The 122551-nt window shown below is 63.0% G+C and overlaps 9 protein-coding genes and 1 pseudogene across 41 annotated transcripts in view; 6 read left to right on the top strand and 4 right to left on the bottom strand.

The window, feature by feature from the left end:
• LOC138806178 (collagen alpha-1(I) chain-like) overlaps positions 1 to 390 on the bottom strand; it is a 4424-nt gene extending 4034 nt beyond the window's left edge. Inside the window, exon 1 of the mRNA XM_069991721.1 lies at positions 299 to 390. Coding sequence (XP_069847822.1) covers positions 299 to 390 — 92 coding nt within the window. The remainder of the gene's footprint in view (positions 1 to 298) is intronic.
• Positions 391 to 5522: 5132 nt separating this feature from the next.
• Positions 5523 to 18417, top strand: LOC138806069 (epiplakin-like). Of its 4 annotated transcripts, XM_069991586.1 has the most exons (3): positions 5523 to 5580; positions 6451 to 6755; positions 9523 to 18417. In XM_069991586.1, the coding sequence occupies exon 3, from the start codon at positions 9569 to 9571 to the stop codon at positions 18350 to 18352; it is 8784 nt and encodes a 2927-aa protein (XP_069847687.1). In that variant the 5' UTR covers positions 5523 to 5580; positions 6451 to 6755; positions 9523 to 9568; the 3' UTR covers positions 18353 to 18417. The 4 variants fall into 4 exon arrangements, with proteins under 4 accessions (XP_069847687.1, XP_069847689.1, XP_069847688.1 ...); XM_069991588.1 differs by lacking the exon at positions 6451 to 6755 and having other exon boundaries at positions 5537 to 5580; XM_069991587.1 differs by lacking the exons at positions 5523 to 5580; positions 6451 to 6755 and adding an exon at positions 6953 to 6990.
• A 6867-nt stretch (positions 18418 to 25284) lies between these two features.
• LOC138806068 (nuclear receptor-binding protein 2-like) lies at positions 25285 to 32440 on the top strand. Of its 2 annotated transcripts, none has more exons than XM_069991584.1 (18): positions 25285 to 25574; positions 25767 to 25889; positions 25958 to 26059; positions 26156 to 26245; positions 26416 to 26456; positions 26549 to 26643; positions 26806 to 26829; positions 26902 to 26985; positions 27130 to 27185; positions 27262 to 27357; positions 28256 to 28388; positions 28483 to 28585; positions 28668 to 28718; positions 28792 to 28927; positions 29607 to 29660; positions 29739 to 29802; positions 29892 to 29947; positions 32074 to 32440. In XM_069991584.1, the coding sequence occupies exons 1-18, from the start codon at positions 25452 to 25454 to the stop codon at positions 32164 to 32166; spliced, it is 1524 nt and encodes a 507-aa protein (XP_069847685.1). In that variant the 5' UTR covers positions 25285 to 25451; the 3' UTR covers positions 32167 to 32440. The 2 variants fall into 2 exon arrangements, with proteins under 2 accessions (XP_069847685.1, XP_069847686.1); XM_069991585.1 differs by lacking the exon at positions 32074 to 32440 and adding an exon at positions 30316 to 31898 and having other exon boundaries at positions 25286 to 25574.
• Positions 32441 to 35526: 3086 nt separating this feature from the next.
• LOC138806067 (poly(U)-binding-splicing factor PUF60) lies at positions 35527 to 46795 on the top strand. Of its 14 annotated transcripts, none has more exons than XM_069991574.1 (12): positions 35527 to 35609; positions 39323 to 39409; positions 41340 to 41435; positions 41543 to 41632; positions 42544 to 42594; positions 44538 to 44699; positions 44791 to 44883; positions 45034 to 45247; positions 45329 to 45519; positions 45641 to 45776; positions 46007 to 46242; positions 46351 to 46795. In XM_069991574.1, the coding sequence occupies exons 1-12, from the start codon at positions 35586 to 35588 to the stop codon at positions 46648 to 46650; spliced, it is 1680 nt and encodes a 559-aa protein (XP_069847675.1). In that variant the 5' UTR covers positions 35527 to 35585; the 3' UTR covers positions 46651 to 46795. The 14 variants fall into 14 exon arrangements, with proteins under 14 accessions (XP_069847675.1, XP_069847673.1, XP_069847677.1 ...); XM_069991572.1 differs by having other exon boundaries at positions 39323 to 39484; XM_069991575.1 differs by having other exon boundaries at positions 35552 to 35609; positions 39326 to 39409.
• A 481-nt stretch (positions 46796 to 47276) lies between these two features.
• LOC138806063 (protein scribble homolog) lies at positions 47277 to 65218 on the top strand. 7 transcript variants are annotated; one of them, XM_069991554.1, is made up of 38 exons: positions 47277 to 47766; positions 48928 to 49045; positions 49137 to 49215; positions 49310 to 49399; positions 49484 to 49540; positions 49628 to 49691; positions 49787 to 49861; positions 49932 to 50076; positions 50341 to 50459; positions 51103 to 51302; positions 51395 to 51561; positions 51659 to 51783; positions 51876 to 52001; positions 52440 to 52607; positions 52934 to 53314; positions 54060 to 54122; positions 54429 to 54518; positions 55042 to 55119; positions 55569 to 55892; positions 55992 to 56072; positions 56145 to 56393; positions 56559 to 56669; positions 56762 to 57055; positions 57137 to 57325; positions 61573 to 61683; positions 61757 to 61810; positions 61898 to 61972; positions 62621 to 62683; positions 62999 to 63082; positions 63181 to 63279; positions 63366 to 63525; positions 63598 to 63745; positions 63819 to 64004; positions 64073 to 64215; positions 64295 to 64332; positions 64439 to 64513; positions 64722 to 64773; positions 64851 to 65218. In XM_069991554.1, exons 1-38 carry the CDS (start codon positions 47608 to 47610, stop codon positions 64994 to 64996), a joined length of 4986 nt encoding a protein of 1661 aa, XP_069847655.1. In that variant the 5' UTR covers positions 47277 to 47607; the 3' UTR covers positions 64997 to 65218. The 7 variants fall into 7 exon arrangements, with proteins under 7 accessions (XP_069847655.1, XP_069847656.1, XP_069847658.1 ...); XM_069991555.1 differs by lacking the exon at positions 54060 to 54122; XM_069991557.1 differs by lacking the exon at positions 62999 to 63082.
• Positions 65219 to 65308: 90 nt separating this feature from the next.
• LOC138806066 (IQ motif and ankyrin repeat domain-containing protein 1-like) lies at positions 65309 to 90915 on the bottom strand. 3 transcript variants are annotated; one of them, XM_069991565.1, is made up of 15 exons: positions 90708 to 90915; positions 89848 to 89966; positions 89511 to 89599; positions 86069 to 86149; positions 75155 to 75288; positions 74822 to 74986; positions 74136 to 74327; positions 73948 to 74073; positions 66876 to 67015; positions 66705 to 66759; positions 66540 to 66632; positions 66227 to 66335; positions 65954 to 66047; positions 65755 to 65889; positions 65309 to 65695 (listed from the first exon to the last, which is right to left on the bottom strand). In XM_069991565.1, the coding sequence occupies exons 3-15, from the start codon at positions 89593 to 89595 to the stop codon at positions 65377 to 65379; spliced, it is 1728 nt and encodes a 575-aa protein (XP_069847666.1). In that variant the 5' UTR covers positions 89596 to 89599; positions 89848 to 89966; positions 90708 to 90915; the 3' UTR covers positions 65309 to 65376. The 3 variants fall into 3 exon arrangements, with proteins under 3 accessions (XP_069847666.1, XP_069847667.1, XP_069847668.1); XM_069991567.1 differs by having other exon boundaries at positions 65529 to 65634; XM_069991566.1 differs by lacking the exon at positions 66540 to 66632.
• On the top strand, positions 90847 to 98665 carry LOC138806064 (protein FAM83H-like). 3 transcript variants are annotated; one of them, XM_069991564.1, is made up of 5 exons: positions 90847 to 90900; positions 93302 to 93763; positions 94663 to 94827; positions 94915 to 95039; positions 95198 to 98665. In XM_069991564.1, the coding sequence occupies exons 2-5, from the start codon at positions 93317 to 93319 to the stop codon at positions 97842 to 97844; spliced, it is 3384 nt and encodes a 1127-aa protein (XP_069847665.1). In that variant the 5' UTR covers positions 90847 to 90900; positions 93302 to 93316; the 3' UTR covers positions 97845 to 98665. The 3 variants fall into 3 exon arrangements, with proteins under 3 accessions (XP_069847665.1, XP_069847662.1, XP_069847664.1); XM_069991561.1 differs by lacking the exon at positions 90847 to 90900 and adding an exon at positions 91205 to 91272; XM_069991563.1 differs by lacking the exon at positions 90847 to 90900 and adding an exon at positions 91666 to 91795.
• Positions 98666 to 99779: 1114 nt separating this feature from the next.
• On the bottom strand, positions 99780 to 103864 carry LOC138806177 (mitogen-activated protein kinase 15-like; annotated as a pseudogene).
• A 2110-nt stretch (positions 103865 to 105974) lies between these two features.
• LOC138806366 (coiled-coil domain-containing protein 166-like) lies at positions 105975 to 107728 on the top strand. Its single transcript, XM_069991856.1, has 2 exons — positions 105975 to 106647; positions 106737 to 107728. Exons 1-2 carry the CDS (start codon positions 106219 to 106221, stop codon positions 107673 to 107675), a joined length of 1368 nt encoding a protein of 455 aa, XP_069847957.1. The 5' UTR covers positions 105975 to 106218; the 3' UTR covers positions 107676 to 107728.
• Positions 107729 to 113026: 5298 nt separating this feature from the next.
• LOC138806116 (zinc finger protein 623-like) lies at positions 113027 to 122193 on the bottom strand. 6 transcript variants are annotated; one of them, XM_069991685.1, is made up of 4 exons: positions 122084 to 122193; positions 119535 to 119745; positions 118028 to 118195; positions 113027 to 115405 (listed from the first exon to the last, which is right to left on the bottom strand). In XM_069991685.1, the coding sequence occupies exon 4, from the start codon at positions 115353 to 115355 to the stop codon at positions 113856 to 113858; it is 1500 nt and encodes a 499-aa protein (XP_069847786.1). In that variant the 5' UTR covers positions 115356 to 115405; positions 118028 to 118195; positions 119535 to 119745; positions 122084 to 122193; the 3' UTR covers positions 113027 to 113855. The 6 variants fall into 6 exon arrangements, with proteins under 6 accessions (XP_069847786.1, XP_069847785.1, XP_069847788.1 ...); XM_069991684.1 differs by lacking the exon at positions 119535 to 119745; XM_069991687.1 differs by lacking the exons at positions 119535 to 119745; positions 122084 to 122193 and adding an exon at positions 121502 to 121683.
• Between the last annotated feature and the right edge of the window lie 358 nt (positions 122194 to 122551).

The following is a 122551-nucleotide window of genomic DNA, read 5'->3' as shown; positions in this document are numbered from 1 at the left end:
GCCCTCCTTTAGTCCTTGCCTATGGGGAATGGGGTGAGGTGGTCTGGCCCGAGCCGCTTCCCTGGCCCAGGGCGGAGGGCAGGCACAGAGTGCCCAGGAAACTCGTAAGAAGGAAGGAGCGGGCCGGGGCCGGGGCGTCCTGGGCTCTTCCAGGGCCCAGCTGGCCTGTGCAGGCCCCCAGGCGGGGAGCACAACCCCCTCCCCAGCGCGTGACCAGGTGTGGGGACCCCACGGGCCCGTGGCACTCTGGTCCTGATTTGGGCCACACCGCCCTGTAGGGCTGCCAGGGCCTACCCACGTGGAAACCCGGCCTTGAGGCCACGTCTCCAGAGAACCCCCAGGCCTGGAGGGGCCCCACGCCGTCCAGGTGTCAGAGGTGATGGAGACCATGTTGACGGAGGCTGTGGGGGCGGAGGCCAGGGCACGGAGGCCGCAGAGATGGAGCTGTGATGAGGAGGGCGGAGTTGCCCGGGGTGGGGGGGCAGCAGGCTGAGTGTCCCTCCTGTAGGGCCCCCCCCAGCCCCTGGGCAGCTGAGCGGCTGGCCGGGCAGCATGGAGGAGCTGCAGGCCTCCCGAGGCCCCTGGCTGCTGCGGCCGCGGCCCAGCTCAGGAGCAGGAGGTACAGGTGAGGGAGACAGGGCCCTGCGGGGGTGTTGTCCCCCAAGCTTCAGATCAAGCCCCAGCATACCCGCGGGGTGCCGCGGGAGCCTGCCCCTGGGGCACACGCACCTCTCGCGCCGGTCATCTGCTGGCCCCGCGCCCCTGCAGAGCCTCAGCGCCTGCCAAGGGAGCGCGGTGGCGGGAAGTGTGCGGATGCCGCTCCCCTCCCGGCTTGCTCCCTAGATGGGGCTCCTGGAGCAGCTTGGCCCCACGGCCTGGAGTTCCAAGCGGCCTGTGAGAGTCTCCTGGGCCCGCTGAGGCGGGCGGGCAGCATGGGCTGAGCTGCGGCTGGGGCCCAGGGACGGGCAAGGCCTGGGCTGGGCACCCGCGGGCTGGGCACCGGCGGGCTGGCACCGGCAGGCTGGGCACTGGCAGGCTGGGCACCCGCGGGCTGGGCACTGGCAGGCTGGGTACTGGCAGGCTGGGCACCCGCGGGCTGGCACCCGCGGGCTGGGCACTGGCAGGCTAGCACAGGCAGGCTGGGCACTGGCAGGCTGGGCACTGGCAGGCTGGCACCTGTGGGCTGGGCACTGGCAGGCTGGCACTGGCAGGCTGGCACCTGTGGGCTGGGCACTGGCAGGCTGGCACTGGCAGGCTGGGCACTGGCAGGCTGGGCACTGGCAGGCTGGCACCCGCGGGCTGGGCACTGGCAGGCTGGCACTGGCAGGCTGGCACCCGTGGGCTGGCACCTGTGGGCTGGGCACTGGCAGGCTGGCACCAGCAGGCTGGCACCGGCTCAGTAGCGTGTGTCCGCAGCACGTGGGCAACGGCGCCTGGACATGTGCCAAGGCCTCGGAGGGCTCTGGAGACTGGCCTGAGGTGGGCCGGGCTGCTCGCGGCCAGCCACCCGCTGCCTCTCCCCCTGCCGCGACACTGGCAGTGCTCGTCTTGGTGCCCACTGGGAAGCCCGCCCTGGGCCTCACGGGCTGGGCCTCCTGGTGCAGACTGGGTGTTCCTGGGGGATGGTGCGGGCCTCAAGCCCCAGATCCCACCTCCCTGCCCTCGTCCCCAAGTCCCCTGAGTGCCACGTCCCAACCCCGGCCTCTTCCCTCTGGCGCGGGTGGGAGAACCAGGCTCAGTTGTTGGGGTGGCGGCTGGAGCAGCTCAGGAGCAGGTGAGGTTGGTGCTGCCTGTGCCCGGCAGCCGCTGCACGCCCTGAGGACAGCCACCCGTCCCCTGCCCCTTGGCCTGGGGCTGGAGGAGCTGGAGGAGGCAGCTCCCAGCACGCAGGACCTGAGGGCCGGAGCAGACGTGCGCGCCCTCGACCTGAGCCGGTGCCCCCCGCCCTGGCAGCCAGGCCGGGACGAAGCTGGCTTCCTCCCCGGGATGAGTGTCCAGCTGGCTCAGGTGGCCAAGCAGCACAAGCAGCTAGCACGGTGGGCAGAGGCCCCTGGCCAGGCTGACGGACTCACCGTGCCCGTCGGGGGACAGGGTCCTTCGTCAGGGACCCTGGGACCCGCAGCAGAGCTGTTACCGGTTGGTGAGCCAGGCCCAGGCTGGGGCCACCCTGAGGCAGTGCGCCGGGCCGGAGATACCTCTCTCCAGCTATTCTATGGGCAGAGGTGGAGTCCTTGGGGGACACCAGCCCCAGATTTGGGAGCTGGACACCAGGCTCAAGACCACGTGGAGACCAAATGGGCCCGGTGTGGCCTGGCAGGGCGGTCAGCCCTCCCAAGGGACACGGCCTGAGTGTGGCGGGGCCCCGGGCCTGCTGATGGAGCTGCTGGCCGGCCACGCTGCTGACACAGCCCTGCGGGGAAGGGTCGGCTGGCCTCTCAACCCAACCCTGCCCATCTCACCCCTGCCACCTCCACATCTCTGCGGGCGGCACCCCTCTGTCCATCTCTGCGGGCGTTGCTCCATGGAGGGGCTGCTGAGGCCCCTGATCCAGCTTAGGGCAGACGCTCTCTGGACAGCACAGCCAGGGCCAGCGGGGCTCTGGCCCAGTGCTCCAGGCTGCACAGTGACTTTCAGGACGGCCTGGGGTTAGCATGGTGACCCTGGTCCCCATCTCCTGACCTGTACCTTCAGAGTGCCCTGCCCCGTGTGGGGAGCTCAGTGGCCTGCAGAGCAGTTGAAGCTGCTGCAGGCTCTAGGGTAGTGTGGGGAGGGGTTCTCTCTCTCTACGCAACAGCAAGTGGGTGAGGGCAGTATTGGGTATGGGGGCTCACCCCTCCTGACACCCCTCCCTGCTGCCTGGCTGGCATGGGCCTAGGGCTGGGTGCTGGGCTGAAGCACTGGTCAGGGGCAGCGTGGCGGCCCAGGGAGTAGAGCCCAGATCCCCCTACCTCCCGCAGGTCCCAAGACGATCTGAGCTGGAGGCTGCAGCAGGCAGAGGCCGCCGCGGGCAGAGGCCGCCGCGGGCAGAGGCCGCCGCGGGCAGAGGCCGCCGTGGGCAGAGATCGCCGTGGGCAGAGATCGCCGTGGGCAGAGATCGCCACGGGCAGAGGCCGCCGTGGGCAGAGATCGCCGTGGGCAGAGATCGCCGCGGGCAGAGGCCGCCATGGGCAGAGGCCGCCGCGGGCAGAGGCCGCCATGGGCAGAGATCGCCACGGGCAGAGGCCGCCGCGGGCAGAGGCCGCCGTGGGCAGAGATCGCCGTGGGCAGAGATCGCCACGGGCAGAGGCCGCCGTGGGCAGAGATCGCCACGGGCAGAGGCCGCCGTGGGCAGAGATCGCCGTGGGCAGAGGCCGCCGCGGGCAGAGATTGCCGTGGGCAGAGATCGCCATGGGCAGAGGCCGCCGCGGGCAGAGGCTGCCGTGGGCAGAGGCCGCCGTGGGCAGAGATCGCCGTGGGCAGAGATCGCCACGGGCAGAGGCCGCCGTGGGCAGAGATCGCCGTGGGCAGAGATCGCCGCGGGCAGAGGCCGCCATGGGCAGAGATCGCCATGGGCAGAGGCCGCCGTGGGCAGAGGCCGCCGTGGGCAGAGGCCGCCACGGGCAGAGGCCGCCATGGGCAGAGATCGCCACGGGCAGAGGCCGCCGCGGGCAGAGGCCGCCGTGGGCAGAGATCGCCGTGGGCAGAGATCGCCACGGGCAGAGGCCGCCGTGGGCAGAGATCGCCACGGGCAGAGGCCGCCGTGGGCAGAGATCGCCGTGGGCAGAGGCCGCCGTGGGCAGAGGCCGCCGCGGGCAGAGATCGCCGTGGGCAGAGGCCGCCGTGGGCAGAGGCCGCCGTGGGCAGAGATCGCCGTGGGCAGAGATCGCCGTGGGCAGAGGCCGCCGCGGGCAGAGGCTGCCGTGGGCGGAGGCCGCTGTGGGCAGAGTACACTGGAGGCCAGGGAAAGGGACCTGGAAGACAGGGCCAATGTGTGCCGCTGGAGCAGGGCTGCCAAGACGGGCCAGGATGGGCCAGGATGGGCCAGGACAGGACGGGACAGGACAGGACGGAACGGGATGGAACAGGACGCTGCCCACTGGACACAGGGGAGAGGAATGGCAAGCCTCACACCAAGCACCTGGATTCCGTGGCCTGGTCTGTCTGGGTGCTGTGGCCTCAGCCTGGCCACAGGAGGAAGTGACTGGACATGGAGCGTACCCCAGCACCTGCACCCCACGGGGCCCTACAGACCCCGTCCTAGCAGCTGGAGAACAGGGCAGGCCGGGTGAGGCTGCATGGCTGCACCTGGAAGAAGTGTGGCCGACGTCCAGGCTCCCCACGGCGTCGAGGGCAGGGCTCTCCAACGGCCGCAGCCACGCGAGCTGGAGTGGGAAGGTGACGGGGCGGTTCACACAGGTGGCCGGAGCAACAGGTGTGGGCGTGGCCTGGGCCGGGACCACCCAACCTCAGCAGCTGGGCCCAGCTCCCAGCAGGGGCCGGACACCCCTCTGCAGTGCTGGCCAGCTCGGGGGCCCTGATGGTGTGGGCTGGAGACGGCTGGGTGGCTCTGGATGAATTACTGATCAAGAATGATTCAGGCAGAGGTGAGGATGGGGTGGAAGGGTCCTGGGGTAGGGGGCCTTGCCTGCCGGGGTGAACGGCAGCCCACCTCCATCCTGCCCCTGGGTGTCGGGGCAGCAGGGGGGAGGACCAGCCAGAAGACCCGCCGTTAGTTCCTCTGCTACGCTGGGGCTCTGGTGGCGGAGGGGCCCTCCAAGCTCCTCACCCTGAGGCTCTGGCCTCCAGCACCTCGACACCAGCCTCCACTGGTGAGGCTGGGCCAGCCTCAGGAAGGGGCTTTCCTGAGCCCAGATGAGAGACCGGGCAAGGCCTGGCATCCCTCCCAGAGAGCTTCTAACCAGCCGCCCACAGAGGCCCAGGCCCGGGGACGGCCCACCGAGGAGAGCCCCCAGTCACCCAGCCCAGCACTGGACAGGAGGCTGTGGGCACTGTCCCCAAGAACCAGGCAGGTCCCGGCAGCTCCCCCCCCAAAGGGACACACACACACCAGGAAAGTCTCCTTTAGGGAACTAAACACACACACACACACACACCAGGAAAGTCACACACACACACACACACACACACACACACACACACACACACACAGAAATTCTCCTTTAGGGAACTAAACACACACACACACACACCAGGAAAGACACACACACACACACACACCCCAGGAAAGACACACACACACACACACACACACACACACACACACACACACACACACACACACACACACACACACTCCTTTAGGGAACTAAACCCAGCTCCCAGCAGGTCTGCATTTCCCTTGCAAACTCCATTCAAAGCCGGGGCACACAAAGGTCGCTCCGCTCCCACCCTGCATTCTTCTGCTGTGACTGTGGCTCCTGGGGGGGGCTGGGGCGGGCCAGCCGTTCCAGCACCTGCCCACCCCACCTGGCTGCCACCTCCAACGCAGGGCGGGGCCAGGAGGATTTAAACTTGGGAGCTGCTGACAGACCAGGAAGGCGGACCTGAGCTTGCCCGGGTGGAGACCCTAGCTGAGCCCAGGTGAGGACTGGAGGGCAGGTGGGGACCTGTGGGTTCCACAGTGCGGGCAGGACGGGAGCACAGGGCGGGAGGCCCCGCAGGAAGCTCTGAGGGCTGCCAGAGGCCGCACCCTGGAGCCCGGGCCGCTGGCTGTTACACTGGGGGCGGCTGCAGCCCCCATCCTGAGGTAGGGAAGGGTGGAGCGGCTGCAGCCCCCATCCCGGCTGCCACAGGCCTGGGACCCCAGCAGGACGGCAGGCCCTGGCCTCTGCCCGGCGACTCCTCCATCCTCACCGCAAGACTAGGCCTTCCGCGGAGCTGGCTGGCACCTGTGGCACAGACAGGCCCAGGGACCCAAGGGCCAGAGGCTCGGCTTGGGCAGGGGCGGGGCTGAGCCGGCAGGAGCTGCCCACTTCTGCCAGCCCATCTGTTATCTCGACCTTGGGACCGAGGCGGAGGGTGGTGGAGCCAGAGGGGGCCTGACCCTTGACCCCACTCAGCCTCCTCAGGCCAGCCCTGCCTGGTGAGCTGTGTTCTTAAGCCAGCTGCTCACCGTGGGGCAGAGGCCAAGCTGAGCTGAGTGTGCCCGGCCTCCCGATCTGCTCAAGGTGACAGCCCACGGGTCCTTGCCCGGCCCTTACTGGGCTCACCCGGCCACAGGCCCACCCGGGCCTGCCCACTGGCCTCGGGAATGGCTCTTCACTGTGCTGGGTGCCGGGGCTACAGGAATCTGCTCCACCTCCCTCCCCAGCCCGAAACCCACAGCTGCTTCACAGTTCACTCACTCCAGCAGCCTCTCCCTGGGACACAGATTCTTGGCCTTGGTCTCCTGTCCCTCCTCAAGCAGTCTCCTGGTGGAGCCTGCTCTGGATACCTGTCTGTGTCTTGCAGACCCAGACGCAGGCGGCTCCTCCTATACCTTCCTGTAGCAGCCCAGGCCAGAGCAGGACCTGAGCGTGACATCCGGGCCAAGGTCACATGCCAGCTGACGGAGCAAAGCGCCAGCCAGCCCAGCCCGGCTGCACGCCAGAGCTCAGCCGCCGCCCGCCCCAGACTCCCTCTCGCCCGCTCAGCCAGCTCAGTGGCTGCCCTCCCTGAATCTCCTCTTTGTCCAGGGAACTCACGTGGCTTCCCTGCCCAAGCTCAGGTTGGCGCTCTGGCTTCCCACCCAGGCATTGCCTGCTCCACAGCACACGGTGCGTCTGGCCTGATTGTCCAGGTCCGGGTCAAGGGCTACCCCACGCTGTGCCCAGCTGGCCATCCTGGCCCCTCCTATGGTCCCAGTGTGGAGCTCCGTTGTGGCTGGGCAGTGGCCGCTTGTCCTCCACCCCTCACCCTAGCAGAGGTCAGGGCCCGCAGCGCCCCACCAGGCCAGCGTCTTTCGAGTGTGCCTGGGAGGCAGCAGTGTGGGAAGGGTGGCCACGGTGCTGGGTGAGCAGAAAGTGGTCTCCATGGGTCACTAGAGAGTGGCCCAGGAAGCCTCATGGAACAGAGGGAGGGAGGGAGGGAGGGAAGGAGGGAAGGAGGGAGGGAGGGGGGGGACACTGCCCTGCTGAGCTGGTGCCAGCCCCGAGGCTCATGGCCACACGCCCTGAGCCGGCCTCCAGAGAACACAGGCCCCTTGCTCAGAAGTGCAGAGGAGGAAGGTCTGGATGGCTAGGCCGTCTGTGGCTCAGGTCTTGGTGCTAACCACCCATGGCCCTTCCTCGGCGATCCAGAGTGGACATTCTTGACCTTCGGCATATCTGCTGGCGTGGGCTTGCTGGACGTGACCAGACCCTCTTCCAAGCGTCCTCTCCGGCCAGTGTGGCTGCGCGTTCCTTTACTGTAAGATAGCTGCCAGGATCCGTGCGGCTCCCCGCAGGTGGCCGCTCCCACCCCTTGCTGTGGGCACTGCCTTCCTGGTGGCTTCTCCTCCAGAGCCTGGAGCTGGGCTCCCAGCGGGCATGACGGCGGCGGCCGCCTGCGCAGGTCCTGGCTCGTGAGATGGCGCCAGGGGTCACCTGGGAGGCAGTGTCCCGCCGTGCCTGCCACCCCAGCAGGCCGGGGGGCTCCGCGGGCAGCGCCCTGTGCTGGGGTCTCCGCGGGCAGCACCCTGTGCCCCACGGGCAGCGCCCTGTGCTGGGGTCTCCGCGGGCAGCGCCCTGTGCCCGGGGTTTCTGCGGGCAGCGCCCTGTGTGCGGGGCCTCTGCGGCCTGGCTCCGGGGGAGACAAGAGCCCCACAGCCATCCAGCTGGTCATTCTCGGGCCTTGGTCATCTTTTCCCGAAATTTGGTTGCTTAGCAACAACCCCCCATCCTCCCGTCCTCCCCTACGTTCTTCCACCAGGCTGCTCTGCATCCTGAGTGCTCCACCCTTGCCAGAGCAGGGCTCGCTGCTCTGGGCCGGGCTGGGCCGGCCGGGGTGGGTGCTGCTGCCCTCCTGGATCCTCGTGAACACCGGAGAGTGCGCAGCAGGCCCGTGGCGGGAGGGACGGCGGATTTTGTCGGGGAAGAGATCCCAAGAGCATTTGGATTGGGATGTGGCGGCTGAGTCGCTCCACGTTGCGTTGCACCCCAGGAAGCTGGCAGGGCAGCAATTCCTGAGGGCGCTGCCGGGGGCTGCCTGCCCCGTCCCCGGCCAGGCAGCGACGTGCACCAGGTTGAATGTGCCCGTGAGGCCACTGTCGGGCCCCCCCCCCGCTCTGGGATGACTGTGCCTGAGCACGAGGTTTGGAAGGGGCTGGAGCGTGGCCTCAAGCGGTCAGAGAAGGCTGTGCCACGCGACGTGGCGGCCGGGCGGTACAAGCAGGAGGGCCGTGGGGCGGGACAAGCTCTGAGGAGTCAGGGAAGGGTTCTCACAGGGCCCTCGGGGGCATGAGGTAGACAGGGCGGCCAGCGCACAGCTGTGCCCTTCGGAGTGAGCCGCGAGGGGGCACTGGAGCCCCCAGGCCACCGTGTGCGCAGGTGTGGGGCACCCGGATTGCCAGTGCCCGGCGGAGGACACGGGCAGGCCGGGACCACCGGGCAGGCGTGGACGGGCCAGGGGCTCGGATCCACCGGCTACACAGCCAGAGCCAAATCGGTGGCGGAGGAGTCCCCAGGTCCCGGGTAGTGGGGTCCAAAGTGCATTTCGAGTCTCCTGGTGGAGCCTGTGCGGGGGAGGGAAGGCCAGGGCCTCGCTGGACCCTGCATGTGAGGCAAGGCTGGGGGGCGTGGCCCGACGCTGAGCCAAGAGAAGGTTCCAGCGGTGCTGAGGCTCTGGGCCCAGAGGGAGAACGTGGAGAGCCTCAGAGCCCTGTGGGGAGGCGGGCACCCGTGGGGCCCGGAGCGGGCGGGGCAGGCCACCCCCGACAGCTCTGGGGAGGACCCCCGCTCCTCCAGCTCCAGGGCCCAGGGCTGGCACTGGCTGCCCGCCCCCCATCTTACCAGGACACCAAGTTCACCAGCCTGGGGCCAGGCTGCGCCCTGTGAGCTCATCTGTTACATTCACAGATCCTCTTTCCAAATAAGGCCAGGGCTGCCAGTCCTGCCACTTAGGACTTTGAGTTATCTCTTTGGGCAATCCATGCAACCCGACTTGGAAGGTGACGGGCTTGGCTGGAGGAGGCCAGCATGGGACCAGACAGCCAGGGTTAGATGGGTGGGTCAGAGGCTAGGGGGCTATGAGCCCGGGCTGGCTGAGCCGCTCCACAGAGAGTGGGGCTGGGGGCATCAGGAGACCCCGGCTCCTCCGCCCTGGGAGGCTGGGGTAGAGGCTGTCAGTGCCTCCCAGGGAAGACGGCTCTTGTCCTGAAGGGCGTCTACCTGTGTTTTGTGAGCTCACTGGGCAGCCTCTCGCACCTTAGGGCCCCGTGGGGTGGAGAGGGCACCCAGAGCCGGGGCACTGCTCAGGGACATTCTGGGGCTCCGCTGGCCTGGCTGGGCCCCACCCCAATCTCTGCGCATTGCCTCGGCCCTGACAGATCCTTTCTGTCCCTCTCAGGTCACCAGTGGACCCCAGGAAAGTTCTGCACAAGCCGCCGTGTGCCATGAACGGCCAGATCTCTCCTCCTCTCGGCGTCCTGGCCTCGGGTGGCACGGAGCGGGCTGCTGCCCCGCAGGATGGGAAGGCCGTGTCGGGAGCCAGCGCCCCCTCCGGGGGGGCCTCCCCGCCCACCGTGGCAAGGAGCATTGCCGGGGTGTACCTGGAGGCCTCGGGGCAGACCCAGAGCGTCTACGAGGCCATGAAGCAGGGCCTCCTGTCCGAGGGGCTTGGGCTGGCTCTGCTGGAGGCTCAGGCGGCTACCGGGGGCCTCGTGGACCCTGCCCAGGGCCGGCTGCTCCCTGTGTCTCAGGCCCTGCGGCAGGGCCTGGTGGGGCTGGAGCTGAAGGAGAGGCTCCTGGCTGCGGAGCAAGCTGTCACCGGCTATCCCGACCCCTACGGGGGCAGGAAGCTGGCCCTTTTCCAGGCCATCAGAAAGGAAGTTGTAGACGAGGCCCGTGGGAGGAGCTGGCTGGAGGCCCAGCTGGCCACCGGGGGCCTGGTAGACCCCGCCCGGGAGGGACGGGTGGATCCCGAGCAGGCCTGCCAACAGGGGCTCCTGGACCGGGAGACATGGCACGAGCTGACCGAGCCGGAGCCTACCCTGGATGCCGCCACTTTCACAGACCCCAATACCCTCGAACCCCTGCCCTACCGCACGCTGCTGGGCAGGTGTGTGCAGGCCCCGCACGCAGGGCTGCGCTTGCTGCCCCTCAGGACTGCCTTCCGTACGCTGGCAGGGGCGGCCAGCGTGGCTGAGCTGCGGGAGGCCGGGGTCCTGGATGAGGAGCTGGCTCAGGGCCTGCGAGAGGGCACGCTGGCCGCGTCGGAGGTGAGCACGCGCCCCGAGGTGCAGCGCTACCTGCAGGGGACCGGCAGCCTGGTGGGAGTGGTCCTGCTGCCCCGAGGCCTCAAGAAGAGCTTCTACCAGGCCATCGCCGAGCGCTTGGTTCCCGAGGGTGCCGCGCTGCAGCTCCTGGAGGCCCAGGCGGCCACCGGCACGCTGGTGGACCCAGCCACGGGCCGGCGGCTGCCGGTGCCCGATGCAGTCAGGGCCGGCCTGGTGGGCCCCGAGCTCCACGAGCAGCTCCTGGTGGCGGAGCAGGCGGTCTCGGGCTACCAGGACCCCTTCAGCGGCTCCCAGATCCCTCTCTTCCAGGCCATGAAGAAAGAGCTGATCGACCGGCCCCTGGCCCTGCGCCTCCTCGACGCACAGCTGGCCACGGGCGGGCTGGTGTGCCCAGCCCGCAGGCTCCGGGTGCCCCTGGCAGCCGCCCTGCGCTTCGGCTGCCTGGACGAGGACACCCAGCAGGCTCTCTCACAGACCCCCGGCTTCTCCGACCCCAGCGACCCCAGCGCGCACGGCCGCCTGCACTACGGGCAGCTGCTGGCTCGCTCCGTCACCGACCCCGAGACGGGGCTCGCCCTCCTGCCCCTCCCGGGGGCGCCCTGCGGGGGGGGGGCCCGCGGACCCACATTCATCGAGCACCGCACCCGGCAGGCCCTGAGCGCAGCCACCACCACCGTGGCCGCCGGCCGGTTCCAGGGCCGGCCCGTGTCCCTCTGGGAACTGCTCTTCTCGGAAGCGGTGCCCGTGGAGCGGAGGGCAGCCCTGGCTCGGCAGCACCAGGAGGGGACCCTGGTGGAGGAGGAGCTGACCGCCGAGCTAAAGACCATTGTGACGCAGGCGGCGGCCACCGCCAAAGTCGCCTTCACCGGGCTGAGGGGCACCGTGGCGCCTGAAGAGCTTCTAAAAGCCAAGATCATTGACCAGGAGCTGTTCCAGCAGCTGGAGCAGGGGCAGGCCTCCGCCCAGGACGTGGGCAGCCTGGCCACCGTGCAGAGGTACCTGCAGGGCACGGGCTGCATCGCAGGCCTGCTGCTGCCGGACTCCCAGGAGCGCCTCAGCATCTACGAGGCGCGCGGCCGGGGGCTCCTCCGGCCCGGCACGGCCCTCGTCCTCCTGGAGGCCCAGGCGGCCACGGGCTTCGTCATCGACCCCAGGGGAAACAAGAAGCACTCCGTGGAGGAAGCGCTGCGGGCCGGCATCATTGGGCCCGACGTGTTTGCGAAGTTGCTGTCGGCCGAGCGCGCGGTCACCGGCTACACCGACCCCTACTCCGGGGAGCGGATCTCCCTCTTCCAGGCCATGCAGAAGGACCTCATCGTCCGGGACCACGGCATCCGCCTGCTGGAGGCCCAGATCGCCACGGGCGGCGTCATCGACCCGGTGCACAGCCACCGCGTGCCCGTGGACGTGGCCTACCAGCGCGGCTACTTCGACCAGGTGCTGAATTTGATCCTCTTGGACCCGTCTGACGACACCAAGGGCTTCTTTGACCCCAACACGCATGAGAACCTGACCTACCTGCAGCTGCTGGAGCGCTGCGTGGAGGACCCGGAGACCGGGCTGCGGCTGCTGCCGCTCAGCCGGGCGCGCCCCCCGCTGGTGGACGGCCCCACGCGCCAGGCCTTCCAGAGCCTGCTGCTGCCCGTGCGCCATGGCCGCTTCCAGGGGCAGCGGGTGTCCGCGTGGGAGCTGATCAACTCCGAGTACTTCGGCGAGGCCTGGCGGCGGCGGCTGCTGCAACAGTTCCGGCAGCGCAGGGTGACGCTGGAGCGGGTGGCGCAGCTGCTGCAGGACGAGTCGAGGAGGTGGGCCGACGTCACGCTGCCTGCGCTGAGGGGCCGGGTCACGGCCTACCAGCTCCTGGAGGCCCGCATCATTGACCAGGAGCTCCTGGACCAGGTGCTGGATGGCAGACTCAGCCCCGACGCCCTCTTCCGCATGGACGGCGTCCGCCGGTACCTGCAGGGCTCGGGCGTGGTGGGCGGGGTGCTGCTCCAGGCCTCCAACCAGCGGCTCAGCATCTACCAGGCCATGAAGCAGAAGCTGCTGCCGCCCGGCGTGGCCCTGGCCCTGCTGGAGGCCCAGGCGGCCACCGGCGGCCTCCGGGACCCCCACAGTCGGGAGGTCCTGTCAGTGGAGGAGGCTGTGCGCCGGGGAGTGGTGGGGCCGGAGGTGCACGGCAGGCTGCGGCGGGCCGAGGACTCCCTCACGGGCTTCAGGGATCCCTTCTCTGGGAAGAGAGTGTCCCTGTTCGGGGCCATGAAGAAGGGCCTGGTCCCCGTGGATCAGGCCACCCGCTTGCTGGAGGCCCAACTGTCCACCGGAGGGGTCATCGATCCCGCCGGCCGCCACCACCTTCCCACCCCCGTGGCTGTCCAGCGTGGCTGCCTTGACCAGGAGATGGAGGCGGCTCTGTGCAGCTCCCCTGAGACGTTCCCCACGCCGGACGGGCGGGGGCTCACCAGCTACGCCCGGCTCCTGGAGCAGAGCCCCTGGGACGAGGGCTCTGGTGTCCGCCTCCTGCCCCTGCCTGAAGAGGCTCCTCCGGTCCCCACCGACGCGCAGGTCCAGCAGACCCTTCAGGCCACCCCTGCAGACGGGGCCGGCGCGACCCTCTGGGACCTGCTCACCTCCTGCCACTTCACGGAGGAGCAGCGCCGGGGCTTCCTGGAGGCGGTGCGGGTGGGGAAGCTGTCCCTGCCGCAGCTGCGGGACGCCCTGAGCAGCCGGGTGAGGGAGTCGGAGCTGCTGGCCCGTGCCCGCATCGCGTTGCCGGGCCCCCGGGGTGAGGTCCCCGCCGTCTGGCTGCGGGACACGGGCATCATCACCCAGGACGCGTTGGAAGCGCTCGCCGAGGGCACGCAGTCACCCGCCCAGGTGGCGGAGCAGCCCGCCGTGAAGGCCTGCCTCTGGGGTACGGGCTGCGTGGCCGGTGTCCTGCTCCAGCCCTCTGACGTGAAGGTGAGCATTGCCCAGGCCGCTAGAGATGGCCTCCTCCCCACAGGCCTGGGCCGGAGGCTGCTGGAAGCGCAGGTGGCATCCGGCTCCCTGATCGACCCGCTGACCAACCAGAGACTGCCGGTGGAGGAGGCCGTGAGGGCGGGCCTGGTGGGCCGTGAGCTGAGCGAGCTGCTCAAGCAGGCCGAGAGGGCCGTGGCGGGGTGCACGGACCCCTACTCGGGGAGCTTGCTCTCCTTGTGGCAGGCCATGGACAAGGGGCTCGTGCCCCGGAGCGAGGGCCTGCCCCTCCTGCAGGTGCAGCTGGCCACGGGCGGGGCGGTGGACCCGGCGCACGGGGTGCACCTGCCCCAGGCGGCGGCCTGCAGGCTGGGGCTCCTGGATGAGCACACTGCCCAGGTGCTGACGGCCCCTGAGGAGGACAACAAGTTCTTCTTCGACCCCAACACTCGGGCCAAGGTCACGTACCAGCAGCTCCGGGAGCGGTGTGTGCAGGACGCCGCCACCGGCCTGTGGCTTCTGCCGCTCCCTGAGGACGCGGTGCTGGAGGTGGACGAGCACACTGCCGTGGCTCTGAGGGCCATGAAGGTGCCGGTCAGCAGCGGGCGGTTCCAGGGCCGCAGCGTGGCACTCTGGGACCTGCTGTGCTCCGAGTACGTGAGCACCGACAAGCGGCGAGAGCTGGCGGCGCTCTGCTGCTCCGGGCGCGCCACGGCCCTGCGGCAGGTGGTCAGCGCTGTAACGGCCCTGGTGGAAGCAGCAGAGACCCAGCCCTCACAGGCCACCTTCCCGGGCCTGCGGAAACAGGTGTCGGCCAGGGATCTGTTCCGATCGCAGCTGATCAACAAACAGACTCTGGATGAGCTGAGCCAGGGGAAGAAGACGGTGCAGGAGGTCACTGCGATGGAGAGCGTGCGGCGGTCCTTGGAGGGAGGCAACTTCATCGCCGGAGTCCTCGTCCAGGGCTCGGGGGACAAGATGAGCATTGCCGAGGCCCTGCGGAGGGGCCTCCTGCGGCCCGGCACCGCCCTGGTGCTCCTGGAGGCCCAGGCCGCCACGGGCTTCATCATCAACCCCGTGCAGAACCGGAAGCTGACCGTGGAGGAGGCTTTCCAAGCAGGGATGTTTGGCAGGGAAACATATGTGAAGCTGCTGTCGGCGGAGCGCGCGGTCACCGGCTACACCGACCCCTACTCCGGGGAGCGGATCTCCCTCTTCCAGGCCATGCAGAAGGACCTCATCGTCCGGGACCACGGCATCCGCCTGCTGGAGGCCCAGATCGCCACGGGCGGCGTCATCGACCCGGTGCACAGCCACCGCGTGCCCGTGGACGTGGCCTACCAGCGCGGCTACTTCGACGAGGAGATGAACCGCGTCCTGGAGGACCCGAGCGACGACACCAAGGGCTTCTTCGACCCCAACACGCACGAGAACCTGACCTACAGGCAGCTGCTGGAGCGCTGCGTGGAGGACCCGGAGACCGGGCTGTACATGCTGGAAGTAGGGAAGAGAGGAGAGGCCTGCGCGCACATCGACGAGGCCACGAGGCAGGCGCTGCGCTCCAGAACGATGGACATGCACGTGGGCAGGTTCGCCGGGCAGACCGTGTCTGTGTGGGACCTGCTCTCTTCTCAGTACTTTACGGAGGGACGGAAGAAAGAGCTGCTGCAGGAGTACAAGACCCAGAAGGTGAGCCTGGAGGAGCTGGTGGAGGTTCTCACCAGGACAGTAGAGGGAACCGAGAGACAAAACCAAGCCATCACGGTGGCAGCCATCCAGCAGGACGTGACCGCGGCGGAGCTGTTCAACTCTGGGGTCCTGGATAAGAAGAGTGTGGACGCCCTCCACAACCAGGACCTCAGCCCCCTGGAGCACGTGAGAGCATACCTGGAGGGCTGCGGCTGCATTGCCGGGGTGATCGTACCCCTCACCCAGGAAGTCCTGACCTTTGAGGAGGCCGGCCGGGCCGGGCTTGTCCCCGCAGGGTTTGCTGCTCAGATGCTCGAGGCCCAGGCGGCCTCTGGTTTCCTGATGGAGCCCCGCACCCACCAGAGACTGACTGTGGACCAGGCCGTGGCCCGTGGCATTGTGGGTAAAGAGTTTCAGGAAAGGCTGGTGAAGGCTGAGAAGGCCGCCACAGGCTATGAAGACCCAGCCTCCGGGGAGATAATCCCGCTGTTCCAAGCCATGCAGAAGAAGTTGGTCGAGCAGGAGGAGGCCCTGAGGCTGCTGGAGGTGCAGATGGCCACCGGGGGCGTGATTGACCCACGGCACCACCACCGGGTCCCATTGGAGACGGCCTACAGGCGTGGCTGTCTGCACAAGGACACGCTGGCCCTCCTTACTGACCAGAGACACATGAGGAGAAGGTTTGTGGATCCGAACACACAGGAGAAAGTCACGTACAAAGAACTCCAGGACAGGTGCCAGCGGGAGGAGTCCGGCTGGGCGCTGTTCCCACTGGTCAAGGACGTGAAGGACGCAGACTATGTGGATGAGGACACCAGGAAGGCACTGGAGGCCGAGCAGGTGGAAATCACCGTGGGGAGATACAAAGGCCAGCAGCTGTCAGTGTGGCAGCTGCTGAACTCTGAGTATGTGAGGGAGGACAGGAAGCTCGAATTGGTTCGGCTGTACAAAGGAGATACAGCACGGGCGCTAGAGAAGGTCGTGCAAATTATCCTCCAAATGATTAGTGAGAAGGAAGCCAGAGGAAGAGAACTGTGGTTCAGGGGCATCAGAATGCAGGTGACCGCGGGGGAGCTGCTGAACTCCACCATCATCTCCAGGCAGACTCTGTCAGACCTGCAACAGGGCAAGTGCACAGTGCAAGAGATTGAAAAGAAGGCAGACATCAGGCGCTACCTGGAGGGCACCGGCTGCATCGCGGGCGTCCTGGTGCCCGTGCCCGGGGAGCCCGGCCGCCAGGAGAAGATGAGCGTCTACCAGGCCATGTGGAAGGGCGTGCTGCGGCCCGGCACCGCCCTGGTGCTCCTGGAGGCCCAGGCGGCCACGGGCTTCATCATCGACCCGGTGCAGAACCGCAGGCTGTCGGTGGAGGAGGCCGTGGCCGCGGGCGTGGTGGGCGGCGAGATCCGGGAGAAGCTGCTGTCGGCCGAGCGCGCGGTCACCGGCTACACCGACCCCTACTCCGGGGAGCGGATCTCCCTCTTCCAGGCCATGCAGAAGGACCTTATCATCCGGGACCACGGCATCCGCCTGCTGGAGGCCCAGATCGCCACGGGCGGCGTCATCGACCCGGTGCACAGCCACCGCGTGCCCGTGGACGTGGCCTACCAGCGCGGCTACTTCGACGAGGAGATGAACCGCGTCCTGGAGGACCCGAGCGACGACACCAAGGGCTTCTTCGACCCCAACACGCACGAGAACCTGACCTACAGGCAGCTGCTGGAGCGCTGTGTGTGGGACCCGGAGACCGGGCTGTACATGCTGCAGCTGGCGGGCCAGGGCTCCGCCGTGCACCAGCTGGGCGAGGAGCTGCGGGGCGCCCTGCGTGACGCCCGCCTGACTCTCGCCTCGGGCCGCAGCGTGTCGGTGTGGGAGCTCCTGTTCTACCGCCAGGTGCCGGAGGCCGTGCGCCAGGACCTGCTTCTCCGGATGCAGGCTGGCACGCTGACCGTGCAGGATGCGAGCGCCAGCCTGACGTCGCTGCTGGCCCAGGCCGAGGACCCACGGGCAGCCCTGAGCGAGGTCACCATGGAGGTCAAGGTGGGCCGCCTCCAGGGACCTGCGGTGCCCGTGTGGGACGTGCTGGCATCTGGCGATGTGAGCCAGGCCGCCCGAGAAGAGCTGCTGTCCCAGTTCAGGTCAGGGGCACTGGGCCTGCCCGCCCTGACCCGCAGGCTGGCCACCATCCTTCAGGAGGCCCAGGAGGACGTACCCAAGACAGGATGCACAAGACCCAGCCGGCAGGAGCCCGGCTCTCAGCCTGGGCAGGGGGCCGGTTCCTCGGGGCCTTCCCCAGCAGGGACCGAGGCTGAGGCCACCCGCGGGCAGCAGGAGCAGGCTCTGCGGGCAGTCACCGTGGAGGTCCGCTCAGGTCCACTGCGGGGCCAGTCTGTGTCCGCATGGGACATCCTCTTCTCTGCATACCTGAGCCAGACCCACCGTGACGAGCTCCTGGCCCAGCTGGCCACAGGCTCCCTGCAGCCAGCCCAGCTCACCTCCATCCTGGCCCAGCTGGTGGAGGAGACTGAGGCGCGGCTCAGCAAGGTGAGCTTCCGCGGCTTGAGGCGCCAGGTGTCTGCGTCCGAGCTGCACACCTCGGGGATCCTGGGTCCCGACACCCTGCGGGACCTGGCCCAGGGCACCGCGACCCTACAGGAGGTGACGGAGATGGACACAGTCAGGCGCTACCTGGAGGGCACCGGCTGCATCGCGGGCGTCCTGGTGCCCGTGCCCGGGGAGCCCGGCCGCCAGGAGAAGATGAGCGTCTACCAGGCCATGTGGAAGGGCGTGCTGCGGCCCGGCACCGCCCTGGTGCTCCTGGAGGCCCAGGCGGCCACGGGCTTCATCATCGACCCGGTGCAGAACCGCAGGCTGTCGGTGGAGGAGGCCGTGGCCGCGGGCGTGGTGGGCGGCGAGATCCGGGAGAAGCTGCTGTCGGCCGAGCGCGCGGTCACCGGCTACACCGACCCCTACTCCGGGGAGCGGATCTCCCTCTTCCAGGCCATGCAGAAGGACCTCATCGTCCGGGACCACGGCATCCGCCTGCTGGAGGCCCAGATCGCCACGGGCGGCGTCATCGACCCGGTGCACAGCCACCGCGTGCCCGTGGACGTGGCCTACCAGCGCGGCTACTTCGACGAGGAGATGAACCGCGTCCTGGAGGACCCGAGCGACGACACCAAGGGCTTCTTCGACCCCAACACGCACGAGAACCTGACCTACAGGCAGCTCATACAGAGAGCCACCTTGGACCAGGAGACCGGGCTTCTGTTCCTCTGTCTATCCCAGCGCTGAGCAGTGTTTTCTTTTTTCCCTCTCACTTGATGAAATGTGCCAATAAAGCTACATTTTTAAAAATGTTTTCATTCTTCCTATCTTGATTCTTGGATCTTTGTATTCCATTTAATGTTGGCCATCAATATTTATGAGCTGTAAGTCATCCTGGTTTACAGTACTTTGTCTCTTTCTCTTCTCAGTCCAATTTTGTTCTTTGTGTTCTTTCTCCTGGCTGTGGCCTGTGCCTGTGAACACTTCTGTTTCTCTGTTGGTGTGCCCTGATTTTCTCCCTGATCTCAGTGTGGGGGTGCCTCTCTGCCCCGCCTGTCACCCCGGGATTCCAGCCAGTTGGAGCGTGATCTTCAGTAAATGCATTTCTTTCTTTGATAGAATGACGTCCCCGTTTTGAACGACATCATGTCTCCTGCTGCCCCTGTCGGCAGTTTGGCTGCGCTTGGGCTGTGGTTGTGTTTGGCTATGGTTGGCCTGCACTTGTGCCACGCCGACACTTGCTCTGAGTCTCACTTGGCACTGGAGAGTGGCCCCCCAGCTGCCCGGGTCCCTGTGTCCGGCCCAGCGCTGGACGACACCCCCGCCCCGCTCCCAGCCCTGGGGTTGATGTGCTTCATTTTGGAACAGGCCTTAGGAATCTATTTGCTGGGAAATGTGTATGGATACATAGAAATCTTATGTTTTTGTTTTCTTTTTAATTTTTTTTTTTTTTGTCGGTTGTGGGGCTTGAACTCTGGGCCTGGGCGCTGTCCCTCAGCTCTTCAGCTCAAGGCTAGCGCTCTGCCACTTGAGCCAGAGCACCACTTCTGGGTTTCTGATTTGTGGTGCTTTGGAATCGAACCCAGGGCCTCAAGCATGCAAGGCAAGCACTCTACCACTGAGCCACCTTCCCAGCCCCTGTTTTTAATTTAAAATAAAGTAGCAGTGTTTGGGCGCAGGGTTGACAAGGGAGAAGAGGGAAGGGCCTTAGTCTGACAAACATCCTCATGCTGTGAGAGAAAGAGCGCAAGAACTATTTCCTTTTAGCTCCCTTTTTTACTAACTCATATTATTAACGGGGGTGGGGGGGCGCTCCATATTACATCTCCACACACCTTTACACTGGGACACAATCAATAATCGCTTGCTTTTAGTATTAGATTTTTTTTTTACAATTTTTTTTGGGGGGTTGTCGGTTGTGGGGCTTGAACTCTGGGCTTGGTCGCTGTCCCTGCGCACTTCAGCTCAAGGTGAGGGCTCTTCCACTTGAGCCACAGCACCACTTCCGGTTTTCTAGTGATTTATTGGAGATAGGAGTCTCACGGACTTTCCTGCCCAGGCTGGCTTTGAATCGTGATCCTCAGATCTCAGCCTCCTGAGTAGCTAGGATGACAGGCGTGGCCACTGGTGCCCGGCTCTTGTTTACAGTTTTTTTTGGCAGTGCTTGGCCTAAACATAGCCAGGTCAGCCCTGGTTTCCACGGGTTGCGTTTACCTCTGGGTTTCCCTTCCCGCCTGGGTGTGCCCCCCCCGCCCCCCGCCCCCCCTAGCCCAGGGCGGTTCCCTTGCCCCTCCCCCCAGCCCCCCACCCCCCTACGTCCCCCTCCCCCCGTGCCCCCTCCCCCCTCCCCCCCCCCAGGGAGGTTCCCTTGCTCCTCCGGTGACACATGCTGCCACTTCTGGTTTCCTTCCATCGAAAAGCAGCTGCAGAGACTTTGCTGCCTACTTTGTTCTGGAACTGTAAATCCACCCCCTCTCAGCCTCACAAGTAGCTGGGGTCACAGGCATGAGCCATCAGCATCTGACTTTGATTTCAGCTTTTTGAAAGCTCATCTCCAAAACTGTGAATTTTTTTTGGGGGGGTGTCCAGTTGTGGGGCCTGAACTCTGGGCCTGGGCGCTGTCCCTCAGCTCTTCAGCTCAAGGCTAGTGCTCTTCCACTTGAGCCACAGTGCCACTTCTGGCCTTTTTTTCTTTTTGCTTATGTGGTGCTGGGGAATGGAACCCAGGGCCTCATGCATGCAAGGCAAGCGCTCTACCACTGAGCCACCTTCCCAGCCCCAAAACTATGAATTCTTAACATGAAGAAAACATGAGGAAAACAGCAGTGTCAAGCCTTGGGAACTCAGAGCTCTGTCAGTGTGGTCTTCACAAGGCTGTGGTTCCATTGTGGGAGTCTAGGTCCTCACTCCTGGTCCCCACAGCACCCAGAGATCCTGTGGACCTGAAGTGGGCCATGGACACACTGCCATTGGTCAATTTCCTTTCCCCAGACTTGTTTGTTCTAGTACTAGGGACATTGAGTCGTTGTTGGCCAATCATTTGTGTGTTTCTGTAGCCTCCCGGGGCGCGCTGGACTCCGGTGCAGCCCTGCGTGGCCGACGGCGTCCTGGGCCAGGGCGCCTCCTGGTCAGGTTTGGACTGTGTGGCCACCTTCCAAGGCAGTCTTCCCCATGTCCATTCTCTTTCAAACTCCACCCCAGGCGCCACGAATCCCAAGAGCTGGGCCCAGGGTTGGGTGGCCACGTGCAGAGCAGAGGGGCCTCCTCCGGCAGGCCTGGGACAGTGCAAGGGACAGAGAGGCCGTTTCCTCATACTGTCCAGCTCAGAAGGGGACCGAGCGAGTTCTCTGGACTTGGGCTTCCCGTCCCACCGCAGGGCTGGGGCGACGCCGTCCTCAGGCCCAAGCTGTTGATGTGACAGGGAGCACGCAGCCCCGCAGATGCACCTGGCCTGGGTCTCTGAGCTCCGCCCCTCACCCGTCCAGCTGCCTCTGGGAGCCTCCAGCTGTATCCCGAGGAGGAGGAAGGCCAGGCCAGGGAGCCACACTCGGTGGGGCCTGGATTACAATTCCAACTTGACACATGGTGAGTGGAGGCCCGGGAGGCCCAGCCACTCAGGTTCCTGGGGCAGGCTGGGACATCAGGCACCGACTCCACAACAGGTCCTCAGTCAAGAGGCCCACACCAGCCGCGGGGGGGTCAGGAAGCTCGTGCCAGCCACAGCGGGCTGACGCCCAGGCAGGTGTGAGGTATCGAGTGCACGGGGGGATGTGGAGTCTGGGAGTGTGGGGGGGGGGGCACCGGGATTGTGGAATCTTTGTGGCCATCTGAAGACAGAGCTCAGAGTAGTCCCGGGTCTTCAGCAGGCTGAGACCGAAGGGTTGCTTAAGCCCAGGTTAAAGCTAACCTAGACAAACAGATGGGCCAAATTAAGTCCAGAATCACCCAGCACAGAATCAGGGGAACTAGAACCTACCAGGGTTTTGGTTTCCACTTGTGGGTTTGGTTTGGTTTTGTTTTGTTTCTGAGACAGCCTCCTCCTGTGTAGCTCAGGCTGCTGGGAGCGCAGGATTCCCGGCTGCAGTTCCGGCTGTTGGGCCTGTAGACACGGGCGGCCACGCTGGTCTTTCTTTTCCTCCTCAAAGTCTAGCCTCAGCCTGGCAAGCATCCTGCACTCCTAGTGCTAGGTGGTCCCGGTTACTCCACCAGGATTCTGACATCCACAGCCTTCATATGGTGTCCTACTGGGCGCTGGCGGCTCACACCGTAAGCTGCTGTTCAGTGGGCCTAGATCTGAGGATCACGGTCCTAAGTCCAACTGAACAGGAAAGCCTGTGAGAACCCTGTGGTTCTAATGAACCACCAGAAAAAAAGCCATAAATGCATCTGTGGCTCAAGTGGTAGAGCGCTCACCTTGAGAAGAAAAAAATGCTCCTCAGATGATATGACGCCATGTCAACTTTATTTTACCACTCTCTTGACAAAGTGCAATTTGATCTTTTTGACAAATTTTTGGCATGACTAAAACCATGAAGTCTAATATTCCTCAGGCGATTTGGTAACTATGGTGATGTTCCATCACAGAGGGCCTTCAACACAGGAGCAGCTGTCAAGAGCACCCCTGGCCTTCTGTTTAGACAATGCCATCTTCTGCCTCCACTTCACAACATTAAGAATGGTGACATCCCCCTGAAATCTCTCTTGAAACAATTGGTCATTTACATCCCATTGGTCCTTCTGAACACATGCTCACCGCCACCCAAACCTACCTCCCGCTCACCACGCTATGGAGGGACGGGTCCAAGAGGCCCTCACGGACTCTTGTCTGGCAGCAGCAGTTTCTTGCCACCTGGTCCCCCAGGGCAGACCACAACCTCCATGTTGGCTTCCTTAGAATGAGAACAAAGGGCAGGGTCGTGCCCTCCTCTCACAGGGGCTAGCCCCTTCCACTGCCGCCATCGCAGAAGCGAGTCTTCAAGTCCAGTCTCCCCATCCCCAGCAGGTGCTGCCTACCAGGCAGTAGGGCCACGGGGCAGACAGAGAATGGTGAGGGACCTCTAGGCGCCTCTCACTCCAGCTCCCCCCCCCCCCCGGCTTTTTCCTACCTGCGTCTGGGACACCTGCCCAAGCCCAGGAGCCAGCTGACCTTCCAGGTGTGACGGGGTCAGAAAGGCAGGAATGGAGAGAGCAAGTCACCCTCCTCCCCACACCAGTGGGAGGCTCCCAATGACCCTCAGGGAATATGAAGCCATGTGTCGTTGTTCTTCTTGTGAGTCTAGGCTTTAAACAACACAAATCTCTCCTAGCCTTCCTCAGCCATGGCGTGGGCAGGGCTGTAGGCTCTCCTCACCCCACAGTCACCGGTTCGTGCAGTGCACCCTCCGTCTCTGCCGCCCTCCGTCTCTGCCGTCTGGCGTGGGCTCCTCCTCTGTTCACCCTCCCTCCTTTCAAACAAGGCCATGTTCCCAGGTCCCAGGGCTGAGGATGCTGTCTCCTTAGATAACCCGCCTAGGCCTGCGCCCTGCCCACCCACGGAACTGGACAGTATGTTTGCGAGGGTCTGCTGTGTGCCAGGCCTTGTCTTGAAGGAGCAGACACCTGCCTGGAGCTCCAGGAGGAATCGGGACACAGAAGGAAGCCTTTGAGTACCACAAGCCACCATGGAGAAAGTGGAAGGCTAGGCTTGGGAGCGGGGTGCTGCCTGCCTGAGGGGTGACAGGTGACCAGGACCCAAGGGTGCGCTGGGAGCGCTGGCAGAGGAAGGCCTTGCTGTCATCCCTGGCCTGGTGGGCAGACAGCTGAGGCCCAGGCTGCGGGGCAGGCCACGGGGAAGGGCAGGGGAAGCAAGGCTGGGTGTCAGGCCAACTCTGAGGGCCTGGATTTGGTCCTCCAAGGAAGGGGAGGCCGGGCCGGCGTCCCAGCACAAGCCTGGGCTCTGGCGAGTCATTATTAGGGCTCCTAGGCCTCAGAAAGGCACGAGGGCGCAGGCTCCATTTGCCACGGCCAAGCAAAGGGCTGGCGATGCGAGCCCCCGCCGTGCCCTGGTTGTGGCACCGAGCAGGCGCGGACCCCACTCATGCTCGGACACTCGTGTGTGTGGCCCCGCAAAGACGACACCAATCACGCGGGGCGCGGAACCCGGCTCTGTGGACGCGCTGGGTTTCAGCCTCCCACCCTGCGGAGCCCATCCTCTTCCGGTGAGGAGAGGCCGGGCCAGCCGGGTGGCTCTGTGGGGGCGCGGGGCGCGGCGCGCGGGAGCGGGGGCGTAGGTGCTGGGGCTTGGGGCGACGGGGGGTCGTGGGGCGAGGGCGCAGGGGCGCGGACTCTGGGGCTGACGCTTGGGCAGGCCGGACACGTCGGGGGGAGCCAGGCATTCGGGCCGGTGAGTGCCCGCAGTGACGAACCCAAGCCCACCGCCCCATGCTGGCGCGGAGGGGGGCCGGGGCCGGGAGCTCGGGAGGGGGGCCCCGGGAGCTCGGGAGGGGGACCCCGGGAGCACGGGAGGGGGGCCAGGAGCTCGGGAGGGGAACCCCGGGAGCTCGGGAGGAGGGGCCGGGAGCTCGGGAGGGGGCCCCGGGAGCTCGGGAGGGGGCCCCGGGAGCTCGGGAGGGGGACCCCGGGAGCACGGGAGGGGGGCCCCCGGGAGCTCGGGAGGGGGACCCCGGGAGCTCGGGAGGAGGGACCGGGAGCTCGGGAGGGGAACCCCGGGAGCTCGGGAGGGGAGCCCCGGGAGCTCGGGAGGGGAGCCCCGGGAGCTCGGGAGGGGGACCCCGGGAGCTCGGGAGGGGAACCCCGGGAGCTCGGGAGGGGGACCCCGGGAGCTCGGGAGGGGGGCCGGGAGCTCGGGAGGGGGACCCCGGGAGCTCAGGAGGAGGGACCGGGAGCTCGGGAGGAGGGCCGGGAGCTCGGGAGGGGAGCCCCGGGAGCTCGGGAGGGGGGCCGGGAGCTCGGGAGGGGGACCCCGGGAGCTCGGGAGGGGGACCCCGGGAGCTCGGGAGGGGGGCCGGGAGCTCGGGAGGGGGACCCCGGGAGCTCGGGAGGGGGACCCCGGGAGCTCGGGAGGAGGGACCGGGAGCTCGGGAGTGGGGCCGGGAGCGCGGAGGGGGACCCCGGGAGCTCGGGAGGGGGGCCGGGAGCTCGGGAGGGGGACCCCGGGAGCTGGCGCGCACGGCGAGTCCCCCTTCGGGGCCCACGGGGCTCCCGCAGGAACGCGGCCGTCCCCCCTCCCGTTTGGACTCTGGGGGTTCACTGCCAGCGAGGCGGGGGCTCCGCCGGGCCCACCCGGGCGGAGACGGTGCGCCGCGGGCGCAGGGCTGGGTCGGTCCCGAAGGAGCCCCAAGAACCCCACCCCGCTGCCTGGGCGGGGCCTCTGCGAGAGGCGTGGCTTCACGAGGGGCGGTGCTCTAGTGGGCGTGGCTTCCCGAGCGGGTACCTTGTGATAGGTGTGGCCTGGGCGGTATGGGCGGGACTTGTGCGGATGGGCGGGGCCCTGGCGTCGAGCAGAGTCTGGGACTGGGGCGGGGCCTGGACGTCAGGGCGGGGCTTGGACAACCTGGGCAGACTGTGCGGCCGGGCCGGGGCGGGCCGGGCCGGGCCGGGCCGGGGCGGCCCTTCCCGGAGCGGAGCGGCGCTCCAGCCCCGCCCCCGAGGCGGCTCCGAAGGGGCGGGCCGGCTCCACCCCCAGTCCGCACCAGCCCGCACCGCCGACTCCCTGGCCGAGCCCGGGCTGGAGGCGGCGGCTCCGCGGGTTCCGGGCCGCGCGGCCGGGCGCGGGTCCAGCGCCGAAGGAGCCGAGCGGCGCCGGGCGGCGGATCGCGCGGAGGGCGGTGGCTGGGCCCGCCGAGCCATGGCGGCTCCGGAGCGGGCGCCGAGGCGGGGCCGCGAGCGGGAGCGGGAGGACGAGAGCGAGGACGAGAGCGACATCCTGGAGGAGAGCCCGTGCGGCCGCTGGCAGAAGCGGAGGGAGCAGGTGGGCGCCGAGGGGCCGCCGGGCCGCGGGGCCTGCGCCCGCTCCCGGCCCGCCGCCCGGGGCCAGCCCCTCTCCGGTGCCCCGGCCCCTCGAGGAGCGGGTCTGGGCCTGCGGCGCACACCGGGCCCGTGGGCGGGGGGCAGGGACCGCGTGCCCCACCCCGCCGCACACATACCCCGCTCCCACCGGCAGGTGAACCAGGGGAACATGCCCGGGATCCAGAGCACCTTCCTGGCCATGGACACGGAGGAGGGGGTGGAAGTGGTGTGGAATGAGCTCCACTTCGGCAACAGGAAGGCCTTCGCGGCCCACGAGGTGAGAATGGCTGCCCCTCCACCCCCGTGCCAGGCCGAAGGCGGCCAGGTGACCGTCCCCCTCCCCAGGAGAAGATCCAGACCATGTTCGAGCAGCTGGCGCTGGTGGACCACCCCAACATCGTGAAACTGCACAAGTACTGGCTGGACTCCTCCACGGCTCGTGCCAGGGTGAGCCGGGGCGCGTGTGAGGGGGCTGGGGGCTCCTGGGGCGCGGGGCCGTGGGCTGCCCCCTGAAACAGCAGAGCCCGCGCACCTGCCCCGCAGCTCATCTTCATCACCGAGTACGTGTCCTCGGGCAGCCTCAAGCAGTTCCTCAAAAAGACCAAGAAGAATCACAAGGCCATGAACACACGGGTATGGGGAGTGGGCCAGGAGGGGACCTGGGAGGTCTGGGACCAGGGCAGGGGCGGGGCAGTGGAGGGCTCAGGGCAGCTCGGGACAGGGCCAGGGCCAGGGCGGCAGGCAGGCTCCACAGGCCCAGCCGCGTCTGCACCCACCCAACGGAGCCATGCGTCCACCACCAGGCCTGGAAACGCTGGTGCACGCAGATCCTGTCGGCGCTCAGGTGAGTCCTGGGTTTGCTCGGCTTGTCCCAGTGGGCCTCATCTCTTCCCCGCCCTCTGACCTGGCACCTTCTCCTCCCCACCGCGTCCCCAGTTTTCTGCATGCCTGCAGCCCCCCCATTATCCACGGAAACCTGACCAGTGACACCATCTTCATTCAGCACAACGGCCTCATCAAGATCGGCTCCGGTGCTGGCAGGGCCGGGACAGGGGCAGGGGCAGGGGCAGGGGGGGGAGCGGGGGCAGGGGGCAGGGGTGGGGGTAGGTCTAGGGAATCTCAGGGAGCCTAGGGCAGAAGTGGTTGGTGACGCCGCCTGCTGACGTTCATCCTCTCTGCTGTGGCCTGAGCAGTGTGGTACAGGATCTTTTCCAATGGTGCGTGGGGCCTCTGGGGGGATCCCAGGGTGCGTGGGGAAGCGCTGTGCTCAGCCCCACGCTCTTCCCTAGTGCTCCCGGACGACCTCCGCAGCCCCATCAGGGCCGAGCGTGAGGAGCAACGGAACCTGCACTTCTTCCCTCCGGAGTACGGTGGTGAGTCTGGGGCGGACAGTCCAGGGTGGGCAGCCAGGGGCAGTGAGGCCAGGGGCAGTGAGGCCAGGGTGGGCAGTCCAGGGTGGCCCACGCCCCCTGCTCACACAGCCACCATTCCCACCTGCCCCCACCTCCCCCGTGCAGAGGTCAACGATGGGACGGCGGTGGACATCTTCTCCTTTGGGATGTGTGCCCTGGAGGTAGTAGCACCCCTCCCAGCCCTTTCCAGTGGGCTCTCCCCCACCTTACCTGTGCTCCATCCCGGCTGCACCCCAGATGGCTGTTCTGGAGATCCAGGCCAACGGGGACACCCGAGTCACAGAGGAGGCCATTGCTCGAGCCAGGCACTCGCTGAGTGACCCCAACATGCGGGTGAGTGCTCGTCCTGCCCTTGAGCCTGGCTCTAGGTGGCCAAGGAGGCCGGCGAGGTGCTTGGAGCAGGCTAAAGGGATTAGCCAATCAGGACAGCTAAGGGTGAGCCAGCTGCTGCCTGGAGGACCCTCTCCCCCCGCCCTCCCTCCCAGAGGAGGGCTCACTGGAGCTCATTGCTCCTGCCAGTCAAGGATTGTAGAGTGTGGCTGCTGAGCCCAGGCCCTAACTGTCCTCAAGGCCCTCGAGTCAGGGCCTGGCTGGGCTGCTAGTGTACTGCCTTCCCCTGTGTGCTCACCTGTGTGCTCAGCGGCATCCCTGAGGAAGGGAGGGCTGTGGGATTGGGGCTCTGGGGAAGGGAGGGGCTGTGGGATTGGGGCTCTGGGGAAGGGAGGGGCTGTGGGATTGGGGCTCTGGGGGAGGGAGGGCTGTGGGATTGGGGCTCTGGGGAAGGGAAGGGCTGTGGGATTGGGGCTCTGGGGGAGGGAGGGCTGTGGGATTGGGACTCTGGGGGAGGGAGGGCTGTGGGATTGGGGCTCTGGGGGAGGGAGGGCTGTGGGATTGGGGCTCTGGGGGAGGGAGGGCTGTGGGATTGGGGCTCTGGGGGAGGGAGGGCTGTGGGATTGGGGCTCTGGGGGAGGGAGGGCTGTGGGATTGGGGCTCTGGGGGAGGGAGGGCTGTGGGATTGGGGCTCTGGGGGAGGGAGGGCTGTGGGACTGGGGCTCTGGGGGAGAGAGGGGCTGTGGGATTGGGACTCTGGGGAAGGGAGTTTGGTGAGGACCAGGTTCTCAGGCCCAGCAAAGGGCAAATTACAGAGACCTGGGGTCCTCACAGCACCCCTTTCCCTCTCTATGGGTCTAGAGCCTCCACCCACCAACTGCTTCTCCTCTCCACACCCCAGGAGTTCATCCTGTCCTGCCTGGCCCGAGACCCCGCCCGCCGACCCTCTGCTCACAACCTCCTCTTCCACCGTGTGCTCTTTGAGGTGCACTCGCTGAAGCTGCTGGCCGCCCACTGCTTCATCCAGCACCAGTGTGAGGGGAGGCGGGCTGGGTGGGGGCGGGGCCCTGCAGGACCTGTGGGCTCGCCGCCTGAGGCCACCGCCCTATGCATTCCTACCGACCGCAGATCTCATGCCTGAAAATGTGGTGGAAGAAAAGACCAAAGCAATGGATCTGCACGCAGTGCTGGCAGAGATGCCTCAGCCCCACGGGCCCCCGACACAGTGGCGGTGAGGAGCCGGGCGGAGGCTCCCTGGCAGCTCCCCAGTGCCCCCCCACGCCCGCCCCTCATGTGTCTCCCACCTACGCCAGGTACTCGGAGGTCTCGTTCCTGGAGCTGGACAAGTTCTTAGAGGATGTCAGGTGAGCGCTGAAGGAGGCTGAGGCATGAACGCTGCCAGGCCCAGGCCCCAGACACCCTCTGCTGTGTCCCCAGGAATGGGATCTACCCGCTGATGAATTTCGCGGCTGCGAGGCCCCTAGGGCTGCCGCGTGTGTTAGTCCCGCCGCCGGAGGAAGCCCAGAAGGCCAAGACCCCCACACCAGAGCCCTTCGACTCAGAGACCAGGAAGGTGAGTCCTCACACCCTGCTGGCCCTCCTCCGGGCCACAGGTCAGGCCCACACTGACGCCACCAGGAGGGCTTAGGCCTTGAAAATCAAACTGGGACCCTTCTTTTCAGAGACCGCTTGCTCCCTAGCCAGATACCGGCCTATCCCTAGCAGTATCAACCTCATCTGTCAGATTTCACCCCTGAAGCCAGCTAATTCCTAATACCTGCATCTGGGACTTCCCCAAAACTCACCAGAACCCACATGTCCCCACACCCTCTCCTGCAAGGCATGGCCGGGCCCCCTCCCCTCCCGGTCCTGCCCACACCCCGTGGCTCCAGGGGCTTTGGCCTCCGTTGTGTTCCACTGCTACGGCCCTGAGCTAAGTCTTTTGTAGCCCTCACCTGGACCATGTGCCAGGCACCCTGTCTCCTTCCTCTCCACTCCCTCCCGTCCACAAGGCCCTGGCTTCACATCCCATCGTCCCCTGCGTGTCCAGTGTTCTGTGCCCGAGTGAAGCTCCCGTTCATCCCTCAGCGCCCAGGCCCGATGCCTCCTCGTGCAGGTTTGCCTCGTGCCCGGGCACAGGCAATAGGCTGGGCTCTCTGGGTGTTCTTGAAGACGTTGCCCGCTCACGCGCGGCCTCAGCTGTCCCCTCTGGCCTGGTTGCTGAGCTGCCCTCATGGTGGCCTTGCTCCCAGGTGGTCCAGATGCAGTGTAACCTGGAGAGGAGCAAGGACAAGGCGCGCTGGCATGTGAGCAGGGCCCTGGGCCGGGCCGGGCAGGCGGGCTGGGCCGCGCTGCCCGGCCCAACCACACTCTCCCGCCTCCAGCTCACGCTGCTTTTGGTGCTGGAGGACAGGCTGCACAGGCAGTTGACCTATGACCTGCTCCCAAGTAGGCTGGCCGGGGACACGGGTGGTGGCTGGGGCCCAGGCTGCCCAGTGCCGCCACCTCACGCACCCTCTGCCCCGTCCTTGCTGCAGCTGACAGCGCCCAGGACCTTGCGGCCGAGCTGGTGCACTACGGCTTCGTGCATGAGGTGGGCAGCAGGGGCAGGAGGGTGGGGGGTGGGGGGGGTGGGAGGGGCGCCCAGGACCCCGCGGCAGAGCTGGTGCACTACGGCTTCGTGCATGAGGTGGGCAGCAGGGGCAGGAGGGTGGGGGGTGGGGGGGGTGGGAGGGGCGCCCAGGACCCCGCGGCAGAGCTGGTGCACTACGGCTTCGTGCATGGGTGGGCAGCAGGGGCAGGAGGGTGGGGGGTGGGGGGGGGGGTGGGAGGGGCGCCCAGGACCCCGCGGCAGAGCTGGTGCACTACGGCTTCGTGCATGGGTGGGCGAGGTGGGCAGTGGGGGGGGCGGCCGCTTTCCGCCTTGCAGCCCCGTCTGCCACGCCTCGCTCCCCACTGTAGGACGACAGGGCGAAGCTGGCCGCTTTCCTGGAGAGCACGTTCCTCAAGTACCGGGGGACCCAGGCTTGACCCACACAGCCCTGGAAGCCCAGCGTGGTGCTGCGGCTCAGGGTGGCCCCACTTGGGAGAGGCTGGCGCCCCCCAGAGCTGCCCTCGGCTGGCTCTCCCCTGAGTGAATGAATCCTGGGCCTGCTGGTGGGCCCCGGGGTGGGGGTGGAGCGCAGCAGAGCCAGGGAGCATGGGTGAGGGGTGGAGGGAGGGTAGGGGTCAGCCCTGGACAGACCTCTGCCAGGGAGCCTGCCACATCTGGCAGGGAGAGCAGGCACCCACCATTGGCACAACAGACCCAGGCCGGGAACCCGGAGAGCAAGCTGTGACCCGGCCCGGTGCGAGTGCAGCGTTGAGCTGGGAGCCAGCTGGCCAGAGAAGCAGGATGGAGCCTGCAGTCAGCAAAACCCCGGGGCTCTGGGCAGACGGGCCCGAGCCCCGTCCCTGATCTTCCATTCACATCAGACTGCTTCCTGCACCCCACGGCTCCCCCGGAGGACAAGCGCCCCTCCCGCTCCCCGGCAGCTGTGGCCCAGGCCCCCCGGCTGCCTGTCTCTCGCACTCGGCTCCCGCTCCCCGGCAGCTGTGGCCCAGGCCCCCTGGCCGCCCGCGGGATGCTCACACCACCTTGGCTTCTGGCACTGCCTGTCTTCCAGTTTCCATCTTAGTTAAATAGTCAAGGTGTTTTAACTTGTATGCGTAAACTTCATGCATTCGACTCCCTTTTTAAGCATTTCAAATGTCAAACCAGGAAGGCTCACCACTGTACTACTTGTATATAGCTGCCGAACATCACAAACCTAGTGACTCAAGATAAACACACGCTTATGATGATTCTGTGGGTGGGAAGAACACCCAGGGTCCTACCAGACTAAATCAAGTGTTACGTTGACTTTCATCGTATGTCTTCTCAGAGGTTCTGGTGGAATCTACTTCCTGCTCATTCAAGTGCTGACAAAATTCACTTCCTGGCCATGGTAGGGCCCAGGTTTCTTAAGTCAACTGAAGGCCACTCTTAGCTTCTAGGCCCACCCACCATCTTGCTCCCTCCTTCCTCTACATCAAGGCCAGCAGCACCCAGTTGAATCCGCTGTAAACCTATCATCTCCATCTCCCGGAGGGAGGGTTCTCCCTGAGGATTCCTGTGATGAGATCAGGCCTACCCAATAACCCCTCTCAAGCTCTGTAAATCCACCACATCCACAAAGCACGCTCTACCCTGTAGATTAACGGCAACTGGTAATTCTGGTTAAGGAACTGACAATTTTTTTTTTTGGGGGGGGGTGTTCTGCTTACCACACCACCGTAACCAAAAGCCAGAATTAAAACTTGCAAAGCAGGCATATCAAATAAATGAACTAGAATGGATTTCAGGTTATCTTTAACATTCCAATAACTTTATAAACTTCTTCAGATCCTCCTACTTTCCAGTATGAAATTGTACATCTCATATAATGGGAATTCTGGGAGCTGGCTAGTCTTACACAGTTTCCATAAGCAATTGAAGCAGCGATTAAACGAGCTTGAAAGCACCAGCATTTCCAGTGCCGAACTTCGTTCAGTCTTTGTTGAGTTTCCTTTTAAGTGTTATCTTTCCGGAATTACATGTAAACTGTCTTAAAAGTGGAATCATCTTTTGGGGTCAATCGCTAAGAAATTTAGTCTGTTCTCTGATCATCCCCAAATTCAATTCTCCTATGTTTTCTTCAGGCACTTAGAATGTGTTTCTCAAAAACCACACTGCTAGCCGAGTGCTGGTGGCTCACGCCTGTCATCCTCGCTACTCAGGAGGCTGAGATCTGAGGATCATGGTTCAAAGTCAGCCCAAGCAAGAAAGTCCATGAGACTCTTATCTCCAATAAATCACTCAGAAAACTAAAAGTGCTGCTGTGGCTCAGGTGGTAGAGTGCTTGTCTTGAGCCGAAGAGCTTACGGACAACGCCCAGACCCAGAGTTCAAGCCCCATGACCACCACCACCAACAACAACAAAAAAAACACTGCTGCTTTAACCAAAAGCCCAAACCCAAACAAAAGAAAATTGCCAAGGCATACCAAATAAATTAACAATGAAAAGAATGTTTTAGTCTTGGGCTTTGTGGGGGATGGACAGCGGTGTCCGCAGTGCCATCTGCAGGGCTGGTCTGCCTCCCCAGCGAGCCTCTGCCTGCAGGGCCAGGTCACTGCCACCTGCGCATTATCCAGCTGCATTGTCATGGGTGTCCCCGGAGAACAAGGTGTCCTGTGTTGTATTTTCTCTCTTGCACAACTGTTGTATCCCTGGAGTGGATAATTTTTTTGACTTGGTTTTGTGTGTCTGCCATTCATCTTTAGATACTCTGAGAAATGGACCACCTCTCCATGCAATGGGCATAATCAAACAGTTTCTTGTTTTCCTGAGTCTCATCAAGTGAGCCCTGCGCCCCGCTGCCATCCTAGGATACTTTCCCTGGGTGCCCGGAGCCCATCCTGTTGTCTCTACACCCCATGCGTTCCTCTCATCCCTTTGAAGAGGGGCTGTCTTCTGAGAGGATACATGCAAAGTCATGGAGTCTGCCTGTTTGTCTTTGATGTGTGTGTGTGTAAAGATGCTGTACAGAGGGGTTACAGTTACATAAGGCAATGAATATATTACGTGTTGATCAGTTACTCCTTCCCTTCCCTTGTGGTCCCATTATCCCTCCCCATCCCCCACACCCCGCTTTTTTTTTTTTCCTCAAGGTGAGCGCTCTACCACTTGAGCCACAGTGCCACTTCTGGCTTTTTTCTGAGTGGTTTATTGGAGATAAGTCTTAAAGACTTTCTTACCTGGTCTGGCTTCAAGCCACATCCTCAGATCTCAATCTCCCGAGTAGCTAAGATTATAGGCACCGGCCACTGGTACCCTGCTGGATTTGCTTTCCTAGAGGTGTTATGGGGGTGAGAGGCTAGACTCCAGAACTGAACTGCTGCTTTCTGTGCTGTGGCTGGAGCCATGGCAGTAGGACCCACTGCAGAGGGCAGCTGCAACAGCGGTTATGAGCTCCAGGTGTGAGATGAAGCAAGACCGACAATCGAGGACCTGTGCCCAGTGCTCTTCATCTCTATCAAGTTGCCACCATGCGCAGGGCTCCCTCTAGCGGTGGTGGTGAGCCCCACCCCTCAGCCGTCCTGGCCCCGAGGCTGTGGCGTTCTGGCTGGTCCTAAGCCACAGAGACTAGCTTCTGTTTTCTTGCTACTTGGTTTTGCTGTTTTGCATTCTGGAAGGTCTCAAGTTCATCTTTCAAGCATATCTAATTGCTGACTCTTTTGGTGAAACTTTTCATTTGGAAAAACTCACTTGATGAGTATTCTTTATATGTCAGTTCTTGTTTTTTGGATGCAACACCTTGGATAGCTCTGAGGATGTCCTTTAGCTTTTTTTTTTCTTTCCTCAGCTTTCTTTATTGCTTTGGTTCTTTCTGTCTTTTGGCAGCCCTGGGGTTTTGAACTCAGGGCCTCACCCTTGCTAAACAAGAGCTCAATCACCTGAGCCATGCCCCCTTCTCTTTCTGCTTTCACTTTTTGCTCAGGCTAGTCTAGAGCCATGCTTTTCCTACCTACATGTCTCTTGGTGGGGTTGTGGGAACGCAGGCCCTTAGTTCTGAGTCTCATTCCCTCCTCCTTTTGTGCCTGGTGATCCAGTGCTGTCCAGTGCTGCTTGAGAGTTCATGGCTGGAACTTCCCACCTGCTAAGATTTAAGGCCAGGGTCTGGCTGGGCCATTCTAGGCTACCCCAGCGGCTGGTCTTACCTTCCAACTTGGGAAGTACAGAGAGACCTCCTCTTGGAGGAACCTGGGTGGCAGGTGTGAGGTCAGCCTCCGGGAGCGGGGGAGGGGAAGCAGTCTCACTCATGCTCCAACTTGTTTTGTTGCTTGTTTTGCCAGTCCTGGGGCCTGAATTCAGGGCCTGGGCACTGTCCCTCAGCTTCTTTTGCTCAAGGGTAGCACTCTACCACATGAGTTACGTGCCACTTCTGGCTTTTTCTGTGTATGTGGTACTGAGGAATCAACCCCAGGGCCTCATGCGCGCTAGGCAAGCACTCTTCCACTAAGCTACTTTCCCAGCCCTCATGTTCCAACATTTGAAACAGAGCCAGATCTCAGGGCTCCTCTTCCAGAACCCACTCCTGGGCGGTGCCTGCCTGCACCAGCAGTGGGGGAAGAGGCCTGCTTTTTCCAGCAGCACTATCACGTGAGCCGCTGCGACGGGACCTCCTCCATCCAGCGATGGGAGCAGCTCTGCTGTCTAACCCCTTCAGTTCTACAACATTCCACCTCTGCACTCACAGGCTTTGCCTTTGTGAATCTTTTCTGTCACTATAGAGGGGCTTACGGACAGAAATACTGTCATATATTGCTAGAGATGTCTGTATTCCACTCTAGTTACTCAAAGTTGAAGAGAGACTGCTGTCCAGGGTTGACACTAGCCTCAGGAAGCTGAGTTGTGGGAGTTTACGTAGTCCTTCTCTTCCAAACGGACACCTGGTTTGGGGTCTTGGCACTGGGCTGTGCGGTCTGGTAGCTCTTCCCACATCACAGATGAACACCTGGAGCTTGTGTGTGTGTGTGTGTGTGTGTGTGTGTGTGCATGACTATGAATGTGCACACGTGCCAGTGCTGGGGCTTGAACTCAGAGCCAGGGTGCCGTCCAAGGCTAGCGCTTTAGCACTTAAGTCACACGGACACTTCCAGCTTTTTGGGTAGTTAACTGGAGAAAAGACTTTCCTGCCTGGACGCCAGCCGCCGGGGTAGCGGGGATGCCAGGCATGAGCCTCGGGGCCTGGCAACACCCGGGGCCTTCGGAAAGAGCGCTTGGCCTAGGGGACCGGAGCTCTGGCCCTCCCGCAGGCGGCTCCGGGCTGTCCCGGGAGCGGCGCACCCGGTGAGCCGGCCCAGGGGCTCGGTGGCGCTGTAAGCCACTGGGCAGCGGACGCGAGGGACGCCGCGATGCGCCAGGACGGAGGGGACCTCCCGGGTCCGCCCCGGCGCGGCCTCCGGCGCGCGACACGCCCGGTCCCCCGCGCGGCCCCGCCCCGGGGGCGTTGACCACCTTTCCCCGCCCCGGAAGTGACTTCCTCTCTCCTTCCACGTCGCTCGAAAAAGACCTTTTATCGCGAGAATTCCGTCGCTGGCCCCCAGATCGCGCGAGACTGCGGAGGGAGCTGGAGTGTGTGGCGCGCGCGGCGGCCGCGACGGGCGCAAGATGGCGACGGCGACCATAGCTCTGGTAAGCGAGCCCCTCCGGCCGCGGGGCGGGCCCGGGCGGCCGGGGCGCGTCGTCCGCCGGTCCGGGCGCAGAGCCTCCCCCGGGGCCGCGGCGGCCTCCGCGCAGCGCGGGGCGCGCGGGGGGCGGGACGGCCGCTGCGGGCCCGCGGCCGAGCTTCCGGCCTGTGGACAGCAGCTTCCGGCGGCCGGGGGTGGGCCGGGCCGGGCTCGGCGGGCGGGGTGGGGCCGGGCTCCGCGGGGCTCGCCCGCCGCCGGGCCTCCCGGGGGGGCAGGGCCGGCGCCTCGCCCCCTCCGCCCGGCCGGGCCGGACCCGCGCTGTGGCTCCGCGCTCTCTGGACGCCGCCCTCCCGCTCTGCTCCGAGCTCCGGCGCGGCCTTGGCGTCCAGGGGAAGCAGCGTGGGCCTTGCGCTGGGAGTCGACGGGGCGGTGGGGCCCAGGGTCGCAGGGCTCCACGCCCACCTCGCGGGCCGGACGGGGACGGGGTGCCCGAACCCCCCCCCCCCACCGCAGGCCACCTCCCGGCGAGAAGGTCTAAGAACCGGGCGGGTACTTGGAGGCGGGACTGCCGGGTCAGAGTGCACAGAGGCTGTCACCGTTGGGCCCTGGGCTGGGAACCGTACCTTTCTCTAGTGGGACAGGATGAGGGAACACGAGGTGCAGGCTTGTGAGGGACAAGCTCGGGGTGTGGCCACGTGGCCCTCACAGCAGAGCCGAGTGGTCTACTGGAGGAGAAAGCCGCAGGGAAGGACCTGGCAGTCGGGGTTGAGGAGAGGAAGCTCAGGGTCAAGGTCGGGATGTGGTCAGGGAAGGCGTAGCAAAGCGATGGCTTCCGCAGAGCAGCCCTGCGCTCCCGGGACTGAGGCCGAGCCGGGCACCGCCGCACTATGCATGCTGACAGGTCACCACCAAGTCAGGGTCAGGATGGACACAGGTGTAAATCTGCCCCGAAGCAGTAGTTCCCAGGGAGGTGTTTGTTGTCTCCAAACCTTCTCCAGGTTAGTACCTGTTCTTTGCCTGTCCAGGCCCATGCTTATACAGCTTGAGAGGCTGGCCCCTCTTCCTCTCCCCTCCCCCCTTCCCTGTCCCTTTCTCTCCTACTCCCCCCCCCCTTTCCTCCTTTGTTTTAGGAGAACAGATCTGAGGATGAACCCAGGGCCTTTCCCATGCTGAGTCTACCCTACCACTGAGCTACACCCTAGCCCAGCTTTTGGGTAGAAAGATGTCTGGAAAAGTTCTCTAGTCCCCATTATCCTGATTGAGCATAATGAGAGCTTGTTCTCTGTGTGCTGGTGCTTCACCTCTTGGAGTGCCTGGACCCTGCCTGACAGAGATCTGTTGTGGATACAGGAAGACAGAGAAGGACTTCCTCTCCCTCAGACCTGTCCTGCCTGGTAGCTGCAGAAATAACAGCTCTTTTGCATCAAAAGTTCAGTCTTCACGGAAGTGGCGCTGTAGCTCAAGTGGTAGAGCACTCGCCTTGAGCTGAAGAGCTGAGGGACAGCGCCCAGGCCCAGAGTTCAAGCCCCACGACCGACAAAAAAAAAAAAAAGAATATTTTCAGGGTTGGAGGCATGGTAGAACACCAGCCAGATATCAAGTTTAAGATCTGGTCTCGGACACACACACACAAAAAAGAAAATCAAAAAGTTCAGTCTTCACTATTTGATTTATTCTTTTTTCTGACCACCCACTCTGTTCCCACCCAGAGTATTTTCCCTTGAGTTCCTTCTTTCCTTGCATGGATACAGCCACCACCTTTACCTCCTGAAGTTCCTGCTCATGTCTTCTCACAAAGGAGGCCTTCCCTGGGTGCCACAGCCTAGAATGCCCCAGTCAACTCTTCCCATGCCGCACTTAGTGCTTGCTGCCTACAGGGTTAGCTTAGGGGGTACCCGGTGGAGCGTTCGTTACCAGCACTTGACCATTGTATTTCGCAGTTCCTTGTTTTTGCAGCATGTGCAGAGTTCAGCAAAAATCCTGGCTATGGATTAAGCATGTAAAGGGGCCTTAACAGATGAGAAGCAATATTTTACAGCCATGCTGGTATTACTGATGGTAGTAGTAACAAGTACCTGTGGCTGTCTTTCTGTGTGGAGGACTTGGTGGGTGTGATTCAGTAAATCTTTATAAACTGTCCTAGAGGTAGACCATTCCCCTTTAGGACTGAGGAGCCTGGGGCCCAAAATTTCATTGTTTATCACAGGTCACTTAACTTTTCTTCCCAGTTGCAGTACTTTTTGTTGTGGGCTTCTGAAGGTAGCAGCTGGGATTGGCCACACCCCCGAGTCCCTCAGCAGCACTGCCCCTCAGGGGGTTCCCACACCTGGTGCTAGGGAGTCCTGTGACTGCACAGCTTACAATTCCACTGTCAGGGTGACAGCATGTGCTGTCTGGTAAAGTGGCAGCTTTCTCCAGGCTCTACAGTGGCTGGTTAGAGAGGAGTTCCAGGCTCCTGCCGAGAGTGGTGATGACGTTTCGTGTCCCAGAGTGGACCAATTTTTCCCAGAGCTCTCACCTCAGCCGCGTCGTCCCAGCTCTGTCCCGTCCTTGTGTTGGCTAGGACATGGCCGGGCAAAGCAGGAAACGGTCTGCACACTGCAGTCTCACCTGCTGCTGGTGAGTCCAGGGCAGGGCCTGGAGCGCGCTTTCATTGTGAGTGTCGGCAGTCTCTGCTCTGTGAGTGGGCTGTGTCACAGGGGCCCCCTTTCCTTTGACTCTGGGGTGCCGTTTCTAGCAGTGCTGCTGCTGCGTTGGCAGTGTTGCAGGCAAGGCTGGGTGCTAACAGAGCCATCCTCGGTCACCGAGGTCTTTTGGAGGTGTGCCCTGACCAGGCCCTCCTCTTTGTGCATGTATCCTCTCATGCCCTTAGCCCTCTGCGGGTCATATCCTTGAGCTAGGAGCAGGGTGAGTGCAGAGTAGGTTTGAGGGCCATGTCCCCCCACTCCCACCAGTGGTCCACCTCTACCTGGGTCTGTCCTGCCCTTGGCCATCCGCTCGCTACTCCCTGAGAGCTGTCTCTGCGCAGCAATTCTCCCTCTCTTCTCCGAGTGTTGGTCTTGGTGGGTGGTGGAGAGCCGAGCTATTACCCTCCTAAGAATCTGAACAGCGCCTGCTGGGGAGGGAGGCCTGGCCCGCGTGTGCAAGAGCTGAGGGGCAGACCACCCCTGCGCCTGGGGAGGCTGGAGGACGCAGCCAGCTGGTGTCCGTATCATCAGGCTCGGCCCAGAGGATTTCCTGCGTGTGGGGTTAGAGCACTGTTTGCTGTCTCGCACTCCACCATTTGAGATACAGTTCCACTTCGGGCTTTTCTTTGGTAGTTTTTAGTGGCAGTAAAGAGTTTCACAAGCTTTCCTGCCTGGGCTGGCTTTGAACTGTGATCCTCAGATCTCAGCCTCCTGAGTAGCTAGCATGAAAGGTGTGAGCCACTAGTGCCCAGCTTGCCCTTTCTTCTCTGTTTCGTTTTTTTGTTTTTTCCTGGAAATGCACTGCTAGTTTGCGCCTGCCCTAGAATCTGCTCTGTTTTCTGTCAGCTTCAGGTGGGCTTGAGAGACAGTACCGGGTGGGAGTGAAGGCTGGGAATACTCAGATGTGAGCTGGAGCTGGGCTGATCGGTGCCTCTGCCTGACCTTGACTCACCCATGGGAAGAGAAGAGGAGAGAGGGCCTGGACGAGGTTGTGTGAGTGTTGGTTACAATGTCTCCTTCCTGCCTGCAGCAGGTCAATGGCCAGCAAGGAGGGGGGTCGGAGCCAGCGGCAGCGGCGGCAGTGGTGGCAGCAGGAGACAAATGGAAACCTCCGCAGGTACTGACCTTGTGCACCCTCCTCCTCAGAACCACCTGTCTGCCTGCCTGCATTTGTGGCCTGGGCCCGGGGCAGGTGAGGAGTTCAGGGTGCTTCTGTGCCTTTGGGCAGAGACTGCCTACAAGACTGCCGGCCTTGCCTGCTCCAGCCCAGCCTTTCCCCTGTGAATGCATCTGCTCTGGGCCAGACCTGGCAGTGGGTTGGCCACTTGGGGGCACTGGAGACCTCAGCTGTGCTCCTTTTTAGCCAAATGAGCACTGCACAGAACCAAATGGGACCCATTGTGTTTAGAGGCAGAAGGGGCCATTTCTATTCTGTTTTAGTTCAGAGCAGAGACCGTGGGAGTCTAAACATAGGTGTGGTGGACTCAGCTCCCACCTTTTCTTCACGCCAGCCTCGGGGTGGGTGCCCACGGGTCAAGTCCTCCCCTGCCTGCCGCCTGTGGGAGTGGCTCCTCTGGGCCGGGGTGCTGGGCTGTTGTTGCTGGGCAGTCAGTTGTGTGGCGCTTCTGAGGCAGTGCACATCGCCACAGAGTCCCAGCAGGCCTCAAGGATGTGGCTAGGGCTTACCTCTTGGGGTAAGCCCTCCTCCTGGTCCCCAGACACCCTGGGGAGGGACAGGAACATGGCACGCAGCTTGTATCCTGGGAAGCTGTGGGGGCTGAAGCTCCTGGCCAGCCAGGGCCTGCCAGACAGCCATTGATGGGAAAAGGGCCTTTTGTTCTCCAAGACAAAGAAGAGATTGAAAAGTTTCTAGGGGCCAAGGGGGACAGGCATAGATTTCCATGGTGACAGCTTGCTCTGGCGGTCCGGCCCTTGGACCCTCTCCCACTGAGGAGGAGCGGGCTTGGGGCCAGCTGGGAGGGCCGAGGATGGCTGCGGATGGCTGTGCCCGCCTGGCCCGCAGGGCCCTGAGGGCACACGTGGGCCTCCGATTTGGGGGGGAGGACTTGTAAAGTTTTCATCTTTCGACCTGGGCTGGAAACTCAGCACTTGGGCAGACAGAAAGGGATTCTTGGGGTTTGAGTCAGCTGGGTTCTGCCTGCCTCTTGTTGTAGTTTGGTCTTTGTTCATTACTCTTGTGTTGGGACCTTCCTTTCTCCTCTGCCATCCCTCTCAAGAATACATCTGGAAGCCTCAGGCTGTAGTGGTCTTTTTGAGGTCACACACTGGCGCACTGGTGTGTCTTCTCCTCCTCCCCAACCCCATGCTCTGCTGGCTCTGACATGGGCTTCTCTACCCATTTACATGGCCTGTAAGCAGCTTGGAAATGGCTTTGGCAGGTCTACAGCTGCCGTGGTCAGCACCTTCTGTTCTCCTCGTGTCTGCTGTGCTGTCCCCTGAGGCTACTCTTCCCCTGGCTTCCCTCTGTCAGCTGAGCACAGCCCAAGCAGACACTCGGTGGGGGTGGGCTGAGCATCCCCACACAGGCCTTGCGGGGCCTGGGAGCACACCCAGGTTGTCTAGGTGTGCCTGGTGCCTGCCAGCCAGGGATGGGGCGGGCGGGCGGGCGGCTCCTTGCTCATCCTCGCCATGTGGGGCCCTCAGGGAAGCCACGTCTGTGCCTTAAAGCCATGAGGCCAGAGTGCTAGATGGCTTGGGACTGAGGACTTGTTCTTTCCTCTTCCTGCCCTGGAGGAAGAGGCTGGCTTTCCTAGAGCAGTAGGTGGAGACGGGGTCAGGCTGGCCATAGGGGGCCGGATCCCATCCCACCACTTCTGCCTCTCCTGGCTTCTGAGGAGACCATGTGGTCCAGGCTCTGCGAGCACCCTGGGCAGGCCCAGGGCTCCACGGCACCTGCCTCCGTCTGCCTCTCTCCCATGGGCCCAGCAGCATCCCGACAGGGGACAGTCCGTGCGTGGTCTGGGGAAAAGGGCCATGTGAGGGAGACCTTGAGTTTGCTGCTGAACACTCCTCTGCTTCCCATCCAGGGCACAGATTCCATCAAGATGGAGAATGGGCAGAGTACAGGCGCCAAGCTGGGGCTGCCTCCCCTGACGCCTGAGCAGCAGGAGGCCCTCCAGAAGGTGAGCGCGCCGCCGGGCGCCGTGGCACGCGGCTCGGCCTGGTCTGCGGGGCCGGCCTCTCCCTGCAGGCCAGACCTCCCAGCGCTTCTCACCACTGTGTCTCGCAGGCCAAGAAGTACGCCATGGAGCAGAGCATCAAGAGTGTGCTGGTGAAGCAGACCATCGCGCACCAGCAGCAGCAGCTCACCAACCTGCAGGTGAGTGCCGCCCCCCCACTCGGCTGCCACCGCCTCGGGCGGCTGTGCTGGAGCTGTCCACCCAGCCTGGGCCGGGAAGCCCTCACTGCCCCTCCCCACCGCCTCGCCATTTCCTCCTCTTCTCTTCTCCTCCTGTGCCTGCAGCTGGCAGCCCCCACAGGTGTTAGGACTCAGACTCGCAAGGCTCATTTTCGGGACCCTCAGGGTCCTCGCTGAGGCACAAGCAGCCCAGCCTCTCCTGTCTGTTGCTCGCTGTGGCCTTCTCCTCCCCCTCCTCCTGCTCCTCTGAAACGCTGCCCAGTCGTCCTTGCATTCTCCCCCCCGCGGCCTCTGGGGCTGCCCCACGTCCTTGCCCCCCGGGCTGTGCTAGACTTGGTGGCGGCACGGGGGCTGTGTTCCTTCCTGCCCCGAGGTCAGCCCCCACCCCTTCAGTAGTCCAGACCATCTGGGCTGGACCCAGGACCGAGGGCACGGTCTGGGAGTGCCTCCAGTGGTTCTGCTGGAGGCTGCAATCTCTGGGAAAAGGCCTGTAAAAGACCAACAGGTTCCTGGGCCTTGAGCCTTTTCTTTAGCGTCCCCCTCCCCCCCCCCCCCCAGGCCCAGCCCTGAGATATCAATACTGTCAGGAGATGTTCCTGGCTGTTCACTGCACTTGCTCGTCCATCCCTTCTCCCTCCCTTCTGCCCTCAACAGCCCTTCTGCAAAGGCTGCGGGCGGGGCACCGGGGGCTCTGAGGCCCCCCCTGGGCAGGTGCTGGCGGCCAGCCAGAGTGGCCGGCCGTGTGGGAAGACAGGCGGGCCTCCCTGGCAGGGCGGGGACTCCGGGCCTTGCCGCTGTCTGCGTGAGGTATTGACGAGAGCGGGAGACTGCTCGGCTCCAACAGACTGAACTCTGTCTTTACTGTCTTTCAGATGGCAGCAGTGACAATGGGCTTTGGAGATCCTCTCTCACCTTTGCAATCGGTCAATAGAAATGCTCACTTCTTCCGGGGCTCATGTCCTTAGTCAGGGCTAGAGGGGGGCAGTGCAGCCCACTGCTGGGGACCTTGCTCCCCTGGCCGGCCCTGCCCGCCAGCTCTGGACGAGCGCAGCAGAGCGCCAGGCATGGCGGGGCCATGGTGTGGGCACCCACCCCGGGACCGCCCCTGGGGAGGCCTCCATCTGCTCTGAGGGCCCGTCTTAAAACTAACCGGCCAGGTAACTGCGGAGGGCAGCCGCGGCAGCCAGCCAGGGAGGGTAGCTGCCAGTGCCGGGCTCTGTGCCCCGCTGCCACACGCAGGGGCACTCTGTGGGCCACCAGCTCTCCGTCTCCAGACTCTGGGCTCATGGGTTGGGGTCAGGCCTCTGAGGAGAGAGAGGTCCTAACTGGCCCCATCAGACCCTGGAGGGAGGGAGGAGGGATGGGGAGGGGGCAGGGGACCCAAGCAAGCGAGAGAGGGAAGGAAGGACACGCAGAGACTTGGGCCAGGGGCCTGGCTTTTGGCAAGGGGTAGAGGCTCTGTGGCGCTGGCCACCGCGAGCAGGGAAGCCTGGGAAAGGTGCCCTCCCTCGCCAGCGGCAGGCTGAGGCGGCCAGTCCCGTCCTAGGGAGACCCTGAGGGGAAGAAGTGGCTCTTTCTGCGGGGCCTTCGTGTGGTGGGGACGCCTCTGAGGAAACGGGGCTGCGGGAGGTGTGCCAGGAGAGCCGGGTGCCTGCCTCTCGCCCTGAAAGGAGCACATGGCCCTCTCTGGGGCCTTGACCTGTCGGGCAGCCGTGCTGTCCGTCTGGAGAGCCTGCCGGGCGGCGGCAGCCCGGTTCTGCCGTCAGGGTCCTTGGGCTGAGCCGGAACCTGAGGTCTCTTAGGAGCTGGCTTTGCGGAGGGGCCAGTCCCACTTCAGGGAGCTCCTAGTTTCAGGAAAGCCAGGCCCCAGCGTGGGGGGTCCTGGGGCAGGGCAGATGCCTCACTTGGCTCCACTCTGCTGAGGTTGCTATTGTCTGGAGAAGCAAGCTGGTCTCTGGCCACTGGGACCTTCCTTAGGGAGAGAGGAGTCCTTACTGGTGTGCAGGCAGGGCTCTGGCAGCCCCAGCCTGGCGCCTCTCCTGCGAGGCCTATCCGCGGGGATGACCTTTGTTACTTAGAGTGGCCAGCTCACAGCCAGGGTCCTGCGCCTGCTGGGCCTGTCAGCTCCCCTGCCCTCAGGAGCCCCAAAACGTCTCCGTTGGCTTCTCTGCCATCTCATGATCATGATGTTCCTGGGGGCCAGGCCAGTGGCTCTTGCCTGGGCCAGCTCTGAGGGCCATGGGCAGGGCTGCGGGCAGCTCTCTTTTGGGTAGAGAGTATTGGGATGAGGAGAGCGGGGCACTGATTCCCGCCTGAGTCAGCCCTGCCTGAGCAACTGCTCCTCGTTCTCCCCAGGAACCCACTGGGCTCCTGAACTCCTCCCCTGGGGTCTCTTCTGGGCAGTGGCTGCTGTCTTCTGCCTCCCTCTTTTCTGGCCATACCAATGGGTCCTTTTGGCCTGGACAGCACCTCCTTCCCTCTTCTGACATAATACTTGGCTGGGATGGTGGGAGGATCTCCCAGCCCAGCCCAGGGTACTCGGCCCCCAGACTGAAAGGGTGGACTGGGGGGTAGGGCTTCAGCCCTGCCTCCTGACCGCCCGTCAGCTTTGCTGGCACAGTGTGCCTGGGACCTAGGTGGACTGGGGTGTGTCTGTGTCCTGCTGTTCGGCTCGGCCTGCCTTCTTCAGGGCGGGGTCCTGTTGACCCCTGCGCCCTGCCTGCAGGGGCCGAACCTACACTCTGCTGCTGTGTGGGGAACCCTCCCCACAGCAGAGCTGGGTGGGTGGACGAGGAGGGGAAAGGGCTACTGAGCCTCCTGCCCTCCTGACAAGCCAGTGGCTCTCTCTCCTTCTGTCCTGCTGCAGATGGCAGCTCAGCGGCAGCGGGCACTGGCCATCATGTGCCGCGTCTACGTGGGCTCTATCTACTACGAGTTAGGAGAGGACACCATTCGCCAGGCCTTCGCCCCTTTTGGCCCCATCAAGAGCATTGACATGTCCTGGGACTCTGTCACCATGAAGCACAAGGTGAGCAGGCCAGGTCTGTGCTAGCTGCGCCAGGCCAGGCCAGGCCTCCTCCTTGGACTGTCTCGGCATGATCCTGCTTCCCTTCGTCTAGGGCTTTGCCTTCGTGGAGTATGAAGTCCCAGAGGCGGCTCAGCTGGCTTTGGAGCAGATGAACTCAGTGATGTTGGGTGGCAGAAACATCAAGGTGAGGGCGTGGGAGTCCGGTTTGGGGCTGAGTTGAGGACGTGGAGCGCTCTGTCGAGTTGCCCGCCACGCCGGCGCACAGAGCGGCTCCACAGACGCCTGCAGTGACCGCCTGGGCTGAGAGTTTGTTTCATCCCGGCGTCTTCACCAGGTGGGCAGGCCCAGCAACATAGGACAGGCCCAGCCCATCATAGACCAGCTGGCTGAGGAGGCGCGGGCCTTCAACCGCATCTACGTGGCCTCCGTGCACCAGGACCTCTCGGACGACGATATCAAAAGTGTATTTGAGGCTTTTGGAAAGATCAAGTCTTGCACGTTGGCCCGAGACCCCACGACTGGCAAGCATAAGGGCTATGGCTTCATTGGTGAGTTGGGGGCTCCCAAGGGGGGGAGAGGACGGCCTGGTGCTAGGGCTGGCCCTCCTCACTGCTGCTCCCACCCTGCAGAGTATGAGAAGGCCCAGTCGTCCCAGGATGCTGTATCCTCCATGAACCTCTTTGATCTGGGTGGCCAGTACTTGCGGGTGGGCAAGGCCGTCACCCCCCCCATGCCCCTGCTAACACCTGCCACACCTGGAGGCCTCCCGCCTGCTGCTGCTGTGGCCGCAGCTGCAGCCACAGCCAAGATTACAGCTCAGGTGAGGGCTGTTTGACAGTGGGTGGACCAACCTGCTGCTCTTTTGGGGACTGGCTCTTCATGTGGTCTTGGGTGGAGGTGGCCAGTCTGGGAACTGAGCGTGGGGGTCTTTTGGGTTGCAGGAAGCAGTGGCTGGAGCAGCGGTGCTGGGTACCTTGGCCACGCCTGGACTGGTGTCTCCAGCGCTGACCCTGGCCCAGCCTCTGGGGGCTTTGCCCCAAGCTGTCATGGCTGCCCAGGCTCCTGGAGTCATCACGGGTGAGTGAGTGGACTGGCACCTCTGTTTCTTCACCCTTGCCTCCAGGCTCCGCCTCCAGCCGTTCTCCACTTCCGGCCTCACGCTCACTCGGGTGTGACCCTTTGCGCTTGGGGCAGGCCAGCCATGGCTGACCAAAGATCTGTTGCTTTCCAAGAAGAGCTTTTTGGGGGAGGGAGGGGGGCGGGGCGGGGGAGTCAGAGAATGACTGTGGGACCTGGTTTTGCTGCAGGTGTGACCCCAGCCCGTCCTCCCATTCCGGTTACCATCCCTTCTGTGGGAGTGGTGAACCCCATCCTGGCCAGCCCCCCAACGCTGGGTCTCCTGGAGCCCAAGAAGGAGAAGGAAGAGGAGGAGTTGTTCCCAGAGTCGGAACGGCCAGAGATGTTGAGTGAGCAGGAGCACATGAGCATCTCGGGCAGCAGTGCCCGCCACATGGTCATGCAGAAGTTACTCCGGAAGCAGGAGGTAGGTGGCCAGGCCTGTTTCCAGTGCTGAGTGGGAGCTTGGGGTGGGGCGGGGGGGGGGGGGGGGGGGCGGGTATGCCATAGTGCTCAGCTGGCCTCTCCCCCACAGTCTACAGTCATGGTTCTCCGTAACATGGTGGACCCCAAGGACATTGACGACGACCTGGAAGGGGAGGTGACGGAGGAGTGTGGCAAGTTTGGTGCTGTGAACCGCGTCATCATCTACCAGGAGAAGCAGGGCGAGGAGGAGGACGCCGAGATCATCGTCAAGATCTTTGTGGAGTTTTCCATGGCCTCAGAGACTCACAAGGCCATCCAGGCCCTCAACGGCCGCTGGTTTGCCGGCCGAAAGGTGGTGGCCGAAGTGTATGACCAAGAGCGTTTTGACAACAGCGACCTCTCTGCGTGACCTTGGCCCGTGTCCTGGACTTGCACTTGCCCCTCTTTTCCCCTGGGTTTTATAGTGATAACAGTGGCTTCCCCGGGGCCAGGCGCTCTGCCCACCCAGCCTGTAATGTGCATAAAGGTGCAGCTGCTGCTGGTCCTGAACTTCACAGTTGGTCCCTTACCCAGATTCTGCGCGTGCCTGCCTGTGTGTCTGTCTGTCTGTCTCTCCGCCCATCAGTTCTGGAGGAGGCTGGGGAGGGGTGGGGCCGCGGGGGCTCGGCGCCCAGGGTCACACGGGAGTTGTGGGAGGAGGTCTGGCTCTGAGGTGTCCGCACGCACTACGCGGGAGGCCACGTGCGCGTGCGCGTGCGCGCGGCGGCTCGGGTCCGGCCAGCCCCCTGGCAACCGCCCGGCCACTGGTCGGCTCGGCGGGGCCGAGCGGGCGGGGCCGCGCCGCCCCGCTCCTCCGACGCCTGGGCGGGGCCGCGCTTCCCGGCGGGCTGTGCGCACGAGCGCTACGGATCCTCGGAGGTTCCGTGCCGCGGGGCCTTCTGGGTGTTGTAGTTCTGGGCGGCGAGGGCGGGCCTCGGCTTCCCGGCGGGCTGCGCGGTCGGGCTGTAGTCGCGGGCGGCGGCGGCGGCGGCGGCAGCGGCGGCGGCGGTGGTTCCAGCTGCGGAGCTGCGGAAGGACGAGCGGTGAGCTGAGCGGGCGGGATGCGCAGCCGCCGCCGCGCCCCCGCCGCCTGAGAGTCTGAGCGCCGCCGGGCCGCGGCCCTGCCGAGCTCCGCCGTCTGAGCGCGCCGTACGGGCCGGGTCCAGCGCTGCCCGCCGCCGCGGCCCGTCCCGGTCCCGGCGGCCCGCCCCCACTCCCGCGCGCCACCCCGTCCGCGCCCGGCGCTCATGCGGGCCGAGCCCCGCCCCCCGGCCCGAGCCCGCCGAGCGCCGCCGGAGCCCGCGCGCGCGCGCCTCCCGCCCGCACCATGCTCAAGTGCATCCCGCTCTGGCGCTGCAACCGGCACGTGGAGTCGGTGGACAAGCGGCACTGCTCCCTGCAGGCGGTGCCCGAGGAGATCTACCGCTACAGCCGCAGCCTGGAGGAGCTGCTGCTCGACGCCAACCAGCTGCGCGAGCTGCCCAAGGTGAGCGCCCGCCGCACCTGCCGGCCCGCGCCCGCCCGCCCGCCGCTGGGGTGCCCCGCCGCCCGGCCCGCGCCCGCCCGCCGCTGGGGTGCCCCGCCGCCCGGCCCGCGCCCGCCGATCCCCATCCGATCCTCCGCAGACGCTGCCCGGGCGGGGCGCCGCGGCCTCCAGCCGGCTCTGCTGGTTCCTGCTGGCCGGAGCCCCGCCCCGCCCCGCCCGCCCCCCCCCCCCCCCCCCGCCGCCCGCGCTGGCACCAGGTGGCAGCGGTCATCGGGGGCCTGCCGGGCACTGGGCGGACGCTGACCTAGGAACGAGCCGAGGACGGAAAGCCGTGGGGGCGCGGCAGGTGGATGGGACCCGAGTGGAAGGCAGACCCGGGAGGTGGGTGGAGAGTCGGCTGGGCTGCTCTGCTCTGGAGTTGAAGCCTACCGCCGGGGTCTGACGGCTGGGCGGGGCCTCCTAAGACGCCTTGGGTGTCGGGCGGTTCTGTGTTCTCGCTCTTGGAGGAGCCACCTCGTTTGCTTGTGTTCCTTCCGGTCAGTTTGTTTTTCTCTTGAGAGGAGAGCAGAGGAAGCAGGTCATGAAAGATTTCCTCTTCTGATACTGGGTGGGGGGGCAGATGCCTGATGTTTGGGGGCTGGGTGACAGAGGATGTGACTCTACTTGCGGCCTTGATATGGCAACTTTCTACCTGCTGGTCATCCGCCTGACCCACGTGTGCTCCGTAACCGTGTGTGTGGGGCCCTGTGTGCCTTGGAACCTATGACATTACTGTCACGGGCATTACTGTTTCCTTGATGGCTTTTGCCAGGTTTTTAACACCCATTGTTTGGGTGCAGAGATAAAACCCATGTGGCCCCCTGGAGGGTAGAAACAGGTGGTGATGAATTCCTGAGGGTGACACGCTACACTGGTCAGGGGACAGTCAGGAGTTGGCTGCTTCTTGGTTGGGGTTGGTCACAGGGGAGGTACTTTGCTTGTGGAAGGTGGCATCAAATGGGGAGTTGAACCTGGCAAGGCTGGGGTGTCATGGCTGGACCCTGGGGCCCTGTGTGACGTGACAGGCAGAGGGCTGGAGACTTGCACGCCACAACCCTGCGTGTTCAGTTCTTCTCCCTCCTTAGGGAGCCTGTGCCCCCTGCTCACCCCTTATGCCCACAGCCTTTTTTTCGGCTGCTGAACCTTCGCAAGCTGGGCCTCAGTGACAATGAGATCCAGCGGTTGCCGCCTGAAGTCGCCAACTTCATGCAGCTGGTGGAGTTGGATGTGTCCCGAAATGGTAGGCAGGGGAGAGAAGTGGGAGGAGGGCTGGAGGATCTGAGGAGTTTCGAAGGCTACGAGTGTCTCTCCGTGGCAATGCTTCTCCACAGATATTCCTGAGATACCAGAAAGCATCAAGTTCTGCAAGGCTCTAGAGATCGCCGACTTCAGCGGAAACCCCTTGTCCAGGTGGGTGGTGACCCAGGGTGGTGGTGGGCAGCGGGCAGGGGATGTCCGCCAGCCGCTCTCCGGGTGTCTGAAATGCCTGGCTTTCTTTCCCCAGGCTCCCCGACGGCTTCACGCAGCTGCGCAGCCTGGCTCACCTGGCCCTGAATGACGTGTCCCTGCAGGCCTTGCCCGGGGACGTGGGCAAGTGGGTGCCCGCTTGGTGACAGGGTCTGGTTAGGGCTTGGCTCAGGCCTTCCTTCCTCAGCCCGTGCCCCTGGTCTTTTTTCAGCTTGGCTAACTTGGTGACCCTGGAGCTCCGGGAGAACCTGCTCAAGTCTCTGCCTGCGTGAGTGTGCGGGGCTCCGCCTAGCCCAGGGTGGAGCTGTGCTGGGGCCGGCACCGCCTGGCCACATCGAGCCTGTCTCCTCCTCAGGTCCCTGTCGTTCCTGGTTAAGCTGGAACAGCTGGATCTGGGAGGCAATGACCTGGAGGTGCTGGTAGGCACGGGCTGTGGGGAAGGGAGGAGGCGGGGCCGCTGCTCCCGGAGGGCAGAGCATCACACTGGTTCCTCTGGCCCCCTTCCTCTCTGCAGCCTGACACGCTGGGGGCTCTGCCCAACCTGCGGGAGCTGTGGCTGGACCGTAACCAGCTGTCCTCGCTGCCTCCGGTGAGTGAGGGCAGGCCCGCCTCCACCTCCAGCCGCCACCCCCTGACCCTCTGCCTGTCCAACCCCACAGGAGCTCGGGAACCTGCGGCGTCTGGTGTGCCTGGATGTTTCGGAGAACCGTCTGGAGGAGCTTCCTGTGGAGCTGGGTGGACTGGCCTTGCTCACAGACTTGCTGCTTTCCCAGAACCTGCTCCAGCGGCTGCCAGATGGCATCGGTCAGTGTTCCGAGCTGGAGCTGGGGGCTGCACATCCTGGCTGGGGGCATCCTGAGGATGGGAGGTTGGATACTGGGCCTGTGAGAGCCGGAGGCCCCGGGTCAGATGTGCAGGGGTTGGGCAGCACAGATCTGTGGCAGCAGGGGGGACAGGGCGGGGGAGTGTGCCACTCTGAAGACCCATCTCCACTCCGGGGGTGGCCCACCCAATGTGGGTCTGCTCCTGGCCCTGCTCAGTGTGTTCGTCATGTCTTCTTGACATCAGGTCAGCTAAAGCAGCTGTCTATCCTGAAGGTGGACCAGAACCGGCTGTGTGAGGTGACAGAGGCCATCGGAGACTGTGAAAACCTCTCTGAGCTGATCCTCACGGAGAACTTGCTAACGGTGGGTGGGCAGCGCTGGGGTGGTGGCCTCCAGTCGGCGTGGGGACAGGAGCTAAAGCATCCATGGGTGTGGTGTGGCCTGTGCAGACTGCTCGGGAAAGGAGGGCAAGGTGGGGGTCTGTGAGCCAGGACGGGGCCTGGTGCGTAGGATGGCACGGGAAAGCCAAGGAGAGCAGGCCCACGTGTAGAGAGCGTGAGCGGGGGGGGGGGGGGGGGGGGGGGGGCAGGAGGGGTGCTTCCATTGGCCATGCTGGCCAGGGAGAGCAGAGCCTGTGGGGTTGGGGGTGGCCATGGTGATTTCAGGGAGCTAGGCTCTGCATGTGGGCAGCGTCTGTGGGACCCACCGGCGTGAGAGGGGGGCCTGGGGACAGAAGGGTGCATTGCATGGAGCCAGAGCTGGCGGGTCATCAGGGGCTCTCGGGCACCCAGGCCTGGAGGTCAAAGCCAGAAGCATCTAAGGAGCAGACTGGAGATGGCGTGGCGGGGATCTTGTCCAGCAGGGGTGCCTTGGCCTTGGAGCAGGGGAGGACACGGGCTGCGGTCACTGTGGGTCACTGTGGGAAGCCCTGACCAGCACCAGCTCCCCCTCCCTCCCCCCCAGCCGCGGGGGTTTCTGACAACCTCCGTCCCTTTCTCCTGGCCAGGCGCTGCCCCACTCTCTGGGCAGGTTGACCAAGCTCACCAACCTCAACGTGGACCGGAACCACCTCGAAGCCCTGCCTCCTGAGATTGGGGGCTGTGTGGCGCTCAGCGTCCTCTCCTTAAGGGACAACCGCCTGGCCGTGCTGCCGCCCGAGCTCGCCCACACGGCCGAGCTGCACGTGCTTGACGTGGCTGGAAACCGGTGAGCGCGGTGGCCAGCGTGAGTCTGCACCGACCGAGGGTCGGGGACCTGGCCGTGGGGCTGGTGCGCGCTGACCCTGCCCTCCTGCCCAGGCTCCGGAGCCTGCCGTTCGCGCTCACCCACCTCAACCTCAAGGCCCTGTGGCTGGCCGAGAACCAGGCGCAGCCCATGCTCCGATTCCAGACCGAGGACGATGTTCAGACCGGGGAGAAAGTGCTCACCTGCTACCTGCTGCCGCAGCAGCCCCTGCCCAGTCTGGGTATCCGGCCGGTGGATGCGCCCGGGCGGGCGGGGCCCGGGTGGCGCCGCGGGGGGTTGGCAGCGGTTGACGCGCTCCTGACCCCCGTTTCGCACAGAGGAAGCGGGGCCGCAGCGCAGCCCCGCGGAGGGCTGTGGCGAGGCCCCGCCTGCGCGGGTCAGCGTCATCCAGTTCCTTGACCCCGACGGGGACGAGGATGCGGAGGAGGCTGCGGTGAAGCGGGTACGCAGGGGTGGGGCCCCTGGGCGGTGCGCCTCCGCCCACCCCTCCCTCACCCCCTTCCATTCCCGTCTCTCATCCCTGTGCCCCTGCAGGGCTTGCAGCGCCGGGCCACGCCTCACCCCAGTGAGCTCAAAGTGATGAAGAGGGGCATGGAGGAGCGCCGGAGCGAGGCCTACACCTGCAGGCCCGACGCGGGGCCTCCCTCGCCTTCCCAGGAGGTGGGCTGCGTCCCGCCCTTCCTTCCCGGCTGCCCGGCGCACGTGGGAGGGGCAGGGCGTGCCGAGGGCTGTAGGGCGCTGTGTCTGTGGCACCACGCAGGGCTGTCCTGTGGCCAGAGGGCCTCTGCATCCCCCCCAGACACCATCGGTGGCTGGCTGGGGGAGCAGGGCAGTCTGCTCATTTGGAAGCTTTTGACATCAGGACCTGGGGCGCTTTTGGAAGTGTGGGTGCCACTGGACCCATGGACTAGAGGGGCTGGGCATGCACGCCTTGCGTCTCGACCAGCCCTCGGCCGAGGTGGGCTTCCGCAGGCCGCCCTGGCTGCCGTGTGCCTCGGGGCAGGCCCCGGTCTGGTGTGTCCGTGGCTTCTCAGGCTGGGGAGCTGAGGGGACCGCGGGCCGGAGCCTCCACACAGCCTGCTGCCGCTTCCCCCACAGGAGAAGCGGCTGAGCGCAGAGTCCGCCTTGAGCGGAGGCTCTGGCCCGGCCACCAGCACGGCCTCGGAGGGGGAGCCCGAGGGCCCCCTGGAGCCCGCGCCGGAGCTGGACCAGCAGGAAGCCATGTCGCCAGGGCAGGAGGAGGACACGGAGGAGGGCTACGAGGAGGTGAGGACTGGCAGGTAAAGGGAAGAGGCCGGGGCGGGGCTGCGCACCTACACCCAGCCCAGCGCGCGAGGCCACAGCAGAGGTGCCGGTGCCGGTGCTGGTCGTGCACGCGTGGGGGGCAGGACCCGGGGTGGGGGGGCGCCACCTGCCACCCTCCACTGCCCAGCTGCTCCCCTCCTCCGCTGACTGTGGGCGCTTCCTGCCAGAGGCCCCGCCAGCCTCGGCCTTTCCGTGTCCCTGGCCGCCCGAGTCTTGGGCACGGGGGCTCCGGGTCTTGGCCCCTGCCGCCCTGGCCTGGCTGACCCCCTGGTCCTTACACCGCACAGCCCACAGTACACTTCGCGGAGGACACGCTGCTGCCCAGGGAGGACGGCGAAAGCGAGGAGGGACACCCCGAGGCCGCCTGGCCCCTGCCGGGCGGGCGGCAGCGTCTCATCCGGAAGGACACGCCCCACTACAAGAAGCACTTCAAGATCTCCAGGCTTCCGCAGCCCGAGGCCGTGGTGGCCCTGCTGCAGGGGACACAGCCAGTCGGGGAGGGCCCCCTTGGGCCTGGGGGCTGGCACAACGGCCCCCGGGCGCCCTGGGCACCTCAGGCCCAAGAGGAGGAGGAGGAGGAGGAGGAGGACAGGGCTGAGGAGGAGGGAGAGGCCACCACGGAGGAGGAGGACAAAGAAGAGGCCGCGGCTTCTGCCCCCTCTGTCAAGGTGGGTGTCCCGCCCCCTGCCCGTGCTATGGTAGAGAGTAGTTCTCAGGCCCGGGCCTGCCGCCTCTCCAGCCTTGAGCCACAGCTGCCTGGGGAAGGGCAGTGGGCATGTCCGCACTCGAGTCCACCCCTGCGCGTTCCCTGCTGCCTCTTAGGCCCCTGGCGCTGACTGTGCTTGGAGCTCGTGGTAGCTTCGTGGGCCCACAGCCACCTGGTGGGCTGGCAGGCCAGGCGGGGCCTTGCTCCACGGGGCCAGGTGCACCCACCCAGGGTGCCAAGCCATGGTCCCCTCCGCCACCCCAGCTACTGGCTCTGGCAGGGTCTCCCCTCGTGTCCTGATCAGCCCTGCCGCTGACCCGCGGCTTGACCCAGGGACTAGCAGGCTCTCCCCGACTGCAGGCAAATTGGGGGGACACTCGAGTTTGCACTGCCGGCTCACAGAGGACCCTGCTGAGCATGGAGGGTGCCCTGGTACCTCCCTTGGGAATGCTCAGAGACCCAGCCTCCCCACTCAACACGCAAACCCTGAGACCGCCGGGCAGGACCCAGCGCGTCCACAGCCTCGAACCTCCACACTGGAAGGAGCCTGGGTGTGGGCAGCACCAAGCCCAGCTGGGGTGGAGCTGGCTGGGCCCGCAGGAGCTTGGGGCTCTCTCCTCTGTCCTGTCTGCTCCTGGTGAGGGTTGCGCAGTGGTGGTGTCCCCGTGGTGGCTGACCTGCATGCTTCGCTGCTCCTGTCCTAACAGGGGGTGTCGTTTGACCAGGCCAATAACCTGCTGATAGAGCCCGCCCGCATTGAGGAGGAAGAGGTCTGTACGCGGGGCCGCTCTGTGGGGCCAGGGCTCTCACTGCTGCTTGGGCTGCGGGCTTTCACTTTCCTACCCCGTGGATGGAGCACAGACCCCTTCCAGAAAGCCCCAGAGCTGGACCTTAGCCACGCCCCCAGGGCTGGAGCCCGGGCAGCCTGTCCCGGGAGGAGTGCTGCGCAGTCTGAGGCAGCCTGGGGGCAGAACGGGCCACCCACCGGAGGTGGCATCGGCATGGCCAGGCCTGCCGTTGCTGGGGACACATGGGCCGCCCCGATCCTCCCAGACACCGCGTCTGCTCTCTTCCAGCTGACACTCACCATCGTCCGGCAGACTGGGGGCCTGGGCATCAGCATCGCGGGGGGCAAGGGCTCAACCCCCTACAAGGGGGACGACGAGGTGAGCGGCTGCCCGCCAGCCACGGGGCCCTGCTAGCTGGAGCCCCTCGCCCTGCTGACAGCTCCTGTCACCCAGATGTGTCTGCTCACCCCACGATGCCTGCGCGTGCTCACTCCCCAACGGGAAGACAGGGTCGCCAGGGCACCGAGGGGCCCGGGAAGGGGGGAGCCCAGGGCGTGCGCCAGCTGTTGACGCTTTTGCGTGTGTACTCTGTCTCTGCGTTCCTTTCTCTCTTTCCATCTCTTCTCTTCTTTCTCTCCCCTTCTCCTATGCCTGCGGGGTCGAGCCTCTTCCAAAGCTGACTTGCACAGCTCACTGGTCTCGGGGCCCCCTGGCAACCTGAGCTCATCCCCTCTGCCCTAGCCCAGTACTCCTCTTCCCGCCCTTGGGGGTCAGGCCAGGGTCTACAGGGAGTGGGTCCCCCCCCCCAGGGGCTTTAAGGCCTTTCGCAGCCACCATAGGCCACTTCCCAAAGGGCCGGGACAGAGGCCTGGCGCTGCCGACAGCCTCTGCTTGCCCTCAGGGTGTTTTCATCTCTCGGGTGTCTGAAGAAGGCCCCGCAGCCCGCGCTGGAGTTCGTGTAGGGGACAAACTCCTTGAGGTGAGCGCTTCTCCCCTGACGGGAAGGGCAGCTGAGGTCTCTGAGCTCCGCAGTCCCAGATGTCGGGTCTTGGTTGCTACTCTCGGGAGGGGGGCCACACCAGCAGGTGAGGCTGAGGCGCTCACAGGCCGCAGCCCCAGAGACCCCCATGGGGGCATGAAGCACGGCGTGGCACCGTGGCAGGTGGGCTCCCTGTTGGGGAGCGTGGGAGACCCCGTCTGGGCAGTTGGCCCCTGAGGGGCACGGGGTGGGGCACGGGGGTGGGCACGGGGGCGGGGCCCTCGGGGGAATCCTCTGGTGTTCATGCACTCTTCTCCGAGGGCGGGGCGGGCACTGGGTCGCCAGGGGTGTCTAGGAGTAGGGACCCCACTCCGGCCCGGCTGCGAGGGCGTGTGTCTGCTCCCGTGGGAGCGCGCTGGCCCATGCGCCCGGCTCTGTCCCGGTCGCAGGTGAACGGTGTGGCCCTGCACGAGGCCGAGCACCACGAGGCGGTGGAGGCGCTGCGGGGGGCCGGCGCGGCCGTGCAGATGCGGGTGTGGCGGGAACGGATGGTGGAGCCAGAGAACGCAGTCACCATCACGCCGCTGCGCCCCGAGGACGACTCCAGCCCTCGGGAGCGGCGGGGAGGGGGTCTGCGCCTGGCCCTGCTCCAGCCCGACACCCCGGCGCCCCTCCGCCAGCGCCACACCGCCTGCCTCGTGCGCAGCGAGAAGGGCCTGGGCTTCAGCATCGCCGGTGGGAAAGGCTCCACGCCGTACCGGGCAGGCGACGGGGTGAGCAGCGCCCGCGGTGCGGGACGTCCTCGGTGGGCGGCCAGGCCCTTCTCCGCGGCCTCCCCCGCCCCCAGCCTCAGCCCCTGCCCCTCCCTGCAGGGCATCTTCATCTCCCGCATCGCCGAGGGGGGCGCGGCCCACAGGGCTGGCACGCTACAGGTCGGCGACCGCGTCCTGTCGGTGAGTGAGGAGGAGGCCTGCCCCATGCCCTCCGTCGCCCTGGCCGCCCTGCCTGACCCATGCGACCTGCAGATCAACGGAGTGGACATGACCGACGCCAGGCACGACCACGCCGTCTCCCTGCTGACCGCCGCCTCCCCCACCATCGCTCTGCTGCTGGAGAGGGAGGCTGAGGGCCCCCTCCCTCCGAGTCCCCCCGCGCCGGCCTCCCCGGCCCTCCCCACTGCCACCTCCGCCGCCGTGAGCGCCGTCGCCCCCGCGGAGCCCAGGCTGTCCCCCGGCCTCCTGGCGGCCACCTTAGAAGGACCGTACCCCGTGGAGGTAAGCTGCTGCCCGCCGTCCGCTTGCGCGAGCAGTGGCGCCGGGCAGGGTACAGGCTCCGCGTGCATGCCCCAGGGGCCCGGCCTGGTCTGGGGGCCCTGGCAGATACGAGTTGTCAGTGCCCCCCTGCCCACTCCCCTGCTGAGGCCTGCTCTGCGTCCCCAGGAGGTCCGTGTGCCCAGGGTGGGGGGCCCGCTGGGGCTCAGCATCGTCGGTGGCTCTGACCACTCCAGCCACCCGTTCGGTACCCAGGAGCCCGGTGTGTTCATCTCCAAGGTAAGGGGGCCTGGTGGGCAGCGGCGCAGGGCTCCGGGCTGCCGGGCGGGGTTGGCGCACCCCGCCCCACGGGACCGCGCCCTCCCCCACAGGTGCTTCCTCGGGGCCTCGCGGCTCGCTGCGGCCTTCGAGTTGGGGACCGGATCCTTGCGGTGAACGGGCAGGACATCCGCGAGGCCACGCACCAGGAGGCCGTCAGTGCTCTGCTCCGGCCCTGCCTGGAGCTGTGCCTGCTGGTTCGGAGGGACCCCCCACCCCCCGGCATGCGGGAGCTCTGTATCCAGAAGGCTCCCGGGGAGAAGCTGGGCATCAGCATCCGGGGGGGCGCCAAGGGCCACGCAGGCAACCCCTGCGACCCCACAGACGAGGGCATCTTTATCTCCAAGGTGAGGCCCCTCTCCCTGCCGGTGCTGGGTGGCGCTGGGCACCGGCCCCCCCACGGCGTCTCACGGGCCCCCCACCCGCAGGTGAGCCTCGCGGGGGCGGCCGGGCGCGACGGGCGTCTGCGCGTGGGGCTGCGTCTGCTGGAGGTGAACCAGCAGAGCCTGCTGGGCCTCACCCACGCAGAGGCCGTGCAGCTGCTGCGCAGCGTGGGCGACTCGCTCACCGTGCTCGTGTGCGACGGCTTCGACACCAGCGCCGCTGCGGGCCTGGAGGTGAGTGCTGCGCGCGCGCCGGGCTCCGGCAGGCAGCGCTTGGACGGGCCGCCGCTGGCTGGACGGGACGGACGGACGGCCACCCGCCCGCCCCTCCAGGAGGGAGCTCCAGCACCCAGCCAGGTTGCGCTCAGGGTCCCCACTCAGGGCTTCCGGTTGCTCCCTGGCTCTGCCCGACCCCAAGGGGCATCTGGCAGCCCCTCAGCGCTCACTCCCACCATCTCTGTCTGATCGCTGGCTTCCCCCGCTGCGCCCAGCGTCAAGCCCAGGCCCCCCCAGCTTGCCCGGTCTGGGGCTGGGCTCGAGGCTGCTCTCCCGGCTCTCTCCCTCCCCCGTCCTCTCCCATCGGCTGTTCCTGCGTCCCCTCCGCACTGAGCCCCCATGGCCTTCACCCGCGGCGGCCGCTGAGCTTTGTGGAGGTCATCCTGGCTAGACAGGGGTCTCCGGTGCATGCCCGTGGCCTCTGTGGTGCACACTGGGCTTGGGGACGCAAACCCACCCTGCATCGCTCTGGTAGAGTGTCTTTGGTGTGGTGGCTTCCCACCAGACATGGAGAGATTCCCCAGGCCAGTCCCCCCCCCCCCCCCCGGGGACACAGTTGCCTTTGTCTGGACGGGGGACTGGGGCCTGCGGGGACTGGAGTGCCTCCCCCTAGCTCTTATCCCCCAGGGCCTTGGTGGCCTAGGGACGATTTCCTTTAGGCCTTTGCTCTGGGTGGCCCTGTCCCAGGAGGGCTTTGCTCTGGGTGGCCCTGTCCCAGGAGGGCTTGCCTTGTGTGTGGTCAAGGTCCTGCGCTCCACCTATTACCTAGTTCAAACTTTTACTCCAGAGAAGGGTGCAAGCGTCAACCAGCAGGGGGCGCTGGCATGACCCATGCTCGTGGCCAGCCCCGTCCCCCTGCTGTGTGTCTGGTCCCTGCCGGGACAGGCAGATGTCTGGGCAGTGCCCAGCTGATCCACAAGTCCACCCTTGGCGGGATCTTCGCAGAAGGGTCCACGCTGAGGTCTTAAAGCTCAGGCAGTGTCTGTGTCCTTGCTGCTGGGGGCCGAGTCTTCTTGCATGACCACTGTTCCCTCCAGACCCTGGCTGCGGCAGCCCCCTAGGGTGGGGCCCTGCAGTGTCCACCGCCAGATGGCATCTTTGGGGTCATGAAAATCCCCACTTTCTATGAATTGAGTTCCCACACTTCCTTTAGATGTGCTGGTCTCTGCTCTGTGTCTCCCTTCTGAGGTACACACATCCTGGTCTCTGGTCTCTGCTCTGTGTCTCCCTTCTGATGCCTTCAGCAGCCTGTCTGTTCTGGTTTCTTTCCGTGCTTGCTGTACCTTTAAAACACAGCTCTGCCATCTGGTGGACAGCAGTGTGTCCTCCGGTCACTCGCTGAGTGGGCAAGGCCATGGGCCTGGGCCGCGTTGGTCGCAGGGAGCTGCCCCAGACGCTGCTGCCGGCTCCAGGTCGGTGGCTCACAGCCGCCGGGCCGCTCCGGTTTGTTCTTTTGTGTTTCTTCTTTTGAACAAATGTGCCAGGTTCCAAAATAGACATTGAATGAGGCCTGGCATCATCTTTTTGGCCCATTTTCTCACGTCCATGCCCAAGTTGCTCCTTCACTAGTTTTGGAAAACGCTTGTCGCCGGCCTGGCTGCTTTGGGGCAAACCCCAGGCGGGGGTTTGCCTCCCGTGCGTGTCCTCCCGCGCCTGCCCTGCCCGTGCGCAGGGCCCCGGCACCGCTAGTGGCAATGACCTAGCCTCGCGTTGACACTTGCATGTTTGACCCCAGCACGATTGCGCTAGCGCTTTTGTACATGGCTGGGCTGGGGTTGCACGCAGAACTGGGGTTTGAACTCGGGGCCCCGCACTTACTGAGCAGCTGCTTTGGCATTTCCACTCAGACACACCTCTAGCCCTTTATTCAGATATGATCTCGAGTTTGTGTAGGTCTTTGCCTAGGTCTGGCCTCGGGTCCTAGGCAAACTGACGATCCTATTGTGCCATCTGTGTAGCTGGTGGCAGGCATCTGACACCAGGCCCAGCTTACTGAGATGGATGCTAACTTTCCCCCAGGCTGGCTTTGAACCCAGCCCTCTTGATTCTACCTCGAAAGTAGCTTGGGTGATGGGCAGCATGCACCATCGTACCTGGCCCTTAGAACTTTTTTTTTTTTTTTTTCCCAGTCCTGGGTCTTGAACTCAGGATCTGGGCACTGTCCCTGAGCTTTCTTTGCTCAAGACTAGCACTTAAAGCTCTGCTGCTGGTGTTGTAATTAAGGGGCTGTTCTTCCAGCGGAGAGCTGCAGTCTGCTGCGGCTGCGGTGGTTTCCCGAGGGGTTACACCTGCCCCGTCTGCGTCCGTGGCTGGGGCCGCTGTCGGGTGTGACCTGGGAGAGCTGCTCGCGATCCCGCTCCCCCAGGCCGCTCTCCTCTCTCTGAACTTGCCTTGCGTTTGTTAGGTACTTACCACTTGAGTCACACCCAGTAACAGTGGCGAGTGAAGGGCTCTGAGCCTGCTGACGTGTGCTGTCTGGTTTTTACTGCTGCTTACGTTTGTCCTGCCTGAGTGGCCCCCACACCTGGTGCTCAGGGCCGCAGTGCTGTGGTGTGGACTGGTCCTGCCCGGCTGTGGGGAGCAGGTAGGCCTAGCATGCTATTCAGGACTCCTGCAGGCCGTGAATGGATCTGGGTTCTTTTTTTTTTTTTTTTTTTGGGTCTGTCGTGGGGCTTGAACTCTGGGCCTGGGCGCTGTCCCTCAGCTCTTCAGCTCAAGGTGAGTGCTCTACCACTTGAGCCGCAGCACCACTTCCGGTTTTTTGAGTGGTTTATTGGAGATTAGAGTCTTGAGTTTTCTGCCTGGGCTGGCATTGATCCGAGATCCTCAGATCACAGCCTCCTGAGTGTCTAGGATGACAGGCGTGAGCCACCAGCGCCCGGCTTGGATCTGGGTTCTTGATGCCAGGAGAACTTGGTCTGACCAGGGGGACGCAGATGCGTGGTGAACCCCACAGACACATCATGACCCCCTGAGGGCTTAACACCTGCTGAGCCAGGGCTGGGCCTGACTTCCCCAGAAGAGTCGCTCCCCGCTGTGCTGCTGTTGGGCCTGGCCCAGCCCGCCCTGGCTGAGCCTGCGGGCAGGGCCCACAGTGGAAGCTCCCCCTGCACCTCTCCCCTGTCAGCAGTGCCCCTGGTCCCGGAGTCCTCCCTCCTGACGCCCCTGGCATTGCGGCGGGCGCCACTGGTGCCATCTGCGCCCATGCTAGCCAGGACTGGTTTCCCGGGCCTCTGGTGGCCGCTGGGGGCTTGGCTTGGCCCGGGTCCTCACCCAGCCCCTTTGGGGGCCGCCTCACCCTCCTGCCCTGCGGTCACTGTGCCTGGGTGCGGGCGGTGACGTCTGAGCTGCGGGTCCCAGCAGGTTCAAGGCTCCAGGAAGCCTGAGGCCACCCAGCCCTGCCCCCTTCCCTCAGCCTGGCCGCCCTTCCCGCCCTTCCCCCAGCCTGCCGGTGCCTTTTTCACTCGGTTGTTCTAAAGGGTGAGAGGAAGGTGGAGCTGCCAGTGTTGTCAGAATCTGAGCAGAACAGTTACGTTTCCGTCGTGCCTGCCCTTGCCCAGCACCGTTCCTCGCGTCCATGCGTTGGCATGTTCGCTCCTGCGTGCTGAGCGCGGCCCGGGCCCTGCCCTGCCCAAGCCGCCGCTGCGGCCATCCCTTCCAGCCCATCTTCCTAGGTCTCAGCAGCTGCTCCGCCTTTCCTTGTCCCCTGGACCCCCCATTATTGCAGTGGTGTAAAACAGTGGCTCACGCCTCCGTGGGCCTCTTCCTAGGCCTCCCTGGCAAGGCCGCAGGAGGTCCGTGTGCCTGGGAAACTTCATCTCAAGCACGTGTGTGCCGGGCACACCCTCCCAGCCGCCCTCACCCCTGTCCCGATGCCCCAGCTTGGGTCTGAGCTTCAGAATGGACCAGGCCTTCCCGGCACGGTCCCTGGTTCTGAGTCCGCTTCCCAGGCCTGGCCCGCCTCGCTGGCCACCTTCCTCCCCAGATGACTGCGGTCCGCCCATTCGGCTCCCACGCCAAGCAGGGTGGCCAGGGCACTGTGGCACCGAGCACGAGAGCGCGGACGCGGCCGGGCGGCCCGCAGGGGCCCCCCGAGGCTCCCTCGGGTGTGTGCTGGCCAGCCTGGCAGGACGTGGTCCCATGTCCCTGTGTGTCATGGGCTGGGCCCAGGCCCGAAGTGCCACCCACCCCCGCCTCTCCCACAGGTGTCCCCGGGGGTCATTGCCAACCCCTTCGCCGCGGGCATCGGGCACAGGAACAGCCTGGAGAGCATCTCCTCCGTTGACCGGGAGCTGAGCCCCGAGGGCTCGGGCAAGGTAAGGCTTGTGGCAGCTGGCACTGAGGCTGGGGCCCTGGTGCCAGCCTTGACCACGTCTGCCATGCCCACAGGAGGAGCTGCCCGCCCCAACGCCTCCCTGGGGGCCTGTGCCTATGGAGGCCGCGGTGAGTCTCCCTTCGGCCCGCCTTGGGGCCTGAGTGGCTGTGCCCCTGACCCCACAGCTCTGCTAGCCCTGTGTCCGCTCTCCACAGGCCCCGAGTCTGGAGCCCCTAAAGCTGGACTACCGGTCCCTGGCCGCGGTGCCTGGCGCCGGCAGCACGCACAGGGTGAGGGGTGTGAGGCGTGGAGGCCCCTTGAGACCTAACCTCTCCTCCCACCTTTCCTGGAGCCGCTGGGCGGCGGCGGGCCGGGGGAGCCCGAGCCCAGCTCGCTGGGGGCAGCGGGGCTGCCGGGACCCCAGCGCCGTCTGGGCTTGTGGAGGGTCGGGATGCACAGCCGTCACGGGTGGACTGGGGAACAGCACAGGCGGTGTGGGAGAACTGACCATGGGGAAGGAGGGGCTTAGGCGAGGGCGCTCCGGAGCCGTGAGCCGGGGGAGGCCCCTCCCACAGGGAGGCCCGCGGGAGCGGCCCGCGGAGGACCCGCCTGGCCAGGGTGGAGGGAGCGCTTTCGGGGTCCTCAGGAGAAGGTGCAGCGCCTTGCTTCGCGGGCTGGTGCTGCCCAGGCCCCATCGCTGCCCCGCCCTGGTCTGTCCCTGTCCCCAGCTCTAGCAGAGCTCGGGGCTGTGAACAGACGCCTCGCCTCCCAGCTGAGGCTCCAGTAGAGCAGAAGGCTGCGGGACCCCCAGCCCGAGGGGGAGGCCGCTGTGGAGGCAGCCCGGGCTTGCTTGGGCTGGGGACGGAGGAGGGCACCTTCGCTGCAGGGGGTGCAGGCACCGGGCCCAGACCCCTCCCCCACCCACTCCCTTCCCTCAGGCGCCGCCAGGAACACCTGGAGGAAAGGCGGCGGGGGCTCCCTGCTCTCCAGGCAGCCCGCAGGTGGGTGTCTGCCACAGGCCCCGGGCGCCATGCTGAGGGCCGCCTCCTTCCCAGGCCTGCTGGCTGCCCTCCCTGCTCATGCGCTCAGGCTGGGCCCAGCCGGAGAGCTCAGCTGCCCCTCCTCCCTCCCCCCCCCCCCCCCCCGCCCCCGCCCGGCTACGTGGACCGTCCGGTCGCAAGCACCTGCCACGCCCTGCAGGGCATCCCAGCGCCTGAAGCGGGTCCTCCCAGCTCTGCTAGCAGCTTGGCCTCATCTCTGTCTTTCTCTCTTCCTTCCATTCCTGCTGCCACTGGCCCCGCCCCTGTCCTGTGCAGACCAAGCCAGGGGTGATCCAGCCATTGGCTCAGGCCTGGCCCAGGGGCTCCCTGGCCCCCAGGGACAGAGGTGGCCCCTGCTCTGTGAGTGGCCTGTCCCACGGGGTGGGATGGCAGCGTGTCCCTCCTGGGTGGGGTGGGGACCGCTGTGCTAGCCCCGCTCACGGGTACTCTGCCCCCAGCCGCCCTCCCCGGACGAGCTGCCCGCCCGCGTGAAGCAGGCCTACAGGGCCTTCGCCGCCGTGCCCGCTGCACACCCCCCCGAGGACCTCAGCGGTCAGGTAAGGCCATCCAGGGGCAGGGCTGCCCGGGACAGGGGGCCCGCGGGAGGAAGGCCCGCCGAGTCTGAGAGCCCGCCCCCGTCCAGCCCCCCACGCCCGGGCCGGCGGCCTCCCCCGAGCAGCTGTCTTTCCGAGAGCGGCAGAAGTACTTTGAGCTGGATGTGCGGGCACCCCAGGCCGAGGGCCACCCCAAGCGCGTGTCCCTGGTGGGTGCGGATGACCTGAGGAAGATGCAGGAAGAGGAAGGTGAGGCGCGGGTGGGTTGCGTGAGGCCGGGCGGGCCCGGGCCGCACGGACTGAGCCTCCGCTGCCCCGCAGCCCGCAAGCTGCAGCAGAAGCGGGCGCAGATGCTGCAGGAAGAGGCCGCCGCGCAGCGCATCGCGGGCCCCAGCCCGGGCCGGGCGGCACTGGATGAGGAGCTGCCGGAGGACGAGCCGCCCTGGGCAGACCCTGGCCCCCCGAGAGGGTGAGACGGGGCGGGCGAGCCCTCCTCCTCCCCCCGCAGAGGCCCCCCTCACTGCTCCGGTCTGGCTCCCCAGGCCCAGCCCGGCATCTCCCCAACCTCCGAGCGGCGGTGCCCCAGTGCGGACAGCCAAAGCAGAGCGGCGCCATCAGGAGCGGCTGCGCATGCAGAGCCCAGAGCTGCGGGCACCCGAGCGGGCCCTGTCACCCGCAGAGCGCCGAGCCCTGGAGGCTGAGAAGCGGGCGCTGTGGAGGGCCGCCAGGTGAGCCCCGCTTCGGCCTCGCCCGGCCCCGCCCGGCCCCGCCCGGCCTCACCGCTCCATCCTTGCAGGATGAAGTCTCTGGAGCAGGATGCTCTCCGAGCACAGATGGTTCTTAGCAAGTCCCAGGAGGGCAGGGCCAAGCGAGGGCCCCTGGAGCGGCTGGCCGAGTCCCCATCGCCAGCTCCCACCCCGTCCCCTCCTCCCCTGGAAGGTCTGTGCTTGGTGGGGGAGGGGCCGGGCATGGCGGGGTCGGCCTCCTGCAGGGGCTTCAGCTGCTCTTCATCCTGCAGACCTTGGCATCCAGACCAGCACCTCCCCCGGACGCCTGGTGAGGAGCTGGCAGCCCCAGCCCGGGGGAGGGGGGTCCACGCGCCTCCCCCCTCACCTCCTCCTTGCACACTCTCTACCTCCCCCCCTCACGCTGCCCTCCCAAGCCTCTGTCTGGAAAGAAGTTTGACTACAGGGCGTTTGCAGCCCTGCCTTCTTCCAGACCTGTCTATGACATCCAGGTACTCGGGCCTCCCGGCCCAGATGCACGCCGCCAGCCCACGCTCCCGCCCGCCCTTTTCCTGTTTCCTGCCCCACTCCTCTGCCCGCCTCCCTTTCAAAGCCGGGCTCGGCCCTGACCCCATACAGACTCCGTGGGCGTCGGAGCCGGGCAGGGGCCGGGCCCACGGTGGGCACAGGCCGGGCACTGACTGCTTTTTCCCATCACAGTCTCCAGACTTCGTGGAGGAGCTGCGGCCTCTCGAGCCATCTCCCAGCCCCGGTGAGCTGGCGGCCGGCTGAGGGCGGGCTCCAGGGTGCCTGGCGACCCCGACTCACGGCTGCTGTCTCTGCCCCCAGGCCCACAGGAGGAGGACGGGGAGGTAGCCCTGGCTCTCCTGGGCAGGCCTTCGCCCGGTGCTGTAAGCCCCGAAGATGTGACACTGTGCAGCAGCCGCCGGGCCGTGCGGCCGGGGCGCCGCGGCCTGGGCCCCGTGCCCTCCTAGGGGCGGCTGCCTCCCCGGACTTGGGGTGGGGGCCCCCGTCGCCACTCCTGCCCCAAGTCTTTTAACCTGGGTGTTAGCATTTTAAAGAGATCCCTCAGGAGCTCCACCTCCGACTAACCCTCCCCCGAGCCAGGACCTCTTGGCAAGACTGTAACTAGTGACGTTTGTACAACCAAAGACTCTATTTTGTGGTTTAAGGAGAATAAAGTTAACTACATTTTACCTCCTGTCTGTCTGTCCACCCACCAGCCCGGCTCCCTTGGGCCCTGAAAGTGTCCAGGTGACGCTCCTGTCCCTGCCCAGGCCGGGCCTCCGGCGAGTGGGGCTGGCAGGGAGTGGGGACTTGCCAGGCAGCAGGGGCACAGTGCCCGCCGGCTGCCTCATTGGCCAGACAACAGGAGGCCTGGGCCGGGCAGCTGCACCCACACGGGGAGCAGCAGCTGCAGCTGCTCCGCCGGCGGCCACTGCAGCCGCGTGACCACGAAGAGGCGGAAGTGGGCCAGGCGCGCCGCCTGGAACTGAGAGGGCTCGTACTCGGGGCCGTCGGCCGGCCGCAGCAGCTCCAGGTACCGCTCCTGTGCCAGCCACTCCCGGCTCAGCAGCGCCTGCGCCAGCCCCGGCTGCACGGCCTCCAGCTGCTGCTGCACCACGGGGAACAGGTCCATCTCCCGCAGGTCAAACACCAGCGGCTTCCCGTACCTGTGGGCGGCGCCGGTGAGGGCGGGGCTGGGCCAGCGCCGCACCCTGTCCCGCCTCACCTGAGCGCCCCCAGCAGAGCCAGCCGGATCCTCTCGGGCCTCAGGTGCTCGGGGTTCACGGTGTCCACGTAGTTGGTGTCCTGGTAGCGTAGGAAGGTGGCCGCCTGTCCTGAAGGGTCGATGATGAGAGGCCACCTGTGGGCAGCCGCAGTCAGCTCTGCAGGCACAGGGACCACCCACGCCCAGCCGGAGCACTGACCGGCCATCGGCGAGGATGCGGTCACCCACGTCCTTCATGAGCACGTCGTGGAGCTCGCCGACGCGGCACCTCAGCCCCGGCACCTCCTCCTCCTCTGGGGGCGTGACACAGATCACTCAATCTACCCTTGGCCCCGCCCACCCTGGGTCAGCCTCCACCCTGGCCTTGTCCCCCAGGTCCCCAGCTTCTCCCTGGAGCCCCGCCCACCCTGGGTCAGCCCCCACCCTGGCCTTGTCCCCCAGGCCCCCAGCTTCTCCCTGGAGCCCCACCCACCCTCCTGGGTCTGCTCCCGAAGCTCCAGCCTGGCCATGGCCAGTGTCTCCTCGGCCTTCTGGGCCTCCTGCCGCAGCCAGTCCACCTGGGCCTCCGCGTCCTTGATCGCCTGGAGGAGGGGCCATGCTGACCTGGGCGCAGGGCCCGCCCAGGCCTCCTAGCCCTTGCCCCACCCTGACCCCAGGAGTAGCCTCTGCTCCAAGGTGACACGCCAGGTTTAGGAGGGAAAAACAAGGCCACCACCCCGGGCCTAGGGAACACAAAAGCCCTAGGCTGGAGCTGCGTGGAGCAGGGGCCCTGCGTGCGGTGCTACCTGCAGCGTGAGCTCTGTCTTGCCCATGTGCTTCCGCTCACACTTATCGTGTTCCGTGATCCTCCGGTTGAGTTCACAGTAGGCCTGCTGCAGCTGGACACGCAGGTAGACCTCAGGCACTGGCCAGTGCCCTACAGCCAGGGGCTCCCGCCTGCCCCGACTCACCTCCTTGTGACACCGCTGCTGCTCCTTGGCCAGCTGCTGCACCTTGACATTTATTCTGGAGGCCGGGGGCTGAGTCAGAGGAGCCCTCCCCTCCCACCCTGTCCCAGACACACGCTCTCACAGACAAGTGTGCCCCTGTGCACATGCACACGTGTGTGCGCACGCACTGACCGCTTGGCCTCAGCCTCCTTGTGCTTCCGGGCTTCCTGGTCCCTGCGCTGCCGCTCGGCCTCCATGTTCTGGAGCATGGCTTCCGTGAGGCTCAGATCCCACGACCGCAGCACACTGACCACCGTGTCCAGAGAGGCCACCTGAGACAGCACGGGGCCAGGGCTGAGCCATGTGCTTGGCGTGGGAAGAACTTCCCCACCCTAGAGGAAAGGGCTGCAGCGCCCCCTGCTGGCCCTTTGGGCTCTGCAGCCCGACCAAGGGCACAATGGGACCCAGAGCAGGCACAGCTCCCGTGTAGAGCTGCCCAGGCCCCAGCACCGCCCTCCTCCCCCATCCACCCCACCCCACGCCACAGCCTCTGCACTGCTCGCCAAGGCCACCATGAGCCAAGCAGGCTCCCCCAGGCAGCAAGGCCCCTCCCCCAGGGCAGGAGGTCCCCTCCCTGGTAAGCAGGGTTCTCTCCCCAGGACAGCAGCGGGTGTGCAGCAGCTGGGTTCAGAACCGGCTGCCAGGCGGGCAGGCTCACTGGTGCCTGGCTCTGCAATCTAAGGGGCCCGGACGCCCACAAGCGGACCTGGCGGGGGAGGGGAGCGCCCCTCCCCTGCCCCCCACTAATGAGAGAAGACTGCTCAGCACGGCCACACGCGCCCCTCAGAGCCACACTCGTGGGGCCAGAGCAGCAGTTTTAGACCCGCAGAGGCCGCCCACCGCACGTCCTGCAAGCCTGCGCTGCCCTTGCCAGCTGAGCCCGCTGCCGGCCGCCAGCTCTCCCCACACACCCCCCCCCCAGGGCCGTCTGAATAAAGTTCGTGGGCCACTGCCATCCTGGTCTCTACCTTGATGGAACCCCAATTCTGGAACCCCCCACCTTGCTCCTCCTCCTCCCTGGCAGCCAGTCTCCTTCCTCCTCCACTGAGGCCCCCACCTGGTCTCCCGCATGCCCCTCCCTCCCGGAAGTCCACCAGGACACCTCCCCTAAAACGCTGCGCTGCTGCGTGCCAGGTCCCCGCCGTCCCCACCACTCCTCCCAGCCCCTGCAGCGGTAACTGCGCTGTCTCCACGGGGAGCAGCCTCACTGCCCAGTGACTCACCCAGCATGCCTGTCATCCCAGCTATTCAGGAGGCTGAGATCTAAGCCAGCCTGGACAGACCAATCCAAGAGGCTCTTCAATTAACCAGCATCAGCACTGTTACTCATGTCAAATGCCAGCCATGAGCACAAAAAGCCAAGAGCACCAGGTTCTGAGTTCAAGCCCCAGTACACAGACAGGCAGACACACACACACACACACACACACACACACACACACACACACACACACACACACACACACACACACACACACACACACACACGATTCTCCCCATGTATCTAAAATAGTATCTAGGTAGGGAGGGAAGGGATGGTAGGGGGAAAACAATGGAGGGGGTAACAATGCCAATAGGAAGTGTACTCATTACCTTGCTCATGTAACTGTAACCCTCTGTATAGTATCTTTACAATAAAAAAATTTAAAAAAATAGTATCTGGGCCAAATTGTCAGTTTATCAATGTCTGAGGGAATGACGAAACATTTGATTGTATTAATGTATGAATGGCCAGATGAGAAATAAGAAATGGAGAGATTCATCGATAAATGAAAATTAGAGAAATAAATGGCTTTAACTCTTACTTCTCGACTCCGAGTTAGGCCCTCCAGGGATGGCTCAGCTTCAAGTCTCCCAAGCCTGAGACTGGCAGTCTGCTCAGACAGCTGCCGCTACCCGGCAGGGCAGGGCTGAGCACCGGGAGGGGAGAGTATCTTTGTCAGGATTCAAATTGTTTCTACAATAAAAATATACTATAAGGGCTGGGAAGGTGGCTCAGTGGTAGAGTGCTTGCCTCGCATGCATGAGGCCCTGGGTTCGATTCCTCAGCACCACATCAGCAGAAAAAGCCAGAAGTGGCACTTTGGCTCAAGGGGTAGAGCGCTAGCCTTGAGCTGAGGAGCTGAGGGACAGCGCCCAGGCCCAGAGTTCAGGCCCAGGACCGACCAAAAAATGAATTAAAAAAATAAAAAATAAAGTATACATCAGGCTAGATGTAGCTGAAGAGAGAACTAGTGAGCCAGAAGACTCAGGAGCAGAAAATATCCAGAATAGTAAGCCAAAGTGATGGGAAATGGTTGGGGGTAAAAACTGTGGCGTGTACACAGGCTGCTCCCTGACCAGCTGCGGTGAGGTGGTGCCACGTTCACATCTTCAAACTGAATTGTTTATCTAAAAAAAAGTTACTGAGAACTTAAGCCAACTCTGGCAAAAATCATGAGACCCCTTCTCCACCAACAGCTAGACATAGTTGCATACAGCAATTACCCCATGGAAGGAGAAACAGGCTCACGCCGGGACAGGAAGCAAAACCCTCTCCCCCAAGTAACCAGTGCAAAACCAACTGACTTAGGCGGAGCGAGCATGAGGGGGCCGTGGGGCAAGCCTCCAGCTGGCAAACTGTGCGCGCGGGCAGTATCCGCTCATGTGTCTGCCCAGCGTGCCGCCTCTGCTGTGCGTCGGGAGGGGTCCCCGCTGCACTTCCACTCTGCAAGGCATCTTGAGTGGGCATCTGGCTGGGAGCGGGTGCTCGCTCTCTGGCCTCTACGCTGGCTCTGAGGCGCGTGTGCGAGGTCTCGGTGTGATCTCCAGCTCCCTGGGCTCACAGGTGTGGACTTCAGAATGTGAGAAGGTGCACTTCCATGTTTCACCAAATCTGGACACGGCTAGGTCTTTATTTCTTCAACATATTTTTGTGCCAGTCCTGAGGCTTGAACTCAGTGCCTGGGTGCCATCCCTGAGCTGTTCTGCTCAAGGTTAAAGCTTTACTACTTGAGCCCATAGCTCCCTTTCTGGCTTTTTGGTCGTCATTGATGATCAAAGTCTCAGGGACTTTCCTGCCCGTGCTGTCTTTGAACTGCGATCCTCAGGTCTCAGGATTGACTTCTCATGGCCAGCCCAGCCCAGGCCCTGCCAGCGCCTGTGCACGCTACAACCAGAGCTCTCCCCGCCAGGGGACCCCGCCTCTTGGGGATTGTTTTCTGTTGTCTGTCAGGGCCTTGTCTAGGCGGTGCCACTCGTGGTGCAGGAGCAAGGCGCCAGTGCCCACCTTGGAAGCGGAAGCCTGTCTGCCGCTTTTCTGTTTCCTTTGGGATGTTTCTCTGGCTGTCTTCATTAGCCTTCTCAGCGTGAAACCTGCCCCTCTGCAAACCGTCCTGGGCGTACCTCAGCCCGTCTCAGATGTGGGAGTTAGAGGGCTGGGGCCAGGGCTGGGGTGGGGGCCAGGGTCAGGGCCGGGCATGGGTTGGGGTAGGGGCTGGGTCGGGGTCAGGGCTAGGGTTGGGGTAGGGGCTGGGGTTGAGGTAGGGGCTGGGTTGGGGCAGGGATCGGGGTCAGGGCTGGGGTCAGGGTAGGGGCTGGGTCGGGGCAGGGATCGGGGTCAGGGTAGGGGCTGGGTCGGGGCAGGGATCGGGGTCAGGGCTGGGGTCAGGGTAGGGGCTGGGTCGGGGCAGGGGTCGGGGCATGGCTCGGAGTCGGGGCAGGGGTCGGGGTCGGGGCTGGGGTCGGGTTAGGGGCTGGGTCGGGGCAGGGGTCGGGGTTGCGGCTGGGGTCGGGGTAGGTGCTGGGTCGGGGCAGGGGTCGGGGTCGGGGCTGGGGTTAGGGTCGGGGTAGGGGCTGGGTCAGGGCAGGGGTGGGGGTCGGGGCTGGGGTTGGGGTCGGGGTAGGGGCTGGGTCGGGGTAGGGGCTGGGTCAGGGCAGGGGTGGGGGTCAGGGTTGGGGTAGGGGCTGGGTCGGGGCAGGGGTGGGGGTCGGGGTTGGGGTCGGGGTAGGGGCTGGGTCGGGGCAGGGGTGGGGGTCGGGGTTGGGGTCGGGGTAGGGGCTGGGTCGGGGCAGGGGTGGGGGTCGGGGCTGGGGTTGGGGTCGGGGTAGGGGCTAGGTCAGGGCTGGGGTTGGGGTCGGGGTAGGGGCTAGGTCAGGGCTGGGGTTGGGGTCGGGGTAGGGGCTGGGTCGGGGCAGGGGTGGGAGTCAGGGTTGGGGTAGGGGCTGGGTCGGGGCAGGGGTGGGGGTCGGGGTTGGGGTAGGGGCAGGGGTGGGGGTCGGGGTAGGGGCTGGGTCGGGGCAGGGGTGGGGGTCGGGGCTGGGGTTGGGGTCGGGGTAGGGGCTAGGTCAGGGCTGGGGTTGGGGTCGGGGTAGGGGCTGGGTCGGGGCAGGGGTGGGAGTCAGGGTTGGGGTAGGGGCTGGGTCGGGGCAGGGGTGGGGGTCGGGGTTGGGGTCGGGGCAGGGGTGGGGGTCGGGGTTGGGGTAGGGGCTGGGTCGGGGCAGGGGTGGGGGTCGGGGTTGGGGTCGGGGCAGGGGTGGGGGTCGGGGTAGGGGCTGGGTCGGGGCAGGGGTGGGGGTCGGGGTTGGGGTAGGAGCTGGGTCGGGGCAGGGGTGGGGGTCGGGGTTGGGGTAGGGATAGGCGCTGGGTCGGGGCAGGGATCGGGGTCCGGGCTGGGGTTGCTGGGACTCAGCTCAGTGATCCTCGCATCCTTTCACCAGTTCATTCAGGAGTCCGATTTAATTGCTGCTGTTTCTCTTAACTCTGGTGGTTTTCTGTTTGTTTGCATGCCTGGTAATCTTATTGAATTTTGTGTGTTTTTTGTCAGTTGTGGGGCCTGAACTCTGGGTCTGGGCGCTGTCCCTCAGCTCTTCAGCTCAAAGCTAGCGCTCTACTACTTGAGCCACAGCCGGCTTTTTCTGTGTATGTGGTGCTGAGGAATCGAACCCAGGACTTCATGGATATGAGGCAAGCACTCTACCACTGAGCCACCTTCCCAGCCCTTATTAAATTTTTATTCTGAATTAACTACAGGAAGTTGCACCAAGTAGCAACAATAACAACAAAAGTGCAATGTTCCCAGGGGAAAGGCTCCCAATGGGGGCAATGGAGAGAGCTCACGGACGCTCATTTGTGCCTGGTGGTGTGCGTGTGTGTACAATTTCCTCAAACACAGACATGCACAACTCTCCTGCAATCAAAGGTTCGATCCTCCAGGCCTCCTGCTCCTCCTCCTGTCACTCATCTTTCCTGCTTCCACTGAAAACCAACAATCTGCCTTCTACAATCTTCACATTGAATGTGTTATCTTTTTTTTTTTTTTGGTCAGTCATGGGGCTTGAACTCTGGGCCTGGGCGCTGTCCATCAGCTCTTCAGCTCAAGGCTAGTGCTCTACCGCTTGAGCCACAGCGCCACTTCCGGTTTTCTGGAGGTTTATTGGAGATAGGAGTCTCACAGTCTTTCCTGCCTGGGCTGGCTTTGAACCTCGATCCTCAGATCTCAGCCTCCTGAGTAGCTAGGATGACAGGTGTGAGCCACCGGCACCCAGCTTTTTTTTTTTTTTTTCAGTCATGGGCCTTGAATTCGGCACTGTCCCTGAGCTTTTTTGCTCAAGGAGCACTCTACCACTTTTAGCCACAGCACCACTCACTTCTGATTTTCTGGTGTTTAATTGCATATAAGAATCTCAGAATTTCCTGCCCAGGCTGGCTTGGGACTGAGATCCTCAGCCCTCGGCCTCCTGAGTAGCTGGGATGACAGGCAAGCCACCGGCGCCCGGCTGTTATGTCCTTTTGAGGATTCTGTCATTTGTGAGAGGTATGTCATTTGGGGGTGCTATGTTATTTATGGGTTCTATTTCATTTGAGGTGTTGCCATTGGGGGTGCTGTATAATTTGAAGCCTGTAGTGAGGTGGGCCAAGTCACCCCTCCCCCCAAACCACCATCTGTGTGCCACGCACACCCTGTGAACCTTCTGTGCTGGCTGTGCACACTGCTTCCTCCGAGGGAACAGCACAGCGTTTTCCTGCACGTTCACATCCTCTGCAGTGACGTTTCTCCTGTCCTCTGCTCACTTTGTGTCTGGACGGTACATTTTATCTACTGTGGAGACTCGAGAGCTGTTTAGATAATCTGGAGCCGCGTCCTTTGTCAGATAGCTGTGTCTGTGCTGTTCCTTCTCAGTACAATCACTTCCACAGCAAAAATTTGGGGTTTTGATGAAGTCCAATTTCTTCATTTCCTTTTGTGGTGCCTTTGGTGTTGTAGCTAGGAGTGCTTTGCTTTGCTCTAAGCCCCAAAGATTCCCTCCAGTGTTTGTCTAAATGTAAATCTTATGTCTGTGTTGAGCTGCGTTGGTGGAAGGACAAGGTTCATCTCTTGGACTGTGGATGTCCGGCATCCACAGCATGGTGGGTGGGGGTGGCGCCCAAGGCCAGCTGCTGCCTCTGTGGCCGCCACCAGGCCCCTGGCCACAAGCCAGGCACAATGGGCGCCCCAGGCTACGCCCTTCACCCTCTGCGCCTGGCAGAGTGCACGGTCTCCACCTGTCTGTCCTGAGGGACACTTGGAATCCAAAGGTGTGGGGAGGGGGGGCCAGGTCCAGAGCAGTGTCCACAGGAGCAGCAGTGGGTGGCACACAGGGCCTTCCTACCAGGCTCTGCAAGGCCCTGGCACTCCCTCTTGGGGTGAGGTGGGGGGGGGGTTCTACCGCCGGCCCTGTGTGCGCATGCGCGTGAGTGTGCACGCCGCGGGACAGTCCTAGGCTCGAACTCAGGCCTGGGCGCTGTCCCTGGGCCACTGGGCTACCTGCAGCATATTCTGTTTTTGAGCAGTTTATTGGAGAGAAGAGTCTCAGCCTTTCCCGCCCCAGCTGCCATCACAGTCTGATCCTCGGTCTCAGCCCCCTGAGTAGCTAGGCTGACAGCCGAGCCACCGGGAGAGCCGGGCGGCTTGCGGCCAGACCCACCCGGTTACCGGGCAGGGCCTCCCGAAAGTGGAGGCCTTCCCCAGCCTGCTTCTCGGCCCTGCTCCGGGCCACCGTGGCGCTGGGATGCCAGCTCAGAGCGCGTCCCCGCAGAGCGGGGCCAGGCGGCCCGCACCGCACGCTGGTGCGGGGCGGAGGAGGGGAGGGCAGCGCGCGGCCGGCGAGCGCGCCCGCGGGGCGGGGAAGGGGAGCAGGGGAGCCCGCGCCGCGAGGGGCCCCGCCCCGCCCCGCCATCACGCACCTGCGCGGGGGTGCTCCCGTCCTCAGCGTACACCCGCGGGTCCGCGCCCAGCTTCAGAAGCACCTCCACGGCTTCCAGATGGCCCCCGAAGGCCGCGCGGTACAACGGGGACCGGCCGAAGGCGCCCTGCAGGCGGAGCTCCGTGAGCGGGGCCCGGCCCGCGCCGCCCGCCCCTCCCCGGTGCCCACCTTGCTGTTGGGGCTGGCGCCGAGCTCCGCCAGCAGCTGGATGGCCAAGGGCTGCCCGCCCGCGGCCGCCTCGGACAGCGGCGTGTTCCCGTGGCTGTCCTCGCACTCCACCAAGGCCACGCGCCGCAGCAGCCGCTTGGCCTTGCCCGCCTCGTCGTGGCCCACGCCCTCGCGGGTGAGCAGCTGCTCCACCTGCAAGGCGGGCCGCTGGCCGACGCCCGGGCCCGGCCCCGCCCCGGCCCCGCCCCGGGCCCGCCCTCGTCCCTCCCTGGGCCCCGCCCTCGTCCCTCCCCGGGCCCCGCCCCGGCCCCGCCCCTCCCTGGGCCCCGCCCTCGTCCCTCCCCGGGCCCCGCCCTCGTCCCTCCACGGCCCCGCCCCTGCCCCGCCCTCGTCCCTCCCCGGGCCCCGCCCTCGTCCCTCCCCGGCCCCGCCCCTGCCCCGCCCTCGTCCCTCCCTGGGCCCCGCCCTCGTCCCTCCCCGGGCCCCGCCCTCGTCCCGCCCCCGCTCACTGCCCACGTCCCCGTCCTGCCCCCGTCAGGCCCGGCCCCGCTCTGGCCACGCCCCCATCACTCTCGCGTCAGACCACACCCGGGTCTCACCCTGGGCTCCGCCCCGCCCCGGCCCCGCCCCCGGCCCCGCCCCCGGCAGGCCCCGCCCCCGGCCGCCGCGCCCCCTCGGCCGCCCACCTCCTTCAGCACGGCCTGGATCTCGTTCAGGTCGCCATCGAAGGCGGCTTCCAGCAGGCGGCGCCGGCGCTGCAGCTCCTCTCGCCGCGCGCGCTCCGCCGCCTCCTCCTGCTCGCGCTGCCGCCGCGCCGCCTCCTGCTCCCGGCGCACCACGGCCAGGTAGGCCTGGGGGTGCGGGCGGCGCGGGGCTCAGCCGCCTCCCCCGGGCGGTCCGGGCCGCCCGCCCGCCCGCTGGCCCGCCCCCCGCCGCCCGCCCGCTGGCCCGCCGCCCGCCGCCGCCCGCCGCCCGCCCGCCGCCCGCCGCCGCCCCCCCCCACCCCGCCGCCCGCTCACTTCCCGCTGCAGCTTCTCCATCTCCTCCAGGTACTCCCGGCGCTCCTGCCGACGGCGGCCCAGCGCCCTCCGGGCCAGGTGCTGCCGGAAGGCGCACTGGATGAGCGTGGCTGCCCGGTCCTCGGCCGTGGGCCCTGCGGTGGGGAGAGGACCCGTGTGCCCCGGCCCTCCTCCGCCGGGCCCCGCCACACAAGCCACCCACTGACCCCGAGCCCAGGGAAGGAGGCCCCCCGCCGAGGTCGGGCGCGGAGCCCGGGGGAGGCTCCATCTTTATGGAGGGAAGCTGGACCTGGCGGCCGGCCCGTGACCGGGGCCGGGGCCCACGCCTGTCATCCCAGCTACTCAGGAGGCTGAGATCGAGGATCGGCGTTCAAAGCCAGCCCCGGCAGGAACGTCCGTGACACGCATCTCCAATGAACCACCAGAAAAATCCAAAGCGGAGCTGTGACTCAGGTGGTAGAGCGCTAGCCTTGAGTGAAAAGGCTGGGTGCACCCAGGCCTGAGCTCCGGCCCAGTACTGGCCCAATACAAATAACCAGTGAAGCGCGAGGCTGAGGGCAGGGCTCAAGTCACAGGGTTCCAGCCTAGTAAGTAAACACCAGTAAGAGAAAAGAGGCAAAATGTGAACCAGGCCTTGGGCTCTGTGCAGCTGAGACTTGGGCCTCTGCCCGAGCCCGGGAAGCAACACCTCGTGTAATGGCACCAAAGCCAGGTGTCCACAAGATCCTGAGGGGCGGGAGTAGCTGGCCATTATTTACAGGACTCTGCTTCCAGACAAGGCAGATTCGGGGCCCAGACAGCCTTTGCCGCAGCAGCAAGAGGAAAAGGCAAAGTAAACTTTTGCATCCGGGCTAAGGTACTGCAAAGCTATGGAAGGGAGGGTCCGGGGGTCACAGGGACCTGTTGAGAGGGGCCCAGCATGGGCAGGAGGATTTAGTCTGTGGCTGAGCATCAGGGCCCAAAGCAAAAGCTTCAGTGAGCAGCTAACAGACAGTTACTGATAGATCTGAGGAGGAAGGGGCCAAAGTCTGTAATCAGAATTCAGCAAGGCTGAGAGTGGCTCCCGCTAGGACATAATTTGGAAGATACACTAAGAAAGGTCTTAACATGATATGACTAAGATGTCACAAAAGTGAAAAGTTGAGGCAAAGTGTTGGGAACAATAAATCATCAAATGGTAATTCTACAGTGCAAAGACACAAAACTGGTAGAAAGAGATCAGTGGATGTGTTTAACAGCATAGTAGACATAGCTGAACACAGAATTGGCAATTTGGGACATAACACAAATGATAACATCCAGAATAAAAACAGCAAAAGAAAAAATACATAGTTAACTGGAGTTGCATATGGAATGTTAATATTTGAAGATAATTTTTGAAAATTCACAAAAGACATCATTCCAGTAGGGTACCCCTGGTGGTTCATGCCCGTATTATTATTTACTTGGGAGACTGAGTTTGGGAGGATCTTAGTTCCAGGCAAGCCCAGGCAGAAAAGTCCATGAGCCCATGTCTCCACAGGGGAAAGATGGATACAATGGTGCATGCAGGAAGCCTAAAGTAGATGGATCACAGCATAGGCACAGGCCAGAGCAGGAAGTAAGCGCCTTGCTTATGAACAACCAGCAAGAAGCAGGGCTGGGGGCATGACTCAAGTGATAGAGTGACAGCTTAGCAGACTCAAGGCACTGAGTTCAAACTCTAAATACTCGCTCAAAAATCAAATAATAAAGGCATGGAGTCACTGCTTCAGTATGCATTGAACTCCCACAAGAGATAAATATGTGCAAACACACAAACATGGTACCATTAAGACACAAAAACAAGGAGCTGTGCCACGCCGACCCCAGTGGAGTCTGCTTAGCATGGGAAACCATCTATCAGACCAAGATAGGGGCTTCAGAGACCTATCTCTGAGTTTTGGGACTTCACCGAAGTCTACCTCAGAGAATGGGGCTTTACAGAAACCTATCTCCAAGTTTTGGGACTTCACCGAAGTGTACCTCGGAGAATAGGGCTTCTAAGAGGCCTACTCCTGGGAAAAGGCTGGAAAAACCCCTGGGAAAAGATGTGTTTCTGTCTTTCTTCCCTCATAAGAGTGCCTATTGATCTTTTACTGTTTCTACTGCTCTTTGTACTTACTCATTGTCAACGTTCCCTTATTCAAAGCTCTTTCTTAAGAGTGTTGACGACTCCAATATCTGATGAGTGTCTTAAAAATATGTCTAACTCACCATAGTTAAGTGCTACCCTGAAACCCCTCTTATGAAGGCTAGTAGACAAGTTATAAGTAAATATAAAAGTATTGGGGGTTTCACGAAGTCACTTCAGCGGAAGGAATTATTTGTAAGGGACTTACAAGAAGCAGTAGGCTCAGCTAAAACAGAAAGAATGTATGGCAATTGCTGAGATAATTATTTAGGAGAGAGAATTTCCTGCTATTTACTAAGAGAATTGCTAGGTCTCCTTAAAGTTTACTATTAAAGAAGAGACAGGAAAGATCTTATGGGAAAGTTAAGGCCTCTATAAAAATAGGTAATGGTTAATTGGTGACAAACATCGAAACCCAAACCCATTGTATTCCTTAGAGATAAGCCGGAGACAAATGCCTATCAGGTGCCCAGCTGGTGACCACCCAAGAATGAAGCCATGCAGCAAGACTGTGTAACCTTTTGCCCTTTCTCATGGAGACTTCTGTTATAAAAGTTTGCTATCCTCTGCATTAAATCGCACTCAGCACTCAGCACTCAGCACTCAGCATCCACTCCTCTTGTGTGTGAGTTGTCTGTTTGCCATCTCCCCATCCTATTCCAGGTTCCTCCCTTAGGTGTCCTCCGTCGTCCCGACAGAACCCGGTCCGCGGCAGAGCTGGGTGCTGGTGGTTCACACCTGTAATCCTACTCAGGAGGCTGAGATCTGAGGATTGAGGTTCAAAGCCAGCCCCGGAAAGTCCATGAGACTCTTATCTCCAATTAACTGCCAGAAAACCGGAAGTGGAGCTGTAGCTCGAAGTGGTAGAGTGGACAGCACCCAGGCCCTGAGTTCAAGCCCCACAACTGAGAAAAAGAAAAGAAAGATTCTGAACTCTAGGGTAACTACCAAAACATTAGTGGGGACCCCAGCTGCTCCCCTGCAGTGTGTGCCACCTGCTTCAACCAAGAGTGTGGCAGAGGTGAGTGTGGCAGAGGTGACAGGATACCGGAACTCATCATGCCGCACTGCACCATGGGAGAGACTGCCTGTCAGCCCCTGCCTTCCCGCCTCACAGAAGCAGAGGCCATGACGGAGAGGACCTGTGGAGAGTTCATGGGTCACAACCGTGCACAGCCCCTAAGACCAAGCATGGCTGGTTCCTGCAAAATGCTCAGCAACCTGGTGCAACTTCAAGAAATGACTAGATGAGCCACAGCCCCAACGCAGGTGGAGATTACAGGCTCTGAGTGTAGAGCCCAGTCGGCTCTACCCGGCCCTGGCCCACCGGCACCACAATCTCATCAGCGTGCCCTGGTCTCAGTGACTGGTGTGTGGTGATGTGTCATGCATTCAGAGAACTAAAGGAAAAGGTGGGAAAAGTCAAGAAAATGGTGTATGATCAAAATAGAAAGGTTGCTGGGCACTGGTGGCTCATGCCTGCGATCCTAGCTACTCAGGAGGCTAAGAACTGAGCACTGCAGTTCAAAGCCAACCTGAGCAGTTCAAAGCCAACCATGAGACTTTTATCTCCAATAAACTACTCAGAGAAAGCTGGATGTGGTCCTGTGGCTCAAGTCGTAGAGCGCTAGCCCTGAACACAAAGAAGCTCAGGGACAGCGCCCAGGCCCCAGGACTGGCAAAAAAAAATCCCCACAAAACCTCAGAAAGGTCAAAAGCACGATATAAGACCTAAAAAGAATCCTCTGGAACTAAAAGTTACAATTACTGAGATGAAAAATTCCCTAGATTTGAGTAGAGGAATCTATGAGCTTACAGAAGGGACAATGGAAATGACCACGTCTGAAGAATGGAGAGAAAAAGGACGGGCGGAGAGTGGCCTTGCTGGTCAGTGTGGCACCATCCCAGCAGGACACTGCAGGGCTTGGAGGGGGGAGGGGGAGAGGGAGAGGAGGGGTGTAAGGAAGGGAAAGAGCAGGAGGGAGAGGAGAGGGGGAGGGGCAGGAGAGGGAGAGGGAGGGGGGAGTGGAGCAGAGAGAGCATTGAAGTAAAAGTGGCTGAAAATTTCCCAGATTTTGTGGAAGCTATGAATATAAACAGCCAGCACCAAGACAAACATCATGAAAGGGACACACACTAAAACAGATCACAAACATCTGAAATAAAATAATAAGAGTGGCACAAGAGAGAGAGAGAGGACTGCACACGGGAGACCTCCATAAGATTATCCAGACTTCCCCACAAACGCATGGGGGGCCAAAACGGGCTAACGCCCCGTTCTGAGCCCGCCTGAGCTACACAGCCGGAACTTGTCTTAAACACAAAACACACTGTGTGCGCTCATATAGAACAATATTTATCGAAACGACTCCAGGAAATGAGAGGTTTTGTACCTTTGCTGCTGCTTTTGTTTCCATTTTCTCCTGTTTGTTTGTTTATCTGTCGATGGAGGCACTGGGGGCTCATGCCTATAATCCCAGCTACTCAGGAGCCAACCAGGGCAGGAAAGTCCATGACACTCATATCCCCAATTAACCACCAAAAAGCCAAAAGTAGAGCGGTGGTTCAAGAATTAGAGTGCTGGAGCCGGGCGCCGGTGGCTCACGCCTGTAATCCTAGCTACTCAGGAGGCTGAGATCTGAGGATTGTGGTTCCAAGCCAGCCCAGGCAGGGAAGTCCGTGAGACTAAATTCCAATTAACCATCAGAAAACCAGAAGTGACGCTGTGGCTCAAGTGGTAGAGCACTAGCCTTAAGCTGAAGAACTGAGGGTCAGCGCCCAGGCCCAGAGTTCAAGCCCCACAACTGACCAAAAAAAAAAAAAAAAAAAGAATTAGAGTGCTAGCCTTCAGTGAAAAAGCTCAAGGAATAGAGCCAAAAGCCAGTGCCCAGGCCTTGAGTTCAAGCCCCAGGACTGGCACAGTAATTAATTAAAATAAAACCCATGTATGTCATCGCTAAAAGGGAAGGGTGTCAGAAACAGAAGTAAAACTGGAAAATGGCCAGAACTGTGGCTTTGAGAGTGGTGCTTTGGTTTTTGGTTTTGTAAGGGACTGAAGTCAGGGCTTGGGTGCTGCACTCACCCCAAGAACTTTTAGTTTGTTTGTTCAAATAGGGTCTGAAGTTAATGCTGCCCTTGAATTACAATCTTCCTACATCTGCTGACCAAGTAGCTGGGATTACAGGTGTGCACCACCATGCCCACTTAAAATTGTGGAACTAGATCAAAGAAGAAATGATAAAAAGAAGTTAGAAAATACTTAGGAATAAAAATACAATACACCATATACAACAAACCTTATGGGATACAGCAAAGCTATGTTGAGAGGGAAATTATAGGTACAAAGGTTCACATTAAGCAAAAAAGATCTTTAGTCAAGAACTTGAACAGGGTGCTGGTGGCTCACACCTGCAATCCTAGCTACTTAAAAGGCTGAGATCTGAGGATCACAGTTCAAAGCCAGCTCAGGCAGGAAAGACTGTAAGACTCTTATCTCCAATAAACCATTCAGAAAACTGGAAATGGTGCTGTGGCTCAAATGGTAGAGCGCTAGCCTTGAGTTGAAGAGCTGAGGGACAGCACCCAGGCCCAGAGTTCAGGCTCCATGACCAAAAAAAACAAAAAAAACAAAAAACTTGAGGAACTAAGGAAAAAGCTAAAGCCCAAATTTATCAGAAGAAAAAGACTAGAGCAAAGATTAGTGACATAGAGGGTAGAAATAACACAGAAAATCAAGCCAGATGCCAGTGGCTTGTTCCTGTATGTCTAGCCACTCAGGAGACTGAGATCTGAGGACCCACACTTGAAACCAGACCAGGCAAGAAAGATCATGATACTCTTTTTTTTTTTTTTTTTTTCTCTAGTCCTGGGGCTTGACCTCAGGGCTTGGGCACTGTCCCTGAGCTGCTTTTGCTCAAGGCTAGTGCTCTACCACTTGAACCACAGAGCCACTTCTGGCTTCCTCTGTGCATATTGTACTGAGAAATTGAACCCAGGGCTCATACATGCTAACTAAGCAAGCACTCTACCACTAAGCCACAGTACCAGCCCCATGACATTCTAATCTCCACTTAACTACCAAAAAGCCAGAAGTGGAGCTGTGGCTCAAGTGGTAGAGCACCGGTCTCAAACTAAAAAGCTCAGGGACAGCACCCAGGCCCTGAGGTTAACACCCACAGCTAGATCAGCAGACAAATTTGACAGACTTTTTTTTTTTTTAGTTGGTCATACGGCTTGAAGTCTGGGCCTGGGCACTGTCCCTGTGCTCTTCAGCTCAAGGCGAGTGCTCTACTGCTTAAGCCACAGCACCACTTCCGGTTTCCTACTGGTTTTATTGGAGATAAGAGTCTCACAGACTTTCCTGCCTGGGCTGGCTTTGAACCGCGATCCTTAGATCTCAGCCTCCTGAGTAGCTAGGATTACAGGTGTGAGCCACCGGCGCCTGGCAATTTGACAGACTTTTTCTTCATTTAACCAGTAAAAAGCCAGAAATAGAGGTGTGACTCAGGTGGCAGAGCACTGTCCTGAGTGAAAAAGCTAAGCAAGAACATGAGGCCCTGAATTTGAGGGCAAAGAAAGAAAAGAAGTAATAAGGCTGATGAAACAAAAAGTTGTTTCTTTAAAAAGATCAACAAAATCGACAAGCTTTTAACTAAATGGACAAAGAAAAAGACACAAATTACTAAAATCAGAAAGGAAAGTGCAGATGTACCATGGATTTTACAGGAAAGGAGGACTATTAGGGCGAGGGATGCGTGGGGTACACACCTGTGATTCCCAGCACCAGGCAGGCTGAGGCAGAAGGACTGAGCTCAAGGCCAGCCTAAGCCACATAGTGAGACCCTGTCTCAAAAGTAGAACAAGAACTCCGGGCACAGAGGCTCACACCTGTAATCCTAGCTACTGAGGAGGCTGAGATCTGAGAATTGTGGTTCAAAGCCAGCCCAGACAGAAAAGTCCTTTAGACTCTTATCTCCAATAAACCACTAGAAAACTGGAAGTGGTGCTGTGGCTCAAGTGGTAGAGCGCTTGCCTTGAACTGAGGAACAGCGCCCAGGCCCAGAGTTCAAGCCCCAGGAGCAGGAAAAGAAGAAGGAAGAGGAGGAGGGGAGGGGGGGTTGAGGTTGATTGAGATACACTGTATACCTGTGTGGAAATGTCACAAGGAAACCCCCTTTGTGAAACTAATGTATATTGATACAAAAGAAAATCATGCATACTCATGCCTTTATTAGTGTACATTGCTCCTTCCCTATTTCTACTCTAGCTGTAACCCTTGGGTGTGGAGAAACTAGTTTGTAAAGAAAGTTTCCTCAGGGCTGGGAAGGTGGCTCAGTGGTACAGTGCTTGCCTTGCATGCATGAAGCCCTAAGTTTGATTCCTCAGCACCACATAAGAGAAAAAGCCGGAAGTGGGACTATGGCTCAAGTGGTAGAGCGCTAGCCTTGAGCTGAAGAGCTGAGGGACAGCGCCCAGGCCCAGAGTTCAGACCCCACGACCGACAAAAAAAAAAAAATTCCTCTTCTCCAATAATGAATAAAGGCTTTCTTTCTTTATTCCTCCCCCTCGCCCTCATTAAAACAAACAAACAAAAAAAACGCAACACAGAAAGCCTGAACACCATGGTTCATCAGTAAATTCTTTTCTTTTTCTTTCTTTCCTTTGTTTTTGTTTTTAATTATTTTTGTTTTTGTTCTGTGCCAGTCCTGGGGATTGAACCCAGGGCTTGGGTGCTATCCCTGAGCTTTTTGTGTTTAAGGCTAGCTCTTTACCACTTGAGCCACAGCTTCATTTCTGGCAATTTGGTGATTAACTGGAGATAAGATTCTCGTGGACTTTCCTCCCAGGGCTGGCTTTGAACCTCAATCCTCATAGCTCAGCTTCCTGAATCGCTAGGATCGCAGGATCGCAGGTGTGAGCCACTGGCCCCTCACTAAGAATCTTGAGGAAACAGTGAAGGAAGCAATGCCAGTCCTTGTCCTCAACTTTCCAATAAGCTGAAGAGGAAGGACTGCGTCCTAACTCCTCCTTTGAGGCCAACATTATCTGATACCAAAGCCACACACAGACCAGGGCCTCTTACGAGCACTGGGGGAAAATTCCTCAGACAGACACTACCTACCACACCACATTCAGCAGCACACTGAAAGAATTCAACACCGTTACCAAGTAGAATTTATTCCTGGCGTGAAAGGACAGTTTAACATATAAGAATTAACCAACGTGAAAACTGTATTAATAGATGAAGGAAAAAGCCAAATGATTGCCTCAATTCATACATAAAGAGCATTTGATAAAATTTAACACTTTTTGCGTGCACGCACACGCGCGCGCATACACACACACACACACACACACACACACACACACACACACACAAATTTCAGCAAACTAGAAGTCCAAAAAGGCCAGGTGCTAGTGGCTCTCTTCTGTAATTCTAGCTACTCAAGAGGCTGAGATCCGAGGATCACAGTTCAAAGCCAGCCCAGGCAGAAAAGTCCATTAATTTCTTATCTTCAGAGTTCCAGCCTTGTGAAAAAAAAATGCTAAGGGACAGCGTTCAGCCCCAGTACAACACACACACACACACACACACACACACACACACACACACACACACACACACACACACACACACACACACACACACACACACACACACACACACACACACTAACTAGCAGGAAACATCCTCAGTCTGATGAAAGGCAATTACTTACTCCAGGGTGAAAGATTGAAAGCTTTTCCTTTGAGGGGGAAAATAAAGCTGGGTGGGGTGGCTCACAACTATAGTCCCAGCTACCTGGGAGGTACAGATCAAAGGATCTGGTTCAAGGCCTTCCTGGCAAAAGGAGACTCCTATCTCAACAAACAAGGCAGTATGGAGGCTGGGGCTGTGGTTCCAGGATGTAGGAGGTGTATACAGGAAGACTGTAGGGACAGGCTGGCCCCCGGCAAACATATCAGCTAGAGCTGAAACATAACTCAAGCATCAAATGGGCTGGGGGTGTGGCTCAAGTGACAGAGTGCCAGCCTAGCAAGCACAAGGCCCTGAGTTCAAATCCCAGCATCCCCTCCAATAAAAGGGGGAAGATGGCTGCTTTCACCTCTTCTGCTTAACACAGAACTGGAAATCTCTGCTGGGACAATCAAGTAAGGAAAGGAAAAAGAAGAAGTAAAATATCTCCATTGTATCTAGAAAACTCTAAATATATAACCAATATGCGCTGGAACTAATACACAGCTTTAGCAAAATGTCAACAGCAGGAGTCTCCGTCTGTAGACGGGAAGACAGCAGTGTAGCGCTGTGGCCAGGTCCCTTGCGGTGGACCCAACGGTACAGGCCAGTGCCTTGGCCGACGGAGGGAGGTCATTGTGAAGGAGGCCAGTGGTGTGTGACGTAGCCTCCTCCTTCCCCTCAGAGAGTGACCCGTGGGAGCTGAGCTTCCCTGGACACCAACGCGAAGTCTTGGGGAGGCCTGGTGTGCGCGCGTCTCCATCACGCGCACTGGACCGGCCTTTGCAAGGACGGATCACCAATGGTGGAAGTGGAACTACAGGAAACTAAACTGGTGGCAAGCATGGCCCTACTGACAGAGCGGACGGGGACGGCAGACGGTCCTGGCGCTCGCTGGGCAGCTGCTGAGGTAGCAAGTGCTGTCCTCCAGCCTCCTGCCTGGGGAGACAAAAGCTGCTCACCTCCACACGCGCCTGCTCTCCTCTAGGGACCTCATCACAGCCTGGCTCACAGACACCAGCTCCCCAGGAACTCTGGGTGTGTGAGGGGATGCAGCGAGGGCCGGCTTCTGCCTTTGTTAGCTTTCGGAACCCTTCCCCAGACACTCGAGTCACATAACCCTGAGCAATCCTGCACGTCCTCTCCTCTGCCCCCCATCTTCCCCTCTGTTCCTGCCCTGTGCTACCATGGATGGCCTGGATGATGCGAGATCATCTCTTCATCTTTAGTCCAGCTGACTAGCTACCTCAATCCATGTGCATCTGTGATTCTGGGCACCCCGAGCAGTCAGGGCTGCTCTGCCCGGAGGCCCGCCTGGCCACAGAAGTGACCTGTAAGGCAGGGGCTGGCGGTGCGCAGTGTCCCGCTGGCCCCCACGGCTCCATCCTGAGCCACCAGAGGCCGGCCCCCCCCACCAGGGTTTCCCGCACAGCAGGAACAGATGGTGAGAAGCCTCTGCAGTCTGCCCCTTCCCGGTGCTCTGGCCAGCCCCACTGAGTCTCTGCGCTCTCTGCCTCCAGGCTGTCTCCAGCACCAGGAAGAGGGAGGGTCCCGCAGCCCCTTGGCCTATTGCACCCTGCCCTGTCCAGAGCGAAGCTGCGCAAAAGTCAGGATGCACAGACCCAGGCGAGGCCTAGCCTGCCCCAGGCCCTGGGAGGTCCATGGGGATGTGCCCTGACGCCAAGACCAGAGATGAGGCCAGCCGGGAGGACGCAGAGCCTGAGGGAGGGCAGGAGGTGTTGGGGAGAGGCAGAGCTGGGGGGGGACGCAGCACTGGGGGGCTGGGCAGCACAGGGCACTGAGCACAGGGCACCAGCGGGGCCCGGGGCGGCCCAGGCCAGGCCTCTTTCAGGCCAGCAGAGGGCATCGCGGTGCCTGGGCGCACTCCAGTTTCGCGCATGTGTCCCAGCGTGGACGCGTGTTCTCGCTCTGTGCACACACCTGGCTTCCGTACTAGCCTGGCCCAGGGTGGTGCTTTTCTTGCTTCCCCCCTCCCCCCTCAGAAGCAGGGTTCCAAGGTTCTTACCTGCAGGAGCCTTGGGGCTCTCGGGCTCCTTTGCCTGCTGGCCTGCCTTCTTCTGGGGCTGGCTGCTCTCTCCTGGTCTCCCTGGGAGAAAGTGGCAGCCATGTCAGGGTGTCAGACTCCCCCACTCCCCATTAACCCCGGGAGGCTTCTGGGACACTAACGCGGCCACCGAGCCTCAGCCACTTGGGAGCTCCCCAGGCAGCAGACAGCCCACGCAGGCCGCTCAAATGAGCCGCGGGTCCTCTTCCCTGAGCACCCAGAGGGACCACTGGCCACATGGGCCCTTGGGCGGGATGTTGCTGGCCCTGCTGGGATGACCATGCTAGCCAGCTCCTCCCCGTCCATCTTCACTTCCGGCCCCCACTCTGCTTCTTCTCTGTCCAACTAGTGCTCCCAGGTAGGTGCTCCCCCCTGGGCCAGGATGAGCAGAGGGGTGTGCGCTGTGCAGGGCCGGGCCGGGCAAACCAGTCCAGCCAGTGCGGCTGGGATGGGCCCTGGGTGTGGATGTGAGTCAGCCCCGGCCAGGGGCTGGAGCATGGCTTCCCAACAGGAAGCCTGGGAAGGCTCGCTTGGTGCTGGCCCCAGCCCCCTACCCTGGCACCCAAAGGCTGGCCAGGGCCCCGTGGGCCTCCATTCAGTGGGCAGAGGAGTGGCCTCCTAATGAGACCACAGCAAGCGCCCCGGGCCCTCGGGGGCAGGCTGGACTTTTCCTTTCTTCCCCACCCGTCCTCAAAATGCTGTTCGGCCTTCAGAGCCTCGGGGGCAGGGGGCTTTCGCCTGGTCACTGTGCGGCCTGAGCTCTCGGCTGTGCTGGCCCACTGGGCCCCAGCAGGGCCCCTCCTGGTGCAATGCCCGGGAGCGGCCTGAAGACCCGCTCCAGGTGGGTCGTGGCACCCACGGCCAGTGAGGGTCTGAACCTGATGGCCAGTGAGACCCAGATGAAGTTCCTAGCTCTGTGGCCCCAGTTTGAGTTTCGCGGGAGCAGGGCTGGCGGGGCGGGGAGTGGGGGGGTGCCACCCGGGCAGGACTGGGCATGCTGCTGCCGTCTAGGTGCCGAGAGAGCCGCCTCCGGTTTCTCCGTCTCCTTCCCAGTCTGGCCAGTGAGGCCCGTGGCCCGTAAAGTCCGGCGCCCTGTGTCAGCGTGTTAGTCAGCCTTCTGGGCCGGGTGAGCCACCGGCCGCCGAGTCTCTATAAACTGCCTGGCGTGGCTCAGCCCCACAGAGCGGGGCCGTGAGGCCTGAGGCAGAGCCAGGCCGGGAGCCTCCGCACCTCGGGCGGGCCCGCAGGACAGCCGGGGCTGAGCGCGAACGTGGCCAGGGAGCAGGTTGCCCACCGCAGCCTCTGGATGCCCCCTGAGCTGCGTGAGGTGACCGTGGATGAGCCGGGCCCCGGGAAGCAGACACACCTGGCCAAAGAGGCGCCGGATCCAGGGCCATGTCTGGAAAACGAGGTCGAGCTCGCAAACCCCGGGGCAGAAGGGCAGGCCGAGCCCAGAGGGCGGCTGGGCAACCGGGCGCGGAGGCCCGTCCCCCACCCCCTGCCACAGGGGGCCCTCGGGACCCGACGGGGGTGGCCCCCACAGAGCACGTGACCAGCACCCAGCCAGGCCCCCAGGCACACCTCAGAGTGGCCAGGTCAGAGCAGCCACAGGCAGCCCCAGGGCCGGTGCAGGCGGCCGCTGCAGGACCTGAGCTGGCGCTGGCCTGGCCTGAACACATGGAGGGCTGGGGAGCAGGGGGGCCCACGCCTGCCCTGGGCCCAGAGCTGCTGCGGCTCCATGAGGTCCAGCTGTGCCTGGCCCAGGAACAGCTGCTGCTGGAAGACCGGCGGCGACAGGTCCAGCTGCAGATGCAGCTGTGGCAGGAGCAGCAGCCGTGGCTGCAGGAGCTGCAGGAGGAGCAGCTGTGGCTGCAGCAGCTGCAGGAGGAGCAGCTGTGGCTGCAGCAGCTGCAGGAGGAACAGGCCTGGGTGCGCATGGAGGGGTTGCAGCTGGCCGTGGCACTGGGGCAGCTCCGGACCGAGGGCCTCGAGGCGCAGGTAAGGCCTGGAGAGGGCTCGGGGAGGGGCGCGGGTGGCCAGGGCACCGGAGCATCCCGCAGATGTGCGCTTTGAGGTCAGGATGGTTTCAGGAGCTCTGTGGGCCTTTGTTTACCCATGCTAAGGGAGGCTGACACTCACCACCCAGAACACTGCCAAGACTGCCAGGAAGATCATGGGGGCAGAGACCGCTGAGGGAAGGCACTTGTGTGGGGCCAGGGGGCCCAGGCATCCTGGGTCAGGGGGCCAGGACACGCAGCCACAGGAGCTGTCCAGGGAGGATGCAGGTGAGGACTGGGGGTGAGCCTGGTACACACAGCAGGGAGGCAGCAACGCGGAAGAGCGCGGCCTCCCACCCTGGCCAGCTCCTCGCCCTGTTTACTGCACGCAGCACCCAGAGCTTGGGATCCCGAGGCAGCACGCCATGTCTGGTGCCCATTATCCTCATTCCAGGAGGACGGGTGGCCTCAGACGCGGCTGGGGCTATTTTGGGCAATTAGGAGCCAACCTCAGCTTGGTGTGCAGTCAGCTCCGCCCCCCAGCTCAGGGTCTCACGGCCTAGGCCAGGCCCACCACATGACTGGGCCGGGGCCTAGACAGATGCCCTATGGGGTGTGCACAGGGTCTTTGCAGGCTGAGCAGACAGCTCAAGAGATACACCTGGAAGGTGTGTGCAGCTGTGACTGGAGAAATGCAGCTCAGGCCCGGCACTGGTGGCTCACACCTGTCATCCTAGCTACTCAGGAGGCTGAGATCTGAGGGTCGTGGTTCAAAGCTGGCCCAGGCAGAAAAGTCCCCCTGAGACTCATCTCCAATTAACCACTCAAAAAAAAAAAAAAAAAAACCAAGTGGAGCTGTGGCTCAAGTAGTAGAGCATTAGCCTTGAGCATGAAGAGGCTCAGGGACAGCGCCCAGGCCCTGAGTTCAAGTTCCACCACCACCACAACAACAAAAGCAAATGCAGGGAGGAGATAACTGTTGAAGGGAGGGGGGAGGTGCCCGGCCCAGCCCGCAGCAGGACACAACCTGGCATTTGCTCTTTGACATGCTTTGGAGAAGGTGGTCTGAGGGCAACGCAGCAGACAGAGAGCAAGCGGGGGTCTGAGTGGATGGCAACTTAGCCTACTGCCCAGTGTGGATCTAAGCCCTCGTCTTTCAAACCTACTGGGCCCCTCTGACCCTCTTCCCACCTTCAGGGGCCCTAAAGCTGTGCAGCCACATCAGCCCCGGGGGCCCAGGGCTCAGGGCCCAGGGCAGCGTAAGCCCAAATCAGAGCTCCGAAGCATTAGCCTACCACAGCCAACTGGGAGACCCCTTGAAGATGGCTCTCAGGGAGGTGCTCCGAGGGGCCCCGCCCTGCCCGTGGTGGGCACACCGGTCAGTGTTGGCTCAGAGGTGCACTCACCGGCTGCAGCTCGTGGCTTGGGTCCAGCGGGTGCTGTCTGCCCCTTCTTCGATGCAGCTTTTGGGCCCCCCTTCCTACTGCTCATCCTCCTGGGAGAGGGAGGAGGCACTCAGCAGGACAGAGGACCGTCCACGCACGCCGCTGTGGTCCTGGCTGAGCGATCAGCAGGAACACGTGCTCCCAGCCCTCATTTGCCCCACAAGTGCCTGGCAGCAGGGCCAGGGCTCTTGGCGAGAGCATGCCATCCCTCTGCGGAGAGGTGCCTGTCCCAGTCCCCAGGACGGGGTCTGTCCTGGAGCCCGGCCCCTCCCCACCTCAGCTTCTCTCTGGCCCTGACCTTGGTAGATGCTGTGGTCAGGTCCTGAACCAGCAGCCTTCTCGTTGAGAATCACCCCAAAGTTCCTTTCCTCCGGGGGCTCCCCACCTCCACTTGTTCCAGGCTGGGTCAGATCCTCCCTGTGGGGAATGGGGGCGGTGTGTGTGTGTGTGTGTGTGTGTGTGTGTGTGTAAGGACCTCTTGAAAACAGGGCCATGACAGCCAGGGCATGGGCACGGAGGGGACTGGAGTCTGGCTGGCAGGAAAGGGGGAGGGGCAGGTGGCTGCTACAGAGGGCCTGGTGGAACGTGGCAGGCTCAGCCTTGGGGCATCTGAGGCTTCCACGGGCAAACTGGGGGTGATACGTGTGTGTTTGGTGTGTGCTCAGCAGGGCTGGAATGGGCAAGGCTCCGGGTGAGGGACCTGGTGAGACCTGGATGGCCGTGTGTGTGTCAGGGAGGCATCCTCGTGCCTTCAGTGTCTGGGCGTGCATTCCGTATCAGTGGGGGACCCGTCTGCTGGGGACAGGATGTGAGTGGTCAGCTGGAGGGGTTCTCGGTGTGAGGATCTGTGTGAGCATCTTGCACAGGTGAGCATCTCCATGTGTGAGCGTCTCTGTGAGGGTCCCCGCGTGTGAGGGTCTCCCATGAAGGCCTCCCGTGTGAGGGTCCCCGCGTGTGAGCGTCTCCCGTGAGTCTGGCCCTCCGAGTGCACGAGGACCCTCGGTCCGCCCGGTCGGCCCGGCGTGCGGGGCGCGTGCGGGAGCCCGCCTGAGAACGGCGGGGTGTGCGGGCGCCGCGTGGCGGGCCCCCGCCGTGCGTCCCGGCCCTGCCCTGCCCGGCCCGGCCCGGCGCCCGCCCGCCTCGCCCCGCCGGCCTCACCTGCCCGGCCGCGGCGGCACACGCCCCGCCTCGCGTCAGGCCGCGTCTCCTAGCGACCGAGCCGGAACTTCCGAGGCGACCCGACTTCCGGGGCGGGGGTCAGGGGTCAGCGTTGGGGGGTCGGGCTAGGGGGTCTGGCCAGGGCCCTCCAGTGTGCGGCTCGCCATGGGCGCAGGGGCTCGGGGTCTAACAAGTAGGGCCCCGGGAGGCTCGGGCGACCCCGGCCGCGGGCCAGGGGTCCCCGGCGTGGGGCGCGGGCCGGGGTCCGCGGGGTCCCGCGCGGCGGGGGGTCGGGCCGGGGTCCCGCGCGGCGGGGGGTCGGGCCGGGGTCCCGCGCGGCGGGGGGGGGCGCAGGAATGCGGGCGCGCCGGGGCGGGGCCGCCCCACCCAGGTGCTGCCCGGGCAGGCCGGGCGCGGGCGGGCGGGGCGGGGCGGCGCGTGAATCAGGCCGCGCGGGCGGGCGGGCCGCGCCGGGGAGTGGCTGCCGGACCGACCGGACCGCGAGGCCGCTGGGCGGCGGTCGGCTGCTGCTGCCCCTGTGCCGAGACCCCGCACACCTGGCCAGGTAGGGCCCCCTCCCGGCCCGGCGGGCGGGGCGCGGGGCGAAGCCTCGTGCGCGAGGCCGGGGCGGCGGGCGGGGGGCGCGGGGGGCGCCCGCCGCGGGGCCCCGGGAAGCGGGAGGGCACGCCGGCCGCGTCCCAGCTCGCCCGTCCCCCGCAGCCTACCTGAAGGCTGGGGACGCGCCCCAAGACGGCCGGGGCCCGTGTGGAGGGCCGGAGGAGGGCGGCCCCCTCCCGAGCCCGTGTGCGGTACCGGGCGGCCCCGCTCCCGGGGCGCCCCCGCACCCCGCAGCGCCCAGCCCGCCACTTCCGCCCGGCGGAGGCCGGCCTCCGGCCACCTCCCCGCGCCTACGCCCCTGCGCCCTGCCGCCCGCCCCAGACCCGGCCACATCCACTCTCTGGGTCCCGAAGCCCCAGGCCCTGCGGCGGCCCTGCGCCAGGAGCCCTGGTTCCTGCCGGCCGGAAGGACGGGGTCCCGGAGGCCCGCAGGCTCCAGGTCGGAGGTGCCGGCCTCCTGCTGAGTCACAGGTCTGGGTGGGATGGACCCGGGGTGGGGGGCAGGCCGGCAGGTCCTCCCCTGTGCCTGAGGGTGCCGCCGCTCCAGCACCAGGGAGGAAGCCACTGAGCGTTGTGGGGGCGCAGCAGGGTCTGGGAAGCTCCTCACCCCTGGGCCACATGCTCTTCACCTACACCCCACCTCCCCAGAGATCGGAGGGCAGAGTCCCTTCCGGTGCGTGTTCCCCACTCCCGGAAGTGCCCCAATACCTGTTGACACTGTCCCATACTGCGCAAGTTTGAGCGCGTGGCTGACCCTGTTCACGGAGCCCGTCTGGCAGCCCCGGTGGGCTGGTACCACCGGGAAGGAAGGGAACCTGCCTGCAGCCGGCGGCTGTCCTCAGATGCTGGAGCAGGTGCACCCTAGCGCCGCAGTTACCCTTTGACCTGCTCCCTTCCACCAAATCAGCATGGTTCTCTGGGTCATACGCAGCAGGCCTCAACCCTCCACATGAGGCGGGGGTCTCCTTCCACTGGGCCGTGTCATCTGTCGGCCGAGGGCGTCTCGGGTCTCTCAGGTCCCTTCGGCAGAGCCACTTCTGGGAACCTGTGTGCTACATAAGGCAGGAGGCTCCCCACCTCCTACACCTGAGAAGCCATCCCCAGTGCTGCGACCCCATGGAGGCTGGCAGGGATCAGGTGTTCAGTGATTGTGCCTGATGGCTCTGGAAGGCCCACTGGAGCGTGGGCTGCTGGTACAGCCTCTGACCTCATCCTCAGTGCCGCTGGTGGCAAGTGTAGGGGTTAGCTCAGGCTTGGAAGGTTCTTGCAGTCGTGGGAGATATTTAGTGCCAGCTTTGCCGAGAGGCCGGCATGATGAGGCTGTAGCCCTGAGAGGTTTTACTATGATGGACTGTGGCAAGATGAGTGGGCGAGGCAAAAGGCAGAGGAGCTGATTGGCAGGGACAAACCGTAGTGATCAGAGGGCTGGGGCTGGATTGTGGGGGGCTAGGGCTACAGCCTGTGCATGGGAAGGGGGTGTGGCTAGATTATGTGGGTGGGGCTTACCAACACCATCCCCAGATGAGTCAGTCTCGGCCCTTTGTGCTTCACTCACTGGAGGCCAGGTGTAGTGGTGTGGAGGGCCTGCCCCGACTTTCCCGGGAGTGGCACAGTGTCACAGAACTCAAAAGGATGAGTCTGCATTATGTTTGTCTTTAAGCCCAAATAACAATGAATAAAATATCTTCTTATAGAAAAAGGGATTCCCAAAGCCAGAGTGTGAGTTGAAATCCTGAAAGAGAGGAGAGGGCTTAAGACTGGAGCCACTGTCCCACGGTGGGGTGCCGCCAATCCTTGAGTTCTGACTAGGGTGGAGAGGCTAGAGGTTCCAGGCCCTGGAACCCTGGAAGTCTACCAGACAAGGGTGGAATGCCAGTCCTCCCAAGGGCCCTGACGGCGCTCCTGCACCGTGCCCACAGGAGGGGAGGAAGAGGGGGCCGCTGCCCCGCTCAGTAACGTGTCTCCCTGCGCCTCCAGGCCCCCGGCCCCAACATGGCCCGCCGCTCGCAGTGCTCCTCGCAGGGGGATAACCCGCTGGCACCTGGGTACCTGCCACCTCACTACAGAGAGTACTACCGCCTGGCCGTAGACGCGCTCGCCGAGGGGGGGCCAGAAGCCTACAGCCGCTTCTTGGCATCCGAGGGGGCACCTGACTTCCTGTGCCCAGAGGAGGTGGAGCACGTGAGCCGCCACCTGCAGCCCCCGCAGCATGTTGCCCGTGAGCCCCCTGAGGGCAGCCCCCCCGACGTGGACATGGATGGCTCCTCCGGCACTTACTGGCCAGTAAACTCGGACCAGGCTGTGCCTGAGCTTGACCTGGGCTGGCCTCTGACCTTCGGCTTCCAGGGGACCGAGGTCACCACTCTGGTGCAGCCTCCACCCCCAGACAGCCCCAGCATCAAGGACGAGGCGCGGAGGATGATCCGCTCTGCCCAGCAGGTGCTCCTCACGGGCTTGGTGGGCAGTGGAAAGGGCTGCCTACCTAAGCCAGCCTGGAAGACCAGGGGGAGAAACAGGGAGAAGAGGAAACTCATGAGGTGGAGGGAGTTGGGGGGGGCCTACAGGCCAGATGTCTGTCAGAAGTTCACCAAAGGTCCCGTTAGTGCAGGCTGTGGTGCCATGTGTGTATGGCTGGTGTCCACAGGGTGTGTGGCCCCTGCTAGCCTGGGATAGTTGTGCAGAGAAATACCTGCAGTCAGCCAGGCACCGTGGCTCATGCCTGTCATCCTAGCTACTCAGCTACTCAGGAAGCTGGGATCTGAGGCTCACGGTTCAAAGCCAGCCCAGGCAGGAAAGTCTATGAGACTCTTTTTTTTTTTTTGGTTCCGGTCATGGGGTCTGAACTCTGGGTCTGGGTGCTGTCCCTCAGCTCTTCAGCTCAAGGCTAGCACTCTACCACTTGAGCCACAGCACCACTTCCGGCTTTTTTCTTTTTGTTTATGCGGTGCTGAGGAATCGAACCCAGGGCCTCAGGCATGCAGGGCAAGCGCTCTACCACTGAGCCACCTTCCCAGCCCGTGAGACTCTTATCTCCAGTAAACCACTAGAAAGCCAGAAGGCTCTTTGGCTCAAGTGGTAGAGCGCACGCCTTGAGCTGAAGAGCTGAGGGACAGCGCCCATGCCCAGAGTTCAAGCCCGACAACCAGAAAAAAAAAACGCTGCAGGCCTGGCCAGTGGACCCCTCTGCACAAGGGCAGAGCGGCCGCACCTTGGGGTTCCCTTCTGTTGGCTGCTGTGTCCTGGGACCCACGCCAAGCACATCTGCAGAAGCCCTCTGGTAGGGGTCTGGGTGGGAAAGCAGGGATCAGCCCACCCTCCTGACCGGGCACCGCCCCCAGGTGGTAGCTGTGGTGATGGACATGTTCACCGATGTGGATTTGCTCAACGAAATACTGGAGGCAGCAGCCCGCAGGGTTCCAGTCTACATTCTGCTGGATGAGATGAACTCGCAGCATTTCCTGGACATGGCGGACAAGTGTCGTGTCAATCTGCACCATGTGGATGTGAGTGGCCAGGAGGGGTGGGGGGTGGGGGGCGGGGCGGCCTGGGCCTGGGCCTGGGCCTGACTGACCGACCCTACTCCTCCTCAGTTCCTGCGTGTCCGCACTGTGGCGGGCCCAACCTACTACTGCCGCACAGGGAAGTCCTTCAAGGGCCATGTGAAGGAGAAGTTTCTGCTCGTGGACTGCGCCGTTGTGATGAGCGGCAGCTACAGGTCTGCATGGCTGGGAGTCCCCCAGCCTGGCCCGCCCTCCCCAACAGCCCCCCTCCCTGGATGACGCCCCCCCCCAGCCCAGAGCCCCTGCTTCCCCGGCCACCCGCGGGCCCTGGCAGCCGCATGCCTCCCCTGACCCCGGCCCGCACCTCCCACAGCTTCATGTGGTCCTTCGAGAAGATCCACCGCAGCCTGGCGCACGTGTTCCAGGGCGAGCTGGTCGCCAGCTTCGACGAGGAGTTCCGCATTCTCTTCGCGCAGTCGGAGCCGCTGGTGCCGTCGGCCGGGGCGCTGGCCCGCATGGACGCCATGGCGGTCGCACCGTACGCGGGGGCCGGGCCCCTGGCGGGCGTCCCCGGGTTCGGGGCGCCAGCGCCCTTCTCCTTCCCCAAGCGCGCGCACCTCCTGTTCCCGCCGCCCCGGGACGAGGGCCTGGGCTTCCCCTCCTTCCTGGACCCCGACCGCCACTTCCTGTCTGCCTTCCGCCGGGAGGAGCCGCACGCGGGGCTGGCGGGGCTGCGGCTCCCGCGGCGGCTGGACGTGGACGCGGGGCCGGGCGCGGAGCCGGGCGCGCGCGGCTTCTTCCAGGCCCGGCACCTGGAGGTGGACGCCTTCAAGCGGCACAGCTTCGCCGACGGCGCGGGCGCGGTGGAGAACTTCGCGCGGCAGGTGTCCCGGCAGACGTTCCTGAGCCACGGCGAAGACCTCCGCTTCCAGACCAGCCACTTCCACCGCGACCAGCTCTACCAGCAGGGCTACCAGTGGGACCCGCAGTGCGCGCCCGCGCGCCCGCAAGGGCTCTTCGAGAAGCTCCGCGCCGGCCGCCCCGGCCTGGCTGACCCCGACGAGTTCGCGCTGGGCCCCGGGCCGCGCTTTGCCGAGCTGGGCCCCGGGCCGCGCTTTGCCGAGCTGGGCCCCGGGCCGCGCTTTGCCGAGCTGGGCGCGGACGGGCCCGGGCACCAGCGGCTGGAATACGTGCCGTCCAGCGCGTCCCGCGAGGTGCGCCACGGCTCGGACCCCGCCTTCGGGCCCGGGCCCCGCGGCCTGGAGCCCGGCGGGGCGTTGCGCCCCAACCTGGGCCAGCGCTTCCCCTGCCAGGTCTCGGGCCGGCCGGGCCCGGAGCACGCGGAGGCGGAGCCTGAGCGCAGGGGCGGCCCCGAGGGCCGCGCAGGGCTGCGGCACTGGCGCCTGGCTTCCTACCTGAGCGGCTGCCACGGCGAGGACGCGGGCGAGGAGGGTCTGCCCCTGGAGGCCGAGGCCTCGGACGACGACGTGCTGGGCCCGGCCCGCGACCCGCCCCCGCCCGCCCTGCGCGGGCCGCTGGGGCCAGGCGGCGGCGGCAGCGCGGAGGACGCGGGCCTCGCCACGCAGGACTCGTTCCGCTCGCGCCTCACGCCGCTCATCCAGCGCAGCTCCCGGCTGCGCTCCTCCCTCATCTTCGCGTCCCAGGCCGAGGGCACCGCCGGTCCCGCGGCCGCCGCCACAGAGAAGGTGCAGCTGCTGCACCGCGAGCAAACGGTGAGCGAGACGCTTGGCCCGGGCGGCGAGGCCGTGCGCTCCGCCGCCTCCACCAAGGTGGCCGAGCTGCTGGAGAAGTACAAGGGCCCGGCCCGCGACCCGGGCGGCGCCTGCGCCGTGGCCGTCGCCAGCCACAGCAGGGCGCTCGCGTGCCAGGCCTGGCGGGAGGAGGCGGCGCCCGGCGGGGCAGGCGCGGAGCGGCGCAGCCTGGAGAGCTGCCTGCTGGACCTGCGCGACTCCTTCGCGCAGCGCCTGCACCAGGAGGCCGAGCAGCAGCCGGGCGCCGCCTCGCTCACCGCCGCGCAGCTGCTGGACACGCTGGGCCGCGGGGCCGAGCGCCTGCCCTCCCGCTTCCTCCCCGCGTCCCCGCGGGGCCTCGACAGCCCTCCGCCCGAGGGGCCCGGCGCCCACCCGACGACGCGGCCTGAGCGGAGAGGGAGCCCGCCCGCGCCCGGCTGTCCCGCCCGCAGGGGCGGCCCCCCCACGGTGCCTATGGAGCAGAAGGGCGGCCCGGAGCGGCGGGGCAGCCCAGTGCCGCCCGTGCCCGAGCGCAGGGCAAGCCCGGTGCCGCCCGTGCCCGAGCGCAGGAGCAGCCTCACTTCCGCAGAGGCTCCGAAGGCCGGCCCCGCGGAGGAGGCGGCGGGCGGCCCCATGGAGGCCCTGCGCAAGGGCTCGCTGCGCCTCCGGCAGCTGCTGAGCCCCAAGAGCGAGCGGCGTGGAGAGGAGGAGGGCGGCGCCGCGGCGCCCCAGGAGAACGGGCAGCCCGAGAGTCCCCGGCGGCCATCGCTGAGCCGGGGCGACAGCGCCGAGGCCGCGGAGGAGCGGGGCGGGCGGGTGCGCCTGGCCTCCGCCACGGCCAACGCCCTGTACAGCAGCAACCTGCGGGACGACACCAAGGCCATCCTGGAGCAGATCAGCGCCCACGGCCAGAAGCACCGAGGGGTCCCCGCCCACAGCAGCCCGGAACTGGGGCGCCCGCCAGCGGCCGGAGACCTGGCCCCAGATATGTCCGACAAGGACAAGTGCTCAGCCATCTTCCGCTCAGACGGCACAGGGCCGCAGGCCCGGCTGAGCCGCACGCTGCCCGCCAGTGCCGAGGAGCGGGACCGGCTGCTGCGCCGCATGGAGAGCATGCGCAAGGAGAAGCGCGTCTACAGCCGCTTCGAGGTCTTCTGCAAAAAGGAGGAGGCCGGGGCAGGGGACAGCCTGGCCGAGGAGGACACCAGGGACAGCAAGGTGGGCAAATTCATGCCCAAGATCCTGGGTACATTCAAGGGCAAGAAGTGATCGAACCGGGCCGGGCCCCTGCCACCGGCCTCGAGTCTGTCATGCTGGTGGCCCTGGTCCGTGTTTGAGTAGTGACCACCAGGCCCTGGTGCTAAGGCTCTGTGGGGCCTGACTGGAGGTTTCCCAACCTCAGTGTCCCTGGACTCCACTTCTGGGGCCCGGGAGTATTCCTCAAACCCAGCATTCCACAGACTGCTCCTGGGGCCCAACGAGTGTCCCCCAAGCCCCACTCCACTTGAATTCGCCTGGCAGCTACCCTGTCTCTCACCCATGGCCTATCCTCCGCCGAGGGCTCCTCTCAGCACCCTTGGCCTGTCCCCTCCGCCATCTTGGGCTCGGGTCCCTTTGGGGGCTGCCATTCACCTCAGGGACCTGGCTCTGCCTGGGTCCCGTGTCTTTCAGGGTCCTCATCACTTTGTGCCTCGACTTCCTGATCTGTCTCGGGCCTTTTGTTTTCTCAGGAGCTCCTGTCTCAGGGCATCCCGCTGCCTCCCGGGCACGCTGCCTCCCGGCCCTGCTCTGTCCTCTCGCTCCCTGCTGTGCTTGCCTCCACCCTCCTTGGGCTCTGCGTGCTCTCAGCTTCCTGCCACCTTCTTGGCATCCACCCTCCTGCTGTGGTAAAGGTAAAGCTATCTGTGAGGAAGTGTTGGGGTGCTCCTGGGGTGACAGGCCACTGGGGCAGGGATGCGGGGGCTCTGGAAGCACTACCCTGCCCCCAGGCTGTAGCCCCCCCCCAAGTCTGCCCTCCAGCCATTCCCTGGGCAGCGCTAAGAAGCCAAGAGGGGAACACAAGCACAATAAAAGTCTGGATGGACACCTGTGCCGCAGCCTCATTCATGCCCCACAGGCGCAGACACGGGGGGGGGGGCAGGGGCTATGGGGGCTGAGCCCCACCTCGGCCCAGAGGCATGGGTGGTCCCCATGCTCCTGCAACGCCTAGCGCTCCAGCCCAGCCTGGTCTTGGTCCTTTTCCTATTTGTTGCCAGCACACAGGATCTGTCCTCTGTCCAAGGTTGCTCTTCTGTTTTCTTTTTGTGTTGGCTAGCACTCTGCCACTTGAGCCACAGCACCACTTCCAGCATTATGTGTGTGTGGAATGGAACCCAGGGCTTTGTGCATGCCAGGCGAGCACTCTACCACCAAGCTACATTCATTATTAGCTAAGGCAAGAAATCTTGTAACACTCCTATCTGTAATTAGTAACAAAAAGAGTGGGAAATTGAGGGTCAAACGGTAGAGCACTAGCCTTAAGCAAAAAACCAGTGTCCTAGGCCTGAGTTCAAGCCTCAGTACCAGCTAAGAAGGAAAAAACAGTGAGAGAGCCAAGGCCCCTGGACAGGCAGCCGGGGGGGCGTGGGCCATGGCCTCACTTTCCTTTAACAGCTGAGCCTGGGTCTCAGGACCTCGGCCCAGGCAGGGGTGACGGCAGGGACTCTGGGTCAGACTTGCCTACGGACAAAGCTGTCGGAACGTGTGTGGCCTGGAGCCCCCCGCGTCACTATTCAGAGCTGGTAAGGTCCCCACTGAGGGAAGCCCTTCAAGAACAGGGGCCGGGGGCGGGCAGTCCAGCCGGGACCCCCTGCGACCAGCCTGCACCCCTCTGCACATCCTGCTGGGAGGGAAAGCCTTCCTAAGCCACGGCGTTCGCGTCCTGTGCCTGGGCTTCCACGCGGCCCGAGCACTGCGGAGCTCCCCAGGCACGGCCCGAGCCACCGCTGTACTTGAGGTTCTCAGTGGTTAACTGGACATTAAGAATCTCAAAGACTTTGCTGCTGGGCTGGCTTCCCGAGCCGCTGGGATGACAGGTTGCCGAGCCGGGGCGCAGGGAGCCCAGGCCGGCGCAGGGGCACAGGCCCGTGTCCCGGGCGCCCCGGCGGCGCTGGTCCGCTGGGGAGGCCGGTGAGGGCCCGCAGGCCGGGGCCGGGCGCCCGCGGCTCAGGTCCCGTAGGCCTGCGCGCAGCCTCTGAGCGCGGCCCTGGCAGCGCCCCGGGCCCCTGAGACCCAGGAGCTCAGCATCCTGCGGCCCCGGCCGGCTGGGAGCAACCTGCGCCGCGCGGAGCGGGAGCAGGAGGGGGCGGGGCCGGGGTGGAGGAGGGGCGGGGCCTGGAGGGGCGGGCCGGGGAGCAACCTGCGCCGCGTGGAGCGGGAGCAGGAGGGGGCGGGGCCGAGGTGGAGGAGGGGCGGGCAGGGAGTGGGGGCGGGGCCTGGAGGGGCGGGCCAGGGAGCAACCTGCGCGCGGAGCAGGAGCAGGAGGGGGCGGGGCCGGGGTGGAGGAGGGGCGGGCAGGGAGTGGGGGCGGGGCCTGGAGGGGCGGGCCAGGGAGCAACCTGCGCGCGGAGCGGGAGCAGGAGGGGGCGGGGCCGGGGTGGAGGAGGGGCGGGGCCTGGAGGGGCGGGCCGGGGAGCAACCTGCGCCGCGCGGAGCGGGAGCAGGAGGGGGCGGGGCCGGGGTGGAGGAGGGGCGGGCAGGGAGCGGGGGCGGGGCCTGGAGGGGCGGGCCAGGGAGCAACCTGCGCCGCGCGGAGCGGGAGCAGGAGGGGGCGGGGCCGGGCCGAGGAGGGACCTGGAGGGGCGGGGCCTCAGGGGCGGGCCGGGGAGTGGAGCCGGGCCGGGGCCCTGCGCAGGCGCGCCAGGCTCACCTGCCCGCTGCACCGGCCGGGTAGCTGCCAACCAGGCCCCGCCGTCCACTTGAGCAGCGGCCCGCGAGGCGTCCCCCGGGCTCGGCCCTCCCTGAGCAGGCAGCGGGCAGCGAGCAGCGGCCGCTCCGGGCCGCTCCCGGGGCCTCTGCGGGGTGGGAAGTGCAGGCCCCGGCTCAAGCCCGGGTGCCTCCCCGGCGGGGCGCACCGACCCGCGGGGCCGCCCTCGGGCTGGGGTCCCGACGGGGCGCCCCGGGCCCCCTCTACCCCGCGCTCCAGCTCTCCCGCGAGCGCGGGGGGCGCCCGGGGCGGCGGACGGCGGGGTCGAGGCCCAGCGCCCGGTAGAGGAGGCCGCTCTCCGGGCACCGGGAGCCGCACGTCCACTCTGCGTCCGGGCGGTGGAACCTGCGGGACCAGGGGTGCAGGGGGTGCACGGGCTGCCGGGGACCCCGCGCCGGGCACAGCCTGCCCGCAGACACGCGCGGCCCCCGCGCCCGCCTCTGCACGTAGGGGTGCTGGAGCCTCTGCCGCGCCGCGCCCAGGCGCTGGTCGGGGGCGAACACCAGGAGCCGGCCCAGGAGGGCCAGGGCGTGGCGGGGGGGGGGGGTCCCACGGCAGGAGGGCCCAGTGTGTGCCCTGGCCTGCAGGCAAGCGGCCTCGTCTCCCTCCAGGCCCTGCGCCGTCTGCAGACCTGCTTGTGGCCCCTGGGCTGGCATCCAACCTGTCCCCGTCCCCCTCCCCATTTCCTGTCCGGATGGACCCTCAAGACCTTCAGAGAGCTGGGGAGACCCTGACCACCTCTCCCTTTCCTCTGCTCCTCCGGCCTCACCAGGACCTTCTGGAGGCTTCCCACAGCCCCTGAGCTGGACTGTTCAATGGAGGAGGGGAATCGCCCCTCTAAAGATTCTCTCCCCAGTTACCTGCTGCATTCAGGGCTGGTGTCAGGAGAGCAGGGCACAGGTGCACAGGCCTCTTGTGCTAGCTATGGAACGGTGCCCATTCCTGCCTCCGCCCCCCACACACCCTCACCGAGACCTCAGGTAGTGCAGAGCCAAGGTGCTGTGTAGTCTGAGCGGAGAGCCGAGAGGCCTGAGGGGAGGGTGACCAGGCCTGTCTGCTGAGGGCCTGGGGCCAGCTGTTCCTTCTGGACCCAGGGCCATTGGCTGTCTGGCGGGGCTGTGCTGAAGCGGCCCCTATGAGGGCCCTCAGTCCTGGCTGCACCCACTCCCCAACACCTTCCTCCACCTCTCCCCACAGTGCTGGGTCCCTGGCTGGACTCTCAGCAGCACCCCTGCTCCCCACATTCCTGGGCAAGCTGGACCCCAGCTGTGTGGCCCCTGAGGCCCTGTGCTAGGCTGCCCACACTGGGCCCTCCATCTTCACGGCCTATGCTATTTCCAGTCCTCCTGGGGCTCCGAGTCCACCCCTGCCGCCTCCTCACCCTGTCCCCCTCCCTGGTGAATTGCTGCTTCCCCACAGCTGGGCTCAGGCACCATCCACCAGCAGGGGGATGATCTCCAGGACCAGCTCCAGCTGGCGGAGGGCAGATGAGCAGGGGAACAGCGGCCAGCCTCCCAGCATCTCTCCCAAGCAGCCCAGGCTCCACATGTCCACCCCAGGGGTGTACCTGGGGCAGGAAGGGGAGTGGACGAAGGGCTGCTCAGGGGTGGGAGCAGGGGTGCAGGGGTACAGACAGGGGGGCCCAGGAAGGCCTGTGTGGAAGCAGCCACACGGGATGGGCGTGGAGAGGACGGGTGTGCTGGGGGACCCACTGTTACCATCTTGAGCTGAGCAGCACCTCCAGGGCTCGGTACCACTGTGTGGCCACATGCTGGGTCAGCGCCTGGCCCTTAGGCCCCGTGGGGAGGTCGCCCAGGGAGCGGGCAAGGCCAAAGTAGCAGAGCTTCATGGTGCAGCTGGCGTCCACAAGGACGTTGGATGGCTGGAGAGAGTGGTGCGCTGCTGGGTAGGGGCCGGGCGCACACGGGGGCAGGGTTCTGCGGGTGCACACGGGGGCAGGGGGCTGTGGGCACACATGGGGGTGGAGCCTGCAGGCAGCTTGAGGCAGAACCTTCTGGTCTCCGTGGATGAGCGTCCCGGAGGAGATGCGTGTGGCGGCGGCAGGGGCTGGTGGAAGATGTAGCTCTGTGGACATTGCACAGCAGGCTGCCCTTCTGGATGACGGCGTCCAGGTCGGTGTCTGGGGAGGTGGGGGAGCCGGTGCAGGACATGCAGGTCAGCCTGGGGGTGAACCCACCTGACCCTCAACCCGTCCTGGGCGCTCCCTGCTTGGCTACTCTGCCAAGTCTCCATTCTGCTCCCTGTCCAGTAGACAATAAAGTTCTGCCAATCTATTTTCTTCTTTTTCTTTTTTCTTTTTGTCAGTCGTGGGGCTTGAACTCTGGGTTTGGACGCTGTCTCTGTACTCTTCAGCTCAAGGCAAGTGCTCTACTGCTAAAGCGAGCGCTCTACTGCTTGAGCCACAACGCCACTTCTGGTTTTCTAGTGCTTTATTGGAGATAAGAGTCTCATGGACTTTCCTGCCCGGGTTGGCGTTGAACCATGATCCTCAGATCTCAGCCTCCTGAGTAGCTAGGATGACAGGCATGAGCCACCTGTGCCCAGCATGCAGATCTATTTTCATACTCGCATGTCACCCTTGTGTTACAAAGTGAGTGGGAAAAAGAACACATAGCTGCAAGTGGGGACAGAGCAAGAGCCCCATGGGAGCAAGCAGTGGTCCCCACCAGGCTCAAGAGGCCAACTTGCCAGCCCTGTGTCCTTGGGTACGTGACACGGCCAAGGGCACTAGCCACAGAAGAGACGCAGGCAGAAGGACAGAGAGGCTGCAGGCAAGGCCCAGGGTGGGGCAGAGAGGAGAAGAGGCCAATGAGGCCCTCTTCCCCATGGACTCGAACACCAGATAAACGTCCTTGTCATTCTCAGCTGGGACACCGCAAGCAGGCGGACGATGTTGAGATGACCCCCGAATGGCTGTGGAGAGCTGCTGCTGCTGGGAGGCCTGGGCTGTGCTCTGGGCATTGAGGGGCCAGCGTCCCCCTTGTCTCGAGAGATCTGAAGCTGGGAGGACAGATGCAGGCCAGACAGCTCGCATCTTCCAGAGCCACTCACCTGGAAAAGTGTGACCTTTCAGAACATTCTCTGAAAGAGACAAAAACACACATCCAGCCAGCCCGGCCAGGAGGACTGCTGTGATGGTCTGAGCTCCTGGCCAGGCACCAGCCCTGCCCACCCCTACCCCCCACCCCTGCCCAGCACTCACCTGAGCATCTGTCTTGTCTCTGAAGACATGGAAAATTTTCTTGATAGCCACCACCTCACCAGCCACTGCCCTCCACACGATGGCACAGGTCTGGGGGCAGCGCGGTCAGCAGCGGCGCCAGCCTCCTGCCCAGCCATCCCCTGCCCACAAAGGTCATACCTGCAGAGGAGAGCTACACAGTCCAGCCTCTGGGTTCTGGGAGGAGGAGGTGTGGTGAGGCCTTTAGAGGAGGCCACCAGGGGAGGAAGAGCTAGCGCCGCCGGCCCTGGGAGGATGGGAGGCCATGGTGAGCACTTAGGGTACCTGCCCCTGACAGGCTTCAAGCTCTTTGCCTTCCAGCCAGCCGAGCACCCCGCCCCTGCTCCCGCCCTGTCCCCCCCCACTTCCTGGCCTGTCCCTTGCTCCACCCTGTCCGATCTGCTTGGCAAATCAAATCTCCTTGCTTTCTCCCTTCAGATGCATCCAGTGTGACACTTCCATGCCCGAGGCCCAGCCTTGGTCCAAGCCTCCAGTATCTCCTGCTGGAAGGCTACACCTCCTCCAGGGTGCAGACCAGGGAGCCTGTACTGCCGCCCCACAGGCCCGTGCTAGCCAGAGCCCAAGACCTCAAGGTTGAGCAGCAGCTGCCTCCCCCATGGACCCTGGCCCCAGCTGTCTCCCTCCTCCCTGCGTTCACGCTGTGACTTCTACAGGGGCCAAGCTCCTTCCACCTCAACGCATTTGTGCTGGCTGTTTGTACTTTCCAGAATGTTCTTCCTTTCTCCTGCAGTCAGTGTACACTGAGGGGCACACCCTACCTCCCCAGCGTGTCCTGGGGCAGGTAACATGCCAGGCTGCCCGAGGGCAGGGGACAGGGCAGGGGTTACAAGGCCTGAGTACCAGCCAGCTTCCTTGGGGAAAGTGAGGCACGGGGGCTCCAGGAAATGTTTAGGCCGCTGAGTCAGCCGCCAGCGTCGGGCGACCAGGCCCGCCCATGGGCAGGCAGCGGACGCGGGCGGACGCGGGCGCCCCGGCTCACCCCTTTCCCGAGCCACGACATGGCACCGGCTCCGGTCCGCAGACGGGCAGGCCCGCCCCGGCCCTGCGTCCGCCCCCCACCTCCCTTAGTACCGCCCTGGCTTTGGGCCCACATCGGCCGGCGGTGTCTACTTGGGGCCAGGCCCGCTCCGCAGGTTCGCAGCCCGGGAGCGCAGCTGGGAGGACGCGGCCAAGGACGAGCGCGGCGCGGGAGGGCGCGGGGCCGGGCGCGGGGCCGGGCGCGGCCCAAGAAGGGGCAGCGAGGGGGAAGCGCAGCGCCCGGCCCCGGCGGCGGCCTGCGGTCGCGAGCCTCGGAACCCCGCCCCCGGGCCGGGCAGGGGCTGGCGACGGGCGCGGCACCGGGCGGACCGCCGCGCCGGGAGAACCGTCACCCACACAGCAGCCGCCCCAGGGCCCGCAGGGCGGCCCGTACCGCGCTCGGCAGAGCTGGCTCGGCCCAGGACTCGACCCCGCAGCCCCTCCAGCACGCCGCTGGCCCCGGGCCGTCGAGGGCCACGCCGCGCCTCCCGCGCCCGGGACGGCCATGCCCGTTCCCGAGTAAGCGGCGAGAAGCGCGGAGGCCCCGCACGCTCCGACCCCAGCGGCTCGCCCCGCAAGGGCCCACGCACTGACGGACACGCGCGGGCTTGGGAGCCGCCGAAAGAACGCACTGGGCTCCGGGCCCGCGGCGGGGCGTGTGTGGGACTTAATGCTGGCCTAACCCCAGTCCCACGGAGGCCGCAGGGCCAGGGCTCCTCGGGAGAGGAAAGGCCGTGGGGACGTCTGGGGCCCGCACGGGCGGGCACGGAAGGAACCAGATAGACAGCAGACGAGGACGCTAAGATCCTGGCCCCCAGAAAAAGGGTCTGCGGGACTGCTGGCGGCCAGGAAGGCCAGGGCGCCAAGCCGAAGCCCCGCGCGTCTCCGCCCCTCCCGCGGACCACGCCCTCCTCCCGCGTCTCCGCCCCTCCTGCGGGCCACGCCCTCCTCCCGCGTCTCCGCCCCCTCCACTGGGCCCCGTCCCTCCGCACGCGTGTCTCCGCCCCTCCTACGGGCCACGCCCCTTCGCCCACGCGGGTCCCGCCCCTCTGCACGCACGGGACTTGGAGGAGAGAACTGCCCGGAATGAAGCAGTCCGGCGTTGCCCAAGGAACAGTGCAGGGTGGGGAAGCGACTACGTTCTGTTTCCGCAGAAACCGGGAAACCGCGCCCGCTCTGCATCAACATTATCCATGTGGGGTGCTCCCGGGCGCAGCCGAAGTCTGGAGACGCCCGCCCGGATGTGGCCCTGTGTCTGCCCCCCGCCCCCAGCCTGTGCCCCAGAGAAGCATCCCGACCGTGGACGAGGGCCTAGGATTTGGAGGCGGACGCAGGTGAGGGGCTGAGCAGGTGGAGCGGGCGGCGCACGGTGCCCTCACGAGTCCTGGCGCCCCAAGCCCATGGCGCCCAAGAAGAAGCGCGGGGCGACCGGTGGGCGCGCCGGCGGAGGCGCGGAGCCGCAGCTGTCGGAGCGCGCCCAGTACCTGCAGCACGAGTGCCAGCTGCTCTCGGAGCTGATGGACTCCTGCTCCGGCCGCGTGGACCAGGTCCTGCGAGAAAACGCCTTCCTGGACAGCGAGGCGCTGCGCATGCGCGATGAGAACCGGCTGTACGCCAACTACCTGACCGTGCATGCGCAGCGCTGCGCCAACGCCGTCATAACGCTGGACGAGAAGAATCGCGTGGACCTGGCCCAGATCCACTGGCAGCGAGCTGAGCTCGCTTCGCTCTACCAGGGTCGCGAGGACGGGGTGCGCGCGCAGCTGCTGGAGATGGAGACCCGCGCAGAGCGGATGGCCCGGAAGGTCCAGGAGCTGCAGCCCTACAAGGCCAGTGCGCGCGTGCCCTCGGACGGGTCGGGGGCCCACGCGAGGGGGGCACGCTCCCCACCCCGGCGCTGACCGCGCTCCCGCCGCAGGAGCTGCAGCTGGAACAGCTGGCGCGGATCCGGACTCTGGAGCGCGAGCTGCTGCACATGCGCGTGGAGCACACGCAGCTGCTGCACCGCGTGAAGCGGCGCTTCATGGAAGACCAGGCGGCCTTCGAGCGCGAGGCGCGCCAGCGCGTGCAGTCCCTGGGGCGGCGCGCGGAGCGGGAGGCGGCGCGCGCGCTCATCGCGCACACGCAGGCCATCAAGGCTGACAACTGGCGCCTCCGCCAGGAGCTGCTGGCGCTGCTGCACCGGAACCGGCTGCTCATCAACCTGCGGCGCCAGCTGCTGGAGCAGCGCGAGCAGCTGCGGCACAATCACGAGGACGCGCGGAACCTGGAGCGCGTGCACGGCTGGCTGCGCCGGGGCCCCAGCGGGCCCCAGCTCTGGCAGCCCCCCGCCCCGGCCCAGCCGGCGGGGCCCGACTCCGTCCCGGCCCTCAGGACCCCGTCCGCAGCCTCCACGCACCCGGCCTCCCCGACGCCCACCGAAGGCCCGTCGCGCCCCGCCTCCCGGCACCAGTCGGCCAGGTCCTCGCGCACGGCCTCCCGGGTCCCTTCGGCTGCGGAGCCGCGCCCGGCTTCTCAGGGCCTGCTGGCCCCGCCGCCGGCCGCCCCCCAGCGCGGCTCCCGGGCCCAGTCCCTAGCCCCGTCCCGCCGGAGCTCCCGCATGCCGTCGCTGACCCCATCCCTGACGCCGTCGGCCGGGAGCTCGGACACCTCGTCCGTGGCGCAGTCCCGCGAGGGCTCGCGGTTCTCCACACGGTCCTCCCTGCGATGGCCCTCACAGGACACGCTCGCCTCCGCCAAGTCCGGCCGCTCCAGCCTGTCCCGGCAGGGCGAGCAGGGCGAGCAGGGCGAGCAGGGCGAGCAGGGCGAGCCCGCCGCCCCGGGCCCCAGGAAGACCGTCAACATTGTCTCCAGTTGAGCGTGCGGCGGGGCAGCGGCGGGCCGCGGACTGGTGGGTGCGGGCCGAGGTAATAAAGGGCTACCCGCACCGGCACGACGCCTGCGCGCCAGCTCCCGACTGGGTGTCCCGTTCCTCTGTCCCCGCGACCCCCCGGGAGCCAGGCCTGCCCGGGCCGGGGAAGCTGGGCCTGCGTGGCGCGGGAGGCCCGCGAGAGGGGAGCAATCCCCAGCACCGCGGAGGGGCTGTCCTCTGAGCCTGCAGAGAGCTTTGCGGGAACTTAGAAAATACGATTTCCAACTTAGACAAAGGTGCAAGAACGGGGTCGGCCCCATGGCCAGCAGCTAACCTGGGCCCTGCTCTCTTGTTAGCCTGGGACTCTGTCGAAGACTTAATGCCCCTAATCCCTAAAGACAGCCGTGCGTGTCCCCATAGACAGCTGTGAGGGTGTCTCCAGAGATGTCTGTGTCCCCATGGGTGGCTGAGTGTGTCATTGCAGACACATGTATCCCCATAGATAGCTGAGTGTCCCCAATAGAAGGCTCTTCTGTAGTGCAGTACATGCAAGCAGGAAAGGCATTGTGGGGAAAGCACACGTGCAGATGTTTCCACGTGTCCCTTCCTGGTTCGTGAGGTCTCTGGAATTTTGCTGCTCTTGTGCAGAGTCCCTCAGCTGAGGTCTGACAGCCCTGAGCCAAGGGTGGTGGCTAGCGCTGGAGGGCCACGCCTCCCCCTTCACAGTGCCCAGCCCCCAGCTTGCGCGCCCTCGGGTCCGGGAGGGGTGTTCCCAAGCAGACTGCCATGTGGGGTGGCATCTCCTGCCTTGGTCTGAGTCCCACTCCGCTGCACACCCCACAGAGAACCCCTTCTAGAACTCCCCTGCAGTGTGGAAGGGAAGACAGGGACCTCACCAGCAAGTACAGAAAGTGTGTCTTTGCAAATTTAATCAAAAGCTGGAGCAGAAACACTAAGTTGTGGTGACTACTGTAGATCACCACCAAGTAGGCCTGGAGAACCGAGCACCGATGAGCACTCATTGCTTACACCTTAGGAGCACAGCTCGAAGGTTTCTCACAAAATTAGATTCTGGGGCTGGAAAGGTGGCTCAGTGGTAGAGTGCTTGCCTAGCATGCATGAAGCCCTGGGTTCGATTCCTCAGTACCACATACACAGAAAAAGCTGGAAGTGGTGCTGTGGCTCTGGTGGCACAGCACTAGCCTTGAGCAAAAGAAGCTTAGGGACAGTGCCCAGGACATGAGTTCAAGCTCCAGGACTGGCAAAAAAATAAAAATCCAACTAGCCAGGCGCCGGTGGCTCACACCTGTAATCCTAGTTACTTAGGAGGCTGAGATCTGAGGATTGGGGTTCAAAGCCACCCCAGGCAGGAAAGTCCGATACTCTTTTTTTGGGGGGTCCAGTCATGGGGCCTGAACTCTGGGCCTGGGCGCTGTCCCTCAGCTCTTCAGCTCAAGGTTAGCACTCTACCACTTGAGCCACAGCGCCACTTCCGGCTTTTTTCTTATGTGGTGCTGAGGAATCAAACCCAGGGCCTCAGGCATGCAAGACAAGTGCTCTACCACTGAGCCACCTTCCCAGCTCCCCCCCCCCCCCCCCCCCCGCCATGAGACTCTTATCTCCAATAAGCCACTAGAAAACTGGAAGTGGCACTGTGGCTCAAGTGGTAGAGCACTCGCCTTGAGCTGAAGAGCTGAGGGACAGCGCCCAAGCAAAGTTCAAGCCCCACGACCAACCAAAAAAAAAAAAAAAAAAAAGATCCAACTAGACATACTCTTACCATGAGATACAGCAACTGAGCTCCTTGGTATTTTTACCAAAGAAATCTTAGGTCCACACAGATGTTTACAGCAACCTTATTCATAATTGCCCAAATTTCTGCAAGCAGTGTTTGTCAGTTTTTCATCACTGTGGCAAAGTACTTGGGAAAATCAATTTAAATAAAGTTTTCTTTTGGTGCTGGTCCTGGGGCTTAAACACAGGGCCTAGCTACTGTCCCTGAGCTTTGGTTTGGAGCTACACCTCCACTTCCAGCATTTTGGTAATTAACTGGAGATTAGAGTCACAGATTTTCCTGCCAGAAGTAGCACTGAACCTCAATCCTCAGATCTCAGTCACCTGAGTTGGTAAGATTATAGGCATAGGCCACCAGCACCTGGCTAGCTTTTTATAGTTTAAAACATAATTTCAGCCAGGCGCCGGTGGCTCATGTCTGTAATCCTAGCTATTCAGGAGGCTGAGATCTGAGATTGCGGTTCAAAGCCAGCCTGGCAGGAAAGTCCATGAAACTCTTATCTCTAATATAACACTAGACAACTGAAAGAAGTGCTGTAGCTCAAACAGTAGAGTGCTCACCTTGAGCTAAAGAGTGCATGGACAGTGCCCAAGCCCAGAGTTCAAGCCCCACAACTGACAAAAACAAAAAACATAATCTCAGACAAGAAAATTCAAAGGCATAATATTTTTATAAAGACAGAAAAACTAATGTGAAAAATTTTAAATTACACCACAAGTTAGAAGACAAATGACCATCCTGAAAAAAATATTCACAATAAAGGACAAGAGACAATGAGATGTAAAGAAAAGGAGGGCTGGGAATGTGGCTTATGGCAGAGCACTTGCCTAACATGCATGAAGCCCTGGGTTCCATCCCTCAATACCACATACACAGAAAAAGCCGGAAGTGGTGCTGTGCTCAAGTGGTAGAATGCTAGCCTTGAGTGAAAGAAAACTCAGGGACAGTGCCCAGGCTTAGTTCAAACCTAGGACCAGGAAGTACATTTGTGTGAGCAAGTGCGCACGCGCGCACGCACACGCACACACACACACACACACACACACACACACACACACACACACACACACACACACACACACACACACACACACACACACACACACACACTATATTCCACCACTCCAGCAATTGGGAGTGAAGACAAGAGGATCTCAAGTTTGAGGCTGGACTCAAGAACATAGAGATGGAGGGGGCGGGGGAAGGAGGGAGAGTCTAGAATGCAGAGAATCTTTAGACTGGCAATACTGTGTGGCATGGACAAGCAACAGGAGCACATCAACACAGGCGATACAGAATGGCAGCACCACAGACAGCTGTGTGGTGATTCCTTTTAAAGTGAGAAATAGACGGATCCCAATGGACTACATCTGAACATTCATATCCCCAAACCCACCTATCCCCCAGGGCGCTGGTCTAGGTGGGCCTCTGGGAGGGGAAGGACCACGAAGACAGAGCCCTCACAAAGGGCTTTAAGAGGCAGGAGAAAGTTCCCTGGGCCCTCTGCCATGCAAGGCTCCAGGCAGGACCCCACTGCCAGGGAAGAGCCCCACCAGACACCTCGGCTGCCTCCTGCCCATCTCCATCCCCAGCCACCACAGGTGGGGGAGGAGTTCCTGTGGTCCAGCTTACAGCCATGAGTAGACTAGATATTTGTAACTCAGCAATAAAAGCAGGAGGTGTTCCTCTGAGCAACTAAGACCTGCAAGCAAATACTTCTACACAAAAATGGTTTTATTCCAGTTTTATTCAAAACCGGAAAGCCAAATTTCCACAAACAAGGGGACAAATGGCCGAGGGTTCATCTGCAACGGCACACGGCTCAGCACACACAACTATTACAACGTAACCTGGCTGTGTAAACACGCACGGAGTGACCAGCTGGACATGAGGACAGGCCTCGGAGCAACATGAGGTTCTAGAAGCAATGCTAAGCTACTGCAGAAAGCCATTACCCAGGGTGGAGGCCAGGCTGGCAAGGGAAGCTCTGCGGGCTGACTCGCGGCTCTCCCTGACTGTGGGGCAGTTCCGCTGCTGGTGGAGCTTCCATGTCTTTACACTTGCTTCCCTGCCACCTCCAACACTTCCAATAACGGCAGGTTTTCCAGAAAAGAACATGGTAAGTCCTTGTTGAATTATCTGCCCGCTTGAGACTGGAATTCATTAAAAACATAAGCCAGGCACTGGTGGCTCACATCTGTAATCCTAACTTTCAGGAGGCTGAGATCGGAGAATCGCAGTCCAAAGCCAGCCCGGGTAAGGAAAGTCGGTGAAGACTTTTTTGTTTTGTTGTTGGTTGTAGGGCTGGGTGCTGTCCCTCAGCTCTTCAGCTCAAGGCAAGTGCTCTATCACTTGAGCCACAGTGCCACTTGTGGTTTTCCGGTGGTTTATTAGAGATAAGTCTCACAGACTTTCCTTGCCTGGCCTGGCTTTGAACCTCAATCCTCAGATCTTAGCCTCCTGTGTAGCTAGGATTACAGGTGTGAGCCACCGGCGACTGGCTAGTCCATGAGACTTTTATCTCCAATTAACCACCAGAAAATCAAAGTGGCACTGTGGCTTAAGTGGTAGAGCACTTGCCTTGAGCTGAAGAGCTCAGGGACAGTGTCCAATCCCAGAGTTCAGGCCTCACAACCAACAAAAGAAAACTGTAAGTGGTGCTGTGGCTCAAGTGGTAGAACACTAGCCTTGAGCTGAAGAGCTTAGGGCAGCACCCAGGCCTGGAGTTCAAGCCCCATAACCGACAAAAACAAAACAAAACAAAGCCAGGCACTGGTGGCTCACAACTATAGTCCTAGATACTCAGGAGGCTGAGATCTGAGGATCATGGTTCAAAGCCAACCTTGGCAGAAATGTCTATGAGACTCTTCCGTTAACCACCAGAAAACTGGAAGCAGCACTGTGGCTCAAAGTGGTGGAGCACTCGCCTTGAGCTGAGAGCTCAAGTGCCCAGGTCCCAAGTTCAAGCCCCATAACCAAACAAAAAACACTCTAAATTAGGCCATTATAGACAAAAATTATTTTACATTATCTCAAAAGTGGTGGTGAGTGTTCAGATGAAAGAAATTCAGAGGCAGAGACGAGTAGTCTTGCTGGATGGGACAAACTGTGAACTAAACCTGCCTGGCCAGAGCCAGCGCCTCTCCCGGATCACCTCCCTCCTCTGGCTGACCACGCAGGCCATCTCTTCCACGAGGCCGTCCCAGAGCACTGCGCCACTGCCCACCTCCTCACCCCACGCTGCTATAACCCCCGGGACACGCTGTGTTCCACCACTTCATTCCCTGCCCAGTCTGCGTGCCTCCCCAGGTCGGTCCTCCAGGGTGGATGGTACCTTTTCTCTCTCCTCCAGATCTGCACTTCCTATTCCTTGTAGATCTCAGTATATTTTCAAGTAGGAGACATGAGCCAGAGGCAAAAAGTGACAAAAGACAGAAACATGTGTTGCACCTGAGTGTGTGTCCTCGAGTATCTGGGTGAGATTCACACAAGGAGGTCACTGTCCCTGAGGGCAGTAGCAGCCTGGGCAGTGCCACTGGCCACCGCAGGAGGGCACCGGATGTAACTGGAGTCTGAACAACTCTTTATTTGGGAAGAACAGGAGGTGTTAACAGCGCTGGGAGCGAAGACGTATCTAGTAGAATCGACAACACTGATGCAAAACAAAGAAACACCCACAGCCTGGCATGGTGTCACCCTTGTAACCCTAGTACATATGAAGCTGCGGCAGGGTTGCGAGTTCAAGGTCAGCCTGGCCACATAGTCACACTGTCTAAAAAAAGGGGGAAAAAAGATGCCAATTACAGACTTCGGGGTATCTTTTGTTGCTATGTGCTAGTCACTGGGGATACTTGAATCAGAAATGAGACAAATCAAATTCTGATATTTCAGAAGAAATATAGTAAGAGAGGTAAGCATTGAGCTTTGAAACAAGAAAGCCGCTCACCTGGCTGAGCACCGGGGCACATGTCTGGGTTGGATGCCTGAGAAGCCTGCCGGAAGAGGAGCTGGGGGCGGGGGGGGGGGGGCGGGGGGGGGGAAGGGAGGGAGTGTGTGGAGAGCAGGTGACAGGTACCCGCCTTGGCTATGTGGCCAGGAACTAAGCGAGCAAGGAGGCAAAGCTGTAGGACGCAGGACGGGGACTGGGGCTCAGTCCATTTTCATGAGAAAGCCTCTTCCTTCAACCTTTCTGACAGGTGAACTTTCAAAGAGTAAGAATAAATACACAGTTCAGCCCTAAGAGCATTAACTCAAGTGCTTTGCAATTGTGAATGCAATCTAAAACCCTTTTCTAAACCCCCACCCCACATCTCTGCTCAAGGCGAGCCACTGGTCCCTGGGCTCTGGCCTTGGTAGTAGCCTAGGCCACGCCCACCCAATCCTAAACTGCATCACTGACTCCAGGAGTGACTGCTTTCTGCATCACCCACCTGCACCTCCTCTGTGGCCCTCTCACCCAAATGCAAGGTGGCCTCACTCAGGGGAAGCCCTTCCTGCTGGACAAAGGCCGGGGCTGGAGGGGGCTCGGCACACTCGTGGAGCCTCTCCTCAGTGTGCATCTTCTGGTGCTGAAGGAAGTTGGACCTTTGTATGAAGCCCTTCCCACAGCGACTGCACGCGTAGGGCTTCTCTCCCGTGTGGACGATCTGGTGCAGGAGCAGCTTGGAGCTCTGAATGAAGGCCTTCCCACAGTCTTTGCACTCAAAGGGTCGGTCCCCAGTGTGGATCTTCTGATGCTCAGTGAGGTGGGCTTTCTGCAGAAAAGCCTTCCCACACGCTTTACACTCGTACACCCTCTCGCCAGTGTGAATCTTCTGGTGTCGAATAAGGTAGGAACTCAGGAAGAAGGCCTTCCCACATTCGTTACACTCATAGAGCTTCTCCCCAGTGTGGATCCTCTGGTGCTGGGTGAAGTTGGAGGTCTGGCTAAAGCGCTTTCCGCACTCATTGCACACGTAGGGCCGCTCCCCAGTGTGGATTCTCTGGTGCTGAATCAGCTTGGAGCTCCGAATGAAGGCCTTGCCACACTCGCGACACTCAAAGGGCCGCTCCCCAGTGTGGATCCTCTGGTGCTCAATGAGGTCCGAGCGGTGGCGGAAGGCCTTCCCGCAGTCCCGGCACTCATACTGCCGCACCTCGGTGTGGATCTGGTAGTGGCGGATGAGGCTGGAGCTCCGGATGAAGGCCTTGCCACACTCGTTGCACTCATAGGGTCTTTCTCCCGTGTGGATCCTCTGGTGGCGAATGAGCAAGGAGCTCTGGCTGAAGCCTTTCCCGCATTCTTTGCATTCAAAAGGCCGCTCTCGGGTGTGAACCCTCTGGTGCCGAAGCAGGTCCGAACTGTGACAAAACGCTTTTCCACACTGTGAACACTTGAATGGCTTTTCTCCTGCGTGAGCTTGCTGATGTTCGATCAGGCTTGCGTAGTGAATGAAGTCTTTCCCACACGCGTCACACACATACACCCTGTCTCCCGTGCGGACTCTCTGATGTTCAGTGAGGTGTGACAGCGGACCGAAACCTTTCCCACACTGATCACGTGTGTAAGGCTTCTCCCCAGCGTGAGAGACCTGATGTTGAACTAGGTCTGAATTGAACAGGAAACTTTTACCACAAATGCCACAGGAGTGCGCCTCCCTTTCTATAAAATCTCTCTGAAGTATAAGAAGGTTCGAGTTCAGAATAGAGTTTCTTCCTGACTTACTACCTACCTGGGCTGCCTCTCCTGTCTGGATTTTCCAGTGGGTCACCGTGCCCTGCTCGAAGCCCAGTCCCTGTGGGTGCGGGCTCCCCAGGCTCTGTCCCTCTGGGCTCCCCAGTCTGGCCTCATGGGCTTCCCCAGCCTCAGACTCCTGGGCAGTCTCGGTCACTGGGACGCCGTCGGACATCATCTCATCCTCACAGCTTCAGTTGTCTTTTTGCCAGCAGCTCCTAAGACAATCTGAAAGAGAAGGACATCAGCTTTCCTCTCTTTGAAGCTGCTAAAGCAAGTGCGGGACTCAACCCACACCCACCCCCATGGGTGGGCCCATGCGGATGGCACCAGCGGCCATCTTGGTGTGGGGCAGGCTCATGCCTCCACCCCTAGAGCACCCAGCGCTCTTCTGACCCTCAGTGCGTCCTGTGGGGTAGGAGGCACACACAGCGGGGCTGGGACACTACACAACCAAGACGTCCGATGCAAAAGGAACGCTCGCATCATCAGGCCTACTTCACACCCAGCCTTCAGTTTCTGCCCAGCACGGACCCCACGCTACAACACTGCCCTTGATTTGTTCTACACATTACACAGAAGCAGCTGTAGCACTTCTTTGCAGTACTCACGAGCAAACCCGGGGCCTCATGAACACGCAGCCAGAGCTCTGCCTTCGAGCTGTCTCCAGCTCAGCAGCAGCCTTTCTCACCTTGGTCAGAGCTGGGTTGGGAACCTCCTGAACTTCCAACCTTTTATCATCTAGTTCCCCTGAATTAAATCTCATACTGCTGAGAATCGTTACCATGGTTTCTTTCTGCCAAGTCTACCCTACGCCAATCTGCATGTGCATGTGTGTGCATATGCGTGCATGTGCGTGTGTATGTACTGGGCTTAAACTCATGTCCTCCTACTCATTCACCATTTCCCCCACAGCTGGTGCTCTATCATTTGAGCTTTTGCTGGTTAACCGGAGAGAAGAGTCTGTCAGACTTGTGTCAGAGCTAGCTCTGAACCTCGATCCTCAGACCTCAGCCTCTCGAGAGGCTGGATTCCAGGCATCGACACCACGCTTGTTACTTTGCACGGCTAGCTCTGTACATCCTTGGGTTTCACACCATCCTTGATTCAGCCAACCCAGGTTACATATGCTCAGAAAAACATTTGGTCTGTACTGAACATGTACAGACTTTCTTCTCCTTACTCCCTAGGAAATAGTGTGGCAACTAGTTACACAGCACTTATAAGGAACATGGTTCAAAATGGTAATTTAAAATAGAGGTCAGGTGCTGATGGCTCACAATCGCAATCCTAACTACTCAGGAGGCTGAGATCTGAGGATCATGGTTCAGATGGCCCTGAAATGCCAGACTAGAGGTGTGGCTGGGGGCAGAGTGTCAGGACTGGGGAAGAAACACGGGAGCTGCGTGCAGGTTAGTGCAGTGCACTGTTTCACATGCAGGATGTATTTGCAGAGCCAAGGGGCTCCTGTAAACTACCCCTCCACGTACGCCAGCTTGGACTCGGTTCAGGTTGCTTCCAGACCCGTCTAGACTCTTGCTGACTGCAGAGTGAACAGGGGATGCTCCGCACCCCCCAGCTCTCCCACTCCCCTCTGCTTTTGTGTCCAGCACTCTTCCACCCCTTAGGCACATTGTGGTTTCAGCGTAGCGGCAGCGAGACACGGCCCCCAGACTTGTTCCCACCTACCTGCTCTCTTGCAGCCAGTTAAGCTGCCCTTGACCCAACAAAGGTGCTCCCAGAGCTCCTGACCCTCTCCCCTTCCCTCCCATGGCCAGTCACTCACTCCCCTCCAGCCAGCTGCTATTCCTGGCAGCGTGAGGGCTGTTTTCGCCCACCCAACACAGGTGCCGGGAGGCTGAGGCGGAGGCACCACTGGAACCTGGGATCCCCATCTCTCCCCATTAACAGCTCACCCAACGGTAACCACGCCCATGTCTCCATCTCCTTTCCTCTCCCTGAATCCTGGTTCTCATCCCTGACTGCAAACCAGGACCACCCAGGGCGGCTCACTCAAGTCCTCCTCCGAGGGCACCTGACTGCCAGCCTCCCCCCAACCTCCTTATTATGGGGCTCCTGGACTTGTCCTGCGTGGAATTCCTGGCTTGCTGCCTTCCTGCCGAGAAGACCCCTGTGCTCCTGTGCTCCAGGCCTAGTGCTCAGGCCTCTGCCCCGCTGCAAGTCCCATCTACTGTGAGCAGCCTGCGTTCCGCCTGCAGCCTGGCCTCTCCCGACTCCCACAACTGACAAGCCCGCAGCCTGACGCCTTCACTGGACATTCTGTCTGTCCTGCTTATTAAACTTTCCTTTTTGTGTGTGCGTTTATGTGCCAATATTGGGGCTTGAACTCAGGGTCTTGGTATTATTCTGAGCTTTACTTTTTTTTTTTTTGGTCCGGTCGTGGGGCCTGAACTCTGGGCCTGGGCGCTGTCCCTCAGCTCTTCAGCTCAAGGCTAGCGCTTTACCACTTGAGCCACAGCGCCACTTCTGGCTTTTTTTTTCTGTTTACGTGGTACTGAGGAATGGAACCCAGGGCCTCATGCATGCAAGGCAAGCGCTCTACCACTGAGCCACCTTCCCAGTCCCCTGAGCTTTACTTTTAAATTTTTGCTCAAGCCTAACATCTTACCACTTGAGCCACAGCTCCACTTGTGGCTTTTCTAGCAGTTAACTGGAGATAAGACTCTCATGTACTTTCCTGTCTGGCTTTGAACCACGATCCTCAGATCTTAGCCTCCTGAGTAGTGAGGATGACAGGCGTGAACCACCAACCCCAGTGAAACCTCTTAAATACACCCTTTATGTAGTGAGAGGTTCGCCATTCCATTTGTCAGGCACAATGATCCTTACCTCTGTGTTCTGCTCTCGCCCTGCACCCGGTCCACCCGCAGCCTGTGAACGGCCTCCGCGCTGCCTCGGGCTCCGTCTCTCACCCCCATGCCATCCTCCTCCATCTCTCACCTCACCAAGCAACCACCTCCAAACGTGTCTCCACCCTTCTGCTGCTTCTTCAGAGCCCTTTAAAAGCATGAATCAGGTGTTGGATTTCTGTTCCAAAATTTACCAGACCCACCTATTCCCTGACGACTCTGAAGAAGCGGGCATTCTTCAAGTAGGTGCGATACAGGTGGCAGTGCAATGCCTGACATAACTGCACCTTGGCCCAGCCTCCACTGCCACCCCTCCTGAGGGCCGGCCGGCCGTCTCCAGGGCACATGCTCGCTGTTCTTCCACACCAGAGTTGCAAGTAGGGCAAGTTCTACAAGGTGAGGCGCAAGGCAGCGCTTCCAGCCAGCGGCCGCCAGAGCCTGATGGGCAATCAGGGTGAGGAGGTTCAGTGCTGCCCCGAGAAGGCCAACGTACTGCGGCGGCCTCCAACTTCCACACGCTCTACTCCTCAGCCTCAGGACACTAACAGCCCGGCCAGGCAGTGGAGAGCAACCCAGCTGCGCCGTCTCACAAGCCCCCACAGGGCAGGTGTTACCCGTACCATGATGGTGGAAACGAAAGGTAAATATCGCTAAACCTATAAGAGCTAAGGTCCAAACTCAGGTCTCTCTTCCTCCGGTGCCCATTCCTCACATAAGACCTTTGCCTTCTCAAATATCACTCTTACAAGATAATTTTGCTTACAAAATTTCAGGGACAGGGCCCAGCCCGAGTTCAAGCCCCAGGATGAGCATGCGCGTGCACACACAGGCACGCGCGCACACACACACAAAATTACTTACGAAATCAGCAGGGGTTTGTATTATAGAACAAAGTTTCTGTTTTGTTTTTGTTTTAGGATGCCAGTCTTGGAACTCAGGACTGGGCACTATCCTTGAGTTTCTTTGCTCAAGGTAAGCAATCCACCACTTGAGGCACAGCTCCACTCCTGAACTGATTTTCAGGTAGTTAATTTGAGTAAGAACGGATTTAATGTGGCTTTAACTGCCTGGGCTGGGCTCTAAGCCTAGATCCTCAGATCTTGGCCACCTGAGTAGCTATGAAGGATAAACCACTAGTGCCTGCTGAAAAGGAGACTATTTTTAAGGGTTTGTCATTTTCTTCACTAAAAGAGGGGCTGAGATGAGAATATGATTTGGACATCATGATACATGATTACTGTGTGATTCTTTCATGTAGTGCTGGGAACTGAACCCAGGGCTTTGAACATGCTAGATAAGTACTCTACCACTCCATCATTAAGCTTTACTCCTAGCCTGACTTTTGTTTTTAAAACGAGTACACACTACCCAGGAAAAAGCCTTCATCCCTTTATAGGACTAGCTAGAAACTCTAGCTATACTTCTTAATGGTTTTCAGAACTTATTTAACTTTAGAGAAAGTGTTGAGAGATTTCTTTTGTCGAGACCTGGAGTTTGAGCGGAGGACCTTGCAGCGAGGCAGTCAATCTGAACCTTTTCAGGTGGGGTCTTGACTTTTTGCCCAGGACCAGGCTCACAGTGCCATCTTCCGACCTATAGCCTCCCCACAGCTGTGATGCCAGACATGTGCTGAGACAGGATCTTCTTCACTGATTTTCCAGGCTGGCCTCAAACCATGATCCTTCCAATCTCTACCCTCTAGTAAAAGAGATAAGGAAGTTGTGTTTTGATCGTAGGGCTTGAACCTAGGGTCTGGGTGCCATCCCTGAGCTTTTTGTGCTTATGGCTAGCTCTCTACCTTTTAAGCCACAGCACCATTGCCCCCTTTTTGGTGGTTTAATGGTGATAAGTCTTATTGACTTTCCTGCCTGTGATGGCTTCCAACCACAATCCTCAGATCTCAGCCTCCTGAAGAGCAAAGATTACATATATGAGTCACTGACGTCTGGAAAGAAAGTTTGGTTTTTTTTTTTTTTTTTGGTTAGTCGTGGAGCATGAACTCCGGGCCTGGGCGCTGTCCCACAGCTCTTCAGCTCAAGGCGAGTCCTCTACCACTTGAGCCACAGCGCCACTTCCGGCTTTTTTTTTTTTCCTGCTTATGTGGTGCTAAGGAATCAAACCCAGGGTTTCATGCATTCAAGGCAAGCGCTCTACCACTGAGCCACCTTCCCAGCCCCTCAAGAAAGTTTTTATAAATAGAATTTATCTTGCTCTGGAGGAACTTTTTTTTTTTTTTTTGTCAGTCATGGGGCCTGAACTCTGGGTCTGGGTGCTGTCCCTCAGCTCTTCAGCTCAAGGCTAGCACTACCACTTTGAGCCACAGCACCACTTCTGGCCTTTTCTGCTTATGTGGTGGTGAGCAATCGAACCCAGAGCCTCATGCATGCTAGGCAAACACTCTACCACTGAGCTACCTTCCCAGCCCTGGGGGAACATTTCTCAAAAACAAGTCTTCAGTTTGTGCTTAGCTCCTTCTATAAACACATCAGCCTGTCTAATTCTGAGATTTGTGCACAAGAATATTCCTGTCTGGGTATCCAGCTCCCTGGTACTGAGCTCCCAGCTCTGACTTATCATCAGTCATCCACTGCGGTTCTTCCTTAACACCAGTTCCCCTGGAATCATATGGCCATGGATACCAGTAGGCCATGGCCATATAAGATTAAATTAGCATCTTTCACTTAAAGACCCTTGTACAGAATGAATAAAAGGAAGTAAGCGGTGCCAGGCGTCTGCTGATGGCTAGCCCTTGTATTGCAGCGTGTAGAATCTGCTTGAACCACCACCACATCTCAGTGCAGTCAATGTGCAGTGTGGGTGGGGTGTCCCTAAGGTGTCCCTTACAGCACCAGAGCTGGGGTGGTGAAGGGACATCCTGGCCTCTTGTCCTAAGTGGCCAGTCAGTCTCTTGCTACAGAGCACAGGAAGGGAAGTGTGCGGCTAGGGAGAAGGGCAGGGCGGAGGGCACCGAGCGGGCCCCAGAGCTTGTGCCATGTTCAAGGCAAGTGTGTTCACATTCTTCTCACCACCATCCACAGGTTTCCAGGTGACCCACTCAAAGTCAAAAGGAGAACTGAAGCCAGCTACTGCCTGCTTGCTCTGGCTCTGCCAAAGTCACCTACAAGCTGTTCCCTTTCCTGACAAACGCGGTGCCCTTTCATCAGCCACTTTCCACAACCCGAACGGACTCATGACTCACCCTTGTTTCTGACAGCCCCGTCTACAATGCCCACAGTGAGAGTGGGGTATTCCCAGCTTTGCCCTTGCTCCTTACCACCCAAGATCATTCCAGAAGAACCAAGAACCCACCCGATAGTTCGGGGTGGGAGGACACAGCCACGTGAGGCAGGCTTGACCATTCCCTCCCTGAGCCCCACCGCCGGGTGCAGACAGCATGACCTGTCACATCTATGATGGGGACGAGCAGCCTCCTGGATGGGCAGATGACACTTACTGCTCCCATTCACTGGGACCAGATCCCAAAGGGCCGATGTCTTCGAATACTCCGGGCAGCTGTCACTATGACCCCCGGGGAAGCCTTTGGCAAAGCCCCTCGGGCCCTGAGGACTGCCAGCCCCGCGCAGCCGCCGCTTGCAGGGACAGAGCGTCCCTGGCCGCGGCACGCTGCGGTCTCCTGAGGGCGACCCAAAGTTTCCAGGAAGTCCAGAACGACCGAACCGGCCAGCCGGCCGCTCACCCGGGCGTGACCCGGCCCGAGCCCCGGGCCGGCTCTGCGGGCCACGCCTCCCTCCCCAGCCCCGCCCCGCAGCCGCGGGCCCGGCGGGGAGGGCCGGGGCGGTGCCCGCGCCGGCGTCAAGCCCCCGGGCTCCCGGTCGTGCAGGGGCTCGGCGGCCGGGAACAGACGCCAGGGCACCAGAGACGCGGCGGAGGCCAGGTGCGACCCCGCGGGCCGCGGCGGGCAGTCACCGCGCGGAGCTCGGCGGGGAGAAGCCCGGGCCCGGCTCCGCGGACTCGGGCAGCCCCGGGGCCCGCTCGCCGCCGCCCCGCCTCCCGGCCGGCCCGCGGCGCCACTCACCCGCGCCCGGCGCCGAGGACCGCGAGCCCGACGCGGGAGCGGCGGCGCACGGCAGCCGGCGCCGACAAAGCCAGCGCGGCCGTGGCCCGCCCGCCGCGACCGGAAGTCGCCTCACGCCCCGCCTGGAGGACTTCCGGCGCCTCGCTAGGACCGCCGGGCTCCTCTCGGTGGTTCGGACTTCCGGCCTGGCGACGGAGCATCGCGATCCCGGGCTTCGCGGCCCGCGGGACGGGACGGGGCCTCGCGGGACGGAGCCGCGCCGGGCCCCGAGCTCCCGCCGTCATCCTCGCTGCCGGGAGGGAGGGTCGCGGCTCGGAGCCGGCCCGGGCGGGAAGGTTCGGGGACTCCTCGCCAGCCTCCACCGGAACAGCTGCCGGGCTGCAGCGTCCTCGGTTCGATTCCCGTTACTAGAGGGAAGACTAAGCCGGGCGCCGGTGGCTCACGCCGGTCATCCTAGCCACTCACGAG

The sequence above is a fragment of the Dipodomys merriami genome, unplaced genomic scaffold, assembly GCF_024711535.1.
Source record: "Dipodomys merriami isolate MVZ:Mamm:240054 unplaced genomic scaffold, mDipMer1.0.p SCAF_4, whole genome shotgun sequence".
NCBI classification, from domain to species: domain Eukaryota; kingdom Metazoa; phylum Chordata; class Mammalia; order Rodentia; family Heteromyidae; genus Dipodomys; species Dipodomys merriami.
The sequence above is the reverse complement of the archived record's forward strand: the minus strand, read 5'-3'. Positions and strand labels throughout refer to the sequence as shown.

Coding starts and splice junctions, on each gene's coding strand:
- LOC138806067 (XM_069991572.1), top strand. CDS start 35,586: ATGGCGACGGCGACCATAGCTCTG. Junction 41,633..42,543: donor AGCAGCTCACCAACCTGCAG/GTGAGTGCCGCC, acceptor ACTGTCTTTCAG/ATGGCAGCAGTGACAATGGG. Junction 45,520..45,640: donor CAGCCAAGATTACAGCTCAG/GTGAGGGCTGTT, acceptor TTTGGGTTGCAG/GAAGCAGTGGCTGGAGCAGC.
- LOC138806069 (XM_069991586.1), top strand. CDS start 9,569: ATGAACGGCCAGATCTCTCCTCCTCTCGGCGTCCTGGCCTCGGGTGGC.
- LOC138806064 (XM_069991564.1), top strand. CDS start 93,317: ATGGCCCGCCGCTCGCAGTGCTCCTCGCAGGGGGATAACCCGCTGGCA. Junction 93,764..94,662: donor TGATCCGCTCTGCCCAGCAG/GTGCTCCTCACG, acceptor CACCGCCCCCAG/GTGGTAGCTGTGGTGATGGA. Junction 94,828..94,914: donor TCAATCTGCACCATGTGGAT/GTGAGTGGCCAG, acceptor ACTCCTCCTCAG/TTCCTGCGTGTCCGCACTGT.
- LOC138806063 (XM_069991554.1), top strand. CDS start 47,608: ATGCTCAAGTGCATCCCGCTCTGGCGCTGCAACCGGCACGTGGAGTCG. Junction 50,460..51,102: donor TCACGGAGAACTTGCTAACG/GTGGGTGGGCAG, acceptor TCTCCTGGCCAG/GCGCTGCCCCACTCTCTGGG. Junction 57,326..61,572: donor GCGCCGCTGCGGGCCTGGAG/GTGAGTGCTGCG, acceptor CCTCTCCCACAG/GTGTCCCCGGGGGTCATTGC.
- LOC138806366 (XM_069991856.1), top strand. CDS start 106,219: ATGGCGCCCAAGAAGAAGCGCGGGGCGACCGGTGGGCGCGCCGGCGGA. Junction 106,648..106,736: donor AGGAGCTGCAGCCCTACAAG/GCCAGTGCGCGC, acceptor CTCCCGCCGCAG/GAGCTGCAGCTGGAACAGCT.
- LOC138806068 (XM_069991584.1), top strand. CDS start 25,452: ATGGCGGCTCCGGAGCGGGCGCCGAGGCGGGGCCGCGAGCGGGAGCGG. Junction 28,586..28,667: donor GGGCCCCCGACACAGTGGCG/GTGAGGAGCCGG, acceptor CACCTACGCCAG/GTACTCGGAGGTCTCGTTCC. Junction 28,928..29,606: donor TCGACTCAGAGACCAGGAAG/GTGAGTCCTCAC, acceptor CCTTGCTCCCAG/GTGGTCCAGATGCAGTGTAA.
- LOC138806116 (XM_069991685.1), bottom strand. CDS start 115,355: ATGATGTCCGACGGCGTCCCAGTGACCGAGACTGCCCAGGAGTCTGAG.
- LOC138806066 (XM_069991565.1), bottom strand. CDS start 89,595: ATGAGCAGTAGGAAGGGGGGCCCAAAAGCTGCATCGAAGAAGGGGCAG. Junction 74,074..74,135: donor GCGCCAGCCCCAACAGCAAG/GTGGGCACCGGG, acceptor CTCCGCCTGCAG/GGCGCCTTCGGCCGGTCCCC. Junction 66,336..66,539: donor AGACAGAGCTCACGCTGCAG/GTAGCACCGCAC, acceptor CCCCTCCTCCAG/GCGATCAAGGACGCGGAGGC.